The following is a 104699-nucleotide window of genomic DNA, read 5'->3' on the forward strand; positions in this document are numbered from 1 at the left end:
GTTAAGGGCTTAAGGGCCCAACTGTGGCAGCTTGGTGGTGCTGGGATTTGAACTTGTGACCATCCAATCTAGAGTTGATTGTCTTTACCACTGAGCTCCCGATATTAAGTCAATAATAAATCACTAGTTTATCAAGTTTATTTACACCCAGCCATGTGTCAACAGCAAAATGCATACAATAGTCCAGATATTCAGTATTCCAGATTATTCATCTTGTATACATCCACCACAAAGTCCAGCCCTTAACCCTATTGAAAATCTTTAAGATGTGATGAAGACTTTTCTCACACACTCATCATTAATATAAAATCTTAGTGAGAAATTAAGGCATCTCTGGAGGGAAATAAATGTAGCCTTGTACAACCTTATTAAAGCGGTGAATGCATGGTGTAATCAAAGCAAGAAGCAATCCAATAAATTTGTTTTTTAGCCAAGCAGTGTATATCTGGATTATTGTATGCATTTTGCTGTTTTCACACGACTTAGTGTAAATAAACCTGATCATTAATATTGATTAGTTAGTGATAACTAATCAATATATCTATTTGTATTGTAGTAAAATAGTGTATTTTTATTCAAGAATGCAATTTTCTGTCTGAACAGATACATGAACCTCTAAAACAAACAGTGAACATACACAAGTGTGCACGAGGCAAAAAAACCCGAATTTATTCACATAAAGTGTTGGAAAATTCCACAAACACTGGAAAAAAATGTACGTTGTAAACTAGACATCAGTCAATAATAACTTCTTTATCTTCATGTTGTATGCTAGTGCCCTGAAAATGAAAATGTTGATAAATATAAAATATTAGAGCAATATCAGGTAGCTACAAAAAGAATCTGTACAAATCGAACACAGGATAAAATGTGTATCAATACTATTTAACAAAGAAATGACAATACAGTATAGTAGAGAACAGGAACAACCTACACTTAAAATAATTTCATCTGAAGCAAAACCATAGAATTGTGTAAAACGGCATTATGCAGCCCAACTAGTCTTACACTAATCAGTGTGCAGTGTATTTATGTAATCATTTACTTGGCATTTATTTATGGCATGACCACCAGGGGGCCACATCATAGCGTAATTTCAGAACTAGCTTGTGTAAAAAGGAGGTAGGTGGACCTGTCGGTAATGTATTTCAGTGAAATGCAGTCCTCTATTCCTATGTTGGATGAGTAGAAATGAGAATAGTAGTTTCTATAAGAACACTGCTAATAAGGAATGTATGCGTCTCCTTCATCAATTCATATGAAAAGGGCAAAGCCCACATAAAACATGTAAATGTTACAGACTAACAGGGTATAACACAACAGGAAATGCTATTTTTTGATCCTGAATGCACCCAGTGCATTCATCAGACCTCGACGAGCTGCTCTCATCCACACTTGGTGGTCACTCACACAAGTGAGAAAAACTCATTAGAAATACCTCAGGTATAAAAAGCAATGTGAACAAATACAACAGAACAGATCAAATAAATCTATACATAAATTAATATTGTATACCATCAATATACAGTGCAGGTACAAAATACACACAATGCTGGTTTTAATATTAATAGTCTTTGTTTTTTGTTTCTTTCCTCTTTTTTCTATAATCTGTTCGCAGAGTTCAGCCAACCAGCAGCAAACTCTGAAGACTTGCATCGAGAGCGTCCAAATGTCTCATGAAACAGCAGAAAATGTATCATGAGCATTTCTCAAAAAAAAAAAAAAAAAAAAAGATTTAAGTCTTTTTAAAGATTTAAAGGTAGTGATGGAAAAAAAATTCGGAAATATCCAGGTTTCCATTATACACACAAAACACTTCCAATGTAGTGACCGTGGTGTCCCTTAGTAAAAAATTTAAATAAAAATAAAATAAAAAAATAAGGGCTGCTTCTCACTTCTTGATGGGACAAAATGGGACACAGCTGGCTTTCCAGAAGCTTAATATCTCTGGTTCTTCGGTAGAACTACATCCTGTTTAGCAGAGAGGACCTGCAAAAGTACACAGATGAAATTAGGACAATGTAGCTGTGTGAGGACACAATTGTCAAACTGTAACTCTGATGTTAATATAAAGATCACGGTGAATATGACTTTTTAGACTTGTCTGTTTATTGGACTAATCTGACCCATGACATTTCAATCCAAGCAAAGCCATTTGTCTACCTGTGACACCAGCTCATGTGTCCCACATTCTGTCTCTGATCTTTTCTTCCCTGTCCACTACAATGTTGATTTTCCCCCGCTAAAGCACTGCACCCAGGCTTGAGCACGTTCTGCTGATCCACACAGAATCCTGTAATGTGACTGATCCTGACGCAGTGGAGAAAACGCCTCTCTCTATCCATCACCCTCTCTCTATGTCCCCCCTCCCTGCACGTTTTGGATGGATGTTAGGAAACGTGACCACATGCACAGCCAAGTGGACTCTCCTGCGCCAGACTCTTGGGGGATTGTGTTTAGTCATTTTTTGCTACCGTTATCAGTGTTCTATGCTGTGCCTTTCAATATGGTGGCACTATTTTTCTACAACTTGCTATATTAATGGGATCCTCTTCTCACTGCTAATGCTAGATCTGAAACATTTATGAATAGTTTATCTAGAATGTTATAAAGTTATGGTTATAATAAATGTCTTATAAGTTTAGTTTTTTGTTATTAGTTTTATGAATTATTTACCTGTAACCGCTTGCTGATAAATGTATATCTTTAATGTAAATTGTTGATGTCATGTCTGTGCATTAATTATGAAACATGTTTAAAAAAAAAAAAATAGACAAAAGTCTGACCAAAACAGATCATAGACAATTGTTCAGCTTTGATAATTGCATGCTCGCACTCACACACCTAAGAGATTTCCATCTGTCCTTCTCCATGTTGTTCTCCGGTCCCTCTCTCTCGTAGGACGCCTGATACAAAGCTGTGAACAGATAAAACAGTGTCTGTACAACGTATCATTTCATCAAAAGCTTTGTTTTTGACTCATCTCTATCTCCTATGCTTTCTCATCAAAAGGAATTCTTCACACTTGAGTTCATCAGTGCGTGATGTATGTAAGGCACGCTGCTGTCTGATCACTCAACACCTATCAGGTTTGACATAACGATAGGAATGAGGCAGCAGTGCGAGTTTCTGTGTAAATGATACCTACTCAATAAATAGATGACAGTGCAATGTGTGTTTAGTCAGCAGATTGGTCATGCTCTCTCAATGGGAGGGCTGTTATTTCTTTCATTTTCCTGTCAATCGTCAATGATTGTCAATAGCTCATCATGGACATCTGGTAAGTTTGCGTATGCAAAAGTTTTCTAAACCATGAACATGTTTCGAAACTGATAAGGAATAATGTCCTTTGTGGTGTAACACTGTCATTGGTAAAACGTTAAGGTTCAAAATACCAAACTGAACAATAGTCAGATCCCCTTGGCAGCACTTGCCACTATGTTAACTATGTGCTTTCAGAATAAAGGAAACTGCTTACCATCCTCGCTGAAGATGGGAGCGGTGAGGAGGTACTGCAGAATCTTGCCGTCCTTCTCAAACGGACACTCCACTTTCTTCCAAGTCATGAACTCGTTCACCTGCTTGGCCAGCTCCCAGAATTTCTGCCAAACAAACACCACACTGAGTGTTAAAGCCCAGCTCCATGCCTCAGCAAACGCCCACAACATAAAAGCAAGAGCGCTTTACACTGCCAACTGCAGACTTCCTCATTCTGTGTTCACGCATACATCTATAGCCAGTGTTTTGATGTGGCTGTTGCTATGCTGCTAGCAGCTTAACAGCTAAGCAAATTCAATTCAATTCCACTTCCTTTAACAGAACTTTAAAAATAAAAAATATATACCTCAAAATTGACATGTCCATTTGGGAGCCGGTTAGAACACCCTTCATTGAGGAACACGATGTCCTTAATCATAAGGCTGAAGAATGGAATGACAATCTAAATGAAGAAACAATCACAACAATGTCATTCAATTAAGTTTAGTCCTGCGAACATATAAAAGTCATGTTTGGTCTTGGATGGTGAGGTACAATGTGAAGATGTGATGGCTAAGTTAACCTCTAAAGTAGCATGTCAGAAAGTACACCTGTTTCTCTCACTCTAGCGTGCAATTACAGTGACTCATAGAAGGAGGCAGACACCTTGTAAATGAAACAAGAGCTCTGCTGTCACGCAACTGAGCTGAAATCCCTCACGGCAAAATGCGTTACGAAGTGTGTTTAAGCCCATATATAAAGAAAACGACAAGAAGTTACCACTCCAACACAACATGCACAACATGTCTCGATGATAAGCTACTCGTTAGGATTACTAACAGTGTCAAATATAAGTGACCATTATATAATACTACCAAAATGTTGGAGATATTATTAGGTTGTGATTATGTATTTTATATTTTTTATATTATATTATATATATGAGATATCCTAAATCTAAGTTAAATTCAGGTTAAATCATTATTAATACCGAACGTCTAATATTGACGGAACAAATGCCTAAAACTGAAGTCACTGAATTACAGTCAAAAAATGTGTAAAAAAAAACTCTGAAGAGCTAGCAGACTTCAAGTACAGTGATTAAGTTGTTTATAGTCTGCAGCTTTTTTGCGTAGGAGTCACAACATTATTTGCTTTTGTTCTGGTGTGTCCCCTGAGTGACACCCAAATACAAAACAAATCTGATTTGGGCAAAACAAAGATGCAGAGCCACCACTACTGTGAGGAAAAAACTGTCAACAAACCCCCCCTCAGCCCCCCTCACGCTCAGGGAATAGCATGGAAAGTTGAACATTCCGAAGTTTCTTGGGAACATTTTGTCTTATGACCACAGAAAATACTGCTTTTCCCCACACCTTTTACACAAACGTGCAGCATCATCCAAGAGAATTCAGTGTTTTGTGTATACATGATGGAATGCAGCATATGTCCACTAAATGCCAAATAACTGAGGGCAGTCTGGAGCAAGATGTCCAGGTCAACATCACTCTTGGAACTGGCCGACTGCCATATTGTTCGAGAGAACAGAACGTTTGGAGGAAAAAAAACAGCATGTTCCTTGTGACGTCTCACCCAGAAAATTCTGGTCCATGTATGGCTCAGATCATCCACCCTTTGGCCTTTGAGGAAGCTTCATTACATAATGTTTTTTTGGCCACAGCTGAGAGCAGACGCAGTTTAGTGAGAATGCTGGGAGTGTTTCATAGCAATAACGCATTGCCCAGTGAGGGCAGTGTTACACATGATCTCAGTTCACAATGTTCCCAGTATGGCATGTTCTACACATCTTGTGATAGTCTTCCTCTGTATTATTATAAACAATGTAATTATATCCATATTCAAATATGATCCTGCTTACTGCTCAATAGATATCAGACATTTCAATAACAGTTTGACGAACATGAAGAAAACAGGATGCAGGACCATTACTAACTTCAAGCATTTGTGTGAAAAGGCTCAGTGGAACAAAAGTGAAAATATCTGATTTAAACCAGAAAAACTTGTGCAGCAAGTATGTTCTTGAGTTTGACTGGTGGCAGTCTTACCTTTTCTCTGCTGGTATGTGCAGTTATAGATCTTTGAGTAGCTCCACGTAGCGCTGTTCTGTAGTTGTAGAAGTTGCTGGACGGGTCCATTTGGTGCTACAGAAAGATAGTGGACAGTAAAACATTAAGTTTCTACAAGTGACCTGAGGATGTTTTTTTTTTTTTTTTTTTTTTCAGCTATAACAAACAAAAGTGTTTTTGATCAAGTTAAAATTGGCCAAAATGCCTAAGTGGTTTAGACATGACCTGAGAGTAAAAAAAATAACCCCAGTCCAACATGGCATTTTCAAACATCCACCTAAAGATGATGCCTGTAGTTTAAACACTAAGTTTTGACAGGATACAAAGAGCCACCTAAACCCTTTAATCTTTAAACCATCAGATCTCAGGGTGTGCAAGGAAGAAAAAACAGAAAAACGCTTTAATAGTGTCTGCTAGGAGGAAAATACATCAGAAAGTGATGGAGCACTAAGACAGCAAACACCCGTGAAGATTTTGATGTGTAAATACAGTTTGGGAACAAAGCTCTGAAATCTGGGAAGAATCTTCTGATGCTGGTGGTTTAGAAAAGGATGCATGTTTACTCTAAAAAATGTTATTTACCCAGCTAGGTACTCTTATAAAGGATCAAAACCTGATCATCATTTATAGATGCTAAATTATATATATATAGTGGTCTAACATTGTTATATGCCTTTTATTATTCTGACTCATACTGCTATACATTCATATCTCAAATTAATGACTCAAAACCATGCCCACATCTCAAAATGACAAATAAAATTAATATTTTTTCAAAAATTCTAAACAAACCTCCAGAATATCGAACTTTGCTGTTTTGACCTTGGCCCAGGTCTTTTTTAGCCGTGATACCGGACTCATATTCATGCCAGCTGCAGAGAAGAGACAAACACACATCAGGTCAGCACAGGACAACACCCAAGTCCCATTTCCTGCCACAGCTGCAGTTCTGCAGCTTCTAATCCTCATGAACAATAGCATTAGTAAGTGCATCACTTCCCCCTAAAAGTCTGCTTAGTATATATTATTGATACAAACTATAACTGAGTGAGATCAGCAAGTCTACAGCAATGAGGTCATCACACTAGTGAGACTATCTGATCAATCTGTACTACACTGAGCTGTCTAGTGATGACAAAGCAAGAGTCATTCGGTTGGGTTTATCTGATGTCTGAGGGATTATGGAGGCAGATGATCTTATAGTTTCGTTGTGGAGGATGGGCAGGCAGGACAAATAGCAGAAGATTTACACTGATTATTTACGATATGCATATTATTTATTGTACTTGTTGAAATTGAATTTTAAAAAGCAGCCATGTTATTAAAAACACTGCTATCACCTCAAACAAAAGCTTCTACAGACAAGATTACGAAAGACACCATTTATACTGCTGGTTTTGGGTACAGATCTCTCATCTCCCTCTGCACACTGTCTTTAAAAATGGTGAGAATAATATCAGGGCCTCATGCCAGGATGCGTACTGATGGTCCTTTCACTTAGCACAATGGTCTATGCGCCACACAGTAAACCTTTATGATGACTATTTTTCTCCACAGCTAACTCTAATAGGTGATCTCTCTTTCTCTCTTTTTCTCTCTAGGGATAAACACTTGTGTAAGTATTGGCCTGTTGGTTTGCCTCTAGGGAAAGTCCTAGAAAAGGACAGCTGGCTTCACTCCTCCTCCCATCCTTCCATTTTTCAGTGGTGACCATCTGCATGCAGATCCCTGGCTCCCACCCAGCAGCTGCGTTTTCACCCCTGTACACTGTAGTAACGTTACACTAATCTACTATAGCCCTAGCAAGGGGACATTTTATCAGTGCTACCGCAGAACTATCAAAAAGAACCCCCGGCTGTTTTTTTTTCATTGAAAACAACAAATTATTCACAATCGTATAAAATTAATTACTAGATTTTAATATTTGTTCCAGATCCAGATGAACAAACACATTTAACCATATCTCTAGGGAATACAAGGTTTTCTTTAGCGGAGACCCATAAAAATAAATAAATAAACGAACAAATACTTAAGCACTCACAAATGATGGCCATGAGAGAATTGAAGTTGCCAATATTGAAGCATTCCCGCGCCACATCGACGAAGAACTCGATGACACGAGCTCGCTGCTTTTTTTTCTCCGGCTGCACAGTGAACAAAGAAAAGTGATGTTTAGTTATAAATGCAAGGACAAAATATCACAAGACACTCCCAACAAAGGACAGGCCTTCCCTGGGGTTAGGAAAAGAAATGATACCTGTAAATTATATAGCTGCTCTGACGTTATTGTGCTTTGTAATTATCTCTCATTATCAAAGGCTTCATGACTTCATTTGCATAGGTAACTAAAGGGCAGAGAGAGAATTATTCCTGAAAATATGTACTCACCATGCAGATCTCAGTGGCTACCAAGTAGCTCAGCCTGTTGAACCACTCCACATATGCCTCCAGGTTACTGGTTTTTTTGCACTTAGTAAAACAACTCTGCAAAACAGATTTTTTTTCACAGTCTTAAATAAGCATCATGCAAAATCACTGTACTACAGAAAATTCCACCTGTCATCCGAATAGAAAAAAAATGTATGACGCAGAAGGAAACTAAATAAAACAAAGAAAGGGTGCTGTGCTGCACTATAACCACTATTTAAACAAATAAAAAAAAGAAAACCGAATGGCTTATAAGCTCAAACACAAGAGCACTCTATTAAAGAGACACTCAATGAGAAGAACTCACCACCCTCTGTGCGTCATGACTCACACAGACACATAGGCTTAATCCGTGTTTCATTTTTCTAAATGCAAGATTTTAACTTTCTTTCTCCTACACATTCCTTACATTCCTCTGCATTGACCATGCTATTCCCGACACAAAGGGTGGCCCAGCCTGATGTCTGAGACCCATGCACTTAAAAGAGTCTGCTAACAACTTACAAGGAAAAGCGCGCCAATGCGTCATTCCACTGCCTGTTGCTTAGCAGCTGACTACAAGAATTTTCTGACAACATGGTGAGTCGGCGCTGACCTTGTGATGGCCGGGGAAAACAACCCAGACAAATTTAGTGAACGGTGAAGGCTCTCAGTTTACTGTGAGTAAAAAGTCACAGTATAACCTCGGGGTAATGCAAATATTAGCTGCGTTGATTTGTTCAAGTTTAGTATTTGTTTTTGGTGACTCTGGAAAGAAGTCCAGAAAATAATAATAAAAAAAGTCCCTGTTTCTTTTTAGCGCTTGAAAAGTAGTTACCTTTTCATTGTCAAGAGAACCTTTCTGAACAAATGCCTGGACAAATTCTTCAGGTCCGATGTAGCTCAGTCGCTCCTAGAAAATGGAAAAGAAAAGACAACCTGTCAACCTATGAATATAAAACTGACCGTACCACAAAGAGCAATCGATATCATGTGAATGCTCACCAGCTCGATGTGGGTTAACTGCTGAGCCAAAGTGAAAGTGTCACTACAGATGGTCATGATGTTTCTATGGATAGACTGAGGCTTGGTTTTCAAAACCGGTAGTCTGTCTGCCACTGAGGAGCTGATCTTGGCCAAGTTTTCTTCATACTGGCTGTGTGTAGCGAGTTTACGGGTCAGGGCTTGTATCATCTGGTGCACTGCTTTCCGATAGACCTACAGAGACCAGAGAAAGAATGGCGAAATTAGCGCTGAGTTAGCAACAAGATTTACAACTATGTAACCATTTAGTGTTACACAGCAATGATCAACCATAAAACTCCAACAGGATGTGGCTGGCAGAGATAAGAAACATGACAGAAAGCATCAACTAATCCTCTTGCAAACATTTGATAATACATTATCAAGGAAGACAGGCAGTGATGGTGGCACACAGCATATAGGATCCTTATGTGTTAAATGCAAAGAGGTTTCTATTTTTCTATTTGATTGGTCAAACCAATTTTATTGCCGCTTGATCTGCTGGTCAGCCAGTTGAAAGAATAAAGCTCTGCTGACTCAGACGGTTACATAAAGACACCGTGCACTATTATGCAAGAACAGTGCTGTCCGCAGATATCCTCTTCTAATAGAACTGGCAGGCTACCCATTTCCTCTCAGAACACTGTCCCCTAGGTCCTGTAATCTAATAACACAAGCTTGACATGGTTTAGGAGAATTAGCATCAAGCACCAGTAATTTGTAATACTGACTGTAGAGAGACATGAACAGTCTATTTATCCTATTTCACAGGTCTACGATGCAAACCAGCTTAAAGCCCTTAGTTGTGCTTGATTTAATTCATGCTGTTTAATTATAAATAACTTCATGCAAATCTGAATTCATAACCCGATTTCATAACTTTGCTCATGAGGTGGAAAAGAGCTGGCTTGATTTCTGTGAAGCTCTGGAAAGATTCTAGTTTGAGAGAGTGATGAGCTGTAATGACAGACTTTTGGTTCTCTGTGGACTCACAGCCTAGGGGATATAATAAACTGCTCTGGGCTAAAGAAATCTGCATTCCTAAAGCCCATGATTAACAAGACCTCAAGGATTATGCTAATTGGTTTAATCTGATACAGGAAGTAAATAATTGCTTAAGGAGAATTCACTTATTATTTAATTAATTCAACGTATTGTTTTCCAAACGAGAGGTTCTCCTGCTCAGATGAGGCCAATTTGTAGTAGATCAAAAAGGCTGTTTCTTCAGGAGCCACCATATGGGAAAGCTTCTGCCATCAAAACAAAAAAGAGAAAAAAAAGAAAAAGGAACGAGTGGTGATTTATTTTTAGAGACAATTCATGAAGATAACTGGTTGACATTTTGAAGCAGCAGGGAATTTCTAGCTTGTTGTGGAAAGAGCCGTGTGTGTGCCATCTTCTCGCTTAACGCTGGCATATGTGACAGAAGACCTCGTAGCACAACCTGCTGTGCTCTGGCATAAACGCAGCCTGTGCAAAAGGTGAACTGAAGCCACTGGTCAAGCACAAATCACAGAGCTTGGTTACGCTAGGCTCTGCCTTCCCTATATAGATGACCACATCCATAATGACAGTCTCAGTGCAACAAAACTCTAACATCTGTCTCCAGACCACATTTTGGTCTTTGGTGTTTATTCTAGGCTCAATCTAGTCAAAAAACAAGTCCTGCAGCACAGTGTCAAGCTCTTGCCTTTTTACTGACTGGCTCAGGACAAATGAGTAGGAATAGATCAAGGAAAAGTGTAACTGGAGCCTGCAGTCAGAATGCACTTGTGTTGAACTGCTACCATGTTAGAAATACTGCTTATAATGCCAGGCGCTGCACTGTATTCAATAAACCTAACATTGATCCCATGCATAAATGCATTTTTTACTCCAACGGTCTACACAGTCAGTCAAATATACAGATCTAATAATAGACCATAAGTGCAACACTTATTGTGCAGTGTCCCATGTTTTCAACACTGATTTTCCATATAAAGAAGCCACTTGAACAAAAATACATCAGTGCATTAGAAAAGTCATGGGAGAATGAAATGTTAATTCGCCATTTCTTTAATGGTTTGTCCAAACTAGCCTCCTGCTGCTGGCTATTACACTAATACTAAAAACCAGTATGAGAACTGCACAGGGGCTTTGCTTAATTTATTTGTCTTTCAATATCTGGTTGCAAAATCTGGTTTTCTTGCTGATGGGAACAGTTTTCCTAAGGATCGGCTGATCAGCTTTAACGATTCATGTGGCATAAATAAAGTCTCATGCAGTGTTATTCACTGTAGTCTACTATACTTCAAGTGTACTGTATGTAGAGTTTACAAGTAGCAATGGGGATAGTATTTTTTTTTTTCTTCAAATGAAAAAAAAAAACTTTTTGAGAAAATAAATGCTAAAGCAGTGACATTCAAGTCGGCTCTAATGGAGCCATTTAAATGCAACGTGTGGAGGAGCACCAGAGGAGACAAAAGCAGCCGAACAATAGAGCTTTCTTCTCTCTCTTTTCTTGTCAGACACGACAAACTGCTTTGGAATTAGAGAAATCGCTCCCCTCCCCCAAAAAGTGACTCTTGCTTCACCCCACGTGTTGGGAACTCCAGTAGTTTCTGAGGCGTGCAATAGGACTGTGAGAAATGGACTGTCAGCTTTTGGTGCTATAAAGTAATACATTAGCACAAACAAAGTATAATTTTTTGGTGGCACTCTTACCTCATCTCCAGTGCTCAAACGTTGCGTTAATTCTTTTAGACTCCTCATCATCCGCTCATCCCGGAAGTCGTAAGGAAACGTCTCTGTCCACTCTGTTAGCAACTGCAAGATCTTGGGAGCAAGTTTTCTGATTCTTATCTAATAAAATCAGAGACCCCAAACATATGTTATTATGCAATAAAAAATAGCTTAGTGTGTGATAACAGGTATGATATTGTGATCACGGTATAGCATTACCTTGTCTGCTGAATGATCACTGAGCTTCTGATGGTCTGTGCACAAGTGGCAAACTTTAGACATGAGCTCATGTGGATGAATGAAAAGACGTGAATTGAGCAAAAATGTGAAGATGTACTTCCTCTGTGGGATAAAAAAAAGAATTAAAATTATTTGAGCCCTTATGCAAATAAGCATACAGAATAATGATTAGGACTGACTTCTGACTGAGTATGCAGTGTTTATGTTATGTAAGTAGAAGAGATAAACCAGTCCTCACATCAGGATAGTAAGCCACAGTGGGGACTAAGTGCTGAATGAGGGCCTCCAGAGACCCTGACACCAGGTTGTTGTCATGGTAATATAAGCCACTGAAGTCCTCCTCTTTTGTCTTATAGTGGTTGTTGTTGTAGCCACTGGACCCGAACATCGCTGGAAATGGTGGCGTTTGAGGCATTTTTTCCTGTTGAAGGCCAGACAGGATATAATTAGTCAACATTCTAAGGAGTCTTGAAAGCCACATTTGTGGTGCGTTTGGGTGTTTTTAAATGCCAGTCTACACTGCAAGTCAAGATTTTGTTTACCTTTGCATGAAACACAAGGGCCCTGAAATCATTATGGGAAGCTGAGTGGAAAATTACTCTTCTTTGGCAGTGCTCAATCTAGATCTCCAAACACCATGCCCATTCAAATTATCCATGCTCAAGCAATCTGAATGCACTTGATCACACACGCAATAACTGTGAGATCGACCAACTGGCACAACAGGAGTGAGTGCCCTGCTAGAATAATGTCTCCCATGTTGACCGTGGAACAAAATGAGCTTTTAATTCACTCCTAATTCACGTGGCCATTCAGCGTAATGCAACACAGAGAACCTATTTAGTAAACGATGAGAAACAGAACACGGTGACCTATAAGAATATGAAAACATCACGTACAATGAAAACGTTTTAGCTGGCAGCACTAAGAAATTGAAGTGGTTTGTTTCACACACTTCTCATGTCTGCCTTGTGCAGCCCTTCACCTCAAGCGTTCCTGAGTCAATAGAGTTTGTGTACTGCATTCAGCCTAATGTCAGTTCCGGCTCTAATGTTCTACGATGAAATGTAGTGCCATCTCACTGCTGCTTTATGGGAGCAGAAAGATTCCTAGAGACGATGGACAGCCTCAGGAGGACACGTGGGCCTCTCAATAAAGGCCCTCTCAGTCACGGCACAAGGCGCTCAGGGACTTGCAAATAATGGCCAGCCCCAATGGACGCCTGCCTATTCAGGCCCGCATTTAGCTGCAGGCATAAGAGTGCCAGGGTTAGAAACGGGTGTGCACGGAAGAGGGGGTTGCCATACGTTTTATCTACGCACCCCTTTTCTTGCCTTTTTCATAACCCCACAGAGATTAGCATTAAAATGGGTGCTAAAAGTCAGAGCTGCGCCCCCTACGCATCTGTTGCAGCATGTGTTTCACAAGCTCACCATGTCAATGAGATGAAAAGACCGGAACAATAATCACTATGATGACACGCAATGGTTTGTTAAATTATTATTATTTTTTTTTTAATATCCTTCTAGATATAGCTTAAAAACTGCTACATGTTCATGTGACTCGACACATTTTTGCTGCTTGTGAGGGGTGTATGGATGCTGACAGTGTAACAACTTGGAAATACTGGTCCAGCGCGTTACTCAAGTGCCAACCGCATTGTGCTTATGTTTTAACAAGCTCCGGAAAATGGCGGTTTCCACAAAAAGATCAAACCCTACATCACTTCTTAGAAACACTTGTTTTGTGCAACAGAACCTTTTTTTTAGCAGTCTCTACATTGAATGAGACACAAATATAACATGTATGCAAAAAAAAAAACCATACACGTCCCAATTAAACTCAATTTCTCAATTAAAATAATGACATTTAAATAACCAAGTTATCAATGAGACTGTCATCAGATTATTGGGCTGGATGTGTGAACATCGACAAAAGACAAACAAACAATTAAGAAAGCGGTGCTTCAATTGTAGCTTTTGTTTATTCTTGGCAACACTATAACCCACAGATGACTTGCCACTGGGCAAAATGTAAGATCTTTTGCGCATCTCTTCACGGGCCACCAAGATGATATCACAGTTTGAAAGGGGGAAAAAAAGTCTTCTCTAGAAGAAACCTCTCTTTCAGATTCACAAGGAGTGTCAGCTGCCGTAAGAGTTAATCCTATAAAAGCACAAAAACAAAGAGAGGGCTAATTACTTGTAGGCCAGCTGACTGTGTTTGTTCTTTAGTCGCAGGTGCAAGAACCCAGGGTCATGACTTGTTTTTTCAGTGAAGACAATCTCGGGTTTTTTGCTGGTATTATACATTCTTAATATAGCCCAAAGAATCTATTTATGGCAGTTTCAAAACTGGAAATTTATATTAAGTCACATGCTGATCATGTTCCTTGTGATGTCATGAGGGACTTTCTCTTCAAATGAGGAACTCGTAACATTTTCTCTTCAAATAAGGAACTTGTAACAATGTGGAAATTGATACTTCTCTACGCAAGCTCGGAAACTGTAGTTGGCGACAGTCATGTGTATGTGTAGCAATACACACACACACACACACACACACACACACACACACACAGGTATCAGATGGATGAAAAGAAATACATAAAAAAAAAGCTGTGCAGCCTCCAGCCTCCACTCTTGTGGTACTCCAATCTCCTTAAAGCTGTGCTACATAATTGCTCAACATTATGGTTCACTGGTCTAATGGCCCTCGCCCAGGCCATGAGGTGCTAAGACCTCGATAAGAGATTCATTAAAGGCCACAAATCAGGCCAAACATGACCCTGGTGTCAGGAGGAAACACATCATTCCCACATTTCTCTAGAACCAGCTGTGCCAAAGCTTGTGCTGAAAGGCACTCAGAGGGAACTAAGCAAACAGAGCTCCTCCTTGTTTACAGTACTTTAACCCTGAGGAATCTCAGTTTGCCACAAGATGTAGAAGAGAGGAGAAAAAAAAACAGCCAGCCAGTACTATTACAGTACTTAGGTAACAAGTCATGGCAATAATAAAACTATTAAGTGCACTGCAAAGGGTCTGTTCCTGTTCATGTCTGCACTGTTTTCTTTTAACGCTCAAGATGATAAACGACATCCTCGCTCAGTTTACGGTTTCTGTTTCAGCACGTTAGACAGGTGTGAGGGTTTGTGTTTCTTGCTTGCCAGAAGGAAAGATCTTATTTCACTGCAACTACTACTAAACTGTGTCATGCTGGGGGAAAACACCGTGGCAAGCATCACAGGTTCGCCTTCGTAATGGTGCTGCTCACCATCTAGTGACCTGATAGACACGAGTCGTGGGGCGAACATCTCACTGCTTCATGGTAGTCTATTAAAAGGCACCATTTACAAACCTCAATGCAGTGTAGTGTAGCTTTATTTCACATTAAGGTCATATACAAATGTAAACACTTATCCAGTAGAGCTGATGTGAAAGTGCTACAAGAGTAGACACTATTTGTGAAGCCACTAATAAAAAGAGAAACTCCTTATACACAAAAACAGCCTGCAGATGATATTCATCATCTGAATATGAAATACCCTGCACAATCTGTTTCCAAACTACTCCAGAATAATCACGTTTTAAATCTGACACCATGACATTTTTGTTTGTTTTTTTAATATTACCAATAACATGCCAAAGCGCTGAACACTGGTTTCATAGAACAGAGAGCAGAAAAAGAGCGAGCATGCACCTAGGCAGGTTGTACCACATCCAACCACATCTTCAAGAACGCGCACAGACCCACACAAACAAACGAAACATAACACACCAAGTAGCCAAGTGAAATCGATCCAATGATCTCACCTCCACCGAGTCTTCTTAGGCTGAAGTCCAACTTCTCAGTGTGAAGATGCAACAAGAGCCGCTGGTCATTAAAGCGTACACGATCCCGCAGTTTGTTAGGGTTGAATAAAGAACGCAAAGAAATACCGCTAAATCCACAAGGTGAAAAACAAACACGCGCTGAGTGATTCCGCAATGAGTACGAGCGTTCACGCACCGCGTTCACGCCTGGGACTGAGTGTGTGCGGTGTAACAGCGCGCGCTGAAGACGTGAGAGTAACTTGTGACGTGCGAGCTGCGATAATCCAATCAGCGCAGCCGCAAGTCCGGCAGAGCCCCCGTGCGCGCGCCCACGCTCGAGCGCGTGACCGTTTTCACTTCTAATTACGTTTCACCAAACTGGAAAAGGGAAATGATATGGAAATGAAAGTTGTGATGTTTTACTTGGTGAATTCCGTGGTATTTTTTATTTTAAGCATAATGAACCTTAATTCTGTGAAGTGCCGCGCTATTTACTTCAGTCACAGTATTTGGTTAGCGATATTTCCAGATTTGTCAAATACAACAGCTCTGGGGATCCCCAGGGATCTTTGCATTTATAAAATGTCATTTATATACAACCCAACATAATAAATCAATATAATTATTTTTTGAATTATGTTCTTACAGTCATAAGCCCGTTGACTATGGTTAAATGGGCTTTAAAACTAGTTAACTTCTCCCAAATGTGTTATATCAGTGTGAATTCAGGAATAAAAAGCTTAATGAACATACAATGTATCATTGGACAAATTTGTTTATGATACAAATCAATACCAGATGTGTGGGAATTTATATTACACTCATGGTCCCTACGTTCCAAATGTTATATTGGTTCTTTGTCACTTTATTAAGGACAAATCTTTATACAGAGCATCAGTCTTTATACAGCATTGTTTAAATTAAACCCTGGCAGGGACCCATTTCTGTCACATTTCACTCACATATACTGAACTTGGTTAAACATGACCTTTGTTAGTGTGGGCTCATTCTGTATTTCAGTACATCGTTTACTAAAAGATGACCAGATGACTGGCTCCTGATTGCTAACCTGGGACAAGTGCTAAAACTGATGCCAGAAAAATCGAAAAACTTTTCTTTTCTTACTGCAACTTAGCAGCAGATAATAGTTCATCTACTTATTTGCTTTTGAATATATGTGCTTCAATAGTAGCTTGAACAAAAGCAATTACTCAAAAAACTTATAAATACTTAAAAATAATTTGTGTATTAATGGAAATTTTATTTTATTTACGATAGAACAATGACATTGAAACTTAAGATTGGATCTTAACTCATTGCATGTGAAAATTTGTCACATTCACACTGCCTTTGAACAGAGCAGCAGGGGTACGTACTTCCTGGAATCACAAAGAGGTTTTTGTATTATCTCCTTAATCTGCATCAAAAAAAGATCCCGCCATGGATAGGTGGCAATGGAACTGAACGTATCCTCCTTCAATCAGCTACTTTTGACAACAACTGCTCACAGCTATCATTTTCAACACCTACACTCCAGGCCCACAGTTACATAACTACTGGTTAGAAGCTCGTATTGTTCTTTGTGAACGGCGGGATATGTGGAGGTGTGTGGTAATCAGCATAGCTACTGCATCTTAGCATGGACCATATAAGACGTGACATATTTCACAGCCAGGTACATGTATGCATTAAGGACGACGACGTTCTTTAAGATCCCACATGTAAAACAGTTAATGCCCAAGTCTCACTATTGCTTCAGTGGATTAGTTTTAAACCTAATAATCAATGCTGAAATCATAAAGAATGCTTCACAATATGCTCATACTGAACATCATTTCAACACTTTTAGCTGGTTTAAATGTACTCTGTTATAAGTCTGGTTCCTTGCAAGATTTCTCCATGTTTTCCTGAGAGTTCTTATTGCCACTGTCACCTCTGTCTACCTTGATTAGAGATCTGAATGTTCATTCATATTTCTGTAAAGCTGCTTCGTGACAATGTCCAATATTAAAAGCAGAAGCTTCTTGTTTTAGGTTATTAGTGCAACAAAGTGTTTTCTCGGAATTGGAGAAGACAATCTCTTTCTTGTCTCCATGGGGGAATTCACACCTCCGGTTAGTGCTCCCTGAGAGAGTGTAATGCTGACAGTTAGAGACCGACTTACTCATTCATTTGTGTGGAAAATGTCATAAAACTGTGGTCACCATGGTATTGTTTACATGTTGCCATTTTGCTGCTATGACTTTTTTTCATGTTATGATTGTGTCAGACTCATCAGAAAGTATAGATATACAGAAAAAAGTAGACAACAAAGCTGCAAGCAACATTTTCAGGGCCCAAGCACCCAGATTTAGTGAGATACACGGTCACATCTGCACTTACAACTGCAATTACAGGAAAACAGAACCATAACATTAATTTGTAAAACTGTGTGCCAAATATGGTGATGACTGGACATTTGTAGGAGTTTCTAAGATGGTGAAAAAAAATCTAATGAATTTGGATTGTAAAATAAACGTTGTTATAGAGTGTGCTACTTAGCTTATCCAAAGTATTATAGGAAAGATATTTTAACTGGATACAAGGTTCAAAAGGCCATATCCACAGTGCCATAATAAGGCCCAAGTGTTCCCAATTCTGGTGCTAAAGAATTAGGAGTACTCTGGATAAATTTGTTTAGATTTTTCCTTAGACCCTCCAAAATAACTGGCCAAATTCCATAGGTTTTTACCAGATGTTCTATGTGTTGCCACAGACATTCTTGCAAAAAGCAGAAAAATAATAATAAGAAAAAATAGAATAACAAAAGGGCGTCTACACACCTTACATGCTCAGCCTTATAATTACGCACACACCTATGATGCAGTTAGAGTTAATAATAGAAGTTGTTTACAGTGACATGACATTAAAACTCCTTTGTTTTTTAAAAGGTTTTTTGAAGATGTGCCCCCTTCAGTGCATTCAGAATATACCGTTTTTTCGATTTACAAACATATCATTGTGTCTTTCATAGTACTCTAAACACACATCTAAGAAAATACGAAACAACTACTGTAATTACTGTAATTGCTACATTCTGATCCTGAGCATTTTCTTCTTCCAGAGGCAAAGCAGAACACAGTCCATCTCATCCATGGTAAGTAACAGTGGCTTTGAAGTGACAGATGAAACATGCCACAAAATATTCTCCTGCTCACTTTACAATTCACACATGAATTTTCTGCTCTGTGTACTTTTGCCTTTGCCTTTCCTGCAGCTCAACCACAGTTCAGCCTGGTGAGGTGACATGATTAATTTATTGTCACTTTGTTGTGGTTTTTAACTGAAATTAGATTTGTACTGTATTTTTTTTGTACTGTTGTCATTTTCTTTCATTTCAAGTTCAGAAGTATATGTATCCCTGTCTTTTTTTTATTCAATCTCCCTTGCAGAAATTGTTGGGTAATTCCATACTCATGGTGCCATTTATCCAACGTAAACAGATTTGTTACATTGGATTTAAGTAAAAAAATTTCTTTAAACATGCCTTTAACCATTCAAATAATGAGTAACTTATTTCAGGCAACAATATACATTTTTACAAAGTTTTTTACTGCATTTTTCTAATGTTGAAGCTAACAGGATTTAGCTAGAAAAAAATGAGCTTAACCAGCAGCTCAGTTAATGCCATCAGGATCTTAAAGACATTCTAATGGTTACTACAATTTACTATAATTCTTTTTATATTTTGTAATTAGGTTTGTATGTTCAAAGTGACCTCAACACTCAGCATCACGGTTTCTTATGACAATCAAGAAATTATTAGGAAATGATGATGCAATTTTTTTAACCTAGTTAAAAAAAAAAAAAAAAAAAATTCTAAAATTAAACTCATCCTGTGCTGTAATCATCAGACAAATTACTAAAACACTTTTTGAAAAAAAGCCACCCATGTATACACAGAGCAAAGTCAAGCCTGTTTGGTCTGCTGCTTTGTTACTCACAGGCTGCATTAGATGCTCACATGTTACATCATGAGTCTGCGCACAAGGAAACGTCTGCTCAGACTTGCAGTACATGACTGTGAATCACTGCTTGAATTTAGTAACTTGTTGAGGCAGGAAAGAATTGTTTCCTGAGATTAAAAGTTGTCTGAGGATGCGCAAGTTTCTAAAAACATTGCTGTTCTGTTATTTTCTCAACAACTTAAAATAGGATTAACTGGTGTTGTTTATTTAACCCTATTAAATCTGAAAGTAATCCTAGATGTTTTGGTTAGATGATATCATTGGTGATACAGATTGTTTGCATATTTGGACTTTTCTATATATTTTCATGTATTTTTTTGCACTTGGCAAAAACAATCCCCCAGGATAAAGATTATATTTCAAATGCACATCAACCAAGTATTAAAACCCATCCGAAATATATATTCAGGCAATCGTTTGTTCTGAAAGCTACACCTAGTGCAGCAGGAAAACCACATGGTGTATAGGTCAAGAATGGCATGTCTTTTCCCACCCCAGTAAAAACCAGCCCTACATTACTCTCAGTAAAATGATACGGCCACACACGTGGACTTGCGGTCTCAGTTAGGTCAATCACTGTCAAATTTAAATTTCTCTGATCAGCACCATATGGAAATATAACTGGATTTAATTTACCAGGAATGTGGTCTGTATATATTTTAACTGTATATCTTCCCTTCATGTACTTACACAAACAACATGTCATTCAGCTCCATTTTAATGCTACTTCTAAAAAAGTGGAATTTACGAATTATTCATGAGTACAGCAGAGAGAGAAGCACTCAACCCCAGACGCAACTGACAAACGAATTCACATTCAAATTTCTACTCGGCTAGCAAGGTGTGGCAATTAACACTGCTTTGAGGAGCGACCATTGTTAAAATTAACTCTCCCCAGTTTCACCTATGTTTGATCTGGCTCACAAAAGCAGTTAATAACTCATTAAACACTTTGTTGGAGGCTTTTTTAGATTATCTGCCACACTTCCTGTTACACCGATGCCCTGCATTATTGAACGAGTCCCAAATGAAGACATAAGATCTGCTGAAAACTATGCAGATAAATGAAAAAAGACACTGAAAAAATGTACCTATTTGTTCAATCGAATGTTACATTTGCATAATTGCAGTGATGTACATTTTACTGCTAGACACTATTTTACTTTTATTACACAACTATATATTTGGGAAGCAACACACCCATACATATAAAAAAAAGCAGGTGTTGAGCAGAGTTAACAAGGTATTTCAGACCAGTAAATGCAAAACATATGGACCAGTAGTGAACATGTTCTCCTGTCCATTGCAATCAAATAGAAAGGCCAAGCATATGTGAGCTTTCTTGAAGTCATATGATTTTAAAGCGCAGCATAACTCTTAATGAAACGACAGAAAATTCATATTAAAATGGCATAAAGCACAATTTTTTAATGATTGCATTTTGTAAAGATTATAACTGGTCTATGTACTCGTTATAAAAAACCCTTACAGTTTAACTTAGAAGAAAACCAAAAACTTGAAAGGAAGTACATAAGTACATATGTTTGTGTTTGTGATTTGTATAAGTACATGAGTACTTAACCAGCTGTCCCTTCTCCTAACCAAACTCCAGAGGTACTGATCATTTTCTTGGGAAAGCCAATTTCTGTCCATTTCCCATCTGGGTGTTGGAGTGATGGGTGGAGTTGGGATCTGTTAAGGCAATCAGAGGATTGGAAACACCGTCAAGAGCCCATCTGTCACTGGGCTGTTCTGTGAACTGCTCTGACAGTTTAATTAGCTTTTATAGAGGTGTCTCGGAGTGGGAGAAATGTTTTGACAAAAGAGTAGAGGGCAAAAGATGGAGAAGTGTCCAAGGAATAAGCAATGCAAGCCATATGTCTGATAGGTTAATAGTCCCATTGTGAATAAACAAATATGGCTGAAACAATTGTGCGTTTTCTTTCGAATAACGTTAAAACAACATTTTGTATAGAATGAGACTTGGCTGAAATTTACATGATTCAGTGATTTGGATGATATGATTCCTTTGAAATATTAGAATTCAGTGTGCATTGTTTATTTTATCACCACTTATTTGTAAAATAATAATAATAATTAATCCCCTTAAAATAAATGTTACAATCAATGAAAGGCAGTTGAAGGCATGTGGGAAACTTGTTCTGACCAATCCAGCTGGAGAGCTCTTTGTGTGTGTGTGTGTGTGTGTGTGTGTGTGTGTCAGGGATGATTTAGGAAATGGAGGAAAATAGGCGACAACACCCAGACAACCTCTCAGTCCCACCCAAGCCTTAAACTCCCTCCACCTTCTTGTCCCCTTTGCCCTCTATGTGTGCTTGAGAGCTGTTGTCTACCCACCATCCACCGCCTGTCTCAATAAACAACATGGAGCCACCTGAGGAAAAAGCACTGTTCAGCGTTTCTATTATTAGCCTGTTCCCAGGCCGTTCTTGGTGCATCCAGTACTAATCTCTTTCCTCTTAAAACGTGTGACTTGTGAAACAGTCTAGACTTAAACACTTACTGTCCTTGCAAACAATTACACAGATTATGTTTTTTTATGAGGACATGAACATTGTACTAATTCAGAAGTGCTATCTAAAAATGAGTCCAAATCTTTATGCTATCTTGCATTCTTGTCAAGAAACAGCAGGATAAGTAGTGCATATAGTATCTTTATCTTTTCTGATTGATAATTCAGAATTCGATTTCCACCCTGCCAAGTTAAAATACATTAAACATCAGCAGTGAAGATTATGACTGGTAATGAACATGACTAAAAAATCCTGTCAGAAATCACAACCTTTTAACAAAACTTGCATTGGCAGTAACAACGACAAACATCTTCGTGTTTCTGGTACATCTGCAGAATGCAGACAAGCTACTGGCTAGAGCTTCGGCTACAAACAATAATAATACAACTAATACCTGTGTCTGGCTTGTGCCTTTATTTTCTTTCAACATGTTTGAGTTAAAGTATGATGCACATTTTGCTATACTTTGTTTTACAAAAGCCAATTAGTGTTTCCATGCACTTGTGTTCTTGATTGTGAAACACCCGTCAGCTGTGGATGTTAATTAACCTGCCTAGTAAAAACAATCAATCTACCGTCGGTCAAATCAAGGCTCAGCTGATGTGTGCATTTCGGCAGGAATTCAGTGCTTGTACTATAATAACAAACATCAAGGCGTGTCACACAACCAGGCTTTGTGCATTAATGTTTAAACATACATGCATTTTATTTTTAGAGTTTGTTTTCCTTCTGATTCTTGACATCTGGTTGGTGAAAGTTTGTGTCTGCAAGACAGTAATAAACAAATAGAATGGGCATGTAATTTGCTTGTCCTGAGTGCAATTGATTTGTCCACCCTTGATGACTAGGCATTCTTTTTACTTAGAAATGCCAGCTAAGCTGTTGGTAAAGTCAGGTACTGATGAAAGTTGAGGAGGTCTGGGGTGCAGTCAGCATTTCAATTCCAAGGTGTTTAATAGGGTTGAGATCAGAGCTCTATAGCAGGTCACGCAAGATCTTCCACTTAAGAACCACATATGGCTGGAAAATTCAGGTGTCCCAATATTCTTTTCATAAAGTGTACATTGATGGTGTCATCAGCCGTTTTAAGAATACTTTTAGTACTTAGAAATTATTAGACATGCTGGCTAAGATATGATATTCTTGGCCTGTCCAGGGGTGGTCCGACTCTCCACTGTCTCCAGCGAGACAGCTGAACAAGCCCATTTTTACCCTGTGCTCCTGCATTTATTCAACAAATGGGCTCAACACTTGGTCAGTGAAGCGACAATGTGGCTGCATGCTACTTTTACCATTCCTAATTAAGGATTCTCATGATGCATGCGAATTTCATCAAGTGAGGTCACTATGACACAATGCAAAGATGCAATACCGACACACAGACATGCATTAATCTGTTTGGATTACATAAGACCCGTTCCTTTCAAAAGCTTTCAAGTCTAACAGAAAGGCCTTACTGATTCTGCCTTAAGCCTGAGGCATGCAAAAAAAGTTGAAAAGGTTTGAACATATCCAATGAATTCCATTACATAAATACAATTATTTTCTATAAAAGAAAACTTATATATATATATATATATATATATATATAGGTCAGTTTTCAGTTCTCCTGCTGACCTGAGAGACTGCCTGCTCTGCTCTTCTAACAGTCTTGGTAATGCCCCCAGAGCCTGAAAGAATGTAGAGACAGATGGCACAGATGCCATGCCAAATGCCACACAAAGCTGGCTCAAATAGGCTGGCCGTGGCTTGGTTTGTCCCATGAAAGCGTGAGTGAAGGCATCACAATGTGAAGTGATACGAAAATAATCTGCTACGTCTGCAATACAAGATTGTTTAGTACACAGCGGAGTTCAGCTCTGTCATTGTCTCATCAGCGTGTTTAATCTGCTACTGTTACAATAAGAAACCTGGAAACCGGCATCAGATTGGTTCCTGGAAAAGAGAGGAAGCTGGACCGCAGGACAATGGATCGTTATGTAATGAAGAGTCTGAATTTAGCTCTGTTTTTGGCCTGGGATGTTTTGGTTCCTTATGCTACAGGGCGAGTGCTGTTTTTTCCTCAAAGTCACTGTAAACATGTGCTTTAAATTTAGATGTTCCTGAATCAGAGATGTGGGCAAAGGAAATGGCAGCGTGGTAAACACAGCTGTTTGGCATCTCGCATTCCAAAAGAACAGAAGCTTACAGCAGTTGAATGGAAGTAAACAAGTGGTGGAAATCAAAGAACCAGGCCTCATATCGCACACATTCGTGCAATGCCTGATAAATATCTATTTAACTCTATTTGCATTAAGACATTCTTGTCCAGTTAGTGGAGATCAGATTAAGAGGCATGTCATTGTAAAGACTATGGTTTGCTTATCTTTTCCAATATAAAATTAAATTATTTCTTCATTATTTGTACAAAGTTGAGCCCAAACAAGTAAATTACTAGCAGTAAGTTTTCATCTCACTTAAGGATTGTCCTTTATATATTTATTTTAAAATGATATCACTTAACTGGAAGTCGAAAAAGAGCGAGGAGGAAAAGAAATAGAATAAAGACAAAAAAGAAAAAAACAAATATTAAATATTAAACTAAATACTATCCTTAACACAAAAGGACACTTTTTCCTATTTTTTTATGAATGCATGTGATGTAACTCACTCAGCATGCATATCAAGAAAGGACAAAGTGTTTTAAGGCACCAGGATGTCTGTGATATTTAGTATAAGTTGACAGACAAATTATTATTTTTCAGGTTTTTTTCCCGTTTTTTCTGATGTGAAACTGCTATTTTAATGAATCTGAAATAAGTAAACATCAAAGAACATTTACATTGTAAAATAAATTCATCCTCTAATTGTTAATACATGTTCTTCATCTTGTTCTCTATAAAGCTGTAGACAAGGAATATATTCTCTGCTAACTGTAATCAGTCATGCCTGCTAAATAAAGCCCCAAAAATGTATACTATGGTGTTAGGAGGAGATTTAAGTAAAGGAGCATTCAAATGGTGAAAGTGTAGAATGCGGATTAATGATACACTGAAAGAAAGATTGACATTTATATTTTATATTGCTGAAAAACTTGAAGTTAAGATGTATAATGCATATGTTTTGCCGATGTATAATATATGGGCAAAAGTCTGTGGAGAAATTACCAAAGTGAGGTCCATGGTTTCTTGGAAGAACTTCCTGAACAAAGCTGTGACCTCAGCTCCTCTGAAAACCTTTGGGATAAATTGGAACACCAACAGCACTCTAGATCTCCTCACCGACCTCAGGGCCTGACCACACTAAGTCTTGTGTTGGAATGAACACAAACTGCCACAGTCATGCTCTAGTAGAAAGCCTTCCCAGAAGAGTGCAGGTAATTAAATCGTATCATATTAATTAAAATATTAATATTAATTTCCATGATAATAGACAGTGATATTAATGATCACATCTGGTTACAATGGTCAGGTGTCCAAATAGTTTTGCCTATATAGCATGTGTGCTATAAAGGTAGCTCATACTGACTAAAAGAAGTTTAGAACAAGTAATTCTCAGCACTTTATTAGATTTATATACAAAATTATACATATTTTATTTCTGTGAATGTTGTCAGGGAAATGCACTCAATACAGCTTGTGTATTTATTAACATTAACATCACAAAAGGAAATGTGTCACTAAAGATTGACTTTGACTGATGCTTCTGTTCCCAAGTAAATTAAAGAATGACATTTTGTAAGTGCCTCTGTAAAATGAGCACAAGTCAACATTGACATAAGAGGTACATATTAGTTCAACAATCAATGTAAAAACACATCCACTTGTGCAGGGTCAATAAATTATTTCAAATGACATGTCAACACGCCCAACACATTGGGGAGAGTTGATTGTTGGGCCACATAGTAACATAACAATGGTCCCGCGTCCACAAAAAATAATGAGGGACGTAGATGTGTAACGTATCGGAACGTTCGTCTGACCGAGGAAAACCACGCTGCATGCTTTGCTAATGTCTAATTACAAATTAAGTTTCACTCAAATTTCTTCAGGAAATGTGGATTATAGTTTACTCTATTACAAATACATTATTTCCAAAAGTATTGCGTTACCTGCTATATATGATTCTTTTTAAAAACGGTTACCACAAAGCTGGAAGCACTTAATTGTACAGGCCGACATTAGATGCGCTATAATACAATTTAGCATTCACTTGAACTTGAACAAAAATAAATAGTTATGAATATAAATATTTATAACCCAGCCACTAGGGTTGCACAATCCAGTGCAGTCTTAGTGCCAGTCCCAAGCCCGGATAAATGAGGAGGGTTGCGTTATAAAGGGCATCCAGTGTAAAACGTGCCAAATCAAATATGCAGATCACGAAGCAGAAATTCATACCGGATCGATCGAGGCCCGGGTTACCAGCAACTGCCACAGGTATTGTTAGCCTAGAGGGTACCAGGGTAGAGGAGGAAGACGTCTACAGAGACAGCAGGAAAAGGAGAAGTGTAGGAGAGTAGAGGTTTGGGTTGGTACTTTAAATGTTGGTACTATGACTGGTAAAGGGAGAGAGGTAGCTGATATGATGGAGCAGAGAAAGGTAGATATCTTGTGTGTTTAGGAGATCAAGTGGAATGGGAGTAAGGCCAGGAACATTGGAGGTGGGTTTAAACCGTTCTATCGTGGTGTGGATGGAAAGAAAAATGGTGTAGGGGTGATCCTGAAAGAAGAGTACAGTAAAAGTGTGGTGGAGGTGAAGAGAGTTTTGGATAGAGTGATGAGCATGAAGCTGGAAGTTGAAGAAGTGATTATAAATGTCATCAGTGCTTATGCTCCACAAGTGGGTTGTGAGATGGAGAAGAAAAAAATTATTCTAGAGTGAGTTAGATAAAGTGGTAGAAGGTGTATGTAGCAATGAACAATTGGTGATTGGGGGAAGACTTTAATGGGTATGTAGGTGAAGGGAAGTTGATGAGGAGGTGATGGGTATGTATGGCCTTAAGGAGAGGAATGTGGAAGGGCAGATGGTGGAAGATTTTGCTAAAAGGATGGAAATAGCAGTGATGAACACTTATTTTAAGAAGAAGGAGGATCATAGGGTGACATATAAGAGTGGAGGAAGGTGCACACAGGTGGACTACGTTCTATGTAGGAGATGCAACCTGAAGGAGACTGGAGACTGTAAGGTGTTGGCAGGGGACAGTGTAGCTAGACAGCATCGGATGGTGGTCTGAAGGATGACTTTGAAGGTGAAGAAGAAGAGGAGGAGACTGAAGACTGAAAGAAGAATAAGATAGTGGAAACTGAAGCCCGATCTTTAAGAATAAGGGAGATGTGCAGACCTGCAGTAACTACAGAGGAATTAAGTTGATCAGTCACACCATAAAGTTATGGGAAAGAGTAGTGGAAGAGCACCACAGCCTTATTTGCTTAGAGTATGTTGGAGACGTATAAGTTGTTTGTGGATTTAAAGAAAGCGTACGACAGATTGCTAAAGATGGAGCCACCAGGAAGGTAAAAAAGAGGAAAACCAAGGAGGAGGTTTATGGATGTGATGAAGGAATACATGCAGGTCGTTGATTTGAAAGAGGCAGATCTAGAGGACGGGGTATAAAGAGGCAGGATGATCTGCTGTGGCGACTCCTAATGGGAGAAGCTGAAAGAAGAAGATGAATATAAATATAAAAGTTATAAACTTTTCTCTATAAGTTTTTTCCCAATGACCAATCTATTGGTCACAGTGGCAAGAAACACCTACTTTACATGCTATAAGGAAGAAACCTAAAGAGAAACCAGATTAATAAGAGAAACTGTCCTCATCTGGGTGACAACTATTGTCCATTCAGTATAACTCTATCCAATGGATTTCAACTGTTCACTCATGGACACTTTAATGCAAAACTGTTCATGACAATTGTAGTCCTAAGTGATTGTAGCAAACTGTTTATAATAACTTACAGTCCAAAGCAATCTTCTTGAGTTTAACTCTCCACACAACCCTCATGGATTTTAAGGTTGTTCATGTCAAACTGAACATCTATTGCAAGATAAAAAGAAATGACTGTTTACTAATAGTCTCCAGTCAAACAGACAATGGTCAATATTACAAAAATATCATGATCATGAGCATGAATACGTATGCAACTAACAAATATATCCATTCCTATACTCACCAAGTAAACTTTAGAACCTAGTCATTTTAAAGCAATATTTAAAGTTAGTAAGCAATTGGAGAAATTAGATAACGAGTTACAATTACAGGCATATACTTACTTTTCTTTCGGCTTCTCCCGTTAGGGGTCGCCACAGCGGATCCTCCGCACATTTGATTTGGCACGTTTTACGCTGGATGCCCTTCCTGACGCAACCCTCCCCAATTTATCCGGGCTTGGGACCGGCACTGAGAGTGGCTGGGGATGGTTCCCTGACCGGGGATCGAACCCGGGTCGCAGCGGTGAGAGCGCTGCATCTTAACCACTAGACCACCAGGGGTTACAATTACAGGCATATGATCATGATTATATAAAAGTGTTGAAAATAAGAAAGAAATGTGTGTTTCGCTTTTGCATAATAGACAAAGACACCAATATTTTGTTTTAGGTGGTAATCAGAGGAAATGTAAGAATGTAAGAATTAAAGAGTTTAGTTGGCACCAGACTTATTTTCTTGAGCAACGTCTAGCTTTCATATCCATGCCGGTGGTGACTCATTATGATATAGCTAGACAGGTATATTCATTCATCATTCATCAAGTCAGACAGGCAGAAGGGATCAAACCTTAAGACGCGGCTGTTCGCTTCAATAGCCTCATTAAAAACACACAGGTTTGCATACACACATGGCTTGATGGTAACCGGATGTGAAACTGTCTTTCCTCTCATTTGCCTCAACAACACAGTTCTTAATTTGTTTGTCCTTGTTTTTTAATAAAGGTGAAACAAGACCAAAATATTTTCAAATTTCATGTGCCTGTGAATGTAAAAATCATATTTCTATTGCATTCATTATTTTCAGGACATTTTGGCTGAATAAAAGTGTGTGTGTGATTATGATGATGTAGTGTACATGTATGTAAGTATTCGAAAATAAGTTTTGGAACTGAAATATGGGAAATAATGAAACAACAAATACTGTTAATACATAACAGCACCAGTGTCCGTGTTTTGCAGTTACCCTTTTTGTGGAGTTTGACATGTTCTTTTCATGCCACTTGCTTTGGTTTCATTATAGAACAAACCAATATCTGGACTAGATATGGTAAATTACACATACAGGTGAATGTGATGTTGGGGAAAAGTTCATTTATTTCAGTAATTCAACTCAAATTGTGAAACACGTATTAAATAAATTCAATGCACACAGACTGAAATAGGGTTTTTGTGGCTGCACCCAAAACCTCCTCAAATCACCTACATTAGTACCTGATTTTAATGAGACCTCTGAGGCTGAATGAGTACAAATCTCCACAATCACACTCCAAAATCTCTTCTCAAAAGAGTGAAGGTTATTATAACTGCAAATGCGGACTAAATGTGGAATAGAATGTATCGAATCGTATGGTCAGGAGTCCACAAACGATTGTCCATACAGTAGGGGTGTAACGGGTCACAAATTTCACAGTTCGGTACAATTTCAGGACGGTTAGGGGGAAGAAATGCAAACCAAAATTGCTTGTCATTTTATCTTAATGCAGTTTATTATTATTATTAATATTTGTGAACATCAACAGTTTACATTTTATAAACAATTTTAAATAAAATGCCTGTTTGGTAAAATAATATATAAAACAATATTTTATAATATTTAATTAATTTAATACACTTTTTATTATACTGAGTAAACTGAATTAATCAACTGGCACTTAATTGGATTAAATAAAATTAAATAAATGGAAAAATTAAATTGAATAGTTTGCATTTGTAGACCCCATTTGGGAAATACAGATGTGCATGTAAGTGTATGCGTGTGTGTGTGTGTGTGTGGTTTACATTTAATATCAAATTTTCTAAATATATTATCTACTTAACTGTTCCACTTATTTCAGCAGACTTTAACAAATGTCTTTATTCCTTCCATTTTTCCTTCATTCACTCCCTCGATATATGGAATTGGCAGGATTTTCTTCTTGTATGAGGAATTCTTGAAGCTGGACATAAAATTATAAAGAATCCATAGCGCTAGTGTTAGCCGATAACCAGGAAGTGACTAGCTGCACCCTCGCTGAACTCAGGCGAGTCAGAAGCTTCAGGTCGGTTTGAGACAGCACCGGCCTCATTCTCCCACCCTCTTATTCTCTGTCCCCCATTAGTCACAGAGCTAAGAGCGTCAGCCAGTCCCTGCACCTGTTATGTCCCACAAACTCATATACACACACACACACACACTCACACACCCCAGGGACTAATTATTGCCTTAGAAAAAAGCCTGTAGCAAGACTGGTCTCTCTTATATGGCTCATTGACACACACACACACTTGACTTACTATCCTTGTGATGATTTTTTTATTATGCTATTACTATTATTCAACTAAATTTAACCCTTTACCTTAACCTTTAAATAATGGATGTACTTTTTCTAAAAATAAAATGCACTTCCTATCCTTGTGAGGTCATTTGGGTCCCAGCAGGATATTAAAACATGCCTACACACACGCCCATTCTAATTTAATCAACAGATGTGTTCTTTGTTTCTTTGTTTCGTTTTCCTCCTTTGACCATGTCACAGAATCAATCACAATCACAGAACCACGCACACAGACCCACCAGAAAAATGCTTTAAGGTGTGTGAGACACTTTTATAGATGCTGAAACCTGCCTTTGTTTAAAGAGCTATAACATGTATTTCAAAGAGGTGCCTGCGACCTTGATCTGCTTGACTGCAGACATTATTTAGAGTCACATAAAGGTTAATGGAACCATAATTGACACCTTCAGATATTTGCCTACAATGTCACGTTTCACTTACTCAACCGAAGAATGATTAGAATTCTAGAAATCGAAGTTCAGCTTGACATTTAAACCTCATTAGAAGAAAATAAAGATGGTAAAATTCACGACTTCACTTAGTAGACAATTATATGAATAGGAGATAAAGAGAGTTTGAGAGTATCAGGAGTGTAATTCACTGGCTAGGCAGATAAAGGGTACACAGAGCGTGATAAACCACAGTAAAGTCTTTATTGAGTGTACTGCACGCAAACATTTCAGCATATCGGTAGGAAACGGATTTGGCCTTCTTTAAGCGTTTTTGCAATTTTAGCTAATATAACTTTATTGAGTTCTCAAACTTCAGGCATCAGTTAAAGATCATAATAGACTTGTACATTGAAACATCTGATTTGCTCACCAAACCTTTTTATTTTTTTTGCCTGAGCAGAATTGGTGTATCCCCAGCCTCTCTTGGAATCACTGGGCATGAGGCAGGAATACACCCAAAATGAAAGAAGACTGGCATGTACAGAAACCCGCAGAAAGCTTAGGACATAAAACTAATAATTACAGCTGAAATAATATATATACTAATATATTAGACTGACCGATAAACCGTGACTAAATAAGTCTGCAATTCTGACGGACTGGAAACATAAGTGTCATACTACACACACAAATGACTGATGGGATGCATTTTACTATTAACAGTTACTCAAACAGGATGATGTGCTGAAAGGAAATGATGCAATGACTACAGACTCATTTCTATTGCGTGCGACAGTGCTAGACTTGTTTGTGCCCATTAATTCAGTCTAGAAACAAAAATAAATAAAAACCCAGCTTATTTACAAGGACTTTTATGGTGAATATAAAACATGATCTAAGATTAACAATAACTAACAATAACAGAATATATACAGAGAGAGTTCAAAATGATAAAAGAGCAGTATGGAATTCCGCGTGAGAACGTCTTCAGTACAAGCAGTTTATATTTCACTGTAAAATGAAAAGCTGTATTTTTGTTCTCATTATCTTAAGAAAAAAAAGAAAAGTTCTTCGTAGCTAATGTTCAAAGGTACATACTACACACTCTTAAGGAGCATGATGATCATTCTTTATATCAAAATCATTGCCAAATCAATGTGGTATAAGTGGAGTGAAACACTTCTGTCCGTCGTGTAATAATAAATAACCTACAGTCTGTTTTATGATTTACATTGTAGCCAGAACTCAACAAAAAAAAAATCCACTTGTGATTTGAGAATTCAACAGCACTGGGGTATACACTGTATTTTTAAGCCTGGCTAAATAATATTAGAAGCTATTTTTGAAACCTGTACCCAATAAAAAAAAAAAGAAACCACATGAACGCACATTTAAAATGTATTATCCTACTGAACACTTTTACAACTGCCAACAAATTTAATCTCTCTTAACTGAATCGATTTTCAGCTTGCCAAGAGCTAGCATACACCATGAATTATGCATGACTCAATCTTTTTTTTTTACCAAAGATAAAGAGACAAATGAAAAGAATAGAAAAATATTCCCTAGAACCTTCAGGCTAAACATAGATTTCTTTCGTCTGGAACAAATGTCACACTGCTTAATTTACTCCACCGAAGTCTCACTTGCTCTATTGTAATTGAACCAAGCACACTAATTCTTTATTTTAAACAAAGATTCATTTTGGTATTAAAAGCATGACTTGAGCATTTATTTCTCCCTCAACACAAAACTAAAAGCCTCAGAACAAAATATTTGTACAGCATAAAATAGTAGATTGTAGCAATAAACAAACTCTGTATGGACAAAAGTTGGACACCAGACCATATGTTTTATGTGTAGTTTGTGAACATCTCATTCCACATTTAGTCCCCATTTGCTGTCATAATAACCTCCAATCTTCTGGGAAGATGTTCCACTAGATTTTGGAGTGTGCCTGTAGTGTGCTCATTCAGCCACAAGGGTGGTATTAATGTCAGGTACTTATGTTACTTATGTAGGGTGAGGAGGCCTGGGGTACAGACAGCCTTCTAATTCATCCCAAAGGTGTTCAATAGGGTTGGGACCAGAGCTTTGCAGCAGGCCAATCAAGACCTTCCACTCATCCCGTTGTATACCATATTTTCATGGAGCTTGCGTTGTGCACAAGAGCATTCGACATTCGACAAGATCGACATTTTGTCAATATAGTGTATCTTAGGAACCTAGCTTGAATGGGCAAAAATGGCACTTGCTTGGATTAAATAAAATTAAATAAATGGAAAAATCTAATTGAATAGTTTGCATTTGAAGTTTGAATACACACTTTGTGAGAGAACATTAAAATATGTACAAAATAAGTTTTTTTGTGACTGAATATCAAATTATATTTACCGTAATTTCCGGACTATTAAGCGCACCCAAATATAAGCCGCACCCACTGAATTTTACAAAGATTTTTATTTTGAACATAAATAAGCCGCACCTGTCTATAAGCTGCAGGTGTCTACATTGAAACTAATGAACTTTACACAGGCTTTAACAAAAGACAGTGTTTGTTACACGGCTTGTATCTAAACAGTAGCCTAACAAGAAAGTCATTGTTCACTGTCTTCCTCCTTCCTTTCACAACAATTTCTCCCGGGAGTTTATCTTTTGGCATCGTCGTGCGTTTAAAAATCACCATCGGTGAATCTTTTCTCCCGATGCCGTGCAGCTCAGAACACAGGTGAAGTGTGTTTTTTCATGCCTGGTTGTTTTCAGCGTGACGAATGATTCGTATTTCCTGTAGACAGTCCGAGTGAGCGGCAGGTCAAACATCAGAGGAACATCATCCATATTTATGATGTGGTGCGGCCCGATTCAGTGGGAGCGCGATTTAATATAAAGAAATTCATTGGTTCACCTGAACCCGTTCTGCATTTTGATTGGTCTAATGTTATGGGCTCAGTTTTTTGGCATGAAGTTTGTGAAACCGGGAAAAACCCAGGAAAAATCCATATATTAGCCGCTTTGTTGTTTAAGCCGCGGGGTTCAAAGCGTGGGAAAAAAGTAGCGGCTTATAGTCTGGAAAATACGGTAATAATATAGGCCAATCATTTTAACAAGTTAAATCGATGACCACTCTATTGCGGATATTCCACGTTGAATATCAACATCTTTATTGTATTTATTATCTAATCTTACTGTCAACTTATATCACAAAACATTCTCCGAATGCTATGAGGCCACTAAAAACAAAACCAGTTTGTTACAGGAATCCGGAATCAGATTTAATAAACATTTTTTGGGAAGTTCTGTCAGCAATCCATAATGAGAAGCCCAGAGAAAACAGCTGAATCAGAGTTTCATTGCTGTGAGAAAAACACAGAGTGGTCAGCCAGTCTTGGGGTTTCCAGTTTCAACAGCTTGCATGTGAACAATCACTCTCTTCAATGAAAGCACACATTTTTCTTAAGAAATTTCAGACCTGTGTGTAAATTTAGACTAGATCTAGATTGTTTTGAGCTCAATCTTTTTGTTTATTATATGTTATGTAGTACACTAGGCATTAAGTCATAAATAGATACCTGTGAATAAGATGGTAGAGTAAATCATGCTCATTGGAGGACAAACTGATTGCATAATAAAAACATTAGTTACAAAATGTCAGGATCGTCACAGTTTAAAGTAAATAAATCCAAGTGGTCCTCGTGCAGAAGTTTGCAATTTACCTCGCGTTCTGACTGGAATTCTATGCAGGCACATGACACAAAACCCAGATTTCAGCAACTGCTACAAATAAAGGTGTGATAGGAGTGGATATCTTCAAATCTATCCAAATTAGATATGACGTGTTAACAACTGACAAAAGCACAAATTTTCACTTATAAGTACGTGTGTTTTGTCAGTAGGTTATTATCTGGGGGTTCCTTTTATCTCAGTTCATGGCTGGACTACATGAAACTATTTTCCCAACAAACAAGTCCCTCTTCATCTATAAAGTATAACCTTCAAGCAAATGCGCTTGTCATGTCAGTCGTTTTACATCGCAATCCTTTCTGCTTTTATATCTGCCTACATGAATGTTTAATTACATAACCTTCACAGAGAACATCTCCATCTTATTAAAGCAAGTACTGCCAGTATTTGAATTAGCAGAGGCTGAGGTGAAGGATCGAGGTTAAGAGGCAAGCAGAAAAGGCTTAAAGCACTTCAGATCTGTTATGTAACATATCACAAGTGGTCGCAACCATATTTAATCCTGAATTTAATCTAAACAAACTGAAGCATGTGTGTGCAGACAGGAGAGGAGGATTAGGTCCATAATTGAGGTATTTCAGTAAGACAGTTGAGCACTAGAGAGATAGATAGTCATATCCAATCTCGCACCCCAAAACTGCAGTCTTATTGAACTCTTAACAAAGTAATCATCATGTAATCATTAGACACAAATCGTCATAATTTACATTTTGACTCATTTTGTTAAAATTTCTCCAGGCTGAACTCTGATCAGATGAACTGAAACAAAATGCATAATTTGGTTTTATAACGGCTTCACAAAACACTACATTTCTAGTTATTACTCAGTAAACGGCTACAGCAGAGCCATTCAACTGCAGTAAAGTGGTTTAAAATTGTATGTGAAATACAGTATGTAATATGAAAAGGCTTACATACAGTATTATTCCAATATAATCCAAATATATATTCAGACCATTGCCAAATATTTGTAGACACACTGAAATGTGTTCCTGTTGTCCCAGTAAATCTGAAAAACACAATTGCCTATTAAATGATATGATGTGGTATCACAGCTTTCACTCACTGGAAAGAAGGATCCCATGTAAAACACCTTCTAGCATGATTTTGCCTCTGAAGATTCATTAGGACAGGGTTTGCCAAGGCTGGAGTAAAAGAATTTAAGTGTCCTGTTCAGCGCCCTGACCTCAAATCTGAACACTGATTGCACCCCAGGCCTACTCACCTAACATCAGTGCCTGGCCTTACTAATGCTCTTGTAGCTGAATGAACACAAATCCCCACAGGCACACTGAAATCTAGAAGATAGCCTCCCTCTGAAGATTAAAGATTATTATAACAGGAAGGAAAGATTGAAACATCAATGGGATTTTCAACCAAAACATGTATCTATTCAAAACCTTTTGGCCATATAGTTTATTTTAATCTATAAGACGAATGATAATACAGATATTTGGATACAGAAAAACACTGCCAACACCAAACCTATTGTATTTAAATCGTCATGGAATTAATGTTTGATGAAAGTAACTTTTCATCTCACTTAGTATAGTGAGTAGTTTTTGCTTTGAAGGAATGTAAAAAATAATGTTAACAAAGTTGATATCCTGAATAAAAGAAAGATTTAATATCTAATATTTCACATTAGGATCAGATAAGATTTTTCTTATGAATTAAGACTTACAGTGGCCTTACGCCATTGAGAGATTTTTATTTATTTATTTATTTTATATTTTTAATATATATATATATATATATATATATATATATATATATATATATATATATATATATATATATATATATATATATATATTTTTTTTTTTTGCATCTATTCAGAATCATATTTTTCATGACCATGCACCCGGAGGCAAAAATAATTCCAGTGCTACACAAATCCCTAAATGCTATATCAGGGTGCTTCTGAGAAAAGCTTGTATTTCTCAAAAAAGCATGCTGGCATGAAAGTTTTTTTTGTTGTTGTTGCCATGGCAAACCAGTCGGTTACATCAAATGAATGATGGATAGTGACTGCTGACCTAGAAAAACCTGCAATGAATGTCGAGCACTTAAGAGGAAATGAAAATATAGCAACAGATGCTGGGAATCAATATGTATGCCACTGGAGAATTAAAATGAATAGGGACTTCCTAATGCACAGCTATACAGTGTATAAACACTATCTCCGCTTTGGCTTACTCAGTGGGCCTTAGAATGAAAAATCCTTGACAAAACTACAGTCATTTCAAATAATTTTATAGTTCAGGTATTTCAGGTATGAATAGAGGAAAATAATCCATGGAGGAGTAGTGTGATGTCAAAGTGGATTGTTTTCTTATAACAGCATGTCCTAAAATGATTCCTCTAAAAATGACTCCATGTCCTGAAATGATTCCTTATTGCTTTAAAATCACAGGATATTTCTATTGTTTACAATTTGCAATATCAATAAATAATATGCTTATTATCTTCTTTCTCTTCTTCTTCTTTTGGCTTCTTTCACTGTCCTCTACATCTGCCTCTTTCAAACCAACAAACTGCATGTCTTCCCTCACCACATCCCTCCTCTTTGGTCGTCCTCTTTTACTCCTTCCTGGGGGCTCCATCCTCAGCATTCTCCTACTGATATACCCCATGTCCCTCCACTGCACATGTCCAAACCATCTCAATCTCGCCTCCCTCACCTTGTCCCCAAAACGTCCTAGATGTGCTGTCCCTCTAATAAAACCGCAACATCTACAGCTCTGCTACCTCCAGCTCCACCTCCTGTCTTTTACGCAATGCCACGGTCTCTAAACCATACAACATTGCAGGTCTCACCACAGTCCTGTAAACTTTCCATTTCACTCTTGCAGATACTCTTCTATCACTAATCACTCCTGCTGTCACTCTTCTTCACCCACTCCACCCTGCCTGCACTCTTTTCTTCACTTCTCTAACCAATCTCCATTACTTTGCACTGTTGACCCCCCAGGTACCTAAACTCCTCCACCTTCTCCACCTCTTCTCCCTGCAACCGCACCACTCCACTGCCCTCCCTCTCATTCACACATGTACTCTGTCTTACTCCTACTGACTTTCATTCCCCTTCTTTCCAGCGAATACCTCCACCTCTCCAGGCTCTTCTCAACCTGCTCCCTACTCTCACCACAAATCAATATGACAGTATCATCCGCAAACATCATAGTCCACGGAGACTCCTGTCTGACCTCGTCCGTCAATCTGTCCATCACCAGTGAAAACAGGAAAGGGCTCAGAGCCAATCCTTGATGCAGTCCAACCTCCACCTTGAACCAGTCTGTCGTTCCTACTGCACACTTCACTGCTGTCACAACGCCCTCATACATGTAATACACCCTGCCGTACGCTTTCTCTAAATCCTCAAACACACAATGCAACTCCTTCTGACCTTCTCTATACTTTTCCATCAACATTCTCAAAGCAAATAAGGCATCTGTGGTGCTCTTCCTCAGCATTAAACCTCCAATGTTCCTGACCTTACTCCCTTTCCACTTGGTCTTCTGAACACACAACATATCTACCTTTCTCCTCTTCATCATATCAGCTACCTCTCTCCCTTTACCAGTCATAGTACCAACATTTAAAGTACCAACCCGAACTTCCACTCTCCTACACTTCTCCTTTCCCTGCTGTCTCTGTAGACATCTTCCTCCTCTCTTTCTAGAGGAGCCCAATTTCCACTGGTACCACTGGTACTGCTAACAATACCTGTGGCGGTCGTTGGTAACCCGGGCCTCGACTGATCCGGTATGAATTTTTGATTCGTGATCTGCATATTTGATTAGTATCTATGCAGAGTAAATAAATGACTTCTTCCATAAATGTAAGATAAACATCTACTGCAAATAATCGTTACCATATTGTTAAGTTTAAATTTTATTAACTCAATGTTTTTTTGCTTTAATTTATGTGCAGCATCCGTCATTCTAGTCCCTGCGAATGAGCTGCTACTACAGAAATAAGAATGAGAAGTCTGTAGTATTATAAAAAATAAAATAAAAATCCATTAATACTATTCCTAAGTCTTTAATATTAATACGAATCCCATGGATTAAAGAATGCTGGATATATTTTATCAGGTTCCAGATTGTCATGCAGACGACAAAAGGCCGGTGGTTTGATAATTTGGTCTGTCTGAAGATGGTGGCTAAAGCATATGAGAAACCATTCCCTCCCCAGCCAACAAGCACTCATTTAAATTCCGCCATTCCGCCCTCCCAGCATGCTTGGCTAGTCGGTTGCTACTGGATACCACTCAGGACTAATAACCTCAGGCAGCTGGTCAATCAACAATCAAATCATGATACACTAATGCCAGACAAATTTGTCTATCATGGCTGATTAATGTGTTGCAGCTCTTGTGGTCTGATGCTTTTTTTTTTGCGGGAGGATGAAATTGTTAATGAATTTGGAGGGAAAAAGGACTGTCAATAACAATAACAGGCTTGGATGATGAAATATTCATTTTAGTCTGGAAATGAAGTCAGTTAACAGTAGCAGGTGGTCCTGTGTAGGATAAGAGCTATATGCCAAAACATCTTGTACTGTGCAAGATTACAGCTTCAAACATATTGTTGCATTTTTTGGATGTGGTTTTATTGTATACATTATTAACCTTTACACATTTTACTGGTCACCGATCAATCATTTGAAAAGTGTGTTATTCCAATGTATGACGTTGAGTAATTATAAGACAGGCATCTTACACATTGCCTGTGTTCACAGTTAAATGCTAACAGGTAATAGATGTATGCTTTCAGTGACAAGCACCTTGCTGAAGAAAATCAATTTGGCTTCTGGTGTTATTAATATTAATCCTTTAAGCTCCTTTCACTGACCTTAAGCCCTCTGCACTAATCTTGTGCATTGACTTCCTCTGGTGTGCAGTGTTGCGATTGTTCTACATGCTTGTGCAACATGTCTTAGCATGTCTCTAAACCTGTCCAATCCTCTGAGGTTATATTAGGTTAAAGAAAAGGCTGCTGTTACCTCTCCAATGGGACAGTTAGATAGGACCTCCTACTGTTAACATCCTTTGCATAAAAGGAAAATCTGCACTTCAACTCCACTAGCACTTTTTAATTACCACCTTTCCTCTTTCCTGGCAACCATTTCCATTTCGGTATGAGCAGGAAACCCAAAAAGAAAGAACCTCATGATGGGCAGTTTTAAATACCAGAGTTTTTTTTCCTCAATCTAATTTGTTAAAGAAAATTGTTTCTTATTAATGGACATTCTGGACAAATTTCAAAAGGAACTGCAAATTGTATTTGCGCTTTCCCTACGTGGACGCATAAATTGTGGCAGAATCCAAACACAGTTGCAAAGGCAAAGAATGTTTTGAACAGTCATCATCAGTCAGAATCTGAATACTTTATTGATCTTGTAAGGAATTTTTTTGGTTGCAGTTGCTCACAGTAAAGGACCAAAGTAAAGATTAAAGTAAAAATAAAAATGAAAAATATAAACAAAATATACATAAAGTATATATTAAGAGAAATAAAATGTGTAGCAGCAGGACATGGAATTTTAAAGCAGCAGTGAAAAACAGATGGCTGAAAAGTCTACAATATACTAGATTATGTTTGAATTATATTACATTTAAGCATCCATTTATAGAAAGCGCAACTGCATATACAATTTGCAATAATATCCTTTCAGAGTTTCTACGATCTCCACGACAAATTCAAACAGCTGACAGGTCACCATGCTCAATGTCTAAACAGTCTCAAAGGTGAGTGATATTTCAGATTATAATACTGTACCTGCTGAAGTATTTATATGATAAATAAAAAAGTGAGCTGTGCCTGGGCCTCACTGTGTCTCAGTAAGTCATTTGCCACTTGGCAATATTTATAAAAATGTTTTTCTCAGACCCTGAAACAACTTTGCCTTCATCTAATGTAGTGCGATTGCCCAGAGCAGGGATGCTTCATTATGTCCTTTGTTGATGATAATTAAGTTGCTGGGATGCCAACCACAGGGATTTGCATTAGTCAGATGCTGAGGAAGGTCAACATCTCTGTGCTACATTATTTAGTCTCACATCACTAATTGATTTTCAAAAGCACTCCACAAAAGGCAAATTAGTGAATTTACTATACTACTGACTACAAAAAAATACTTTAAAAATAGTAGTTTTGCACTCAAAATCTAAATACTGACTTATGCATTCATTCACTTACAGAGTTGCGGTCACACAGTGGCTTGTCAGTTAATTGCCCAATAATGGTAGGCTGCAGAATAAAACACAATAGAGTTAATTTACTGAACTGAAATTATAATCTGCTGACAATGAGCTCATCTTCTATCGTACTGTAAATATTTCAATAGAAAAAAAAATCCAAAACTGAAGAATAAACTTGTTTAGCTGACAAAATATTACGTCTGTAACCAGTGGAGTCAAAAAGATACAGGAAACATACAGAATTTACGCATTAAATGCATTACAAGTTAGTTGTGCTAACAATTTATTTTGAGTGGCTAGTTACATTCTCCATACACTATACATCACTCTCACCTTTTATATCTGTACTGTGCTGTTCTCAATTTGTGTGTGTGTGTGTGTGTGTGTAAGACTACACTCTGACTGAACATAATACTAAAACCTATTTTGTTAATACTAAGCAGTATTAAGCAGTACTAAGTAGTATTAAACTCCATTAAAATAGACTTCTCTCACTCAATTAATGCATTTTCACTAGCACTTTGCATTCGTGAAGATGAGAAAATGAAATCTATCCTGGTGTGCTGCTCCTTAACATTTTGTTCGCTCCACTTTTTTTATTTAGTTTTGATAACCATGAAAACACACACCCAAACACTACAATTATCTATTTTCCCTCTAGATAAGAGACATCTGGTCAATGATTAAATGTTAGCCCTTAATCAGAAAGAGAAGTAATGTTCATCAATAATTACTTTAACAACCCTACTCCAACACATCATAATAAGGACTGCATATCACTGGAGACCTTAAAACAGTGACATTTAATGGCCAAGCTACAAGAAAAGTAATGATAATAAAACAGCTGAATTCATTATGCATGCGAGCAGATGTCTTCGCGGAAATTAATGGCCATCATCTACTTTTAATGTCGATGCCGACGAGCATGGCTCGTTTAGCTAATTAAAGTCCAGTCCTCAAAAAAAGAAAAAAAAAAACAACACAGCAAGAGCACAAAGTGCCTGAACTTAAGAATCCAGCAGCAGGTGGTCTGAAACAATGAATAAAACAGAAGCCACATTATTTCTCCTACATCATACACTCTGCTACCACAAAAGATAAGCAGCAGTACAAATAAAGCGGGCGTTACTAGAGTTCTAATCATACAGCATTTTAGATATTATCATTCGATATCAAGCTTCTCGATTTAATTCGTCGGCATAACAAACATACATTTAAAAGCTGTATGAAAATTAATAATCAATATATACGCATCACATGAGGTGTAATAAGCATTTCAAATTGATCCTGATTCAGTAGACAGTACAAGGATTCAGAAATGTACTTCTCATAAGTCTTTTATAAGTTAATTAGCTAGCATCCAACAACCCACATACACACTTTCCTCTGATCAGCTGAATATAAAATATAAAGTGGTCTGAAAAATGGCAAAACAAAACAGATTTTGAGAAAGACATTGACATGAGAATTGTGTTATTTAATGGCAAATTGGGACACGTTTGAAACAACAAATCAGACATCCCAAACTGTCTGGTGTTTTTTAGATATAGATGAAGTGAATGTTTTTGCTGAAACCTGGCAACCGCTACACACCAGCGGCCAGAAAGCTAATGCTTAATTATCTCCGTTTCATTCTAATTCACAGATTTTGTTTGGTTTTTACATCTCATGAGTTTAAAAGTTGTTTCACACTGCAGCCGTCTTAGTGATGCTCCCAGACAGATATCTACTTAAATACAGAGAAATGCAAAATTTAACTGCTGACCTATCTTACACATTTCAAATCTGTTTTTGGACAAATATGTTAATCGTTGTTATTTTGTCAACTTACAATTGATAAAGAGTTATTGCAGTTTGGTAATGCTGAGATTTAAACACACAACCTCTGATCCTTAACTTAAGCTCAGGTTTTGAGTTATAGATCAAGAAAAAATGTGTAAAATCCTGCCTCAATTTGTTATTTTGCATCAGCCAACTAAGCAATACCCCTGCATTAATTAGCATTGCTGGTAGAAACATTTGCATACTGGTCATTTCTTTACCTTGTCAAGCACCAAACCAAACTGTTTTACAAAACTGGAGAAATGTTAACAAATGGGGTGAGATATCGTTAATGAAATAAATGTAATAGGTGGTTTAATTCAAGTCTACTTAATACTAATGGAGCCCCCAACTGGCTTGGACATGCGACAGGTCCCCTGTAACCTTTATTCATTTCATACAAAACATAACTTATCAGCATCTTTTTTTTTTTAATCTTACGTTCACTCTACATCTAAAACCATGTCTGCTGCTTCATGTAGCCAAGCACAGGTTGCTAAAGCTAATCATAGGTTTGCTCTTAGTGGCAGACAATAAGCAGAAGCAGGTCTCAGACAGATATAATCAAGTCAGTCCCTCCTGTTTCTAATCATCTAGAGTAGTGTGTTGGCAGACGTTTGAGTGAAGGCGTAGCGCTGCATGGTCCTGCGTAATGATGGCTATTAAAATCCTCGGCTTTTTGTCACATGAAAAGCGGAAAAATCTATACGTTTGTGTGGGTTTGATTTATGCACGTGTTGTGCACTAGGATTTCCAACACAATCAGACGTATTAACATGAGCACATGTCGTTTGTCTTTACAGTACATACGTTATGTCTATAGATTATTCCATCATCAATTCATTTTGGCTTTGATGTGTTAAAACCTTTTAACTTTTAACCCTCCTTATTTAAAAAAATAAATCAAGCCAGTTGCTGAAGGTTCCTAACAAACACCTCTTAATTGATCACGAACATTACAGTTCACATTATTGACCAATATTTATTATCAGGTCTCTAAAGGCCTGTCAATCAATCAATCAATCAATCAAGTGGTAGAGCGTGTTTCATTTTATCCGTTCATTCTCATTGAGTGCGATTCAGGTGCTTTTGCAATAACCTAAAGGCACTGATTTAGTAAATTTTTTGAGCCTTATATTTTATTGTTGTGTAATAACTAACCATCTTTAAAAATTCAACAAATATACTTATACACCAAGAGAAAGTTGTCTAAAACGATTCTGTACATTGTAAAGAGCACTTGGTTTTATGCCAACGTATTACTACATCAGTTTTACAGGATATGAGAAGGAATGAATGAAAGCCAGATCGTGTTTTAGAGAATACAATCATAATATAGTTTGGGTGTAACCTGAACTGCCGATGACCTTTAAAAATCCAGTGAAAAATCTTTTGTGACCACCTTCACTGTGACCAGCTCCACTTTGTTGTATTTTTCTCATATTGATTATTTCTAAAAGATGAAGGAACCCTAATTTACAGCTTGTTCTCTCGTGATTAAGTAATTTGTTAAGTTGGATATAAAATAAAGTTTGGAGATTTGTGGCATGCAATTAAATGATGACAACAGAGATATCCTTAGGGCTTAGATTGCATATAAACCATCTGATTTAATCTGTGAACATACTTTTATAACATAATGATATAAAAATAATTATAATCTGTTATAACCTGTATTGGTTGTTAAGACAAATGACACCAGCCACTTGCAATTGTACTTGTCAACATTAACATGCAATACAAAGATTCAGCAGATCTGTCTGCTTGGCCAAAATCCAGGAGCGTCTTTAAAGATTCCCTGTATTCGATAAGCCATTTCTGGCTAGCCTCTCAAAAGGATTTCTCTGACTCACTCAAGAATCCACTTTCTGTCTCCTATTAAATGTGAATAGGAACAAAGAGGCACATGGGGGCTTGGGGTGAATGCGTGGTGCCTCAACAACAGTTCCTAAATGCTGCAGGATTACTACTGTGCAATTTTGTCAGATTTTTTTTCTTTTAAGGTTATCATGTTTATATTTTTCTCTAATAATTGGACCCATTATTCAAAGGTCAAGTTTTAAAAAAAAAAATTATAATAAATAGGAGTGTGTAACTTGGAATCAGCATTCATTAAAAAAAACACAAACATTTAACTACGATTTGTCGTGTATTTATTGTCTTGCACATAAAATATTAAACAGTTGTCTTCCTGCACTTCCTCCTACACATCTTGCCTGGATCTGATTACAGGTGCCATTGGAACAATAAAGATGTGAGCTCATACAGTCCACCTTAAAAAAAATTAAATAAAAACACTCCCAGCCTTCACAGCCTCAAGGAACTGAAATACAAGACTCTTGCAGTATAAATGATGATGCTTCAAAGGTTCTCTTGAGGGCTGATGGGTATAATCAATTACACCGCAATAAATTAAACCATAACGTTTATATGAACCTTACATAATATTTACAACTATATTACAACAGATATAAAAAAGTGAAATGCATTTCAAGCCTTCACAAGCAAAAGGAATGAGAAGTGGATCAGGTTTAATCAGAAGTACATGATCAACCCCCCAAAAAAACATCTAAAGGTGATTTAAGTGTGATAAACCCAGAATTTAGTGGCCAGTTCTCTAAAAAGCAAAGAAAAACTTTCTGCCAGAACGAGAATCTGAATGCGGCAGGATGAAAGCTTGCATTCAAGCATTCTGAGACTCTCTCTCTCTCTGTAAGGATCAAAGCTTAGCCTCCAGAGCTTGAGTACTTGAGTGGCGTGTGTGTGTGTGTGTGTGTATTCCTGTTAATAGAGAGTGAGGTATGCCCACTGATCAAGAGCTTTTTTCTGCTCACTTATAGGCATCAGCTATGTTACTACAAAGTATGTGGGGAAAAAATTTCATCAAAATTCACTTGACTGCCTCATTTGCATAATGAACCAATTTGCTAGGCAATTATTGTAAATTACGCACTTTATGCACCACTGATGAATCATATACAGCTATAGATGATATTTTAAGGATTTAATGCATTTCAGTTAACAAGATAATACATTGTGGCTTTGATTATATGCACATAAGAGCATGATTATTAAAATATGCTATATATATATATATATATATATATATATATATATATATATATATATATATATATATATATATATATATATATATATATATAAAATGAATATATATTCTTCACTGCCTTAAGGAGACATTCACCACAGGAGATCACAGAGGTATTACCTACCCCCTGTTTGGAGACATGTCTCAATCCGATATAGGGTTGACTTCTGCACTGTGGGAAACAAAAGAGACAGATTATTTTTCTTGTACATATTTTCACCTCCCTCTGAAGGAAGAGCAGTAGAAAGTGTAGGCAACAGATTCCTACATGATTCACTAATAGACATGTGTAAACACATACTGTGTGTGGTGTGAGTGTAGTTGGGAAATTACTCTCTCTGAGGTCAGGGGTTTAATCCTAAATGATATCATTGTGCTATTTACCTTTGGGCAAGTCACTTCATAAGCCTGAAATGTCAGAATGCAATTACACAGTATCAAAGTAATACAAATCAACCACAAGTGGTTATATGAAAGATTAGGCATGGATTATGTGGGAGTAAATTAACATAACTATTTATATGATATATGATATAATCATACTATTCCTACTACCATTTTTTCAACATCATCATATTGCAATTATGAACTTGTGTTGAAAAGCAATAGATTAAAGCTGGCATTTATACAGTGGTATCCCTGGATGTATCATTTTTAAACTAATAAAAGTGATGTATGTAAACTTTTAATATGGTTTTAATGTGTTGTAATGCACAGTACACTCATAAAAATGCCCTAATAACATCCGTGCACCTTTTGCGTCATAAAAAATGCACAGTTCTATAAATATGCAAGTACAAATTTGAAACATGCCCTTAATCCATTCCAGGCCCACTGGCCCCAATACATTACTGTGTATTATACTAGAAAATAATAATTTTTTATTAACCTAGGTAGCACACATATTCTGTATTACATTTGGCATCCTGTAATAATTTTAATGTTAGTCTATGATAGATTCAGGGCTGCTAAGACTTTTCACTGAGATCACAAGCTGTGGTCATATGCTTAATGGACAACACATTGGGACACGTGACATTTCCAGCAGTATATGGTTGTTTGCCAAACTGTAGGTTGAAGGCACACAATTATAGGATGTCTTAATATTACATTTTACTTTACCTGACAATGGCCCTGTGCACAAACCAGCTCAATGAAGGTATAGTTTACGTGGGTTGGAGTGGAAGTTCTTGAGTGGTCTGCAATAGAGCTCTGATCTCAACCATACTGAACACCTTTGGGATGAATTGGAACACTGCACCCCGGACCCGACAATAACTAATGATCTTATGGATGAATCACAAATCTCCAAAATCTAGTGGAACATATTCCCAGAAGAGGTAAGAGAAGAGGCTACTATAAATAAATGTGGAAAGAATTTTTAAAAAGCACATACAAATATAATTAGGTGTCCATATATTTTGTACATATAGTGTATTTAACAGCCTCTATTACAAAAAAACCAAACAAACAAAAAAAAATGCTTTCAACTGAGAAATACTAACAGATTTAACCTATTTGCAAGGTACTATAAAAGGAAATTCTGACAATGATTTAGATAAGCTGGCAACAACATCTTATTTTGCAGGATCATTAATAATGAATTTATGGTTATAAATAATACAGTTTGAAGTGGTTATGTTTTGTTTCATAGTGGTGCTCTACATTATCACTTTGACTAGGGTCACAAACAATTCAATGACAAAGCCTTTGACAGGGACGTCTCAACTGCCAACAATTAATTAATTCTTGGTACTAATTTTCAGATTTCCTTATACTTCAAACTGGGTAATCACAATTTCAGATATTTGATATAAGACCAAAAACCCTATTTGGTTTCATTTAAAATTCGAATTAATTCATCCCCTATAATTCGGTAAACATCCTACAAACATCTAACCAATTTGTCTTGAGATAGCAAGAATCTCGGACAGATGTATTTAACATCTCTGTAAGGCAAACAAAAAAGGGAAATATTATAGAAAAACCAGACAAATAAGCTTTATTGATTCCAGAAACCTAATTAGTTCATCTACTTGTTACAATAATAGAATTCCACATACATCCTACAAACATGTATTTACCGTAATTTCCAGACTATTAAGCGCACCCATGAGCCGCACCCACTGAATTTTACAAATATTTTTATTTTGAACATAAATAAGCCGCACCTGTCTATAAGCCGTCACTAAGTCTACACTAATGAACTTTACACGTTACACACTGTGTATCGGGTGAAATATGTTGCGCTTCCTTTAGGAGCATAGCGGTATTTTGGGAATAGGCTGGCACTGCATTTTTCCGCTATTACTGCGTGTGTTCAAGACGAGGATTATGTTATTATTATTTACTGATGCTCATTTCTAGGTTTCTTTGACAAACCCGCAACGCTGTTGCCAAGAATAATAAAGCACGAGTTTTGGAAACCTGTCTGTGCTTATATGATTTCTGTTGCAACTGGAGTTAGTGAGCTCTCCCATGACCCAGACTCAACGAGCTACAACGGCTTATAACAGTAGCCTACCAAGAAAGTCATTGTTCACTGTCTTTCTCCTTCCTTTCACAACTATTTCTCTCTGGAGTTTATCTTTTGGCATCGCCGTGCGTTTAAAAAAAACGTTTTTTCTCCCGATGCCGTGCAGCTCAGAACACAGGTGAGGTTCATTTTTTCGTTTCCGTTCGAAATTTCATTGGTCTAATGTTATGGGGTTCAGTTTTTTGGCTTGAAGTTTGTGAAACCGGGAAAAACCCAGGAAAAATTCATAAATAAGCCTACACTTGATATACATTGTGCTAACAAGAATCTTATACAAACAGACAGAAAGATAACCTGAAAATCCATGATCTGGATAATGTTTAAGAGTTGATGGTGATAATCTTTAATCTGAGTTTAATTGCTGGGCCTGCATTACAATTAAGGTCCACCAGTTGATGATCTCTGGAATAAATAATGCAAAGTAATGTTTATAATATCTTCTCAACGTTGTTTAAAAAATAAATAAATAAAAAGCTGAATATTGTACACGTTTAGAGTGCATAAAAAAACAAATACTCAGTCACATTGCATTGCTGTTGCCTCTCCAGGGTAGAAATCCAGCTAGTGAAACTTGAGTCATAACCTTCTCTGACGACCCACTCGCGCACACACACACACACACATCAATGGTCCATTACCTAAGGAATGCTTTTACTTTCACAGGCTTAGATCATAAGCCTTTTTAAAAGCTCACACACACACACACACACACACACACACACACACACACACACACACACACACACACACACACACACACACACACACACACACATGAAGGCTGCCTGTAAGACTAGAGGGTGACAGATTCTCCATACACACATATCTGAGGCTGCACACTGTAACCAGGCAACCAGTGCCTTTCAGAAAGATAACTGGGAATGCAACACTACTTCAGCTTTGTATTAGTATGCCTGATTTTTCAAAGGAAGTCAGAAATCCTGCTTGCTCGTCCTTCAGCTTGCAAATGTTAAAGCTGGTAATTGTAAACCATGTTATAATTGCTAGAGACTGCACGTCAAGATACATCACTTCATCTGCTTTTCACTTGATTTAGGAGCTGCGACCTCTGAAGCAGAGATGAGTGTTTACAAAAAAAAAAAAAAAAAACATGCAGACTGAGTTAACCATATGTGACATAGAGAAGCAAAGAAATAGTGACAGTGAGCATAGGAGATGCTGTAATTAGATTGGAGTGGTCCCCTCGCTATATGACATGCATTATTGAAAGACCTGGGTGTGTCTGAGTGCTCCTAGTGTTGAGTGTGCTAATTCGGCTCCGGGTTAGGAGCCTGTGTGTTTTTACAGCTGCTGAGTAGCGGGACTCTAAGCAGTACTGCACTCGGCTCCACACTCTTAATTCTCACTTTATTAGCTCTTGGTGGGAGACAAAGCAAAGCTGTTTGTTTTCTCACGCCGTGCCTGAGATGTGGCGCCAGGTATCAAAACTATCGCTGACACACACCGCCATGCAGCACCCACCCAAGAACTGATCAATAACTTTACAGATATATTAAATAAATAAAATAAAAGAAACAAGTAATCAACTAAGTATTTAGGTACCGTTAATCATTCTACTGAAAATAGATCAAGGATCAAGTATTTGCTTAGTACAAGTACTGATATCCTTAAAATCAATATGCTACAGGATTGTAAAGATTAAGGAGAGCAAAATAAATAAATAAGAAAAAAAGGAAATAGCAGTGAACAATAAAATTTGAAAGAGATTACAATTAAATAAACTGCTGACGAAAGCTGTAACATAAGTACTTCTTGTAATTAAAAAGATGATGATCGCATAACATAATTATTGGTGCAAAATTCTTTGTTGTACTTTTTTTTCTAAAAGGGAGAGCTCAACTGTTATAGCTAACCAAGCCTAAGATCGTAATAATTTCACACACGTCTTTTCATGAATAAACAGCTATCACCAGCTACCTTTACTACAATATGAGATCCAAGAGGTTTATCATAGTGTAGTTTTTAGACACAACCCTTAGCAAGTAATACTCCAAAAAGTCTGTTTCCAAAAAGAAACGTACAAGCCAGACTCTCAAGTAATAAAGTGTACAATCAATTTTATACAAGGTTCTGTTCTGAGGCTCGGCTATCTCACCTGCTCACAAAATGTTTGACGTGCCAATTCTGATTGAATTTGTGATTTACTGCTCTGGTGTTTTCAGTTGTGCCAACAGATACAAAACTGTGTTGCCAAATCGCCTGCTTTAGTTTGATATATTCCAGAGATATATAGTACTTCCACACAATGATGGCTTGTTCCTGTTTTCAGCTTCTTTTTGATTCTTTTTTCATGTTGCTACTCTGTAGATTCCATTTGATTTAAATAAAAATTACATGAATCGTTTTATTTGAACTAGATTTTGTTTTCTCTTCCAGATTAGTCATGAAAATGACAAACCCTATAAGTATTAATTTTACTATTTATGTAACAGTTAAAAAATACCAATAGTGCCAAATCTGTTTCATTTCAGCAGTGTATGTGTAGTTAAAACGATGTCAGTGCTGTCATAATATAACATTTACCCCTATACACGATTGAACTACAGGATGAACAATATGTTAATATAGACAGAAATTACAGACCAAAGCATTTTCTGGCTCTTCCGTTTCACAAAGCAGGAAGATCTAAAGTTATTGGGACCACCATTTGACACCAAATGAAGAATCATAATTTGATGTAAGAGGTGTTGTAAGTTTTTATAGGGATAGGGATAGGGTTTGTGCAGTTTCGATCTGATTTTGTGCCACTTTAACATAACTCATAACTGTACCTGTTCAGTGATTTTGCATTCAAATTCAATTTCAATATCCAGAAAATTATACATTGAATTAAAAAAAATGGATAGATGAAAGAGTGTAGAAAGAGTGTAGCTGAGACAAAAGTCATAAAAAGTGTACACACTGCATGACTGTAAACAACAGAGTGACAGTGAACTGAAAATCAACTGCAGCAAATGCATCAAGTACGAGTAAGATGGAGGCTGCACATGATTACTCAGTAAGAACGGGCAACACAAGGTTAAGGATTGAATTATACAGTCCAGTCTTATCAGGATGGGAATAAACCCACATGCTGCACAATTTTCGCTGTTCAATGTATTGAGTGTCCCGAACAGGATTACTTTAAAATCTCAGGGCACAACAATTAAAAATAGTTAATAATAATCATCATCTCATTACTTTTCTAGATTTTTGCTTGTGTCAACCTCATTACTACTTAAAAAAAATTATATGTAATAGATTCTAATGTACTTAAATACATTATTATTAGTATACATTAGTAACATATTGTTTAATCTGACATATTATAGCTGAAATGGATGAAAGTTAAATGAAACATGCTACTTTCTATTTGCTATCACTAAATATGTAGATAAGTGAATAAAATCCATGTCTACTTTATGTCAATCTCAACTAAAAACCCAGACAGATATCAGATCACTTTGATGAAAATAACAAAAATAACACAGACTCAGAGGGTCAAATGAGCCAGTATACAGTGTATCTGCAGTTCTGATGAGGGAATTCCCACAATCAGTCATTCAATCTGTGCAATCACTTCTTCAACATCACATCACCATTCTGGCATTCAGGGCACTGCTCACAAATTTAACTCTACAAAACCGCTTTTCAATCTTATTGTGCTGTTTGAGAAAACTCTAACTGTCCTTGGCTCCTATTTCTGAAACACCCATGATTACAAAAGCCAGAGATGTTAGCATGCAAGTGATTACTGCACATACACAGAAGGGAAAAAGAGACTTTGCACACACTGTTGGTACACACACTCATCTTTATTCATTGCTGGACATCACTTCGGCTGCATGCATCACTCACAGCTCCACATGCACTACTATCATGGTCAAATAGACAGCTACAGAAGCAATTTCCTAGACTAGAGAATGACAAGAGTGCGGAGGTGTCAAGGAGATGAGATATGTTGTTCCAGGACCCGATGACCTGAGAGTGTGTTCACCTCTGCTTTGCACAGCTTCGTGATGTGACAAGATGCAAGCAGCAGCACTTTGTCGCATGTGATAAGGAGGAAGGAGAGGGGGGCAAATTGGTGCTTTTTATAGTGTGTAGAAAGTATTCAAATGATCCTGCAGCTCTAATCACGTTGTTAATGAGCTTTACAAAATAGTTTGTCCATTAGCACAAAAAAAAAGCTTTTAAAATATTAAAAGAAACATATTCATACCTTACCTGGCTTTGCTTCAGTGTGAAGCTCCAAAAGACCTAATACATATATGAAGATTTAAAGTATATCACAACATAACCATTCTATAGGCCAACAGGTTTGAATATGAATTTTATTTGAAGGTGAAGTAGTTTAATCTAAACTGCATTGTAGCACACTTTGAAAATCCCTGCATATGTTTATTTATAACAGCTCGTACTGGTGGTTTCTTTTAATCTTTCTACATCACAAAATATTAGTCATATACTGTACTTATAATGAATACATTGCTCTCTTGTTCTGAATGGGCTTAATCCAAATCTCAGCAACTCACTTTAAATCTTAAAATAATGTAAACCTAATGTTCTGAAGGTGGAAAGTTAAGTTATGAAAAAAGTTCTTTAGTTCTAACAATTAGACAAAATAAATAAAATGTTTATTAATTGATATACTCAGGAACAGTGGCAGGTCATCAGAGCCAGCAAGAATCACTGACTTACTTTTAATACATTTTTGCCTATATATATATATATATATATATATATATATATATATTCCATTATTCCTAGTAGCCTATTCTCTTCATTTCATAGCCTTTCTCTCAGGTGCTCTGCATAGTTTTAAGTTTCTATCCATTCAGATTTCGCCTGGTAGTATAAAATACATGAGAATAAAACTGTTGCTTTAACCGATCGGATTCCGAGTTCGTGGCACAGAGGCCATCTAGCAGGTGTCTAAATATCCTGGCATTTTCATGTCCTTTGATTGGAGTTGAAGGACCGTAGGGCAGCTTGGAAACTGCCTATGTATCAAACTGCTCAAGCTGTGGAATTATGTTTCTTCATTTCACCATGGCTGACAGAGGAGCAGAAATTGATTTGGTCACAAATATAATTCCAATGACATTTATAAGAGACTTTTCAAGAAAAGCACTGAAGGCCTAGGTGTAAAATGCACGGCCTGCTACTGCTCAGCAATGCCATTTTTACAATTAAAAGAATCCCTGGCAGAATAAAGTTTACGCACTTATTATTACAAAAAACTAAACTCTCAATGAATCTCACTCTCAATAATTAAATATGCAAAAACTGCTGGGTGACTTACAGGCTTTACCTTTATCCTTTGATACTCTAAATGAAGTACTCAACATGCAGATAAATTGGACTGGATAGACAAACAAACAAACATTTGTGCACACATCCAATATGAACTTATGCCATGCTTTGTAATACAAGAGCAGTTAAGGAAATGAGACAGCCCCCTTGTGGCTGATTAGGATTGTTTAAAAGTTAAGGTTTGGCCTGCATGCAAATCAGCAGCGTATAAATTTCATATTTTACAGCAGACATGCTACTCTTTCAATAAAATTCCTGAAAGAGAAATCACAAGAGGAAAGTTAAATTCCATCTCTTTGACAACTTCCTTTGATTTTGCACTAATCTTTTCACTTTCCCTTCCACCCTGGCAAGATCCTCTCTGATTAGCTCGCTGTGGGAGAGTGACACATCTCTCTTCTGATACCTGGAGCCTGATGATTATCCATTTTCAAACACAGGAGACTCTGGCATTTCAATCCCGAATAATGAGAAGTAAAGAAGATAGACAGCTGGCAACAATGAGAGGAGTTTGTCAAGATTACACTTTCAAACCATTTTTATAACCTTTTTTTACCCATTTCATTTAGGATGGCAATAATATTAGAGCTGACGGTTCAGTATACTGTATTTAGTTATTATTTCTACTATCTGCCATTACATTTCAGCTCATTTACCAGAAGACATTCAACATTACTGTCAAATTACCCTAAAGTCACGTATCCGTCACTACCCTGAAAATTGCCTCAGATAAGATACTGAAAGTCAATTAACAGCTTTAAACGGGGGTGAAAAGAGATAAGAGCTTCAAAGGCCTTACAGCTGAAAAACCAGACTTCAGAATATTGCATGAAATATCCAAACAGAATGCAGCTGGAAACCTCTGTAGCACAAAGGATAAGAATACAACCAATACAATCATACAATCACTGGTCAGTTTAATAGGAACATCCGCACAATGCATTACATGTAGGTCACAACAGTCAATGTTCACATTCATTACTTAAATGGAGAAAACGTTTCCTTAAAGACTATGATTACTGGCAGGTTTGAGTATTTAAGAAACTGTTGAGCTTCGGCCATTTCCAGACAGATTTAAGTACACATGAAGCTTACAGAAAACCAAATAACCACTCTTTACACCTTGGATGAGCAGAATATGCATCTAAAAATCTACAACATGCCAGACTTTGAGTTAGATGGGCTACAAGTGAAGGAGAGTAGATATGAGACCACAGGAGCCACAAAATTATCTGAAATAAATAGTCAAATATTTTATATTAGATATCACATATATTAATTATCTAGTCTATCCCTACCTAGTTTTTTCAATTTAATCTTCTTTTCTTTCAATTAACAAGACAACATTTACAAGAGTATTTTTATGAGCTGCTCTGTCATCTGAAAAATGTGAAAAGGTTTGTGTAAGTAAATTGCTCAGTGCAAAGAAATGGGAAGTAATGAGAACCTGGTATTTTTATGTTCTTTTTTTTTCATGTAGACATAAATATATAAATAGACATGAAGTTATTTGAAAAACATGAAAAATGACCTTTGAAACCTGTCTAGTCTTCATGCTGTATGTATGTATGTTAAGTATGGTATCACTAATAATAGCAGGTTTGAGGTTTTAATTTCGCCTTTTATATTTTTTATTTATATTTGTAATATAAATTCTCAAACAGAAATGTGAGCTACATTAAACAAGTGTTAAAATTATTTTTATAATGTTAAAATTAATTTGAACTGAAATTGTATATTATATATATATATATATATACACACATGCATATAAACACACACAGTATAACAGTAGCAAGTATCACAATATAGCTTTTTGAGTAGTTTGTTTACATTTGCGACATTTAGCAGACGTCCTTGTACAGAGTAATGTACAAAAGTGCTTTGAGTCTCTAGCAATGAATAAATCTACACTGGTACACTAGATTACAAACTTGATATAAATCAGGCTACAACTCTTGATTTTCACAAAGCAAACTTAAAAAGTGCTAATTTAAGTGTCAATCGTCGCTTGAAGATAGCCAGGAACTCTGCTGTTCGGACATCTAATGGAAGTTCATTCAACCACCTCAGTGCCAGAACAGAGAAGAGCCTTGAAGTGTACTTACCTCTCATTCTGAGAGAAGGTGGTACCAGTCAAGCAGTGCTGGAGGATCTCAGACAGCATGATCCAGTGTGAGGTGTGATGAGGTCCCTGAGGTAAAATAGTGCTGGGCCATTTTTGGCCTTGTAGGCAAGCATCAGTGTTTCGATTCTGATACGTGCAGCTTCTGGAAGCCAGTGAAGGGAGCACAGCAGTGGGGTGGTGTGGGAGAACTTGGGCAGGTTGAACACAAGTCGTGCAGCTGCATTTTGGATAATTCGCAGTGTGATGAATAGCATTCAGAGGAAGACCTGCCAGCAGAGAGCTGCAGTAGTCCAGTCTAGAAATGACAAGAGACTGAACAAGCACCTGGGCAGCCTGTGTGGACAGAAATGGTCGAATCCTTCGGGTGTGGAAGAAAATAAATTTGACAAGAACGAGCCACATGAGCAAACGTGAGGAGAAGGACAGCTGATTGTCCATAGTTACCCCAAGGTTGCGAGCAGTGGCTAAAGGTATACAGGTCAAACCGTGAGTCCTCCAATCAGACTAATCTCAAAACCAATCATGTCCCAGCAGTGCATTTCTCTTTTCAGTGGGCTGCTTTTATTCTATTGGGGGTTTTGCATGAAAATTCATCATTCATTACTACTAAAAAGATCATGACCAGAAAGCAAGCCGTCAAATAAACATCCACAATACATTCAATACTAGGCAGGAACTTTTAAAACCTCTCCTCACACGCTTCTACATGATGCCAGTCTGGATACCAATAGGTGTTCCTAAAAACTTTTTTGCTAGCAATCATGTCACCAATAAAGTGGAGAAACTGTAAGGCACTAAGATCAGTTTCTCGTGACACTGCATGTAAATATAAAGTGCAGGGGCATTAAGATGTGACACACATTTAAGGCTAAAAATGACATTATAAATCAGAGGGACCTTTGAGTAAATATTATCACAATCATTCGTTTTTATTAAATATTTTGGTGTGCCTGCTTTGCATGGTATAAATAAAGAGCGACTGAACACAGTGGTAGATTTTAGGTAGGTTATTTGTTCAAACTCAGAACTTACATCACATTACCATTTTACAAATGTATTTTTAGCCCTAATTATTTGTTTACATGTTTATGTAAAATAATTTAAAGCTTACAAGTTTTTAAAGAAAAAAAAAAAATATATATATATATATATATATATATATATATATATATATATATATATATATATATATATATATATATATATATATATATTGAATAGGTGTCTCAACTGATACCCAACATTTCAATATGGGTTTTAGGGGGAAATCTTTGTGTTTTGTGTTCTATATGAGTGGAAACCACATTGGAATGCCACCAAACGTCAAAAAAATATAAAGCACAGGAATACAAGACAAAATTATAAAGAAGCCTAGAAGTATTCTTTTTTTATGTGCATGTGTACATGTGTCGATGATGAAGAACAGACCCCTGGTGGGTGCCAAACGAAAGACTGCAGGGTGTTAATGAGGACAGAGCCAGAGCCAAAGCCATATCCAAACTCTACACGGTCCTGCTGTTCCCTACGCTCATCTATCAGCGTTGTCCAATCCACTGCTGATGTGATAAAACACGCAGGCACATGCAACATTATTGGGTCAGGAGATACGAAGAAAAAAAAAACAGAAAGGAAGAGAGGAGGCCATGTTAAACATACAGTATGTTCAGAATTTGTAAAACACTTTATAGTAAGAAAACATATACCGTCACGTTGATCATTGATGTAAACAATAGAGTAAATACAGTATTTGATAATGTTTTATACCAACTAAGAATGTATAAGAGAGTAAAAGTTCATAATGTGAAACAGGAGTCACAGAATCATAAGGATCCACCCTCTACGCATCAAACTGAATTTTTTTTTTATCATATTATATCCCCATCTCTCAGCAAAAAACGTGTACCAGTGGTTTTTTCACTCACTTTAGCCAGGGTTAGAGACGGATTAGAACCATCAGCATCACACGGAAATGATTTAATACTGGCAGCTACAGCTTTCTGATTTGTTTGATGGAAGGTCTCATCCAGGGGATTATAGGTGAAACAGAGTGTAACACTCAAACCACAGCAGAGACGGGATGAAGGACAGTCCTCACATGATGGCCACATAAACATTATGACATAAAACGTGAGTTGTGGTATAGGCCTCCATATTCTGAAAATTGCCTAGTCTAGATTGTCGAAGCAGTGGTACAATCATTTCTCATTAATCATCATTAAAAAAAAAAAGGCCAGGGACATGATTGAAAACTTGCCTATTATAACCTCCTGATGTATTTTACACACAGAACAGAACAGACTTGGAAGCATTGTGTGGTCATACCACTATTATTTCACAGAATTAAACAACAAAAGCTCAGATATGATTAATTATTATTATTATTATGAGCTACAAATTTATCCTCAAGCGCTAATAGTGAACGTATGTCCAAATAAATTGCGGCAATGATAAATGTGGCAATGATACATTTTCTGATTAAACTTAATTAAAGCAAGTCTTTTTGCACAGTCTGTATGGAGTTTTACATGTTCTCTCAGGTGTGGGTTTCCTTAGGGTTCTTTGAATATTCTAGGTATTCTAGGATGGATGGATGGATGGATGGATGGATGGATGGATAGATGGATAGATGGGTGGGTGTGTGTTTGGATGGGTGGATGGATAGGTGGATGGGTGGATGGATAGAGTAAAAGATAACACAAGTGAACACATCATGCAGTTTTTAAATTAAGGTTTTTATTATTGAGGGAAAACAAAATCCAAATCTACATGGACCTGTGTGAAGGAGTGTTTGCCCCCTGTTAAAACTGTGGTAAATCACACCTGAGTTCAATTTCTGGATGGATGGGTGGATAGATGGATGGGTGGTTGGGTGGATGGGATGATTTCTGTGTATGTATGTGAATGTGACATTAAAATTTGATTTGATTTAATTGGGATAGATGATGGGTAGGTGGGATGATGGGTGGGTGAGATAGATGGGAGGGTGGGATGAGTGGATGGACAGTAACTTCTCTAAAAAAAAAAAAAAAATCAAACCTGGTCTTGGTTCAGGTGAGGTGACACACACCGGCCCATATACTAAACAGGTACTTAACGCAGCGCTGTTCACTTTTTATGAACAATTCATTACATCTTACACACTATAACGTTTCACTTGAGAGACAAAAACCGGTGTCCATATACATACTTCCTCAATATGATATATTTATGTTGCTCTTACCTCAAACATAGGAGTGGTGCCTTTTTCTGGCAGAGTACATGCCAGTAATTCTGCGAAAAACTTGGCCATAAAAGTGTGTGTCAGTGTTTGTGTGTGTGTGTGTGTGTGTGTGTGTGTGTGTGGTTTCTCCGCCGGCTCTCAGTAGTTTTCACTGATGATCAATTCTTTGTCCACCGAATGTGGCACTTCCATCCCGGTGTACAAATAAACAAACAAATAAATAAGTAAACGTGGTGTTTTTGCCGGGAAACTGAAAAGAATCACAGCCCTCGTGCCGCCCGGCTTTGTGCAGATGTCGGTTACGCTCTCGCGCGGACAAAAGCCGTTTGAATCAAACCGATTAAGGTGAGCGCGTGAAGCTCTGTTTGTGTACGCGCGCGCGTGTGCAGCTCTGTTTGTGTACGCGCGCGCGTGTGCAGCTCTGTTTGTGTACGCGCGCGCCCGCTGGGGGAGCGGCCGGAGACACTAAAGTCGATTGAGTGGTTACCATGGGGGAATAAATAACTAAAACACATACAGTATAAACAATAGCGGTTTGAGGTTCTGCTAAATGTTAACAACAACTTCAAATCCTGCAGTGAATTTCACTATTCTGTTCTTCCTCCATAAGATCAAACTAATCGCATGGAAGTAGATCATTGAAGTACATCACACATAGCATGGAAGTAGATGATAACAAATGTGGACTTAGAAGTACAGTAGATCACACTGATAGTATAGAAGTAGATCACACTGATAGCATGGAAGTTTAGTAAACTCGTCACATTTCAGCAACCATTTTAGTAGATCTTCTCAAGAGACAATACAATAGAAATGAAACTTGAATATATTTTAGAGTAGACAATGTGCAGCTTGTATAGCAGTACAGATTTACTGTTCTCTGAAAACTGTATTTGCTTTTCTGCCTAACTTTTCAAAGTGACCAACTTGTGCTTGTGAAGTTTAGTCCCTTTTGGAAATTCCTGGTTGATGTTAGCATGGAGTGAGCTGAAGTGGCGCTGAAGATTTGAAATGCGCTAATGTCGCCTGACATGAGGCAGAATGACTTGCCATTACGTTCAACATAATAAATATACACTCTCCCACTCTGTTAAAAACATCCTGTGTTCATCTTCATATTTTCGTTTTGCTGTGCATTTTTTCCTGCAATTTTAAGATCGAACTTGACACAAACTGTTTACTTAAAATGTAAGTAAACAATTTGCATATGGAAGTTTGTGTTGGTTTTTTCTTTTTTAATGGGCGTTTGCTTCGCTTGAGTTAAATACGGTATTTTCTTCAAATGCGCATGTGCGTGAGAAGAAAATACCGCAAAATTTTCCAGTAGGGGGAAGATCATTTAAGTTTTAAAAATACCGTATTTAACTCAAGTAAAGCGAACACGCACATAAAAAAAAAAAACACAAACTTCGTTCTTTTTCTAATTTCGCTCGGTGTTTCACTATGGGAATCGCTTTGGGCGTGACCAACTACGGAAGCTCTTATGACACCACGTCTGTCTTGATAGACAGGTCGACCTGAGATCAGGCTCCGCCCCACCTTTATCCCTCAGGTCGACCCCTTCTAACATCATTTTCGCGCTTTCTTCCCGTGAGGGACTACACTAAGCTCTCTCAGCACTTCCAGTTCTCGGGTGGTTTCGCTTAACTGTTCATCGTGCGGGCCGTCATTGGATGCCGCCACCGAACGCGAGGTCAGTCGTACGGAATCGTGCTGAGCGACGTCACGGAATAGCGTCCGCGTCGAGGCGAGCTATTCCTATTCCAACCTGCTGGGTATTAAGTTACGCGGTAGGGACGTAGTAGCGTCAGGCTATTACAGGCTTAGCGCGTCAAGGCGAAGCCTTCGGAGGGCTAACTACCCTGCGAACGTCGGCAGACTAACGTGTTGTGACGAGTCTAATATTCTCCATACTCAGCCATGTCGACGATCATCCCCCCTACCAAAGGGAATGAGTCGAAGATCAGGGAGGTTGCATCCCGCCCGTGTCCATCATCATGTGGAGCAACCATCTTGGGCAGGGACCCTCACCCGATGTGCATCACGTGCATGGGCCTGAAAGCACTGCTCAACCCTCTGCACTCCCTCCACGGAGGGACCTTCTGTCCCAGGCGGGTGGGGAGATTTATCATCCGCACCTCACAAAGGGAAGCCAACAGCAACGGCTGTCCCACTGGATTGTGGAGGCTATATCTATAGCGTATGAATGCTGTGGTTCTCAGGCACCTGCGGGTCTGAGGGCCCACTCTACTAGAGGGATACACCTTTGTGCGGGTTTATAGACTAGATGTGTCTGAGTCATCCTTGGCACATGCAGTGCTGAGTGCCAGACGTTCTGAGCCCATGTGATTGGGTGTAGCGGGATCTTGTGCAATCCGGGAGTGGTCTATATCTCCCATAGTGAAACACAGAGCGAAGTTAGAAAAAGAACGATGGGTTACTTAACGTAATCCTGGGTTCTTTGATAACAGAGTGAGGTGTTTCACCAGCACTTCCCTCCTTGCACGGGGACGGGAAGAAATCTCGCTACAATGATGTTAGAAGGGGTCGACCTGAGGCATAAAGGTGGGGCGGAGCCTGATCTCAGGTCAACCTGTCTTGTCATAAGAGCTTCCATAGTTGGTCACGCCCAAAACGATTCCCATAGTGAAACACCTCACTCTGTTATCAAAGAACCCGGGATTACGTTAAGTAACCCATCGATATGAATGTAAGAGCCGCATGAAACCAGGCAAAGAGCCGCATGTGGCTTGAGAGCCGCGGGTTGGCCACCCCTGCCCTAAGTAATAACAGCTGTATGTCACTTAACCATGCAAAGCCACATGTCCTGTTTATCATGTTCATATTTTTGTCTATACAAGCTGCACATTGACTACTCTAAAATATATACTTGTGAGGGTTGTACATGGAGGAAGATAATGGAAGTACATCACACTGATAGCATGGAAGTAGATCATGGTAGAACATTACACTGATTCCATGGAAGTAGATTGTGGAAGTAGATCACACTTATAGCTTGGAGGAATATCACCCTGATTGCATGAAGGTAAATCACATTGAGAGCATGGAGGAAGATCATGGATGTAGATCACACAGATAGCACAGAGGAAGATCACATTATTAGCATGAAAGTAGATCACACTAATAGCACGAAGGGAGATCACACTTATAGCATGGAAGAGGTTATGGGTGTAGACCACACAGATAGCATGAAGGTAAATCACACTAATAGCATAGAGGAAGATCACACAGATAGCTAGAAGTAGATCATACTGATAGCTAGAAGTAGATCATACTGATAGCATGGAAGTAGATCATACTGATTGTATGGAAGTAGATCATACTGATTGCATGGAAGTAGATCATACTGATTGCATGGAGGAAGGTCACACTGATAGCATGGATGTACAGTGGTGTAAAAAAACACCTGGGTTCAATTTCTCTCCCCACACCGAGGCCTGATTACTGCCACACCTGTTCGCAATCAAGACATTTTTTAAATAGGACCTGCCTGACAAGGTGAAGCAGACCAAAAGATCCTCAAAAGCTATCATGCTGAGAGTCAAAGAGGATCAAATGAAACAACAGAAACAGAAACAAATGATAATGTAATTGAGATCTATCAGTCTGGAAATGTTATAAAGCCATTTTTAAAGCTTTGGGACTTCAGCGAACTACAGTGAAAGCCATTATTCACAAATGGCAAAAACATGAAACAGTGCAGAACCTTCCCAGGAGTGGCCGGCCGACCAAAATTACCAAGACCTTTGGGAAAATGCTCTGTGGACTGACGAGACAAAAGTCGAACTTTCTGAAAGGTGTGTTTCCCATTATGTCTGGCGTAAAAGTAACACAACATTTCAGAAAAAGAAAATCAATAACAACAACAGTAAAATATGGTGATGGTAGTGTGATGGTCTGGGGCTGTTTTACTGCTTCAGGACCTGGAAGATTTGCTGTGATAAATGAAACCATAAATTCTGCCTTTTACCAAAAAATCCTGAAGGAGGATGTCTGGCCATTTGTTTGTGACCTCAAGCTGAAGCAAACTTGGGTTCTGCTGCAGGACAATGATCCCAAACACACCAGCAAGTCCACCTCTAAATGGCTGAAGAAAAACAAAATCAGGACTTTGGAGTGGCCTAGTCAAAGTCCTGACTGAATCCTATTGAGATGCTGTGCATGACCTTAAAAAGGCGGTTCATGCTCGAAAACTCTCCAATGTGGCTGAATTACAACAATTCTGCATAGATGAGTGGACCAAAATTCCTCCACAGCGCTGTAACAGACTAATTGAAAGTTATCGCAAACGCTTGCTTGCAGATCACAATGATAGTATGGTGGTAGATCACACTAATAGCATGGAGGAAGATCATGGAAGTAAGTCAAACTGATAGCATGGAAGAAGACCATGGAAGTAGATCACACTCATAGCATGGGGGAAGATCACACTGATAGCATAAAGGTAGATCACTCTAATCTGAATAGTTTATGCCGTACTTATTGATTTTGGTAATAATTTGTTTGCTACTATTTCTCTGTAAAGTAGTTGTCTATCCCACTGAGGTCACAGCGGACATTACAAATGCAGGTACTAGTAAAAAAAACAATCAATAGTATCTAGGTAGTACAACTGCATTGTGGGCAAGTAAAAAAACTGTTAACCAAAGTGAAAAGTCACCAATACAAGACCATGATTACAAAAAAGTAAACTCATTATCTCATTCCAAAATAAATCTTGGTGTTAGTATTTAGATGGGAGCTTCATACTAGTTCTATAAACACATTCCCATGTTGTCTGTTCAGTGTCTAAAGGATCTTTACGATGTGAATATGTAAGGTATACAGAAAGTCTTTGTCTGTGCTCACACATCTTTGGTTACCATGTGTTTTTACCCAATCAGACACAGTTTTAGCTCAGTTTTTTCCAGTGTGTATATTTAATTTTCTTTTATCTGTATTAAACTGCAGAAGAACATATGCATATATTCTGTGTGCTGTGTGATTCTTCCCTAATCAAAAAAGACACCACGGGCATCGTAGATCACATGGAAAACCTCTAAAAGAATAAAAAAAATTTGGGGCAGGTTAAAAATGTAACACTTGGACACTACCGAAATAAATCTTGGACTACATATTAATTATTAAGATTAACAAACACGTAGTTCAAGGTGAATTTTTCATGCAGAAGGGTACAGATTATCCTTTCATTCTTGACTTTCTAATAAATAGCCCAGACCAGTGAGGTATCATTTTGTTATTTTAGTTAGGGAATAAAAAAATCTGTTCCTGTCATGACCAGAAATATGGCTGAGTGGTTAGCATGGGGGTGGGTGGTGGTGCAAGCAGTAACACGCTGCCACAGTTGGGCCCTGAACTCTGTGTGCTCATGGGGTGCTGTATAAAAGCTGTCCCAAACTTCCACACAAGCTGAAATATATAAAGATAATAATTTCACTGGACCGTAATGTATATAATAGGTGTCAAAGGTTCTAGATAAATGTGGAACTCGTAAAAAGGATAAAAATCTAAAAAATTATTTGTTAGATTTTACAGTTAAAATATATTATATTTAGTAATTTAGCAAATTCCTCTATCCAGATGAACATAGAAATGTACAAACTGTGGAAGGTAGAGTGATACAAACCTACAAATACAAAGCAAACTTGAAGGACAAATGACAAATGATCATTTGTGCTAGAGTTAGCAATGGGTAGCTGTTAACAAAAAGAACATTTTGTGCATCATACAAAAAGCAATAATGAAGGAATAGTTTTAAAGCTATTCGTTAAAGCTATTTACTTCACGTTCATCACCCTATCAGAAACTCTCTTCACCTTCATTACACTCTTACTGTACTCTTCCTTCAGAATCACCCCTAAACCATTCCTCTTTCCATCTACTCCATGATAGAAAGGTTTAAACCCACCTCCAATGTTCCTGGCCTTACTCCCTTTCCACTTGGTCTCCTAAACACACAACATATTTACCTTTCTCTGCTCCATCATTTCGGCTACCTCTTTTCCTTTACCAGTCATAGTACCAACATTTAAAGTACCAACCCAAACCCCCACTCTCCTACACATCCATACTTTCCTGCTGTCTCTGTAGATGTCTTCCTCATCTCCTTTTCCTCCTTTGGCCAACAGTAGCCCGATTTCCACTGGTACCCTGTAGGCTAACGAAACATGTGGCGGTCGTTGGTAACCCGGGCCTGGACCAATCCAGTATGAATTTCTCTTTTGTGATCCGCATATTTGATTTGGCACATGTTTTACGCTGGATGCTCTTCCTAATGCAACCCTCCCTATTTATCCGGGTTTGGCACCGGCACTAAGAGTGCACTGGCTTGTGAAACCCTAATTGCTGGATTCCAAAATTCATATATGTATAATAATTTGAAAAGCATTTTTGCACCTTATATAAAGATAGCACATAGAGCACAAGTAGGTGTCAGTAATACAGTCCTTGTATTATTTATAAGATCCACCAGGTTAAAGAAGCATCAAACAAATGTCTTACTGCCAGATGGAACGTGTTCTTAATACACTTCGAGGATCTGCAAGCAGACATTACTCTGACATCCATGTGTTTCTGTAGCTTCAGCAGTAGTGGCTTGTTTGGGGACTGACCTGATTGAGAAAGTTGTGCTGTAGCTTTTCATGTGCAGGTGGCCTGCTGTTCCACCGGCTGCCACACTCTAATTACTCACATATACACACCTAAAAGCTCCACTCGTAAAGCTTTAGCACAGACAGAATGAATTGCTACATGACCAAATATGAACAATAAAACAGTTGGCAAAAGATTCTGTATGGTGTCATCAACCTGCTTTCAGAGTGTGTGAGAGCATGAAACAGCATGAGATGAGTTCCATATTGTGCCCTAAAGATGTTCCATATGGTTTCGCAGTGGTAGAGTGCTGGGTACCAGGCTTCCAGACATCATAGAGTGATCACCTGCTGGAAAATCTCTTTAGAGAAAAAAATAAAGTATGAAAACAGGAAGATGGTTTGGAAATATTTTTATTCATAAGGTGGTGGTCCGGGGCCCATAACACAAAAAAGTCAAGTGCTATTTGTTTGTTCTATAAAGCATCTTGTACATGCAGCTAGTTATTTTCTTTTGCTGTGGCCACGTACAAAACTGCTGTTTAAAAAAGGTCATAAAGCCTGAAGAAACAAAGTCACACTGCATCAGGAGCTTTCTGTGATTGATCTCCCCGGCATCTAACACAGTCAGGTCTAGCCCATTAGTAAATGAGCTCTAACTCACACTGACAGTCACATTCTCCCTCTTGGCTCTTTTTGGAAAGAACCAATGGAGTTGGGAGGCTCTTAGACTTTTAACATGGCAGAGTCTACTTGAGTGTTTTTTGAGGGGCAGGTAGTTAAAAAGGCTGTGGTAAAATGGGGTAATTGAAGTTTCATGTAATCCTGTTTTTAAAATTTTCACCTCAGAAGTGATTTTTGTTATTTCTTTATTTTCCCATAAGTGCAAGAGGGCTAGCTCAGATCGTGTGTGTGTGTGTGTGTGTGTGTGTGTGTGTGTGTGTGTGTGTGTGTGTGTAGATAGTGGGAATGTTAGGGAGATGGAGCCGCCGGAAAATAAGGTTAAAAAAAAAAAAAACACCATTAATATTAATAGGGTGAAAAAACCCTGCACTTCAAACCACAGACTAAAATAACCTGCACACACAGCAGCATCTGCACTGCACCTCGTTTTAATTTAATAATTTAGCAACTCAGGGCCCAAATCATCTGCGCATATGATCTTAGCTATGTTATTGAAGAGAGTACAGTGCACAAAACAAGTCTGATTATTTTCCTCTATGAATGTCACCACGATCAATTGTTGGTGTAAAACTTTGTGATCACTATGCCTTATCCATGCGAATGTCATATGATGTCCAGCTGCTCAATGTCCAAAGTGGACAAATGAGTGAATTTACATATGCTGATATGCTGATGTTTTTAGTATCACTGGATAAATAAAGAAATAACAGACTGGTGCTTTTGTATTACAATGTTGTCTTGCTGGATCTAGCTCTAACTTCGATTTTAAAAGGTCCACATAAGCATAAGTGCGTGCAGAGCACACTTCCGGGCTGGTGGACATCTTGTCATTTTTCCCGTGCCTCCCGGTATTTAAGAACACCAAAGGCTTTAGCTTGGCGCCGGATTTCCTTACCGGCCCCTTAGAGATGACTCTTGCCACCCTGTCTGCTCTGGATACCGATACCTATACCTGCTCCTGACCCTGACCCCTGTTTTGCTCTGCTTTTGGTTTGAACTCTGGACTGTTTTTGGTTTATGTTTTGCTCTGCCCTGTATTGCTCAGTTTGCTGGTTTATAGATTTTTTGGACTGTTTTGGTTTTTGGTTTTGGTTCTCTTCCTGCATTGCCCTGTTTGCCTGTGTTAAGACCCTGGACTGTTTTTTTGGACTTTGTTTTTGCCATTGCCCCATTAAAGCATGTATTTTCCTTACTCTCTGTGTGCATCCTGCATTTGGGTCCTCACTCACCTAGTCACCCGCAAGATTTCTGACAGAATAATCTGGCCGTGCTTAGTGTCCCGAGAGTCTCTGACAAAGATAAAATATAGAATGGCTTAAAGCAGTGGTCCCCAACCTTTTTTGCGCCACTGACCAGGTTAATGTCAGACAATATTTTCACGGACCGGCCTTTAAGGGGTGGCGGATAAATACAACAAAATAAAATGATACGACCGCTATAAAAACTGGTATTTTCTAAATATAATAATAAACGTGAATCTACTTTGTTTATTTACAACAATGGTGGTAGTAATTTAACCTACCACAGAATTACTGTTTGTGGCAATTTTTATTTTCTGTGTCCTCATCCTACTTCTTACAGTACTGTACTTACTTATATGCCCAAAACCATTGACACCTTATTAACACATCCACAGGCAAACCCCACAACATGGAAACACAAAATGGAATTGAATGTTGTTTTATAATTTCCTTTTGCAAGAAGTAAGTGGCCAAATATGTTTCAGCATTACAATGCTCCTGTGTATTAAGCAGAGTGCATAAAGATATGGAAAATTCAGCAGTTTCCTGCACAGAGCCCTGTCCTCAACCCCACAAAACACCTTTGGGATGAACTTGAAAGTCCTCCCAAAGCAGTGGAGGCTATTATAAAAGAAAAGCAGGACTAAATATGGAAAGCAAAGCTCCAAAAGCATAAATGGGCATGTTGGTAGTGTCTACAAACATTTGCAAGCAAGGAAGATTGTTGCATTTTTTATAATCTAACACTGATTAATTCATTGCAAAGGAAGCTTTTCACAACATCTACACTGTGCCTGGAAATTTTACTTTGGCAATCCAGAAAAAATGCACAACTTCATCCAGTTAGCGCAATTAAATACAGCAACAAAGACTAGGCTTATCAAGCATCAAAACATGAGGCATTTGTCAAACTAAAATGCATTGCTAAATACTGCAGGTATCAGGTGTGATAAAAGCTTTATTTATAAGATTCTAGATCTGGATTTCAATGTCTTGTCATTTTACCCATATGTAAACTTTTTTTTGACCAATTTGAAAGTGTTTATTCCAAATACCAAGGCTAAATGTATATGGGTGCATGTTCTTATTGTCCTCTCTGTACTGGATGTTAAACCATATTTCATTTACTTAAATATTGTGTCAGTGCTGTCAGACAATGGGATGATGCATATCTTTATTACAGTTAGAACAAACCTTTAAAGATTACAAGCATTCATTCATCAATTAACGTTGCTGCTCCTAAACACCACTGCCGTCTGCTTAAATGCGCTAGATTTCATTCATTGTTTAGCATGTAAGCATTTCTGACCAAATTATTCCTTATATTCCACTTCTACTGCTGTGCCTATTAAGCATCCTAGCCTACTGAATATACACTTTCCTTCTCCTGCTTCATTGCTTTTAGCATTTTAAAACTGCCAAGAAAGATCTTAAGGCCTGACTATTTCAAACAGCTGGGAAAACAGAGAGAAATCATTCATTCTGCTCACCTTTGATTGCATTGATTTCATGGCTTTTACGTGGTACCCATGGCTGTGACCAGGATGAGCTGATTCTCAGTGTCATCCTGGGAAACTGTAAAGACTGAAACCTTCTGCTACTCAGATGTGTGATTACCCACCAGCTCTGTTATCATCATGGAGTCAGTGTGTCCCAGACATGCTGTGTTAATGGATTAGTTTTGCAGTTTGCTCTTCTTCAGATATAGAGCAGCATCTGAAGCAGGGGTTCTCTCACACCAGAAAAGCTTTTATATTGGAAAAGTAATGTATTTGAAGTAAACTCATGCTTGGTATTTGTTAAATGAGCTGCAATCAAGTTAAGGCTTTGCATAGATTGGACCCAGAGGTGGGAAGTAACGGAGTACAAATACTTCGTTACTGTACTTAAGTAGATTTTTTTGGTATCAGTACTTTAATTCACTATTTATTTTTCAGACAACTTTTTACTTTTACTCATTACATCTTTACACAAATATCTGTATTTTTTACTTCTTACATTTTCAAAACAGACTCTTTAGTTTAGTTTTAATCCATTGATTTAATGAAATCTTCAATATTTTTAATATTAGTCAATATTTTTTTATTTTCACTGCGCGCCGATTTCAGCCCACCAACCGATTTCCTGTCATTGCGTGTCTTTTTCAATCCACTGGTGTCCTGACTCTCACTTACTACAGATGTAGACTAGTTTATGAAGCTAAGAATGAGCAGGGCAGAAAGCAACAAGAAGTAAAGCTAACGTGGATGAGACAGAGGGAGTCAGTGATGTAAACTGTAAAACTGTATTGTAAAATAGCAAAGGTTCTGTTTGGTGTTTTGATGATTTACGTAATTTAAACCATTATCTTCTTAAACATTTACAATAATTTTTTGTCTTCATGCTCTATTTTGCATTCATATTTCTCAATGTCCATGTTGCTTAAAGTATTAAAAACAGGAAGTATTTATATATGGTACATTTAGAACAGAAAAAAATTTGCGTTGTGATTAAAGATTTAATTTGATTAACAGCCCTAATATTAATATGAGGTGAGGTCCAGTTACCAACTTGACACTAAAACAGGTAGAAGTAATGAATTTTTACATAAGTACCTAAATTACTTAAATGTCAGAGCCAAAACTTCTTTACTTTCACTTGAGTAAAAAGGTATAATCAGTACTTCAACTTTTACTCAAGTATTTTAAAACATAAGTATCTGTATTCTACTTAAGTAAAGGATGTGTGTACTTTTGCCACCAATGATTAGACCTCAGGAAAAGATGTCATGAGAAATGCATACAGATTTCAACAAAGGATTCATATCATTAAAACCTATAGAAAATTAATTGATGGAACCATGTTGGGCCTTGTTTAAATGTCTTTCTAATGAGAAAGTACATACTCATAAAACATTATTATATGACAGATTTTCTTTTCATAGAGAGAGAGAGAGAGAGAGAGAGAGAGAGAGAGAGAGAAAGAAAAACACTCACTGCTCTACATTTAATCAATCATAAAAATTTCCATACCACTGAACTCCTAGTAATATGGCAGCACTTACAGACTGGATTAGGCTAAAAGACTGGCTAAAGAATGGAAGGGACTTCCCTGGTTTTATTTCATGACATTATGTGGAGGAAGCTGGAAACATTTACACCACCCACCCAAGAGAAAAACTCATGAGAGGGGATTTTAAACTAAAAAAAGAAGTTCCCAATTCCATGTAAATGATTTGCATCAAAAGGTTAAATCTAAGGTTAAAAAGCAGAAAAAAAACCCAGAGGAACTACATTTACATTTATGGCTTTTAGCAAACACCCTTAAGGGCCTTGCTTAATGGCCCAGCAGTAGCAGCTTGGTGGTGCTGGGATTCGAACCTATGACTGTCCACTAGAACTAAAACCCGTTATTTTCCCATTTTGGTCATTTGTCAATTTCCCTTCACCAGTCAGCCCTTCACTACACACTACAACTACAAAGCAGGCAGGGTGAATTCTCCTGATGTAGCTCACACATAGAGGAAAATATCATCTACCCTCTTTCTCACATGACTTGTTAAATCACACTTTTTGTTTCTACTTGGGAGCTCTTGGTTAAACGACTGACTATGAAGTTTTGACATTGATATTTTTAATGTTGTCATTTCCAGATTTAACCTTCAGGCTTCCAAATAAAGAATAGGGTGTACATAACCATTAGGAGCTCTCTTTGAGGGAGAAAATGAAGCCTTTTCCTGTATTTTAATATAACTATTTCCTTATCTTATTGAGTGGAACCAAAAAACTCAAAAAAGGCTCCAAACTTTTTAACCAAACAACTATGACATGTTTTTCTTTCAAATACGATTTCAAGTAGAACTAAATCACTATCAAACCTCTTCTTGCACTTTTTTACTTCCCAAAACTTGGCGAATTTGACTGCATCCCGCTGGTCTCTAAGTGATTGCATCTGATCATTCTCTTCTGTTTATTCCAATAGATTTTCTTCTCATGCTGAATGCAGCTCACATTCTTGGATTTCTCCTTGATTTAGTTCTTATGCTAATGCACCTCAATTTCCTTGACGTCGAGCTCAACCTCTCCCCTCTGCTGCTCACCCTATGTAAGGATTATAGAGCAATTAAGAGGCAAGTTATAGATTAGGAAAATCAATGCAGATTAGGAAATCAATGCAGTGCTGACCTACTTCTGCCGTGTTTCACTGAGACTGAGATCTGATTTACAAAAAAGCCATGATTTCCAGGAGGCAGTATGTGTGAAGAGAGAATTGTACTTAGTGTGGTTGAAATCCATTGATGAAGTTCAGCACATTGTCCTGTTTATAGATATTTATGATATTTAATTGCAAACGTTGATGAATATGGTACAACAGGGGAATAAAATCAATCTGATAGACCCTGGCTCTTCAAAACCCCTGCCTTAGATGATTAGAAAAGGAGTCTATGAATGATACAAATTTAACACAATTATTTATCACATCACTCTTATATTCTTGAATCGGATCATTTAAAGAGAATATATTTAATTTTATTTATAACGTTCTAAAATATATGACTATATTTTGTACATTTTCCTTTGGAATGAATCGCTAAACTACTCACTATTGTTTTTACTCTAATTTCAGTCCAAAATGCTGCATGAATGCTAAAAAAACTAAAGTAGAACGGAGCAAGCAGCCACACAGTATCACAGCTCTAAAAATCTAGCTAACCCTAAATAAAGCTCATAAACCTTTAATAAACATCGGCTGAGCAAATAAAAGACACACTTTTGTGAAGGCATCCATGTTTTTTGTCCACATTTTTTGTCAAATGTGTTAAAAGTTGGAACTTTAAAGCTGTTCCACCTTGTGAAAGTGTTCAGGATATGTGATTTTGTGGTTTCCTGGTAACAAATAATAAAATGAATTAGTAACTCAAAGTAAACAGCAGAGAATGATACCGTAAGTGACATTATGTCTAAACTAAATGGTAAGATTTGGTTTTCTAATAACATTTCTCAAATAATTATTGGACATGAATAACTATGTTGAAAAAATGAAAGAAAAAAGCACTTTGGACTGTTCAGTTATAAGGAAACAGGACGTCAAACGACCCAAAACACTTAATTCTCACATAAATATAATTTCATGAAATGATCACACTTTCAGTAGGAAGCTATAACGTATTTTATGGAGTAGATCACAATCTCAAAGTGGTCATGCTTTATCTTACACTGCAGTTAAGCTGAATTATCTCCTGGAATCTATATCTACACACGTGGTGTGGTATATCCACTAACATTATCATTTATAGCTTTTGGCAGATGGTCCCCTAAACTCCGTTATTTTTTTTCCTCTTTACATCCATCATTACAGTGTGGTTTCTGGGCTGGAGTTGCATCTGTATAGTTTCTTAGGGCTTAATTAGTACTCAGTTTGAAATAATAAAAATGCAGCCACGTCATTTATGTGAATTTGAACCAGTGTCTCACAAAATTAGGTTCCTTTAACCTTATTATCAGTGGTGTTTGTTTTTACTATTCTGTAGGTAATTGATGATGGATATTATGCTATTGACAATATAGTAAGATGAATCCAGGAGATGGAAAATGAGAAGTTAGTTTTATAGAGACGGTTTCGAAGGCATAATCTTGCATCTTGCCTCAAAACAAGCGCTGCATGTTAATAATCATATTATTGATATTTCTGCATTTAGCAAAATCTTTTTACATAAAATGTAAATGTTGATCTGGTTTGTACTGTATAGATTTTTGCTCCTGGAATTAAAAAAATCTTCTTTGCTGGACACGTGCAACCCGTGTAGACATTTGTACTTACTTGAGCAGTATCGACACAACACACACTCACGATTCAATTAACCCCCATCAGGAATCATTTTGCACACAAACTCACTCATCGATATAAAACTCAGTAGTGAAGGAACAGTGCATCATCAGCAACAAATAAACATCCAGTGAAGACACTGCGCTTTACATTAATGACACTAATGCAGATGCTGACATTTGTAGGCAAATAAACTGTTAATGGGTGTAATGAACAAAATAAATGCTTACTGCACAACTGGACTTTTAATTATTAAGATACTATTTCATCCTTTTCTTTAGGGGTCAAAATCTCCAACTTCACTGATTATGTTCTGACAAGACAACTAGAGCAGAATACTCAGTTCTGTAATCCTCTATTGGGAAAATCTCTCATTGTTAAGACCAAATAATTTCTGCCTAAAAACAGTTGACCCACAAATTGATTGTACCATTATTGTGCCACTTATGGTCTGAACTGTTACAGCCATAACATGATCTTTTCCACAGCAAAACCTTTGGCTGGTTCTAATGATGACATTTAGTGTTTAGGTTAATTTTACCAGTGCTTTCTTAGCACTTCTGTTTCTTACAAGAAAAAAGAAAAAAAAAGGGAACTATGAGCTAAATAAAACTCCACAATGTTTGAAGCATTATGTTAAAGGTTACAGGGTAGAAGTAGAAGAATGGAAGTAGATCCATTATAAAGATGATTCTGTGACATTGATAGTTGTAGCTATTGTTTAATAAATGAATCAGATAATAAAGTAAATCAAACTCACTTTGTGGAGTTTTTGTTACAAAGGTGTGTATGCAAGTTTACTAGCAGTTCAATCGCAAAAAAGGACAAATTGCCAAAAAATTGACATTTTATTGACCTTTTTATTAATGGAACAATTTCTCATTGTACCGCACATGAATTATAAAAATGCCTGAAAAAAAGACACTCTCGCCTTTTTTCAGACAGAGCATCAGAGTCATAAGATTGGAAACTAACAACACCACAGTCTACTCTAGATCTCCCATCATCTGTTTTTCATACCTTGTCTCAAAACCTGCTTAATTCTTCTACTGTAAAGACCTAACAAGTTTATTTCCTAAAGTTTTTTTTTAGATGATTAGAAGCCACGCATGCCTCACACACACAGTATGAACAGAAATCTGTGCTACATGTTAATGCAGTTAAATGTCAACATGATTCCATCATGACGTATTTAGTCTAGACTGAGAAAAGCCTTATGATGATGAGTGCATAAATTCATTTACAGAGCAGCATTGAGTACAAATATACATTTATTTTGCCATTCAGTTTAGAAGTAGGTCTACTGGTCTACTGATCATCACCACAAAGAGTCGATTTAAAGACTGGTAATCTATTGGGATCTTTTTGACAACAAAATGTATTTTCTGTAAAGCTGAATTGCAGTCAGGAAATTTTGTACCGCAGAGTCTAAACTGTTTGGCCGTCATGAGCCACAATCTTCAATGCACTTTGAGAAAAATTTCTATAAGTCTCCGAAAAAAGGATTCTCTATCCAAAGAAGCCTGGTGTTTTGATGATGGTGGAGATTGATGAATGCGCTCTAATCATGTATTTAGGTTCAGAATGTGAAGCCTACAAGAGATGAGAGAATCCGGATTAATCCGGGGTTCATTAACCCAATCCTTTATATGAGTCAGGATTCATGAGTCCTTCTCTTTATTTACTTGGATCACTTGAGTCCTTAGTTATCTTGCTACTAATAAAAACATACATAAATACAAATGGTTAATTAATGTCGTTGTTCTTAGTTGTTGTTGTTGTTAGCAAGTAACTGTAGCAAAAAGCAGCTGACTGAGTTGTTCAGGAAACTTCCTGCATGGTCAGAAACACAAAAGACTCAATTTCACGAGTCCTATACAGTACATGTCCTGGCTGATCCACCTGAACCGTGGGATCCATCGGAATGAGTCCACGGATTCTGTGCATTCTAAGGATATAGTGCCCTCTAGTGGCATTCCATGGCAAAAGCGTCAGAATCCTTACTGACTCAAAGGACTCGTAAGACTCGGATCCGTTCACTTGAGTGATTCAGAAGGATTTAAATCCGGATTTTTCATCTCTATACAAGAGTATGATTAAAATCGTTTTCACATCTGTCAGTCAGCCTTTATGGGTGGAGGCGGGGTTATCTTGGACGATAGAAACGTTTACTCACTTCATTAAAGGAATCAATCTGGTTCTTCTCTCTAAGGGCTCAAAAAGATCCAATCCGTTTAATGGGGAAAAACATAACAGCGCCACCAGGTTTGCTGTCATTTCTTTACTATGCCCTACGAATAACCGTGATTTTATTTGGGTTCCGCGCGCCCTCTAGTGGCTACTGAAAAGAATGACAGGTGTCATGGGACAATCTATGCTCCAGATTCACACAGCCTGCACATTTCAGTTTATTCTGTTATTTATCATACTATCAAAACAAATAGTAATAATAATAATAAACAAATAAATAAAAACATCTATATAAGTCGTTTATGGCGCGTTATACATACTATTTAGTACAGCAATTTTGCTAATCTATTCAGCTACTTCTATAATAATAATAATAATAATAATAATAATAATAATACTAATAATAATAATAGTTATATATATAAAACTATAAAACTATTTGTATTGATCTCAGAGCTCAGGGTACGTGTTTATTATCGCCTACTGTAAAATCAGATCAAACAACTCTGACATCTATTACAGAGAATGATTTCTCAAACTATTTATTAATATGTTCATCTTGATGGTTTCGGAAATGTCCTGCAATCTAAATAATTTGGATCCTCTTCCGGTATAGTCAGGTGGCATATAAAGTGCGGTCACGTGCATTGAGCCATTTCCGCTAGCTGGAATATTATTTTTTATACCGTTATAATATTATTACTATTACATTTATAAAGCGACATTAGTGTTTTGTGATGTAATCTGCATATCCGCATGTTTTAATCCGCGTTACACTTCACATAAAACTACACCGCGCAATGTTTTCGAGACGCAGGTTCACGTGTTCAGCTTTCTGCGCACGCGCGGTGCGGGCTGCAGCGTCGTTCTTGTTTGCAAACAAGACGGCGTGAGTCGCGGCTGCTGTCGCCATGGCAGAGAACGACGAGAGCGAAATTATCGAGCACCACGACGATGAAGAGATGGAGAAAATGAAAAGGCCGAGAAACGATTCGCAGTCGTTCATGGAGAGCGTCACAGCGTCCGAGAGAGACGGAGACAGCAGCACCCAGTCCTCCCACCGCCTGCTGGCTTACAGCGATGCTCTCATCTCCATCATCGCCACTGTCATGGTACACATCACCACACCAGTACTCATGAAGAACAACTGCGCATATTGGCTTTGTGAGCAGCATTTTGACTTCATGCATTTCTGATTTTTGCAGATATTACCTGTTGCCCATACAAAATTTCAAGACAATGAGGTAAGAAGTGTTAGACATCATCCATTTATCCATTCATCCATTCATCCATTCATCCATCCATCTATTTAATTATCCATCCATTAATTCATCCATACATTCATCTATCCATTCATCCATTTATCCGTCCATTTATCCATCCATCCATCTATCCAGCCATTCATCTATTTATTCATCCATGCATTCATCTATCCATTCATTTATCCATCTATTCATCCATCTATCCATCCATCCATTCATCCACCCATCCAGTCTATCCAGTAAACACTAGCTGCAAACAAAATGTTCCACTAAGGAAACTGAGAAAACCCACATGAACCAGAAATTCCAGCTCAGGATCAAACCCGGATCGTGGAGATGTGATCTAGAAGTATATATATTAAACAGCTCTATCTATATAATAACCCACATCTTCTGTTATTCCATTACAGCGCCCCAGTGATAAACTGGATCATTCCTTTTCTTATCTGAAGAATAGACAAATTCACTATAACATTATATATACATTATAACCAAGTGATCTTCTGTCTATATGGAGTAAAGTAAAGCAGGATTCCTGCTCTAGTCAGTGCTGCTGTTAACTGGGATCTACTGATCTGATAATATTGAGATTAGATGCTGGAACTCTGGATCTCTGTGGAGTTTTGTGACTTTACCACCGAATACATGCGAGAGTGACGCAACCTCCATGCTAATGAAAAACCACTCTGACATACAGGAGCTGAAGGAGAGCATTCAGTTGCTCCTCACCACTAAGATCGCCGTGTACCTGATGACATTTCTGATAGTAACGGTTGCTTGGGCAGCACATATAAGGTGAGTGAAGAGAAAATGTACACAGTTACTGTGTGAGTCTACATTTAGCCTTCCTGGAAACTCGCTTTGGGTGTTTTATATCGTACCACTTTGAATGTTCTTTCATTTCCTCGTTTCGTCTGGTTTCAGACTGTTTCGGGTCATCGAACGCATCGATGACACACTCGCGCTTCTTAATTTGGTGAGTTCCTCTGTACATAATGTCAAGCATGTTGCGGTTCCTTATTTTTATTTATTTTTTGTTCGACCACAAAAAAACATTCTCATCTGTTACTATTCCAGGCTTGTATGATGCTGATCACTTTTCTACCGTATACAGTGAGTAAGACTTTAGAGAAAACAGATCTTGATGCTCACAGAATGATTTTTCTTCTCATTGTAAATTCACATTCAAATCCTTTTTTTCTCTAGTTCTCTCTGATGGCAACTTTCCCAAGTAGCACCCTTGGTATTCTGCTTTTTTGTGCCTGCGTCATTATAATCGGTCTCATTCAGGTATGGAAACCAGATTTATATACACTACATAAACAAAAGTATTGGGACACCTGGCTTTTTCCAGTCATATCTGGTTTTTCTCCAAACTGTTTCCACAAACACAGTTTTACAGGATGTTTTTGGATGCAGGAGCATTAAATTTCCCCTCGTTTAACTAGGAGACCTCGTTTAACACAATGCCCATGTGCACAAAGCCAACTCCATGAAGATTTATCTGGATCTTGATTAGCCTGTTATAGAGCTCTGATCTCAACCCCATTAAACACCTGTGGGATTAAGTTCAATGCTGAATGCACCCCAGACCTCCTCATCTCACCTACACCCTTGTGGCTGAATGAGAACGAATCTCCAAAATCACACTCCAATGTCGAATGGAAAATTCGAAGAAGAGTAGAGGTTATAATAAGAGCAAACAGAGACTAAATGTGGAATGAGATGTTCAAAAATGATTAATCTTTTAGCCAGGTGTCCACAAACGTTTGTAGATATGGTGTAGTTTCGACAGCTAATATGAACTAAACAGAGATATCATTTCAGTATAAAGAGAGAGAAATATAGAAATAAAAAAGCTGTATGCTGGATAAACAATATTTCTTTGCAGGCCGTTATCGTCTTGTATGGGTTCAGCCGTCCTTTCCTGCTAAACGAGCACATCCAGATGTCGGTGAACCAGGCCTATTACAGACGCCATATTCTTGAAGTTATAATGAGAGTGCCTATAATCTGTTTCGTCGCCGGTGTGTTTGCATTCATCTATTTTAAACTGGTTAGTATTAATTGTGTACTACACATTAAGATGAGAGTGAATTCTATACGAATCAACAATTAAGACAATAAGATGGTGTGTAATATTGAAGACTGGGATTAAAACTGTGATCAGCAGCAGTAATGTCATTGATACTTGAACCAAATTCCTAAATCCTGTTTTTTTTCCTCCAGTCATATGTCTTGCTCGCCCTTGTCATATTCACCCCCTATATATCTCAGGCTATAAAATGGATTTGGACTAAAGCCAGTGGCAGTAAGTACGATACGAAACTTGCTTTTACAGAGAATTATTTGCAAGTGCTTGAAATAAAGTGTTTGTATGTAACTAACTGTAAGTCTTTCTATTGGTCCCTTAGCTCAGGTAGAGGAGACTCCTGACTCCATACTTTTTTATACGTATCACCCCAGTGAACCACTGAGCAAGGAGCGAGTGGAGGCTTTCAGTGACGGGGTTTATGCCATTGTAGCCACTCTTCTCATCTTAGATATATGGTCTGTATCTGTTGATTGTGCTGACGGATATACAATTGAAATACCACACATGCTAAATCATCTAATCAGGCAATTATGTAGCAGCAGTGCACTGGTTAAGAGCTTAATGTTTTACGTCTGAGGGAAAAATATGAACTCAGATTTTTGATGCATCTAAGATGCTTTTCAGCTCATCGCAGATGTAAAGTGGTTATTTCATGGAGTTATTGTATCCCAAGTCAGCATGAACCAATGTGTCCATTCTTCTCTGTCAGTCAGTCTGGTATCAACATTCAGTCTGGTACCAACATTCAGTGAAATTTACTGAGACCATGTTCATTCTTCATTAAATGAAGCTCTTGATTTGATGCATTGTGATTGGCCAAGCTAAAAATCTTACAGAGAGCTGTTCATTCTGGTGCTGATAAATATCATTGCTACTAATCTGTAAGTGTAACTGCATATTTAATGAGCGGTTGCTAATAAATGTCTAATCATGTTACCTTTAGTGAGGACAACGTGCCGGACCCGTCTGTCGTGCAGAAGCAGTTTAACGGCAGTCTCATCGCTGCTCTTCACGATTACGGCCCTGAGTACCTGGCATACTTCGGCTCCTTCGCAACAGTGGGCCTCCTGTGGTTCGTGCATCATTCGCTCTTCCTGCACGTCACTCGCGCCACACGTTTGATGGGTCTCTTCAACACTTTCTCCCTAGCTTTTATCGGTGGCCTGCCACTCGCCTACCAGCTAACGCACGAATTTCCTCGCGGCTCTCGAAACGAGCTCGAGGCCATCCAGATCAGCTGCGTCATCATCTTCTTCGCCGGCCTCTTTCAGCTGGCCATGTGGGTCACGGCACTCTTCACAGAGCGTGAGACGCTCCATCCGTACGTGCGACACGGAGGCCGTGAGCACGCCTTCATGCTCGCTAAGCTCTTGCTCTACCCCTGTGTCGCACTCGGGACCTTTTTCTCCACATGCTTCCTCAGCCGCTTTAGCTCACCCATCTTCCACCTGATGCAGATCGCAGTCCCATTTGCATTCCTGCTCCTGAGGCTGATGGTGCGAGTGGCGCTGGCCGTGTTGAGGTGGCTTTTCTGTCCAAAGACACCTAATGGAAGAAGTGCGTTGGTGGAAGAGGAGGATGCGCGTGTGCCTTTTACAGACATTGTGACTTAGCAGGATGTTATTATCCCAGGATAAAATCCAGCAAGGTCTATGGGCCCGTTGTCACCAAGGATTCCTCTTGCAATCTGATGTGTAATTGCTTGCTGCAAAAAGTACCTGTGAAGGAATTAACTACACTAATCTGCCGCTCCTGACACAACTGCACAACATCGAGTTAATAGTGTGGTGATTTGTAGACACTGAAATCATTATAATTTTAAAAGATGGTAAATAGAATTAATTTTATTCTAAGAATGAAAGCCATTGTTAAATCCGTCCTCTATCTATCTATCTATCTATCCATCCATCCATCCATTCATCCACCCACCCACTCTCGCATTGGACTCTGGATCGGAAGGTCATAAGATCAAATCCCTGCACTACCAAGCTGCCACTGATGAGCTCTTGAGCAAAGCCCTTAACCCTCAATTACTAAGTTGTAAGTCGTTCAATGGAAAAGTGTGTCACCATAAATGTAAATCTAAACGGCATGATGAGAAGCGATGAGTTAAATTACACTCAAAATTATACGTGCAAAGTATTTCAGGCAAACTTAAAATAGAAGCTAAAATGATTATAGAAAATAATGAATGGCCTTCTTCATTATTGCGCAGAAAATGCCAGTCCTTTTAACCCCCCACACACACACACACACACACACACAATGCCTAAATGCCAACCACATGTTTCCCTATTTAAAATATGAACTTGATTAGTATGCAATCAGGATTTTGTATTAAGGTCAAAATTCCCCAAATGAACATGAAATTAGGTCCATGTGCACACGTGGCTCGCACACCGATCACTCATCCTGCACGGCTTAAGGCACATGCATACGATTACCAAGCAACCATATTATGCAAACGATAGCAAAATCACATACCAGTCCATTTCCTTATGAATCTGCATGACTTTGTTGGCCTGTCTATGAAAATACGTTTCATACTTAAATGTTTTATTAAATTATTTTGAGTTTACTACTTTTAATGACTTTTTTTACTTTACATATTTAGTGTGTACACTGATCAGGCATAACATTATGACATTATAACCTTTTAAGTGGTGAATAACACTGAATATCTCTTTATCATGGCACCTGTTTATTATGCAGCAAGTGAACATTTTCTCCTCAAAGTTAATGTGTTAGAAGCAGGAACAATGGGCAAGCGTAAGGATTTGAGCGAGTTTGATAAAATTGTGATGTCTAGACGACTGGGTCAGAGCATCCCCAAAACCGCAGCTCTTGTGGGCTTTTCCCAGTCTGCAGAGGTCAGTGTCTATCAAAAGTGGTCCAAGAAAGGAATAGTAGTAAACCGGCGACAGGGTCATTGGCAGCCAAGGATTAACGATGCACATGGACAGCGAAGGCTGGACCGTGTGCTCCGATCCAACAGACCAGCTGCTGTAGTTCAAACTGCTGAATGCTCAATGGGTCAGAACTGTTTTAGCAGCAACACAATATTAGGCAGGTGGTCATAATGTTATACCTGATCGGTTTATGTGTGCAGTACTGTAATACTTCAATGATGACACGAAGACTACTAAAACAGGCACCAGAAGAAGCTTTTCGCTGTAATGGTGAATGTAAGGTTTAAAATATAAGCGTTAAAGTCTTTGTTGCGAGTGTACAGGAAAGTGGTGAAGTTGATCTTTGTGCTGCTGAGGTAGGAAGCAATGAGCAGCTACAATATAAACTAAATGGACAAAAGTTTTGGGTTGTACATGATGTCTTTAGACAATGCCCCTGTGCACAAAGCCAACTTCATTAAGATATGATTGACATAGTTTGGAGTAGATCTTGATTGGTCTGCTATGGAGCTCTGACCTCAACCCAATTGAACCCCAGGACTCCTCACTGTACACCATAACACCCTTGCGGTGAATCAGCACTATGCCAAACTCTAGTTCACATCTTTCCAGAAGTGTGTAGGTTGTGATATCAGCAATTGGAGACTAAATATGGAATGGGATATTTAAATGCCACATATGAATATTATAGTCAGGTGTCCACAAACTTTTGTCCATATAGTGTGGTTGTTTTTGCTCACTGTAAAAATTTATAAGAAAAAAAAGCACTTTTTTTTGTTTGTTGGTATTTTGGATAATCTCTTATTGATGGACATGTCCACATTTTATTTAATATTTCTTTGAAATGTAGTGTCTGATCATTTTAATGCACCACAGCGATGTAAAGGTTGACCCTCAGCTGGGTTTTTCTGCAAGCATTTGTGTTGTTAAATCCGTATTATTCATGAAAAACACTGAAGTAAAACTCATCAAACATTCTATTTCTTGTAAAGCAGTCGCGTACTCATTCCCAGTTGATGTGGAAGAGATCATGCAGAACAGAATTTTGTTTAACCTGAGGAGAAAAAATCAGTTGTTAATCCTGCTGTCATTTGAACTCCACCTGAAATTTATTCTGGTTGTCTTGCTGAGGGCTAAATGAGAAAGTTCAATGTATCCACAAGTCTTTTCCCATTCTGAGGACTGAAATTAAAAACACAAAGCATTTCAGGTGTACAGTGTCTTGGGAAACCATTTAAACCCCCTGAGTCAAGATCATGAATAGAAATCTGTATGATGAAACAGTACTTTGCTATAATGCAGAGACAAACAATAAATGTGCTGCTTGTATTTAAATGCTCAACAGGGTTTTACATTGCATACAAAACATATATCACAGTATATTAATATCTATTAAAAAGTACAAGCTGAACCATACCAGGTTAATCAATGATTGTATGTTTTTACATGTATAATTACATGCTTTTGGGTTGTTGTTTTTTTTTTTTGTGCTTCAAATATTATTGCTGAAAGATTTATGACTCAATCAGATCAGAAACATGTAAGCAGGGGAAACTGTAAGGTTTTATTTTTATTCTAAAATCATATGTACCTAATAATAATAATAATAAAAGAAATGGCCCCCGTTTTTCCACGTATCCTTGGAGACCGTTAAATATTCCCTATTTAAAAACTTTGTTAAAAAAGAAACTGTAAATCAAACCCATAAATAATTATGAAAACAAAAGAACAACATGAGCCCAACTTTTTGGTACAAAGCATAACATTACATCATCATAACATAGACGACAATAATGAGAAAGTCTGAAGCCTGGATGTTGTTAAACAGTGTGAGCTGAAAGAGGGTTTTATCTTGAACAGCAATGTAAACTGTGCAGTAGCATCACTTGCTTTTGAAGCTGTAGACACCTGAACTGGAGGTGTGTTTTTAATTTTTTTGGTCTGAATTTGTTACATCTTAAAGACAGAAAAAAAAAGAAAAGAAAATGACAATCGCATAAGCAGGTGAATTTAAACAGCAGACAGAGAGGAAAGAGTTGAAATGAAAAGCATGTCAATTGACTGCTGACAAGAATAGAAAAAGTAAAATGTATTTATTTGAACAGATATTTACTGATTTAAAGTAGAACGTTCTGGTCCCAAAACTCCACCAAGTCAACATGAATTGTGCCGTCTCTGTTTATAGCCGAGGATTACCAACACCGAGCAGAATATATTGCTCTAGGAAAATTAGAAAAGTGCTTGACGCTAGTGAAAGTCCAGTGACTTTATTAAATATGAACTGTTATGTAATTCCAGAAGATTATATATCTGTCTATCTATATATAATCCTGTACAAATCTCTTAGCTGAAACTCTTGATCAGGGTGTCCAGAGCTCTTTGGTAAACAGGAAGGACTTCGGGCCAAACGCTAAGCAAAATTGTTTTTGATGTTTGAAGTGGCTCAGTTAATGTAACACACATACTATAGCTACCAGGTGAGTAAACAGTAAATGCACACATTTTATTTTAAACTATTTTCTATGAAGACACAAATTCTGCCATAAGACATCATCGTTCGATGACCGAAAACCTGATTATTTTCAATTGCAGTATATATATATATATATATATATATATATATATATATATATATATATATATATATATATATATATTTATATATTTATTTATATATAACTTGTAGTGCACTACAAATAAATTCTTGACAGGCTAAAGAACTAAACTGCTCAGTTCTCATCTTCAGTAAAAAAAAAAAATAACTTATCCATACAGTCCTTCACACAGAAGACTAATCATGCTAAATCTCTATTACAAAAACTTAGCGTTTGCATATATTCTCATTCCTATAACATATATAGGATTTTGAGTCTGATATACTGTAAATCTTTTAGTATAATCTATAACTATTTACATTAATATATAACTACAAGTGTGCATTTCTCAAGGGTAACTGTTACAGCTGCAAACGTTTACAGTATCGAACTAAAGGGAAAAGGGGAGAAGGGCAACTTTTTTTCGAAGTAACTGTACGACTCATGCTGTTTTTTCAAGTTGTTGATTAGTTGTGCAGCCGATACGATTATCCTCATGCTAATCCTGCATATTGTAGCGTCTCACAACAAAATGTGACAGCTTTGGAATTGTTGCAGAAGCAAACTGTACTGTTTCTGCTATTCATACATCAATTACACTAAAATCAATCTAAAAATCAGTGCAATGCCCCGAATTGGCATTAAGGGCTATTTTCAAACTTCTAGTCCTCTGAATTCACTTACTGTGTGCTCCCATCCTTTCTCCTGCTTATCAGAAGACTTGACTCACATGCAGTTCGCTGAAGAAGATAAATAAGAGTTATAAGAAGAAGCACATCTCCCCCTGGTGGCTGCATTTTTGTAGTGCTGTATAGGTGCAGTGGAGGTGTGAAGTAAAGTCCACTGCAGTGTTTTCTCCAGAGTTTCTCGAATGATGGCTGTGCATCCACTGTTTTGTGTGAAGTAATAAACTGCTAAACCTTACTGTTCTAACTGAAGTGAATAAATGAGGTGTTCCTTTATTCTTCTGACACAGCATTAAGAATGCCCTTCTCTCTCAGGTGGCTGCGCAGCGTGTTGAAAATGCTGAGCTGTTGTTCGGGCTGCAGGACCAGCAGCTGCTGTAACACCTTGCTGGGGTTCGGACCCCTGAAAGACAAACAGCAAGTAAGTGAGCTTTTAGAAAAGAAATAATAATATTAAATAAATAAAACAAACCTTTCCAAAATGCATATTAAGATATATATTCTGTATATTGATATTGTTATTATTTGTTATGTATTGCAATAATAGGACACATTTATTTTAAAAACAAAATCATCAAAAATTAACTTTTTTATAGAATTATTTGATGCTCTAAAAATGCATTCAAATGCTTTATGTACTCGGGTTGGATTACCAACAGGGACCTGTCCAGCAGGGGGCTCTATGGCAAGTAGAGCTTCAAACTGGTGACCTGCACGGGGACAGGTTTTTCAGACATAGAGTGATTTCCCGTCCTGAGCGTTTCAAAGTTTAGTGGGTAGTGCGTCAGTAATAATGGTGTGTGGAAAACACGGTGCTCCGTGTGTAGTTAAATGGACTAAACGAAGCATTGAGGAAAATAATTTGCCTCAATCAATTTTTGTATTCAAATTACTCGAGTTAAACGAGGAAGCATTTTATTCCTAAACCCCAAACAAAAAATAAAGTCAGACAATGTGTATTTTCCTTAACGAGTCTGATTAAAAACAAACTCTGAACTTTAATATTCATCATGCTCTCACTACAAGTCACTGAGTCGGAGCCTGTTACAGAACTGCACGTCGATGGATGCGTTTGTGGGGTAAAATCTGAGTGTCCTAAGGCCTCAGAAGGCCTCAGGTAATAATTTGACTCAAATACTCATGATGGATGTGTAAAGTCCTAATGTGTGCATTGCTTTTCATTTGATAAGTTGTAAGGAAATCAGCAATGCCTGCAATGGTTTCTGCATGGCAGTCTGTGGGAGTGACTCATCCCTGGATGTATTCATTTAAATACATTTAAAAGGACACTTGGAGACAAAAATGGGACTGTTTTAGAACCTGTATAGAGAAGAAAGGAGCTTAATAACCAGTATACATGGGATTGCGCATGAGCGTACACACTCTTACCTGATGAAGCTCGCTATGTAAACATGGACAAATGTGGCCATCAGATACTGACAATCAAAGCGGTCCATGATACCACCATGTCCAGGAATGGTGTCAGCAAAATCCTGTGCAAACACAATCAATTTCAGTGGTTCTGCTTTACTCATTGTTAATTCTGAATGATTTCGATTCAACTAGAGAATCCTAAATACCCTTTCACATTGAGTACAGGTGAACAGATTCTGTGCTCTTTATTGCCGTTAAATGAAATCTGGACATAGTTTAACCCAGGGCAATGATAAAGTTAATAACACTACCGTGAGAAGAAAATGGTTACGCTTACTTTGATTTTAAAAGCTCTTTTAAATCCGCTGGCGAAAAAGCCCCCGAATGGCCCGATCAAGGAACCAAATGAGGAGAGTGCGATGCTGTGAATCTGAAATGGGTATAAGTTCACCGTTTTCTGAAAGAATTAGACAAAAAGTAGTTTGATTATTAGTTTTTTTAGTATTTTTGTTGTATTATGTATGACTTTTAAGTTACTGAAAAATGTACAGTGGAACCTCGGGTTACGAATTTAATTCGTTCCGGTACTTTATTCATAACCTGAAAAGTTCGTATCCCGATACAAATTTCCCCATAATAATGAACAGAAACTTCGGTAATTCGTTCTGGACAACCAAAAATATTACTTAAATAAAAATAAAGCCAATATTCACTAATATTATTTACTTTTAACATGTTATATTAAAATCATACCACATAAAAACATACAAAAGAGGAAAAGATCTTTACCAGGTACTTTCCCTTTGAGAAGACTCGCTGCAGGAGACGACGTCAGAGAAGGGGAGGAGGGAGAGTTATTGTTTGGAAGGAGAATCTTATTATATTATATTATTTATATATTATTATATATTATATTATAGAATATTAAAGACAGTGTTATTAACATGAACGCTGAGACAATTGTTGCATTAGAGGGAAAATGAGAGCTGTTTCTTTAAGGCTACTATCAGTTGGTATTGAAGTCCAGAGTGAAATTCATTATGGGTATTGTACTTCGGAAAAGACTGTAACCCTGCTAATCTATCTTCATAAAAACAAGTAAATTGGTTATGCATCGGCTAATGTTGTTCATCTCATCATTCCACGAGCATCAACTAACGAGTTGTTAAGCTGCTGCCGGGAAAAGTTCAAGCGGATAAGTAACACGATGCTCTCGCTAGGGACACAGGACGCTAACTGATGTGACGAGCTGCGTGGATAGAGCAAAAACAACCAACTTGCCTGCGATTTTTTGGTGCGTGACGTTCGTATCCCGATATATTGTTCGTAACCAGGGGCAAACATTTTGATGAACTGCGATTCGTAACCTGAATTATACGTATGTCGGGGCGTTCGTAACCCGAGGTTCCACTGTATATTTTTTTAATGAATACTGGGATTCTTTATATCATACAGATAAACATTTGCTTACCCATCCCAACCCAACATTCTGTGCCATTGCAGGCAGTGTGTACTCCTGCATCACAAACAGGTCAGAGGGTTCACACTCCACAGCAAAACGATTAGTCTCACTGTTGTACTCTACTGGACACACAAAGTACTGGTACTGTGCCAGCAGGTAGGCAAACTGGAATGCAAAGAGACACTGCATGTAAGTATTGCATTATTTTACTGGCTGTCAGTATTCTTCTTATAGAGTTTCTGAACTTACAATGAAGCCAAAAACCACTGTGGAGAAGAAGCCTCCAATAAAGCCCTCCCATGTCTTCTTTGGAGAGAGCTGAAAGAACACATTAAGACTTTGATAGTAAAAGTGGCTGCACTAGAAGTCAAATTCCTAATCTTATACAATGACTTACTTTAATCAGAGGTGTTCTTCCAAAGAAGAAGCCAAAGAGGTATGCCATGATGTCATTACAAATGACAATTGATATTGGTACAATAAACCTGTTGAACAGATAAACAGTGTTTATATTGACATGTAAATATTAACTGCATGCATTTTTGTGGAGAAAGAGGGGCTGCACAAAACATTGTCTGTTAATCATTATTGCAATTCCGGTCTTGCAGTTGCATTGTTGCCGAAACCTACGATTATGTAAATAAACATTCTAGCAACATATCAACCCTGTCTGCAAACTTAAAAAGACCCAGAGGACCCAGTGGGTTTAATTATTTTAATACTTTGCAGTTTTTATGGCAATATACTATTTTTCATATTGTGCATCTATAATACAAAAGGGTTCAATAAATACAATTATTATAATATTTTGTATAATGCAACAGTTATTTTCTGCCCACAACTCGAGTTTCTATTTTTGGCCTTTCACAGGAAAAAGTCGGGGCACCTCTGGTCTAGAGTAAGAAAAACTGTAAAGGGAATAACTGCTAAAAAAAGGAACTAACTGGTCTCATAAGAAATGCACCAAATTATTATGAAAGTATGAACTAAAACAAAAAAAATTTTTTTATTGTATTTTAAATGTTTTAAATGGCTAAAAGAAATAAAGTACTCTGAGACATGAAGTTAGCAGTCAGTCATCATTCGGATTGTAATATTCAGATTGGCCTCCACAACACCACCATGTGGTAGATTAATTTCTTACAATAGCATGCCCTGTCATATTATATTCCTTACATAAGCAGTTTTGGGAAATCAGAAGAACTGTGCATAGGGAAATATTTCAGGGCTTGCAGTAACATACACTTAGGAGGAACCCAAAACATCCAAGCGGAACAAAATGGAACAAAGACATGCAGTGAAACAAGTCTGTCAGGTCGGGTGTGATTCCTGCTTACCAGATCATTCCTTCAAAAAGGTTCTGAATGACCAGATGAGACTGAGTTACCACAATCAACAGAGTCACATGGGTCCAAGCAAACTGAAATGGCAAACACACACACATACAGACAAACATACACACACTGTTAATGGATAAACAAGAAAAACATCTGGCTGATGACGACAATGATAATAAAATGGAAATCTGTAAAATATCCTGAACAAACATACACCTATACAAGCAATTTATATCCATTAATGTGTAGTTACAAGTGTGAGATCTGTGTAAGTGAGGGTAAAATAGCATTTGTATTTTAATTAGAAAAATATAAACAATCTCTGATTTACCATTTAACACGGTTCCACACGTTATAATTAGGCACATGGGAAGAAAAAAGTCTGAGACACCTACACTACATTGCCAAAAGTATTCCCTCGTCTGCCTTCACATGCAAATGAACTTGCATCGGAATCTTATTCCATGTGGTTTAATATGATGTTGGCCCACCCTTTGCAGCTATAACAGCTTCAACTCTTTAGGGAAGGATTTCCACGAGGTGTAGGAGTGGAAAGTGCATTTGTGAGGTCAGACACTGATGTTGGATGAGAAGGTCTGGATCGCAGACTCCGTTTTAATTCATTCCAAAGGTGTTCTACTGGGTTGAGGTCAGGACTCTGTGCAGGCCAGTCAAGTTCTTCCACACCAAACTCACTCATCCATGTGTTTATGGATCTTGCTTTGTGCACTGGTGCGCAGTCATGCTGGAACAGGAACAGGCCGTCCCCAAACTGTTCCCACAAAGTTGGGAGCATGAAATTGTCTAAAATGAGTTGGTATGCTAAAGCTTTAAGAGTTCCTTTTCACTAAGGGGCCGCAGCCCAACTCCTAAACTCCCTGGCAACTGCCAAACCCAGACTCGTCCATCGGACTGCCAGACAGTGAAGCGTTCTCCCTCCAGGGAACACGTCTCCACTGCTCTAGAGTCTAGAGACGTGCTTTACACCACTGCATCCGATGCTTTACATTGATATAAGGATTGGATGCAGCTGCTCCACCATGGAAACCCATTCTATGAAGCTCTGTACGCACTGTTCTTGAGCTGATCTGAAGGCCACATGAAGTTTGGAGGTTTGTAGCTATTGACTGCAGAACGTTGGTGACCTCAGTGCACTATGTGTCTCAGCATCCGCTGACCCGCTCTGTGATTTTATGAGTTGCTGTCATTCCCAATCGCTTCCACTTTATTATAATATATATCCACTTTGTTAAAATACCACTAACAGTTGTAACTGTGGAATATTTAGTAGCAAAGAAATTTCTGAGAGTGACCCATTCTTTCACAAATGTTTGTAGAAACAGTCTACATGCCCAGGTGCTTGATTTTAGACACCTGTAACTATGGAAGTGATTGAAACACCTGAATTCAATTTGGATGGGTGAGTGAATACTTTTAGCCATATAGTGTATGTTGTATGCGTTATATAACTATTGTAGCACTTGCTAGAGAACAGAACAGTAATAGGCTGATAATTGTGGTTGTTTAGCCCATGAGAACTAACAAACCTAAGTCAGAATTATTCATTAACCCGTTCATAAGATGCAAGTCTTAACTATGCATGAAATAAAGATAATTAAAATACAGAATCTTGTGCAATAATTTACTAAATAAAAAGGGAAAAATAATCGATACAAGCTTTTCTATACTCTTTTCTATTAGGCATTCATTACGCTTAATAAAGTTGAATGTCACCTGAATCCACTTATTGTGTATCTGTATGCCAATACACTGGTCACTCTAACTAAAACGCTGTTTTTTTTTTTTTACCGAATAAAACATTCAGCACATAAACCTGACCACAGTAGACAAGCTTTTCATGTGCAATCAATTATTCAAGTGTCTTTAAATTCACCAAGGTAACAAGATTAGAAGTGAGGAGATTTGTGTCTGTGTTAGTGAGTGCATGCTGTGTCAGTGGTACACACCATATAAAACTGCAGGCGGTAATGTTTCTTCACTAAGCTCAGAACAAACATGCAGAAACCTGTGAAGAGTAAATAACATGCTGGTCAGCTTTACCTGAACGTTGGGGTGTTTTAATACATAAAAAGAAATATCAATATTCAGGAAATACTGTATTCATGTATACAGTATAATGGTTTGACATGCTCGAAGATGCTTTTCTGCTCACCGCGGTTGTAAAAAGTTGCTATCTGGGTTACTTCCTGCCAGCTTAATCTGTCTGGTCATTCAACTGAATGTATACTGTGAATGCCTGATTAGTGCCCAGCTGAGTAAAATGTTTCATGCTTAGGCTAAAGTCAGTTTTACTATAATAGGTGCCGTGTCTGTATTACATTTAGTTTTCCTTCAGATCATATTAAAATGCATTATTTGTGTTGAGCCATGCTGATTCTAATAACTAAATATCATGCTTGAATTTTACAAAGTCCCTACTGTTGTGTCATATATTCACCTGAATCCAGACTTTAAAAATAACAAGTTTGTGATCATCCATTAAAAAAACATCACTTTCATTCGACCCCAGAGATGTATTTACGCAACATGGAATCTGAGACTGAAAACTGAAATCTTTTTTTTTTTTTACGGCCCTGTGAAACTCACCTGCCAAGTACAAAGTGAAAGAAATAAAGCGATGATAACGAACAAGGAACTGCAGCGGCTCCTCCCTTTGGACTAACGCACCAAAGTAATCCGCCACCGTCTCCCCGTAAAAGAAGTAGTTCACACAAATCAAAAAGTACCTGAAATGTAAGGGAAAAAAATGTATTAGTGTTCATTATGACCATATTGTTTGTAAAATATGAACAGTATTTTAGTGGGTATTGCCCTCCATTACACTCTGAAATGTTATTGTTTGGTTAAAGTGGGAGTGAGTACTTTATGTCAGGGCTCCAACATGGAAGTGCACTTTGTTCAAGTCCAGTTAATCACTAGTTTATCTATGGGTAGATACGGCGGAAGGAAGAGTGAGTGAGTGAGTGTGTGTGTGTGTGTGTGTGTGTGTGTGTGTGTGTGTGTGTGTGTGTGTGTGTGTGTGTGTGTGTCATTGTTGCTGATTTTCCATCTACCTGCTTTTATCTGCACTGCACTGTCAAGTGCTTCTGGCTATAAATGAGGAAATGTGTCTGATAGAAACAGATCCCACCAAGAATATTCACAATGGCAAATAGAAATGTGCCTTTCAGTTTCACCAAAAAAATTAAATGTTTCTTTGTATTGGAAGTAAACACAAGCACAAATCTGCCCTTTTTTGCATTCAGCAGTAAAGAAAAAACCTATTTTAACTCACCAGCTTAGTGTTCTGAACCACGGGAGCTCGTAGGAATGGTAAACTCTGTAGCCGATGGTTATGATTTCCTGAAAACACTTAATTTGAATACTCATAACCTACAAAACACAAACACATTAGAATAGATAGTTTAGAATAAACCAAAATAGTATAACTATTAGTGCTGACTGCAGTACAAATATTTAAAGCTTATTAACCGGTACATTAAAAACTGATTTAAAAAATTTAAAATCATTTAAAAACATGCACTCAACATGAATGCATATTGTGAAGGTTTTTTTATGGAGGAATTTATTTATAGAGATTTATTTAAAGATTTATATTTAAGTCCCTGGTTACAATCAGCAGATTTTACATTCCTTAGTATGCAGTAGTTTCCAGTTGAAAACTGAAAAGTTGTTTGTAAGCGTTTCAAAATATTAAATTGGATGAAAAATTAATAAACCAAATGTAAAAAAAAAAAAAAAGTTTTTTTTTTTTATGAATTACTGTTAAAAGGAATAAAACACTTTGGGAAAGGCTGGATTTAGAAACAATTAGGTAACAACAGTAACTCTGGGCTCCGTCACACCACCTTGCTGTGAATGATATGCCTATGAGAGCACACGCTTCATTGCACTACACCAATCCTATGAATGCTTTAGGAGTCACAATTGGGTGCTTTGTGCTTCTTTGTATGTTTGCAGACAGACGTTGAATGTTTACTTACCACAAATATAAGCATAATGGGTCCCAAATAGATGATAAGGAAGAAGCCTGTGATCATCGTAAGTGATAAAATCCCTCGTACCCACCAGTTCTTCCATCTGCATAAACAGGAAAGACACAAGCAAAAATCAGTAACAAAAGTCATTCTTGCCCCAGCATGTTTTATTCAAATCATTTTTAAATCCTTAATGTATATCTCCTAGATTCAGGGATGTGATAGCAGAGGTTCAATTAAAACAAACAATGGGAAGGACATTTGATATATAAAAAAACTAAACGACATGGTAAATATGTGTTCCCAGTTTAATGGAAAGTGGTTTGTCTAAATGAATCCTTGTCCACTCACTAACTCCATAAAAAAAAAACCTGGAACAAAATTAGGAAGTCTACACTCCAAATAGAAACAGGGAGTGTAAATATTTCTCTGTTGAAATGTGTGTGGGCGTGTGGTTTCCAGTGCGGTGTCCAGTCGCACCACCTACGAGCATAAGATTGCAAAATGTGCGCGTTGCCAAACTAACAAATGAAACTGCTTTTAGCGCATGACCTTAGGCATAAATTCCACATGCTTTTAAAATCAGCTTGTGTTGCAACAGTCTAAGAACTTCATGGACAAAACAAACCTCTGAAATACTGCTGTTTACACAAACAAAAACCAGCATAATCCAAATTCACTTCAGTTTTTTGCAAATTACTTTCAGTTCTGCTGTGAGGAAAAAACAATACCTTTTACTCCAGTTTACTTCGAAAACATTTGTTTTGTCTGTTTCCAAACACATTGAAAATGAAAGACAAAACAGTGAACTTTGTGGCACAGGACATGTGTCAGTAACACAAATCCCAAATCAAGCAATACAACATGGGGTGCTGAGTCCAAGCATGACAAGACTTGTGACTCCACTTTAACACCCAAGTGCCACCAGAGTGGAACAGATTGAGTCAAATTCGCCTTTAAACCATTACTCATACATGATCCCAAAGACGGGGTTATAATAAAAAGCCAGTAGATAAACAGAAGGGGAAATGATATCATCCAAAGGCCTCTGAATGTCCTGACCAAAATATTTGGGTATGAGGTGAATAGATGATCATAAGAATGGCATCTTTCATTCCCTTATATTTATATCCAGCTGTATTAAACAACTTGCCACCATTTGCTTGAACACACCCTTTTTTTTAACTGACAAGTGTTTCTTGTTGCCCTGGTCTGCCCTGTTAGACTGACTGTTTAAACAATTAATAGCTCAGGAATATCTATCTGGGTTTCAGCACGTGAAGACTGAATTTAGTGTTCATTAGATACACCGACATGAAGACCAGAGAGGTACCTATGTGGAAAAATAGAGGAGATATGAATCTCAATCTAATCAGAAGGATCTTCTGCCAACATAACAAAGGACTAAATCAGGAATAAGGTAGAAGCCTGGGCAAGTTTATTTCCAGACCTTAACCTAATTAAGCGGCATTTCAGCTCCTGAAGCAGAGACAAAAGTGCGAAACCAATTCAAAACAAATATGTCTTTGAAAAAAAACAAAAAACAAATGAAGAATGCCACAGTTTAGGAGGTTGTTGGCTTGATGCAGCTATTGCAAGCACAAACTAATATTAAATGTGATTTACACTGTTGCATCATTAAAATGAAAAAGCTACAACCTGAAGCTTGTTATAATGTTGGTGTTTGGTGTTTAATCTAGGTTTTAGCTATTTAACCATTAAAGACAGGAATGCTGCAAATCAGAAGTCTGAACAGTGAAAACAGCTTTAAATAAAATGATTTTAGCTGAAAAAATATTAAAAATAACTGAAAAATGAATAAATAAATAAAAAAGCATGCACATGTGCTCTGGGGTAAACAGCAGTGGATATTGAATTTTTGTACAGCAAAGTAGCCCTGAAGTACACAAGACAAGCTACAATGCAGGGGATGACAGGATGGTTTGTTTCTTTGCTCAGGTTAATACGTTTCAAATACAATACAGAACAGGAATAAATGGAAACAACTTTCGAAATAAACATTTTTATCTATGTAAAGGATGCAGATATGTTTTTTTAAATCGACAGACACTGCAAAAGCTGGAATTAAGCTGCAACCCCAATACTACTCAATTTTGTTTCCAAATTCTAATGATATACTGTTTAAATTACAGGTACATCTAATGCTTGTGGATCATTTAAACTGTAATATTTTAACATTATGAGAACATGAGAAATTAGAGAGTGCTTTATACTGAAGACTCCCCCCCTGAAATAAACCCTAAAGTTCTTGCATTATCCATGACCATTATAAAGAATTGAAACTGGAGACTCCTTCCTTATAATATCCATTCTTTCATGTGTACCATACTAGTCTGTCAATTTTCTCTACAGAAATTTTTTATACGTAATCTAATACTAAGTATTAAAGCTTAATGTTAAAAAAACAATAAATCAACACCTTCTGACCAGTCAGATGGTCAAATGCATTTTTGTCAGTATTCCCCCCCACGCATTCTGCCATTTGTAATATTTGTTATGTCGTGCACTCAATGGCATTTCTAATATACATTGTTTACATAGCTACTGGTATTTATAGACATTACAAACACTTTTACTCCACACTGACTATAAGAAAGGAAAAAACATGATTCATTTTGCCCAGAAAATCAGTTCAGCGTACAGGAATGTGGGTGTGTAAAACGGCGCAGAAGCGCACATTCCCACAGAAGGCACTTGTTAATCTGGAACTGACGATAGTGTTCATAAAGCGAACAAAGCAGCTACAGTTAAATATATATATAAGCTGGGCTGCAGTGCTATAAAGCATTCTCTGTGTGTTAGAGGACAGACGCTGCAAGTCATCTAGGAAGCCCCAGAGCAGAGGGAGATACTGTCAATAAAGAGAAAAGCGAGAAAGTGAGAGAAAGACGAGTCATCAGAAACGGTGACGAGTCCAGGCGCCTCCATTCAGCACATTCTCATCAACCAATCGACCAGAACGCGAATGCGGCTCGACCTTCGGCAACCCCGTTAATCCTCACGATTGTGTGCATATTAAACGTTTCATCCTCGTTTTATATCAAACACAACACACGTGTCTTTCGTTCTTTTTTTATAAGATAGAAAATCCCTAATAACATGCAAAATAACGTAGAACAACGAAAAGAAAGCCAATGAAATGCATGTGAACGTGCAGCTTTACACTCACAAACATGCGCCACGGTACGGGGAAATGCAGGGATTATTTAAAGCCTACACTATATTTATCTTATTTCTTTCCACCATTCCCAAATTTATTTGTAGTAATTATAGGAGGAGTGTAGATTATCCAGTACAGCTGAGGAAAGGATTTAGATTTGTTAGAAATTAAAAAGAGATGTAAATATCCTTCAACACACTGTAATTATTATATATTTTTCAGATCTAAATAAATTCAGCTTGTGCATCATTTTATTTAGATCTAGATCTTTAAAAAACAGAATGCGTTACAGAATGCGTTCTGAGGTGATCCCTGTCTTAAACAACACTAAACGAGACACACCTTAGCCATGCTTGTTGATTCTGTTATATTTTCTTGTCCTGAAGTTTGACTGGACAGAGACAGAGTTACCTGGATGACAGTCCCTCCAGGGCTTTGGTGAGACATTGTGGAGTGTTGTCAGTAGACGGTGCCACGTCAGGAGTATATGCTTTACACTCGCCCTCGATGTCCCCTTCACTGTCAATTGCAAGACCCAGTCTGTCCTCGCCATCTGCTTCCTGTACACAGTCAAACACACACACACTTAAATTGTTTGATTTATTTATTTGTTTACTACCGTATTTTCCAGTCTATAAGCCGCTACTTTTTCCCCACGCTTTGAACCCCGCGGCTTAAACAATGAAGCGGCTATTATATGGATTTTTCCTGGGTTTTTCCCGGTTTCACAAACTTCATGCCAAAAAACTGAGCCCCATAACATTAGACCAATGAAATTGCTGAACGGGTTCAGGTGAACCAATGAAACTCTTTATATTAAATCAGATGCGCTCCACTGAATCGGGCCGCACCACATCATAAATATAGATGAGGTTCCTCTGATGTTTGACCTGCCGCTCACTCGGACTGTCTACTGGAAATTCAAATCATTCGTCACGCTGAAAACAACCGGGCATGAAAAAACACACTTCACCTGTGTTCTGAGCTGCACGGCATCGGGAGAAAAGCTTCACCGATGGTGATTTTTGAACGCACGACGATGCCAAAAGATAAACTCTCGATAGAAATAGAAAGGAAGGAGGAAGACAGTGAACAATGACTTTCTTAGTAGGCTACTGTTTAGATACAAGCCGTGTAACAAACACTGTCTTTCGTTAAAGCCTGTGTAAAGTTCATTAGTTTCAATGTAGACACCTGCAGCTTATAGACAGGTGCAGCGTATTTATGTTCAAAATAAAAATCTTTGTAAAATTCAGTGGGTGAGGCTTATATTTGGGTGCGCTTAATAGTCCGGAAATTACGGTAATTTTAAGTGCAACGTACACTTAATATCCATCTAGCTAAAACAGTGTAACAACTGGTTAAGACATGAATGTCCCACTGAGAACAAATCAGCCAATTATGATTCATACCAAAAATGCAAAAGAAAAACAAAAGCCAAAAACTCCATCACCAAATTAATATCCATTTATACTATAATATTGACTCTTTTATCACTGTTTCACTCTCCTTCTTTCTCTCTCTTATCAGAGTGGCAGGTGCCAGTCACAATGTACAGTGTTTATTTTTAACAATTTAATTACACTATATGGACAAAAAGGTATGGGACGCTCAACTTTTTCAGCGTGTTTCTTCCTGAAATTTGTTACCACAAAGTTAAAAATACAATAAAATTTTATAGGATGCTGTAGCGTTCAATTTCCCCTTCACAACCTCATCCAGCATGACTCAAAGCCAGTTCTATAAAGCTATGATTTACATGGGTTAGAGTGGAAGACTTTTCATGGCCCGCTTTAGAGCTCTGACCTCTAAAAGTCTAAACCCTATTTAACATCTTTGGGATGAATTGGAACACTGACTGCATCCAAGGCCTCCTCACCTACATCAGTACCAGACTTTACTAACACACTTGTGGATGGATGAGCACAAATCACCACAAACACACCCTTAAAAAATCTTGTGGAACATCTTCTCAGAAGAGTGGAGGTTATAATAACAGCAAACTGGGGACCAAATGTGGACTGAGATGTTCAAAAAGCAATTTTATGGTCAGGTGTCCACAACAGTTTGTCCATAAAGTGTAGCTTTAATAACAGAACTGGTTGAGATTTTAATTCCTGAACATTTAAAGCTGCAATCAGCCTTCTACCACAGCAACGCAGTAAAGGGTCCTGTATGAAAATCATGGCACACACATTTTCCAGTCAATGAGACACAGGCAAAATAAAATTGCATGTGACCCTTTATCAGAGAGCAAAAGCTAAACAAATGATAGGCAAATTCAGAGCAGTCAGGAAAGCAACTCCCCTGAACACGAGCTGGTGTGATACAGGAGAGCAAAGTTCAAACCCAACTCCGGGTCACCTAACTCCTTTTTCCTTCTCTACTTGGTGAGGAGGGAGAACTCTGTGAAGAAATAAAACGCGACACAACACAACACAACGCGCATTAACCCTGGAGCTGTGACGATCACTAAATCCTGCTTGCACATCATTAAGGTGTTTCAACAGAAGGATTTACTGGCTAACTGAATCTGATATTTTGAGTAACAAAAAAAGAAGATATATAAGGCTCCTTGAAAAAGCCTGGTCACGATTTGTTTGTCCTCACATGATAAAAAAAATGGCTAATCTATCAGTATATTGTAGCCATGATAATAATGTGGGACTAATTTGTAACCACTCACCATGAAACCAGAAACTATACAGAGCAGACTGCTTAAAATATGCATGGGGCCGTGTGTACCACTTAACATGTGGAAGTCCTGCACTGTATCCCGAAAGGCATAACAGGGCGTGAATTAGATTTTGCAGACAAAAACATAGGCACCGCTTCTGGTTATAAAACCATTGTAGAATAAAAAAAACAATTATTTATTTGCTTCAAATCTCCAAACCAAAATTTCCATAATAAGATTACAAACCCAATGCAGCCATTATACAATGTGTCAGAGTGTGTTTGAGTACATGCTTTAGTACAAGTGAAGCAGCTATTAAACTAATACACAGTAAAGTATTAATTAAGATCAACATGAGACTAATATGTCGACAGGAGGTGGAGCTGGAGGTAGCAGAGCTGAAGATGTTGAGGTTTTTGTTGGGGGTGAAAAGGATAGACAGGATTAGAAATGAGTTCATAAGAGGGACAGCGCATGTAGGACATTTTGGAGACAAGGTGAGGGAGGCGAGATTGAGATGGTTTGGACATGTGCAGAGAAGGGACATGGGGTATATCAGTAGGAGAATGCTGAGGATGGAGCCACCAGGAAGGAAGTAAAGAGAAAGACCAAGGAGGAGGTTTATGGATGTGGTGAGGGAAGACATGCAGGTAGTTGGGTTGAAAGAGGCAGATGTACAGGACAGGGGGGTATGGAGACGGAAAGAAGAATGAGACATTAATATGTTCGGTGCCATGCAGTGATTCTTTTTAGAAGTTAATGAGTGGTACAACAGAAAAGCAGAGGACCCTATCATTGTGAGATCACAAGTTCGAATTGTGGTGGGAGGGCATTTTCTCTTTTCCTGCCAATCACAGCGACAGTAGAAAATCATGCGAGCTCATGTAAACAGCGTTCCGTCCTGTAGAGCAGCACGAGCAGGACTGGAGGGTGTTGTGTCACAGAAAAGCATGTGCTAGCTTCCAGTGCCTACAGTATGGCGGGGGTGATCTGGTTAGAAGTTGGAATTAAGGGGTTTATAAAATACTTTAGTAAAAAAATAAAATAAATAATAAACCTTTTTTTTCTCCATTCCATTCAGTTTTCTTTCCCCACTGCAAACACTGTGCAAATGCATAAGAACAGACACAGAGAGCTGATTTTTTTTCATTTGCATTCGCTTCACTGATCAGAATGTAAAAAATAAAAGTGTAAATCATAAACTCTGTCCTTTCAACTCCAAAACTTTAAAACGTGGTTAGATTGGTTAATAATGTGTTGTGAAAGGTTGAGAGGACTTTCCCCCATCTTTTCTATAATACATATCATAAACCAGAGTCTGTGAGGTCTAAGCAAACAAAACAGGATACTCCCTGATAAGTAGCCTGTTTTGCTCCATGCAGGTTCCTTCACTACAATGATTTCTGCACTATTTACTGTATCTGTATTAACTCTGGACTGTCACTTTAACTCTGTAATTGCACGGCACAGTGTCACTTTATGCCACATTATACTGCACATTGACACTTTAAGGACAAATCACACAAATCCTTTCTGGCAATTCATGTATAAACAAATTATGGCAACCCCATCGTAAGTCAAAAATATCAAAGTCAAAGAAGATACTATGACTGTGACGTCTTTCCTGCTTCATGATGATTTATAATTTTTTACTTTCTGCTCCAAACTGATGGCTTTAATCTTCTTTTTTTCCCACTACAAGCAGGAGACATACTTGGGTGCTTGGAAGACACGCTTTTACCACAAAAATTGCTGTTTGAAACTGTTTGAAACAGAAAAAAATTCACACTGAGACTTAGCGAGAGTGGGGAGATCATACACTGCTGCCTGTTGTGCAACTTTTTAAATATTTTTACAATTTTGTCGTATCGCAATCGTCATCGTAAGATGAACCATCTTAACTCGCTGACCATTTGTATGTATATATTTATTTTCCTAGGGTGTACACACACACACACACACACACACACACACACACACACACACACACACACACACACAATTTAGTTAGTTAGTTATACTATACTTAATACTTATACTTTATAGTCATTTTACTTATTTACATAATTTTTATCCTTACATTCTATTTTTCATGTTTACAAGTTGGATGGCCCCAAAGAGCATTTCACTGCATGTCGTACTCTGTATGAATGTGTATGTGACAAATAACATTTTTATTTGAAATTCAGTTGAGCTTCCAGCTGCCCAGGAGAAATTTCATTATGTTTTAAATGGAACCTGGCTACAGATCAAGTGCAAAAGCCATTCCATTTCCTTTGGATTCACCAGTGTGTTTTTGTCTTTGCATCTGATCCTGATCCTGTATCTGGGCCTCCAGGTGAAACAGAAAGGCTACGGCCCTCTGCTGAATAGGGAACGATTTGGTTTGCATGTATTGTATGTGAGCTTTTTAGTGAAAGTCATGCTATATATGGGCATGAAAAATCATTTCAGCCAATTGATTCAATGAAAGCAATGTTCCATGGATCTAATTAGGCATTAGACAAGGGCAATTTGTTGCAAGGCGAATTGATGAGTCACTTAAGTCTGAAATTTCAGATTATTGTGTGTAAGATAAGACTTTTAACTGCTCACTTTTTAATGAGGGCACACCATGGGCTGACGAAGCCTGAGCTTTATGCAGGTCATACACACTAAATGATTTTATTCACTGTAGCATTTATAAAGACGCTGCCCAGCATAAAAAAAAACAGACGTGGGAGTGTGATATTTGAAAAAAACGGGCAAAGACTCATTTTAGTTTTTCTTCTACCTAGATTTAGAGAAAAGCACCTGCCAATTCCCTAAACACAACTCTACCCAGGACTGCTCATTTGAAACCTACACATTTGCGTTTGCTATCAGAAACAACAATCTGCATTTGGTAAAGTGATATACATCATGGTCTCTGGGCAACGTAAATGTACACAGAGCCATTGTACGTGGTGTGTGTTGTTAAACATTGCTCAGTTTTCAGAGCCGTCCTTAAAGCTTTATTTTCATTCTAACCCAGCCGGCACACTGAACGGCTGCTGCAGGAATGAGACTGTGCTAATCCCAGAGCAGAAAGAGAGCAGCCCTAGCAGAGCCTCACCCAGGAGACCTTGTGCTAAGGCAAACACTTACCTAGAGAGACTAAAAGGCCAACCATAGTCTCCTGCTTATTACATATGAACTGGAGAGATCAGTTCCAGGTGAAGAAAGATAAAAAACCTGGAGTGGGAATTCCTGTGTGTGACATATTACGAGTCGAAATATAAGCTTCCCAAATCCCTTAATTATAATAATGTAGTCTAATTTAGAAATCATTTACTAAGGTTCTTAAACAAACCTAAATTAAAAATGTCAAAGTTTCAGATTTTCTTAGTACTCATGTATTAGCGGTTATCATTACCAACCTGTGAATTGTCAAGAGCATTAAAAGTGTGTCTGATGTTTATTTAACGACTCCCACGAAACTCTATTAAAGGCAGAAAACTGAAAAACAAAAATGACAATACAGTGGACTTTCTAAGCACATTAAACACGCTAAATCTCCCTCTCATGCAGCTTAAACCTTCCCAGCACGGGTTCAATCCTCATTCATTTGTGTATATGTTCGTTCATTTATATAGAGCGACAGTTTTCACACAATATCTACCTTGCAACAAGCTTTTTAAACTGTATATATGATTTAGAGCTGAAACGAATGTCTATTTAACTACACACGGAGCACTGTGTTTCCCCATGGACCAGTATAACTGACGCACCACCTGCTAAACTCTGGAGTGCTCTGCACAGGTAAACAAAAAAATTCCAGGTTTTTTCTCGCAATTCTGACTTTAGCCTGAAGTGGCAGAAAGTTTTACACATTGAAAATGAAAATAGTCTACAATTAATAGAATCGCATGGTATCACTCTAAGCCTCCAATTCCTGGAGAGAACTCTGTCTAACAATCATCTCTGGGGGAGACGGAACAAGAGCGATGAAGCAGAGGAGCCACGTTCATACACCAACAGATTCAACATGGTTACTAGTGGATGCACCAAAAATGTTGAATGTTTACAAAAAGTTAAAGAAAAAAAAAGATACTACTTATCCGATTACTCGATTAATCAATAACATTTTTGTTAGAATACTCAATAACTAAAACAATTGATAGCTACATCCCTGATATAATTTCAACAATTTTATGATCTAAACCTGATTTTTTTGTCAAGATTGTCAAGATTTGTATCCATTCAATTAAAAAAATAAATAGTCAGACTGTATTTAAAAATATGGCTGGTTACTGTAATAGTGAACAGAAGAAAAAAAACCCATAAATAAATACAAATTTTCCCTTGTCTGCTTAAACACATATCAGTAAAGAGTGTGTAAAAGTTCTCCATCTGGTAGAACCTGTTTTCTTGGCAACCGAAAAACTAGCTGAAAACAGATTTCGATTATTCAGACAAAGCTCCGAACGGTGTTTAAATTCCACTTGCTCATGGGCTGTCTATGCCCAACCCCATTCCTGCACACCTACAGTACCATTCTCATGAGTTTCGCTCGAACATACCCAACTCTGTAACCCTGGTACTACGAAAAGGCCCTGATCAGCTGTAATCCAAACATGTTCGTTTGAGAGCCGTGGTAACTCAATCCTACACCTGATCCACACAACCTTTCCCATTAGAATGACTTTAAACATCTACTTCTTTATTACACATGGTTTACCAGCTACTTTGTTCATAAGACATGTGTGTCATCGGATGTGTAAAGGCTGATACTGATCTTGAAGTCGGGGTGAATTATATTATATAACGTATTTTGCCATTGAATGTTATATCTGAATTCTTGACCAAGTAGGTCATAAGGTCATATCAGCACTGAGACAACCATGTCTAATCTAATATTATCCATACAAAATATGGACAGAATTACTGGGACACCTGACTCTTCCAACTGTATGTGGTTCGTCCCCAAAAACAGGATTGGAGGCACATAATTGTACAGGGAAGTGGTAGCATTACATTTTCTCTTCACGTGAATTAGGAGACTCAAACCTGTTGCAGCATGACAACGCCCCTGTGCATAAAGCAAACCCCATGAAGAGACACTTTATATGAGTTGGAGTGAAAGATCTTGAGTGGCCTGATATAGAGATCTGACTAAACACCTTTAGGATGAAACTGAATGTTGACGGCACCCCAGGCCTCCTCACACATCAGTGTCTGACTTTACTAATGCCCTTGTGTACACAAGCACACTCCAAAATCTAGTGGAACATTTACACAAAAAGGTGGAGGTTATAATAACAGCAAATGGGAACTAAATGTTATAGTCAG

General features: G+C 37.8%; 3 protein-coding genes across 6 annotated transcripts in view; 1 reads left to right on the forward strand and 2 right to left on the reverse strand.

Moving 5' to 3' along the window:
- Nucleotides 1-646: 646 nt before the first annotated feature.
- On the reverse strand, nt 647-59582 carry rasgef1ba (RasGEF domain family, member 1Ba). 3 transcript variants are annotated; one of them, XM_046841920.1, is made up of 15 exons: nt 59284-59582; nt 46208-46255; nt 12193-12375; nt 11934-12056; nt 11697-11834; nt 8976-9188; nt 8809-8883; nt 7953-8048; nt 7606-7708; nt 6357-6436; nt 5544-5639; nt 3845-3940; nt 3479-3602; nt 2845-2917; nt 647-1989 (listed from the first exon to the last, which is right to left on the reverse strand). In XM_046841920.1, the coding sequence occupies exons 1-15, from the start codon at nt 59350-59352 to the stop codon at nt 1965-1967; spliced, it is 1542 nt and encodes a 513-aa protein (XP_046697876.1). In that variant the 5' UTR covers nt 59353-59582; the 3' UTR covers nt 647-1964. The 3 variants fall into 3 exon arrangements, with proteins under 3 accessions (XP_046697876.1, XP_046697877.1, XP_046697878.1); XM_046841921.1 differs by lacking the exons at nt 46208-46255; nt 59284-59582 and adding an exon at nt 15767-16000; XM_046841922.1 differs by lacking the exons at nt 46208-46255; nt 59284-59582 and adding an exon at nt 15732-16000.
- Nucleotides 59583-76544: 16962 nt separating this feature from the next.
- On the forward strand, nt 76545-81749 carry tmem175 (transmembrane protein 175). 2 transcript variants are annotated; one of them, XM_046841651.1, is made up of 10 exons: nt 76545-76926; nt 77020-77058; nt 77774-77871; nt 78001-78052; nt 78154-78189; nt 78283-78366; nt 78968-79132; nt 79306-79387; nt 79482-79626; nt 80115-81749. In XM_046841651.1, the coding sequence occupies exons 1-10, from the start codon at nt 76726-76728 to the stop codon at nt 80782-80784; spliced, it is 1572 nt and encodes a 523-aa protein (XP_046697607.1). In that variant the 5' UTR covers nt 76545-76725; the 3' UTR covers nt 80785-81749. The 2 variants fall into 2 exon arrangements, with proteins under 2 accessions (XP_046697607.1, XP_046697608.1); XM_046841652.1 differs by having other exon boundaries at nt 76547-76926; nt 79491-79626.
- Nucleotides 81750-83625: 1876 nt separating this feature from the next.
- The window catches only part of cds1 (CDP-diacylglycerol synthase (phosphatidate cytidylyltransferase) 1), a 24427-nt gene continuing 3353 nt past the window's right edge, over nt 83626-104699 (reverse strand). Inside the window, exons 2-13 of the mRNA XM_046841653.1 lie at nt 97124-97272; nt 93538-93634; nt 92829-92926; nt 92141-92280; nt 91501-91559; nt 89534-89616; nt 88594-88681; nt 88446-88514; nt 88206-88361; nt 87072-87191; nt 86750-86853; nt 83626-85763 (exon numbers count right to left, since the gene is read on the reverse strand). Coding sequence (XP_046697609.1) covers nt 85634-85763; nt 86750-86853; nt 87072-87191; nt 88206-88361; nt 88446-88514; nt 88594-88681; nt 89534-89616; nt 91501-91559; nt 92141-92280; nt 92829-92926; nt 93538-93634; nt 97124-97272 — 1293 coding nt within the window. The 3' untranslated portion in view covers nt 83626-85633. The remainder of the gene's footprint in view (nt 85764-86749; nt 86854-87071; nt 87192-88205; nt 88362-88445; nt 88515-88593; nt 88682-89533; nt 89617-91500; nt 91560-92140; nt 92281-92828; nt 92927-93537; nt 93635-97123; nt 97273-104699) is intronic.

This window comes from Silurus meridionalis, chromosome 27, assembly GCF_014805685.1.
Source record: "Silurus meridionalis isolate SWU-2019-XX chromosome 27, ASM1480568v1, whole genome shotgun sequence".
In the NCBI taxonomy this organism is placed as follows: Eukaryota; Metazoa; Chordata; class Actinopteri; order Siluriformes; family Siluridae; genus Silurus; species Silurus meridionalis.

Coding starts and splice junctions, on each gene's coding strand:
- rasgef1ba (XM_046841920.1), bottom strand. CDS start 59,352: ATGGCCAAGTTTTTCGCAGAATTACTGGCATGTACTCTGCCAGAAAAA. Junction 9,189..11,696: donor GTTTGAGCACTGGAGATGAG/GTAAGAGTGCCA, acceptor TGGTCTCTGTAG/GTCTATCGGAAAGCAGTGCA. Junction 7,709..7,952: donor TAGCCACTGAGATCTGCATG/GTGAGTACATAT, acceptor TTCACTGTGCAG/CCGGAGAAAAAAAAGCAGCG.
- tmem175 (XM_046841651.1), top strand. CDS start 76,726: ATGGCAGAGAACGACGAGAGCGAAATTATCGAGCACCACGACGATGAA. Junction 77,059..77,773: donor CAAAATTTCAAGACAATGAG/GTAAGAAGTGTT, acceptor TCTGACATACAG/GAGCTGAAGGAGAGCATTCA. Junction 79,133..79,305: donor CATTCATCTATTTTAAACTG/GTTAGTATTAAT, acceptor TTTTTCCTCCAG/TCATATGTCTTGCTCGCCCT.